The sequence below is a fragment of the Budorcas taxicolor genome, chromosome 5, assembly GCF_023091745.1.
Source record: "Budorcas taxicolor isolate Tak-1 chromosome 5, Takin1.1, whole genome shotgun sequence".
Taxonomy (NCBI): Eukaryota; Metazoa; Chordata; class Mammalia; order Artiodactyla; family Bovidae; genus Budorcas; species Budorcas taxicolor.
Window position 1 is genome coordinate 29,986,994 of NC_068914.1, and position 144,179 is coordinate 30,131,172.

The 144,179-nt window shown below is 43.7% G+C and overlaps 1 protein-coding gene and 1 long non-coding RNA gene across 2 annotated transcripts in view; both read left to right on the top strand.

The window, feature by feature from the left end:
• The first annotated feature begins 8,170 nt into the window (after positions 1 to 8,170).
• Positions 8,171 to 118,178, top strand: CCDC6 (coiled-coil domain containing 6). The gene is made up of 9 exons (XM_052639672.1): positions 8,171 to 8,479; positions 61,501 to 61,650; positions 76,573 to 76,701; positions 89,728 to 89,831; positions 94,287 to 94,447; positions 100,111 to 100,267; positions 103,707 to 103,807; positions 112,717 to 112,841; positions 113,888 to 118,178. The coding sequence occupies exons 1-9, from the start codon at positions 8,171 to 8,173 to the stop codon at positions 114,080 to 114,082; spliced, it is 1,431 nt and encodes a 476-aa protein (XP_052495632.1). The 3' UTR covers positions 114,083 to 118,178.
• A 25,849-nt stretch (positions 118,179 to 144,027) lies between these two features.
• LOC128048800 (uncharacterized) overlaps positions 144,028 to 144,179 on the top strand; it is a 14,558-nt gene continuing 14,406 nt past the window's right edge. Inside the window, exon 1 of the long non-coding RNA XR_008199404.1 lies at positions 144,028 to 144,142. This is a non-coding gene — a long non-coding RNA (uncharacterized LOC128048800). The remainder of the gene's footprint in view (positions 144,143 to 144,179) is intronic.

Below are 144,179 nucleotides of genomic sequence, written 5' to 3' on the forward strand. Positions count from 1 at the left end.
GCGAAGAGTTGACTCATTGGAAAAGACCCTGATGCTGGGAGGGATTGGGGGGAGGAGGAAAAGGGGACAACAGAGGATGAGATGGCTGAATGGCATCACTGACTCAATGGACATGAGTTTGAGTGAACTCCAGGAGTTGGTGATGGACAGGGAGGCCTGGCGTGCTGTGATTCATGGGGTCACAAAGAGTCAGACATGACTGAGCGACTGAACTGAACTGAACAAGTACCCAGATAAAGAAAAAGAAGGTTACTAGGAGTTTCCTAATATTCTTTCCAACCAATATCTCCTCCCAAGAAGAATCATTATTCTGACTTCTAACATCATAAATTAATTTTGCCTACTTTTGAATGTTATATACATGCAATCATATAGCATATATTCTTTTGTGTCTGGTTTCCATTGCTTATTGTTGTATTTCTGTAGTTCACTCATATTGTTTCACGTACTTGTAGTTTATTTTTGTTGCTGTATGTTATTTCATTGCATGAATACAACAGGATTTATATTATAGTTGGACATTTGGTTTGTTTCCAGTTTTCCTCTTTGGTTTTGGAGGCTGGGATTTCCCTTTCTTTCTTTCAAGCTCTGCTGTGTATTTAGTAGGATTTAAAAAGCACTTCCTGCTCAGTAGTCCTGTATGATCTGTGTCAAGACATGTTTTAGGTTTTGTAGATTGCCAAATCTTCAGACATATAAGTCATATATTTCATTTTTTATTGTTGAAATCCTTGATTTTCACCTGGTTTACTTAGGCTGATGACTCATTTCTTTACACTGCTGTTGGAAGAAATAGTCTTGATTCTTGTGACAAATAATGAACAGAAATAGTAGGATACAGATGAGATATGTAATTAATTTTTAGGTTTGATATCTTGCTTGGGTGGATTACTACATATGCAAGGCTAGATAAATGTTGCTGCTGCTAAGTCGCTTCAGTCGTGTCCGACTCTGTGTGACCCCATAGACAGCAGCCCACCAGGCTCCCCCATCCCTGGGATTCTCCAGGCAAGAACACTGGAGTGGGTTGCCATTTCCTTCTCCAATGCATGAAAGTGAAAGTGAAAGTGAAGTTGCTCAGTCGTGTCTGACTCTTTGCGACCCCATGGACTGCAGCCCACCAGGCTCTTCCATCCATGGCATTTTCCAGGCAAGAGTGCTGGAGTGGCGTGCCATTGCCTTTTCCGAGATAAATGTTACCGAGTATAAAATATTGAAAAGGCATGTTAAATAAATGGGTTATTAGTGTGGATGTAGCTATTTGAGTACAGAATCTCTTGGCTAGTTGACACTGGGAATTTGAAATGAGAGGGAACCTCTCTTAATGGCTGAGTGCTATGTTATAAATATGTTGCCAGAAGAGCCACTCCAAAGTGGGCCTGCTTTTGCCCTCCAAAAGTGATTGTTTCGCAAGATCAGTGTTTTTCAACTGTGGGCATTTTTCCCCCCTCAGGGAATATTTTGAAATATCTGGAGATGCTTGGTGGGCACAGTACTGGTATCTAGTGGGTAGAAGCTGGGAATGCTGCTAAACATCTTACAATTAACTCACAGGACAGCCCTTCTCCCCATGCCCCCAATGAAGAATTTTCCAGTGGACATAGAGATTATCATAATAAGTGAAGTAAGCCAGACAGAGAAAGACAAATAACATATGATATCGCTTATATGGAACCTGAAAAAAAAAAGATACAAATGGAGGGAGGGAGAAATTAGGAGAACAGGATTAACATATATATACTACTATATAATCAAGGACCTATTGTATAGCACAGGGAACTATACTCAATATTTTGTAATAATGGATAAGGGAAAAGAATCTGAGAAACAATACACATGTATAGTTATAACACATCTAATTATAACTAAATCTTTGTGTTATACATCTGAAACTAACATGATATTGTAAATCAACTATACTTCAATAAAGCAAACAAACCAAAAGAATTTTTCAGCTCAAAGAGTAAATAGTGCCAAGAGTGAGAAACTCTGTTCCAGACCTAGGAACTAGTTGTTGTTCAGTCACAAAGTCGTATTTGACTCTTTGCAATCCCATGGACTGCAGCATGCCAGGCTTCCCTGTCCTTCACCATCTCCGGGAGTTTGCTGAAATCCATGTCCATTAGGTCGGTAATGCCATCCAACAATCTCATCCTCTGTCGCTGCCTTCTCCTGCCCTCAATCTTCCCAGCATCAGGGTCTTCACAACAGGTAGCCAAAGTATTGGAGCTTCAGTTTCAGCATCAGGCCTCCCGGTGAATATTCAAGGTTGATTTCCTTTAGGATGGACTCATTTGATCTCCTTGCTATCCAAGGGACTCTCAAGAGTCTTCTCTAGCACCACAGTTCAAAAGCATCAATTCTTCGGTGCTCAGCCTTCTTTATGGTCCAACTTTCACATCCATACATGACTACTGGAAAAACGATAGCTTTGACTCTACGGACATTTATTGGTAAAGTGATCTCTGCTTTTTAATATGCTGCCTAGGTGTATCGTAGCTTTTCTTCCAAGGAGCCAGTGTCTTTTAATTCCATGGCTGCAGTCACCATTCTGCAGTGATTTTGGAGCCCAAGAAAATAAAATCTACCACTGTTCCCATTTTTCCCCTATCTATTTGCCATGAAGTGATGGGACCAGATGCCATGATCTTCATTTTTTGAATGCTGAGCCAGCTTTTTCACTCTCCTCTCTCATCTTCATCAAGAGGCTCTTTTGTTCCTTTTTGCTTTCTGCCATTATGATGGTATCATCTGCATATCTGAGGTTGTTGATATTTCTCCCAGAAATCTTGATTCCAGCTTGTGATTCATCCAGTCCACATTTCCAATGAAGTACTCTGCATATAAGTTAAATAAGGAGGGTAACAATATACAGCCTTAAGGACTCCTTTCCCACTTTGGAACCAGTTCGTTGTTCCATGTTGATTCTAACTGTTGCTTCTTGACCTGCATACAGGTTTCTCAGGCGGCAGGTAAGGTGATTTGGTATTCTCATCTCTTTAAGAATTTACCACAGTTTGTTGTGGTCCACACAGTCAAGGGCTTTAGTGTGGACAATGAAGCAGAAGTAGATCTTTTTCTAGAATTCTCTTGCTTTTTCTATGATCTAATGCATGTTGGCAATATGATCTCTGGTTCCTCTGCCTTTTCTAAATCTGTCTTGAACATCTGGAAATTCTTGATTCGCATACAGTTGAAGCTTAGCTTGAAGGATTTTGAGCATTATCTTGCTAGCATGTGAAATGAGTGTACCTGTACAGTAGTTTGAGCATTCTTTGGCATTGCCTTTCTTTGGGATTGGAATGAAAACTGACCTTTTCCAGTCCTGTGGCCAGCTCTGAGTTTTCCAAATTTGCTGGCATATTGAGTGCAGCACTTTCACAGCATCATCTTTTAGGATTTGAAATAGCTCAACTGGAATTCCATCACCTCCACTAGTTTTGTTGGTAGTAATGCTTCCTAAGGCCCACTTGACTTCACACTCCAGGATGTCTGGCTCTAGGTGAGTGACCACACCACTGTAGTTATCTGGGTCATTAAGACACTTTTTGTACAGTTCTTCTGTTTATTCTTGCCACCTCTTCTTCACCTAAGAAGGCTTTCTCAACTCTCCTCACTATTCTCTGGAACTCTACATTCAGATGGGTATATCTTTCCCTTTCTCCTTTGCCTTTTGCTTCCCTTCTTTTCTCAGCTATTGGTAAGGCCTCCTCAGACAACCATTTTGCCTTTTTGCATTTCTTTTTCTTTAAGATGGTCATTTCTTCTTTTTGGTCACTGCATCCTATGCAATGTTACGAACCTCCGTCCATAGTTCTTCGGGCACTCTATCTATCAGATCTAGTCCCTTGAATCTATTTGTCACTTCCACTGTATAATTTTAAGGGATTTGATTTAGATCATACTTGAATGGCCTCATGGTTTTCCCTACTTTCTTCAATTTAAATCTGAATTTTCCAGTAAGGAGTTCATGATCTGAGCCACAGTCAACTAGTGGTCTTGTTTTTGCTTATTGTATAGAGCTTCTCCATGTTTGGCTGCAAAGAATATAATCAATCTGATTTCAGTATTGACCATTTGCTGATGTACATGTTAGAGTTGCTCTCGTGTGTTGTTGGAAGAGGGTCTTTGCTATGAACTGTGTGTTCTCTTGGCAAAACATTGTTAGCCTTTGCCCTGCTTCATCTTGTACTCCAAGGCCAAACTTGCCTGTTACTCCAGTTTTCTCTACTATCAGTTACCTTTCAAGAAATAATAGCACCACAGTGGCCCTCTATCCAAATTCAGGAACTCTGTGAAAGCCAGGTCATATGTGGCTCACTCCAATTATTATTATTTTTTGATATGTAAGAGGTAGATTTGAGAGAAACACATTCAACAGACAGATTGTAAGCTATCTCAGAAGGCAATAGGCCACTCCAGTTCTTTTTAAAACTGTATTGATGTGAAGAATCTAAGCTACTCCATTTTGTTAACAGAAAAACTCCATTTTGTAAGGTTCCAGGAAAAGAGCCTTTGGAAATCCCTGACCTCACCCCACCACCCACAAGCCAATCGGACCCCAGACCAGAATCTCCTGACAACCTTCAGGAACTTGTGGTCTATCTAGGAAACAGGGACCAATCAAAAACCTACACACAACCCTTCGAAAGAAAGTGACCAATCAGACGTCCCCCTACCTAGAAATTCTTTTTTTCATGAACACTGCCTATATAAGCAATGTAACCCAAAACCTGGGGCTCCTCCCTATAGCTGCTGCATCAGTAACGGTGGGAGCCCCAGCTCCAGCTTGGTAATAAAAACTCTCTTGCTTTTGCTTCGGATATCGGCTCCCTGGTGGTTATTGGGAGATTTCACGACTTGGGCATAACAGATGGATTCTGGGGACTTCTTTGGTGGTCCAGTGGCTGGGTTCCATGTTTGATACCTGGTAGGGGAACTAGATCTCAAAGGCCGCCCAGACCAGCTGCAGCCAGATAAATTAGAAACAAACAACTGTAATGATAGGTTCTGCAACCACCAAGTCTATTCAGAGCTTGAGTGAAATCACTTGTGTCTAATACTAATGTAATATGTACAGCAATTTATTGTTAACCATTAAAAATTAAAAATCACCAGTGATTAACTTTATTACTATTTTTTAAAATTTAAAAATGTATTTATTTATTTAGGCTGGACTGGGTCTTTGCCGCAGCATGCAGATTCTTCATTGCAGTGCGCAGACTCAGTTGCATGTGGGGTCTTAGTTCCGTGACTAAGGCTGAACCCGCAGCCCCTTTACTGGAAGGTGGATTCTTAACCACTAGACCACCAGGGAAGTCCCTTAACTTTATTATTGAACATTCCAAGGCCACAGAGTAAATCAGCTGCATAAGTGGCATTAGACAAAGAGACATTGTACCTTGCAATTAGACTATATGTATTCTTTTTCTTTGTTGTTATATTTTTGCAGCTTGCATTTTGGACAAAGGTAAATCTTATTTGTCCCATGGAATTGATGGTCTGTATTTGTTTCTTCTTCCTTCAGGCAACACAGACTACCATTTATTCTTTTGATTCATTTCCTCGGGAAAGCTGAGAAGAAGTTTTATAATGATATTATTGGTTTCGTAACTAGTGTTTTCATTGTAATCTTATTACTGAACCAATGTTGTGATAAATGGTCTGTTTATAAGGGGAACCACTTTTACAAGAAGTAGAAAATTAGACATGCTTCTGCTTTGCAATAACAATAAAAACCACAGTGAAAAAATACTCTCCAGTTTATTCCCATCTGTATCAGCAGGGAAGCTTTAGAAGATGACTTTCTCCCTAAGGCCTTCTCAACACAGTTACTGCCTGTGAGTATCATGTCAAAATGCAGTGTTCCTCCAAATCCAATTCAAAACCAATCCATTTTAAATTACAGTAACTGTGGGCCCTTTAAGAAAATCAAGCCCTTTAAACCCCACCCCTCTGCTGACTGGTAGCAGTTAAGTCCTCTCTTTGAATGCAGTTGGTGATAAAGCTAAGAGAGAGGCAACTTGTCTCCTGAGTGTTTCTAAGTAAGCCCTAGAGGTGGAAACTTTAAGATACTATGGGATAGGGAACAATGGAAACTTGTGAAGAATGGAAGCCAGACTGGCTCTTAAAAGATTCTATCACAGTGCTGGATAAAGTGGAAAGAATGTTAAGTCTGGGTTTCCCCCTGTGGTGCTGCTCCCCGCTAGCTTTACTCCTCCATTTCACCCAGCAAGTGAGTTTTCCAGAAGCTGTTTCCAGTTTAACGAGCTGTTTGTCTCCTCTAGCAGATTCCCTAAAGGAAATGTCAGAAGAGCAAGTTTCAGTGAAAATTAAACTGGTCACTTCTAACAGTTATTTACATTGGCTGAACGTTTCTGAAGAGCAAAGTCGACTCTTTTTTTGTTGTTGTTCCTGCTACACCAACAGTGACTAATTCAGAAGTCCTTAGTATTAGACTAAAAAATAATTAGAAATTTGGAGTTTAATTGCGGTTGGCATTTTGGAGCCGGCTGCCAGAAAGCAGCCATCTTGGTAAAGGATGATGTCATTTGGAACACTTGGAGGTTTCACTTTATTCCTGGGTACCAGTTTTCATTAGCCATTGAATAACTGTAATTATTAGGCTAAATTTAGTTTTAAAGATAATGGAGGAGCTGAAATAAAAATCATTAAAGCCACTTCTTTATCCTTCCTAACACATTATAAACTTTCCCCAAAGTTCAAAGCAATAGAAAAAACTTCACCCTATTTTCCCTCTATGTTTTGTTTCCATATGTTTGTTCTGTTGCCTAAGCTTGGGTAATAAAACTAGTCTGGTCGGTTTCATTTTCTGATTTTCATACATAAGTGAAAGCTGTTTTGTGTCAACAGTGTAAAGTGTTAAGAATCATCTCACCTGCTGGGCCAATTTCCTGTAAGCCTTTGTTTGGGAGCGGAGAAGGGGAAATGCAAGTTTTGATTCTGAACTATTTATGCTTTAAAACTAGCACCCCGAATTAGACCACCAACATAATTAATCTGTGTTTAGTTTTGACCTTCTTAAGTTTTCTAGGAGTGGGCAAGATGATGGGAAAGAAAATGATGGTTATGTTGCATTCCCACTTGCATTCATCACTGTTCGTATAGCAGAATGCTCTGCCTGCAGTTGCTTTGGAAAACTGGCACTTAAACGAGATGTTTTAATCCACAAAAATTGTCTTTTTTTTCTTTTTGGATTAGATAAATGTTACTGTCTTAATCCTATTGCCCAACAGGTCCTGGCATTGTCTGCAAAATGCAGAGAGAAAAGAAAAACCTTGCACCTTGTTTAGACAATTGAGCGCAGGGTGGTTTATGGGATTATTAGCAGGATTAAAGAGGGCGGTGTGTCTCTTCTGCAGATTTTTTCTTAACGAGGTTAACCTGTGGCTCCTGTCTCGTCGCCCTCCTCCGCTCCTTGCAGGGGAACTTTCTGTTCTGTGAGCGCTATCCGAAGCTTCCCAGGCAAGTTCACTGAGAGATCAAACTAAAAGGGCTGCGTGTCTGTTTGAAACAGACAGAGGGAGACAGGAGCACACACGGTCAGCGGAAGATGGGGCCACGGAGTCGCCGGGGGCTGGATGCCCGAGCCGGGCTGACCTTTCCACGTGTCCCCAGCACCTGCGAGGCTAGTGGGGCATTAGGTTTCTTTTTCCCAGGAGCGGGCGCGAGCCCGGAAGAGGCTGGGCGGCCACGGGCTTAGGTCAGGGGGCTGGGAGGCCCTCCCTCAGAACACGTGCGATTGGCGAGCGGCTGGTGCGGAGGCTGGCCTGGCTTTCCCGCCCCGGTCCGGCCAGCGCGTCCCCAGCCCGCCGGCGGACGCCAGGAGGGCGGCGGCGGGCGAGTCTCGGAGCTTTCCGCCGGCTTAGCCGAGCGGCCTAGCGAGCGCGCCAGGCCCGGCTGGAGCGAGCCCCAGTGCAATACTGCCCGAGCCCGGGCGGGGTCTCTGTTCTCTGGCAGAGGAGGTCCCTTGGCAGCGGGAAGCTCCCTCTCTTTCTCTCGCCGCCGCTCCGAGTCTGCGCCCTGGTGCCAGGCGCCCAGCTCGGCGCTCCCCTGTGCTCGCCCCGGCGCCCACTCATTCGCAGCCCAGCCTTCGCCGCCGCCGCCTCCCTGCTCCTCCTCCTCCGCGTCTCCCTAGCCTGCCGCGGCCATGGCGGACAGCGCCAGCGAGAGCGACACGGACGGGGCGGGGGGCAACAGCGGTAGCTCGGCCGCCATGCAGTCGTCTTGCTCGTCGACCTCGGGCGGCGGCGGCGGCGGTGGCGGCGGGGGAGGCGGCGGCGGTGGGAAGTCGGGGGGCATTGTCATCTCGCCGTTCCGCCTGGAGGAGCTCACCAACCGCCTGGCCTCGCTGCAGCAGGAGAACAAGGTGCTCAAGATCGAGCTGGAGACCTACAAACTCAAGTGCAAGGCGCTGCAGGAGGAGAACCGCGACCTGCGCAAAGCCAGCGTGACCATCGTGAGTGCCCCCCCGGGGTGCGCCGCGGTGCTGACCTCCGCCCGCCCCTGGGAGATGCTGCCTCCCGACCTCTTCGAGGCTTCCAATGACCTGCAGCGAGCACACTCGCTGCCAAGACCCGCCGGCCCCAGAGGGTGGAGGGAGTGGGAGGTGTCCTTCGGAGCCGCGCGGGTCTGCCCTCCCCGGGGTCCAGGCCCCTCGCGGGGTGCGGGAGGAGGCTGCTGGGAACCCCCCTCCCCCGCCCCACCGACGTTCCCTTGTTGCCCCTGGGGGAGGAGGCTCCTCCGGCAGGAGCTGGAAGCTGGCGGCGTGGCTGGCGGGGGTGGGGGGGGCGGGGTGGGACTTTTTTCAGTCCTAGTTTGCTTGAGGGGTGCGTCCAGAATCGGGGAGTCCTAGGCTGAGGGAGAGGCAGGAAGCCGGGGCCTGTTCCGGGGGCTTGGCCGCGGGGTGCGGGGAGTGTGCAGCTGGGCTGGGCACTTGGTTGGCATCAGGACGGCGCTAGCTGGATCGCCCGGGGAGGGGGCGGGAGAGAGTGGCCGGGAATCCGGGAAGTGCAGTTTTTCTGGCCAGGATCGAGAGGGAAGGGCGGGTACCGGAGCTGATGCTCCCACCTCCATTGGAAGTCCTTTCCCTGGGTGGGGGGTGGCGGAGGCCGTGTACTGCTGGGAGAATGCAGCATCTTATCCTGGCTTGGACGGAGCGAAGGCTATGAAGCCTGGACCGGCTGAAACCAGGGTGAAAGGGATCGACTGACTCCCTCGCCGATCAACAGGGAGTTGTTTTTTGGTGTGTGTGTGTGTGTGTGTGTGTGTGTGTGTGTGTGTGTTTTGCGTCTGTTTGGTTCCTTGGCGGTGGAGTGTCTGTCTGGGGGATATTTTGGTTCGGCGTCTAGATACTTGACGGGAGTACGGGCTGTCTGTTCTGTTTCCACCTGGTCCCCGGAGGCTCCCCCAAAGAGGATAAGATTAGGTGTGTAGGTCTCCCTTCTCGTGTAGCAGGCCTTTAGAAAGGCCACTATTAGCTGTGATGAGGCGAAACATAACTGGGAAAAGTACAGCGTGTGCTCTCACCTACTATCCCTGCCGGTTAGCCACATCATTAGCATGCAGAATCCCCATACAGGCAACCCTGTTGAGATCTAAACAGTTTCCCAGCCAGGAGGAGAGAGGAAAATGTCAAGAAAGCAAGGAGATGAATTGCCATAGTTACTCCACAGTAGCTGATTAGGTTGAACCCTCAGATGGAGAAAAAATCGTGCATTCGGGGATCGATGGAAGATCACAACTCTGCAAAGGAAATGCGGCAAGTTTAGGATGCCCCTGTACCAGAAAAAAAGTCTGCAGTGGAGGATGGACTGTGTGTATCCACCGCCGCACCCCCCAACCCCGCCCTGTGCTGGCTTGCACTTGGGGACTGGATGGCATTCTGAATTTGCTTAGAAAGCAGGTTTTCACCGAAGTTTCATTGGGATGGGCAGCCTAAATTGCTGAAAAGACATTGCTGAAAGACACCCCGCATGCTCCGATCCAGCTCTGGTGAATGGCATTGGAGCAATATTCAGACTGTAAAGTTCTTGAAGTGCCCTTTGGGTAGGATGGGGAGGAATTTGCAGAGGCAGCCACTTCCAAGCCTCTTCTGGATCCTTATTGGCTGAGAGAGATGTCTTTGGTGAGCGAGGTTTGAAAAGAGGGGGAAGTTGGTGGAAGCAGTTTATTTAAGATTGGAGTTAGTGAAGGAGAGGGTGAGTCTGGTCTCTTGGAGAATGTGAACCACCGAAAGTTGTAAAACTTGCATAAAATGGAATCTCTGGCTTCTTGCATACTGTGAGCAATTCAGGCTGGTTTTGTTTGGGAAGGAGGATGGCGGGGTGGAGAGACTATGAAAAGGTTAGCTGTTTGACACTTGACCATATTAAAAGTAGGTCTGTAAATTGTACACAGACACATTCATTCCTGGTGTGTAAGATCACAGGCCACTGAACACTTGGCATGAAGAGTTGTGCGAGGTGGTGGCTTCCTTGGAACTTCCCTCAACTAAAACTGACATCTCACCAAATACGCTTTGTGAAAACTTCTGCGGCCTCACTGAGTCAAATTTTAAAATTGTTTTGGATGACAGCCTATAGGTACCAGAAGCCTCTCCATTCTTTAATCTCTGATGAATATATTCAGGGAGATAAATAAAAAGCGCTTGTGGTTTATTGAGTTCCCTAATACTTGGCAGGTGTTACTCAGGCAAATGCAGAGGAGAGATTCCTTTGAGGGTTCTGTTGGAGTTGACTGACTTAGGACACAGATTGTGGTGAGTGGGTTTGACCTTTAGGGTTTGTAATTTGGGAGGAAAAATGTGTGTGACTACATGAAGTAAGTCTGTGGATGTAAGGATTCCATTGAACAACACTGTGCCATAGTCTGTGTCAAGGTTAAGCTGCATGAAGTTTGCTGCTAGCAATCTAGGAAGTTTGTGAAAAGACTTAAATATTCAGTTAAGTGAAGGCCTTGGTAGATTTCTCACTAATTTTATTTGAAGAGAAGATGGTACCAGAATCCTGTATTTGTCTTCATGTCTCTTATTAGTTCCTCTAATTATGATATTAACTTTAATATTTTTGAGCACAGAAGGTGATTGTGGATGTCTTTTCCTTGAACGTATTCAACAAGGTACCTTGCTGATCAGCTACACCCTGGGAAGAGAGAGGTGTTGCTTTTTTTTGGGGTGGGGTAGTTTTAGGTTAGCAGCAAACTTAAGCAGAAGATACCAGGATTTCCTAAATACTTCCTTCTTCCCCTCCTCCATTATCAACATCCCCTACCTGAATGGTACATTTGATACAACCGATGAACCAACATTGAAGCAACATAATCACCCAAAGTCTACAGGGTTCACTCTTGGTATTGCACATTCTATGGGTTTGGGCAAGTGTACAATGACTTGTAGCACCATGATAGTGTACAGAGCAGGTCCAGTGCCATAAAAATCCCCTGTGCTCAGCCTTTTCGTCCCTCACTAACCCCTGGCCACCAACCAATCTTTTTTCTGTCTTCCATCAGTTCAGTTGCTCAGTTGTATCCGACTCTCTGCAACCCCATGGACTGCAGCAGGCCAGGCTTCCCTGTCCATCACCAACTTCTGGAGCTTGCTCAAACTCATGCCCGTAGTGTCAGTGATGCCATCCCAACCATCTCGTCCTCTGTCATCCCCTTCTCCTCCTGCCTTCAGTCTTTCCCAGCATCAGGGTCTTTTCCAGTGAGTCAGTTCTTCATGCCAGGTGGCCAAAAGCATAGTTTTGCCTTTTCCAGAAAGTCATATAGTTGGAATTATACAGTCTGTAGCCTTTTCAGATGGACTTCTTTCACTTAGTAAGGTGCATCTGAGTTTTCCTCCCTGTTTTTGCATGGCTTGGTAGCTCATTTCTGTTTTCTTTTTCGGCTGCACTGAGTCTTTGTTGCAGCACGTAGGCTTCCCTAGTTGAGGTGCAGGGTTAGTTGTCCTGCAGCATGTGGGATCTTAGTTCCCTGACCAAGGATTGAACCCACGTCCTGTGCATTGGAAGGTGGATTCTTAACCACGGGACCACCAGGGAAGTCCCTCCTTTCCTTTTAACATCCAATGATATTTCTTTGTTTGGCTGTACCACACCTTACTTATCCATTTAACTACTGAAGGACTTGACTTGGTAGCTTCCAAGTTTTGGCAGTTAGGAATAAACCTGCAGTAAACTTCTGTGTGCACTTTTTGGGGTAGACAGAAGGTTTCTGCTCATTTGGGTAAGTAGGGAGGAGCTAATTGCTGGTAGTAGGGTGAGAGTATTTTCATTTTGTTAAGAAACTGCCAAACTTTTTGGAATGATTGTACCATTTTGCATGCCCACCAGCACTGATGAGAGTTCCTGTTGCTCCACATCCTTGCTAGCATTTGAGTGTTACCTGTCTTGGATTTTGTCCATCCTAGTAGTGTAGTGATATCTCATTATTGGGCCCTCATTTTTTAAGCTAAGTCCAAAGGCCAATAGAAGTTCTTAACCAGCAGTCATTTCTGTCTTTTTTGGTATGTAGGTGCTTATTCTAGTCAAGCTACCCTTTTAATAAATGATCGGTTTCGTGGTCTGTATTCTCCACATCTGTATGATAGAGGTAAACATCATCTGTGGGGAAGAATCAACTGTACAGGGCCCTTCATCCTTGTCTACAAGTGTCCACTGCCACAGCTTTCCCCTGGTGTGTTTTATTTGGGTTAGTGGTGGAATGGAATGTTTTGAGTGATTATCCAGTTTCTCCCAGTAAATCAGCAGTGGAGCCAGACTGCTGATTATCAATCGTAACTTCTTCTTTGGAGTGGAGAAAATAAACAAAAAAACAAAACAAAACAAAAAATGCTCAGTTACACTGTTGAGTAGCTTTTAGATGTTAGGCTTGATCTTTCTAACTTGTTCTGTGGGTTAAAATGTAATAGGAGATTATCTGAGTCAACATAGTGAGAGGAATCCAGGGGTCGTGGTCTCTGAGAAGATGAAATGTAATTGTGGGCAATAATTGAATGGCTTCTAAGTTCTGGACTAGTTTCTCCAAGTATAAGCAGGGTTTTATTCCTGGGATGCTAGCTCACCAAGGTGTGTTTTCTGGACCAGCTCAGACCTTTGCCATGTGTTTGGTTCGGAAGTAAAGGGCCCATGACAAATTACTAGAATTTAAGTATCTTTTTCTATCTATAAAATTAGTCTTTCATTATAGAAGTTGAGGGAAATAGAGGAATACAAAGATCTTTTGAAGTTATAGAAGAAAAATGTGTTGGTATTGCATTTAGATTAGAAAACCTGGCTATTTTAAATATCAACAGTGTTACAATTTCATTAACCAATAAAAGCCACCATATAGTTAATGTTGTGGATTTCGGATTATTTACTCTGGAAGCCCAATAGACTATTTTCCATTTCTTAAGACTTTGTTTTGGCAGATTATGAAGCTGTCAGAGCAACATCGCCCTTATGAAAAGGGGTAGTGTGTGACTTTTTTTTTTCCTTGCTTTTTTTCCCCCCCTTTAGATTCTAATGAAAGCACCCAACTTTAGATGCAACTTTGAGAAAAGTATGACCTCACAGTTAGGTCTGATTATACACAAATCCAGCCTTCTTACAGAGGCTATTCTTAGATTTCTTCCGTGTGTTTCATATAATCTCTTTGTATTTGATTTTTTAAAAAGCCCTACAAAAGTGTAGAGGAGGTCAAGACAGTCTTTTCTAGTGCTTTTATTTATTTTGCTGAGGATGGGGAACAGTTCAGAGAATCACCAGTATCTGGTTTGTGGTGACTTTTGTTCAAGACCAGAGACACTAGTCTGGAGCAAAAATCTGAAGGGACTGTTGCTTGCTCAGACTTTCAATGGCTTCCATTGCCCTCTGGCTCCAGGTGAACTTTTTGTGGTTTACCAGGCTCTCTGTGATCTGGCCCCTGCTTGCTTCAGTGACACACCCCTCACATTCTCAAAGCTCTCACTCTGCTGAACTACCGGCTGCTGAATCTCAGTAGGTTTCTCTGGCTTCTCTAAGACGTACCTCCTTGCCCTTAAATGTCCTTCCCTACCCTTCAACCTGTGAATCCAAACAGACTGTACTTCCTTCTGGCCTCAGTGTGCACTAATACTGCCTCTTTGCCAGCCACACGCTGGGTTAGTTGCCCATTCGTGAGACCGCTTCCTCTCCAGGCCCCCAGCATGTAGGTCTCCCCTTTGGCAGCAGAATTTGCCTTGTTCACTTGCATTCTTTGGCGCCTGGCATGCAGTAGACACTCAAGGGTACGTTGGGCTGACCTCAGGGGCATGAAGTGATGAGGATTTGTTTTGTTTCCTCCTGGGTGAGGGAGCCAAGTCTGTCTCCAATCCTTGTGCTCCTAGAGCTGCTCTCCTAACTGTCAGCAACAACAGCAAACACCATCTTCATCCTTGTATGGCTGAATGGATACACTGTCTACTTTGGGGGACCACCTCAATTAGTGTGTGTCCCAAACCTTTGCCTTCTGGTGATGGGTGATATTGTAGGCAACCTTGGAGCTCATACCTGGGCGTTCATGGTACGTTTTCACGTCTAAAAGGGGACACAGTGTCTTTGGGTTCACTTTTCCAAGGGTTGTTTGAGCAAGGCTCAGGGGAGAAAGTGGCTCTGTTGGAGGGCTTCAGATTTGCCACTTCTGTCTTGTTGATGGTGACAGGTCACTCCAGGCATTCCTCATAACCTTATTTGATGTCGAAATGCCCCATGGCTGCTTCTGGAAAACAACCTGTGGGCCATCACGGAGAGGAGGTATCAGTGCAAACAGCAGGCACCTGAAGCTCCAACTGGGGCGGTATCTGCAAACAGGATGGCGAGATTTGTTGAATCCTGGTGGATTTCCACGTGTGGCTTGCAGAGTGGATTTGGGGGAGGAACTAAAAAGCCTCTTGATGAAAGTGAAAGAGGAGAGTGAAAAACTTGGCTTAAAGCTCAACATTCAGAAAACTAAGATCATGCCATCTGGTCCCATCACTTCATAGAGGCGGAAACAGTAGAAACAGTGTCAGACTTTATTTTGGGGGGCTCCAAAATCACTGCAGATGGTGATTGCAGCCATGAAATTGAAAGATGCTTACTCCTTGGAAGGAAAGTTATGACCAACCTAGACAGCATATTCAAAAGCAGAGACATCACTTTGCCAACAAAGGTCCATCTAGTTAAGGCTATGTATGGATGTGAAAGTTGGACTGTGAAGAAAGCTGAGCGCCAAAGAATTGCTGCTTTTGAACTGTGGTGCTGGAGAAGACTCTTGAGAGTCCCTTGGACTGCAAGGAGATCCAACCAGTCCATTCTGAAGGAGATCATTCCTGGGTGTTCTTTGGAAGGACTGATCCTAAAGCTGAAACTCTGGTACTTTGGCCACCTCATGCAAAGAGCTGACTCATTGGAAAAGACTGATGCTGGGAGGGATTGGGGGTGGGAGGAGAAGGGGATGACAGAGGATGAGATGGCTGGATGGCATCACCGACTCGATGGACATGAGTTTGGGTAAACTCTGGGAGTTGGTGACTGACAGGGAGGCCTGGCGTGCTGCAATTCATGGGGTCGCAAAAAGTCGGACACGACTGAGCAACTGAACTGAACTGATAGTGTCACACAATGTATACTTGCATTCTTGTTTTCTTCTTCCTCAAATCATGCATTGCAGCATTTACTCCTAGAAATGCTAATCTGAGCCTTTAGATTCATACAGCCAGGTTGAGGAAGGAGTAAGGTCACCTTCTTTGTTTCCTCATGTACTTTGTCCCTCAGTGGTTAGGTGTTGCTTTTTGTTTTCAATCATAGGCAGTTAGTTGCTTTTATTAATAGATGGATTGAATGATCGTCCGAGCTGGTGATCACAGGTTCAGGGTGTTCCTGCTCAGTGGTGGTTGAAATTTCCCTGACAGGGAAACGAATGCTCTGGAAAGTATTTCTAATAGTCAGGATCTTGGAGAAGTATTAACTTGCAGACTCTTCCTACCTCCCCAAGGCTATCAAATTTTCTTACCTTTTATGCTTGTCAAGCCCACAGCTATGGATTTTATCCCAGTGCTCCAACTCATAAATTGCAAATGTCACTTTGTGTAGGTGTTCTCTTTTAGGGAGAGCTAACGAAGGATTAATAGTTTGATGGCTGTTTAGAATGAATTCACCCCCTTATTATTATTCATCCCTAGATATGAGGCATAGGGTGCAGATTAGTGCTTAAAATTCATTTTCATACTCACTTGTTTAATGCTGGGAAATTTTCACCTCTTCAGTAAGGCACAGAACGGTGTGTCATAAATATAGCCTACAACAGGCAGGATACAAGTACTTGGGAACTGCCTACTGGGTGTCAGATACTCCAAAATACCCAGAAGGAATGTAAGGGCTTCTCCAGCAGGATTGCACTTGACTGGTGTTCAGCTTGGCCCTGGCTGGTTGTGGCAGGGAATTCAGAGCAGAGAGAACTGGCCTTCCCTCTCCAGCACTTTGCAGCCCAGAGAGTTGTGAGGTGCGGAAATAACCAACATACAAGTGGAAGCCAGAAAGGCGGTCCAGGCTGACTGGTGCCAAGGTTCCAGGGAGGGCTGGCTTAGCTTCCATCTTCCAAAATGAAGTTCATCTCTTTTGGTGAATATCTTGAAGGGAAACAATGTGTCATATTCACTCACAGTTTAATTAGCTTAGAGTTTATTTTGTAAGGCAGCGATGGAGAGAATTGTTGCTCAATTTGTCTGTGTCCAGGTGGCACTGAAAGGCTTTTTGTTTGTTTTTAATTTTCTTTTAATGTGGTGATGATTGAAAAGAAATGTCAGTGATGTTTTTAATTTCATAATTTACATCTGCCCATAGACAGAAATTATCTAGGTGGTTTTTTCATCTATTCCTATTACACTCTGGGGCCTATCCACTTTCCTTACACAGACATTATTGGATAGACCAAATTTCTTAAATCTTTAATGGACACTGTGAAAACAAAGACTTCTTAAGGCTAAAATGGATTAGATATACTAGTTTATGGGCAGTTGCAAACTCCAGTTTTGAGAAAAAAATAAGGCAGTGTTGATGGATGGGCTAATCTTGCACGCATCTGCTCCAGATCAGACCAGCCTCCATGGGTGCCAGGTGTGTGTCCCGAGTGAGCGGGTTAACACCCTCCGGGGCATCTCGGGCCACTTGGGATCAGATGAGGCCATTCGGTACTGAGGAGCAGAGCTGGGATATTCAGCCAGACAGACATAGCTCATAATTCAAAAAAGTTTTCCATAGAAGGAAAGGGGAAAGTGAAAGAATGAAAACGGCATGGACTAAGGGTGAGCTAAGGAAAGTTCTTAGAAATCTACTACCTGCATGAAACCCTTCATGTGTTTATTTCACTAGTGAACAGAGTCAAGGATTTTGAGATTGAATTAGAAGAGCTAAAATAGTCCTGAGAGAAAAATTATTTGGTGTTTTAATTATAGAAAGAGCTTCTCAATTTATGAAGTTATTTGCATATAAACAATGTTTGTTTTTTTTTTTTTCAAGTTATCTTAGTACACTAACTCAAGTAATAACTTATTCTATTGAGATTTTTTTTGTTTGGGTTTTTTTTTTTTTTGGTTCTTCACTAGGCAGGCCTTAATTTATCTAAACAAAGACATTTGCTAAGAGTCAAAACATTGTGTCTCTGCTTCGTTTAGTAACCTCTGATTATAGAAACACAAAAATTTGAGAGAAAAAAAATCGGCTAGATGATTTTAACGTCTTTGTTAACCAAGGAGTACAATTTTAAGTGTATATGCTATAAAGTAGCAGTTTGGAGTTCTTTCAGTCCAGGTAACTACCTGGTAAGGTGCCATGTCTTTTGAAAAACGTTATTAACTGTTTCACATCATTTTAAACCTTGAGTGCATGCAGCTTATTATTTTGAAGTACTGAGGATACAATGACATTTTTTTGGTTGTAATATGTACACAATATAAGTGTTGCCCCTTGGACCATTTTTAAGTGTGCGATTTGGTGACATTAGTTACATTTACATTGCTGTGCCACCATCACCACTATGCATTTCCAGAGCTTTTTCAACATCCCAAGCAGGAACTGTTTACATTAAACAGTAGCTCATTTCCCTCCTACCTCCAGCCCATGGTAACCTCTATTTCTAGTTTTAAACTTTTTTTTTTTAATTAAGAAAAAATGGAGTCTGGTGTGCAAAAGCAGCTAGCTGCTTTTTCTTAGTGTTGAAGTTGTGAATTAGGACCTAAAGCTTTAATTAAAATGCTGTTGATATCTTGCTCCAACCTCAGTTTTTATTGCCTCCTGGCTAATCCATATCTGGTTCTTTTTGGTCATTCAGCAAACATATGATACCCTAGCTCTAGGCTCCACACCATAGGTCTGAATCTGCTCTCAGAGTGGGCAGATTGTGGAGAACTGGGGAGGGACTAATACACAGGGAAAGGTTGTCTTCTGGGAAAGAAAAAGGATTTAGCTGTAGCACCTTGTAGATGATGTTTGCCATTAAAAAAAAAAAATCTTATGTTTAATTTCCTTGATAGCACTGCAGATAAACCATACTTTAAGAACGGCTGAAAAAGAAAAAAAATGCTTGAAATTCTTCCTTATCAGCATTGAACTACTTGCAAGTTTTATGTTGCTATGACAACCGCTCATGTTTACCCAATGCTTACTATGGCTTGGGTACTGTTGGGAGGGGTTTACTTATATCCTGATTTAATCTGCAGCACTGATGTGCAGCCTTACAGATTTGCAAATTTACACCCAGAGACGTTCTACAACTTGGCTGAGGACCTGTGGCTAGCATGGGAACTCTGACCTCAGAGTTTAAGCACAAGGCTCCAAATTTATGAACAGTTGTGTCTTGATCCTGTTGGGGGCGTTTTCCTCTTCGTTGTGTTCCCACACTGTCGTGTTCTTTCATTTAGAGTAGTCAGGGCTGCCCTGTTACCACCGCACATTCCCAGGATGCCAGCCCAGGCCTCAGGGAGTGTTTCCAGGGTTGCAAACTCTCCGCTTTGGAAAGGAAACAACGATAAAGAGAGCGCCTTCAGTGCGTGGGGTGTGCAGACTTTCTGACTGGCCTCCAGTGTTGGGCCTGGGTCCGTTGCCCCCCCTTACCCTGTCTCGTGTTACCGCAGAGTGTGCCACCTCTGCTGATAGCTCTGCCAGCGGGGCCCCCCTCCTCCGCTCTCCCGCCTCATCCCAGGCTGGAACCAGTCTCTTTATACTTAAGTTATAACCTCTACTTAAAAATAGTCTGACGAGCACAAGAGGAGTGGATTTTTTTCAGCCACTGTATTGATCACCCGCTGTATGCCAGGCAGTGCGCCACGGATAGCAGCTGCAAGGAGAGCTGGTGGAGGGCCCCTGACTCAGGCCGGGAGAGGGGCCACAGTCACGGAGGGCTCTCTCTCAGGAGCCGTTGTAGAAGTGAGAACCTGAAAGATGCAGTTCATCTAGGCACGGGTGGGAGTGGTGGAAGGAGGAGGCCTTTCGTCAATGTGGGGAGAGAAAGGAAGGCGGAGGCTGGTGAGCAGGGCCTGGCTGCCTCCGCTCTTGGGTCCTTTCTGGGGGCTGATGACAGGAACGGGCAGGGAGGGGGAAACAGTTGGAATGTTTCTGGATGTTCAAAATCTGCTCTGGCTGCTTAGTGGAGACATTTGTGTTTTCCTTCTAAACTGTGTTATTTGTCATCTATAAGATGATCTGTCTTATCCCATTGGTAATAACAGCTAGGTATATTGGTCTCGCTCTGTGCCTGGCGCAGTTCTAAAACACCTTACGTTCAGGGCCTCACTTGATTCTCACTGCAACCCCTTTGCTTCCTCTGTGTCCTGGATGAAGAAACAAGGTGGAACAGCCTCGGCGTCCTGGCGAAGGGTGCAGTGAGCAGCGGGACAGTGATTTGAGCCAGGTAGTCTGTGATGGTAGCTTGACCAGCATATAAAACCCTGCCATTCGAAGCATCATTTGCCTTTTTCCCTAGTCTTAGCACAGCTACTGCTCAGTAAAGTTCATGGCATTTATTTGGGGGATGTCCAGGTTGACTTTGGTTAAACTCGCTAATGGAGTATAACATACAGTAAAGCAGGGGTCCCCAACTTCTCAGCCGTGGGCTAGTACAGCAGCAGCATTAGATTAGAAATACAGTGCCCAGTAAATGTAACGCACTCGAATCATCCCCAGACCAACCCAACCCCCACCCCAGCCCTGTAGAAAAATTGTCTTCCACGAAACCAATCCCTGGTGCCAAAAAGGCTGGGGACCACTGCAATAAGGTCTCCAAGCTTTAAATGCACAAACTGATGCAAAAGTGCTCAGTGAATTTACCTGTAAATTCACCAGTGTAAATCACTGCTCCATTTAAGATGCACGCTAGTATCAGCATCCCCGACAACCCCCAAAGTTCCCTTGTACTCTGTTCCACTCACACCACACCCCCAAAGTGACTTGTTCTTACTTCTAACTCTGTGGATTAATTTTTTGCTTCTTTTTGAACTTTATACTGTAAGTAGCTTTATACAGAGTGTATTTTGTATGCGTGCAGATTCTCTGATTTCACATCCTAGTTCCTACATTGACTAACGTTAGACAACATCCGTGTTACCTGTGGCAGGGATCCTTGGCTGCGGCTGTGCAGTATTCCACTGTGGAACTGCCTTTAGTTTAGCTTTGCCCCTTGCGTAGCACCACCTCCTTCCCTAGTGTTGGTCACTGGACATTGGGAGGCAGCATGGGCCCTACAGAATGTGGCTTCCAGTTAGTTGAGGTTCTAGCTACATTGCTAGTTTGTTATGCTGCCCTCAGAGCCTTTGAGCCTCCGTGAACTTACCTGGTAAAACCATAGTCTCTAGGGTTAATACCAGTCTTGCTTCCACCCACTGTCATTACGAGGATCAGATGAAACAGTGCACGTCAAAGTGTTTTGATAATTTCTGAATTATTCTTGTAGAAAATGATATTAAAGATGATTTGTAAACACCCACCCCACGCATGTACATACATACTTTTCTCTTGTTCTCCAAAATGTGCTTCAGAATCAAAGGTGTTCCTGATAACCCTGTTTATATGTAATATGATGGTGCAAAAAAATGTCTGAATTGCTGAGAGGGGGTAGATCTCTCTGAGACCTCAGGCTGGGGAGCTCTGCAGTCTGGCTTCTCAGGGCCTGTGTTTTTCTGATGCTTGGGGATGCCTAGGAAATCAGCCTAGCTGATTTGGTGAGTCCGGATAAAACTGACCTGTGTGGCCGTGCATAAGTAATGAGAGGCAATCAAGTTTCCTAAAAGATCCATTTTTTCTTATAGGCCAGTTGTCAGGCTCTTTCCATTATTTCATGAAAAAAGACCCAATGTGTACTTTTGCCCAGTTTCTGCCTTTAGCACCACGGGCAGCAGGCAGACAGCCTGCTTCTCTGTCGTGTGACTTTTGACCCTTTTCCATAGGAGTGTGGGTTCCAGAGGGTGGACTTCGATGGCGAGACACATGTTCCACTGCTGCTTAGTGGCTGCTCTGAAGCACAGAAAGCGCAACAGGACTCTTTGAAGCTGCCCGCCTTTGCAGGCTTGCAGTGCCCTGTGCTGGAGGGACTGCCTGGCCGGGGAGCCCAGGGTGGGTTTGTGGAGGTCTGCGGTGGGACTGGTTTTCTGTCTGTCACCTCTGGCTATCTCTGTAGCAGTAGCAATGGCAACCTAGGGGTTTTGTGAAGGTTGAAGGAACATGCTTTTCACCAGGGCACTGTTGGGGTTTTAGTGCCCTGGTGTGAAGGGTTTTGGTTGTGATGAGAGGGGCCAAGAAGACAGTTGGTGTATTTCAGGAAGTCATAAACAAGTTGAAGTAAGCCTTCTGGGAGCCAGGAGTGCCCTTCCCTCCTTCTCACCCATCTGCTTCAGCCAAGGCTGCTGGGGTCTCTTGGTTTCTCCCTGCCTCCTTCCCAGACCACTTGAGGGGCCTGCCTGTCAGATTCTTTCAGGTTGAAGGAGATCAGCATTGATGACTTTGAATCCCTGATTTGTGTGGTTCTTTCTTGGCCCCGTGCCTTGCAGCTTCGGGTCCTTAGAACCCTATGGGGGATGTGAAGAGGCACCCGGAGTCCACCTGCCAGCCCACACGTGAAAGGCAGTAGGCTGCGCTGCTTCTCATAAGTCCCGTGCACTCTTCTTCTCAGATTCCCATGGGTTCCACTGCCCCCACTTCTTTGTTCTTTAGCTTTAAGTTGATGTGTTGCAGATTAGCATCCTCCATAAGGCTGTCTGTGTGAATCATCCCTTTTTTCCTTTTATTCATTAACTCTTTTCTATTTTTCCACACCGGGGTTCTTGGAGACAGCTTGGTATAATGAAGACTCAGAAACCAGATAGGGTTGCCACATTCAGCAAAAATACAAGATGAGGAGCCATGTTTAAATTTCAGATAAATGATGAGTAGTTTCTTAGGGTATATGTGTTCCCACTGTGGAACATATATGTACTAAGTGGAATATATATGTGCGAAAAAAATTATTTGTAGTATTTATCTGAAATGCAAACCTAACTGGGTGTCTTTTGTTTTGTTTTGTTTTGCCTTGCCTCCTGGCATGGGAGATGTTAGTTTCCCAACCAGGGATGGAACCTGACCCTCCTGCATTGGAAGTATACAGTGTTAACCACTGGACTGCCAGGGAAGTCCCTGGGCATCTTGTATTTCACCTAGAAATCTTGAAACCCTAAGATTTAGAAAAAAAATCTCAGTTCTGCTCCTGCCTCCGTCTGTGATCACATGGCATCTCATGTGACCCCTAAGCCACCGTATCTTCTCTCAGAAGGGCTCATGGTGTCTTAGCACTCAGGTTTGAGGGATAACTGATGAGGCTCGTGAAAGCCCTCAGGACATGTTCAGTATCTTCTTTTTCTGCCTTTATGCAGTGACAGTGGGTTTGCTTCTTGCCTGTCTTCCTTTTCCTCCTCTCCTCCCTTGTGAAGCCAGCCCACTGTCCTCTCCTTCAGTGCGGCTGGCTTTTTTTTTCCTTTTTGGCTGCCACTGGCATGCAGGATCCTAGTTCTCTGAGCAGGGATGAAACCTTGCCCCCTGCAGTGGAAGCGCAGGGTCTGAACCACTGGACTACATAGTATAGCTTTTTGGGTCTTCTCAGGGTATCACCTCCTCTCCTTCCTCAAGCTGCTCTGAATTCGCTTTCACTTTTTCTGCCCTTCCTCGACCAGCTTCCTTTTTTCTTTTTCCCTGGAAGCCGTCTTTGACTGTATGTCTCAAGAGCTCCCTTTATTTGGCCGCACGTTACCAATCCTCTTCTTCAGTTTCTCCTTTCCTTCTGAGCCTATACTGACTCAGGGAGGATGGGACCCTTTGGCCTCACTGGGGGGCCAGGCAGCACACACATATCCTTTCGGGGCCTTGGTTTTCGTCTCGATTTGCTGAGAAGGCTTGTTGAGAATTCAGGGGTTGCAGGCTGGCAGGCTGCCTTTGGCCCACAGGTGAGTAGTTTGGCTTCAGATTTTGGAAAGCCCTTGGAAAGAGCGGTCTTAGGGAAGGAAAGTCACAGATGCTCTCGCCTGCCTTGGGCAAACCTCCCTGTCAGCTTCCCAGGCTGATTCATTTTGTGCCCTGATGGCGCTTGGGTTTGAGACTGCTGAGCTCTGCTGCAGATAATGACTGATGCAGCCAGCGTGCAGTCCTTCGTTGAGCTCTTGAAACAAAGCCACAGGGCACAGTTGGTGCAAGTTTACGGACTGGGAGAGCAGAGGTAGAGAGAAGTTACCTTGCCAGTCACTGGATTGGCAGCCCTTGTTCTGAACCACTGTGTTGTATTTCTGTGACCAGGTGCAGCTGTGAGGGTCTGTGAAATCCCTTGCAGGAGTTCACAGTAGACTAGAGCACAGTTTGCTTGTCGATTCATAATCTCCAGTCCTTACCCTAGATTCTCTATTCTTGGGTAGTGAATCCTTAGATTGTGTTTCCTCTCAAGGATCATTCTTTTTTTTCATTTCCTGAAAACTGGGTTCACATCTTAGTGGGTGTTGAGCCACAAGACAAAGCCAAGCCAGTGATCCACAGAAGGAAGGATTTATTTGCAGCAAGTAAGGAGAACACCTGGGATCCTCCCCAAAGCAGCGAGTCCCCATTAGCAAAACTGGGGAAGTTTTAAGCTAAGGGTACATGCATATTCAGGGCTTCCCAGGCGGCTCAGAAGGTAAAGAATCTCATCTGCCTGCCAACGCAGGAGACCCAGGTTCGATCCCTGGGTCAGGAAGATCCCCTGAAAGAGGAAATGGCAACCCACTCCAGTATCCGTGCCTGAAAAATCCTATGGACAGTGCAGCCTGGCGGGCTATGGTCCATGGGGCTGCAAAGAACCAGACACAACTTAGCGACTAAACAACAGCAACATTTATACTTGTGAAGGGGCTGGGGCAGAGGATTCAGTGTAGAATTGGGGCAGGGTTTAACAAGAGTCTAAGCTTTAGTTGATTGAAGTTGTGAGGGTCAGAAAAGGTCAACTTCATCATTCCATCTTCCACTGGGTTGAGGCCTTTGTTCTTGCAGAACTCAAAGATCAGTATCAGATTGTAATATATACCCCTCGAGGAGGAACTGGGATTCTGTATATCGCTGGATTGTTGTTTCTTGACTGCTTTTCCTTTGTTCCTGCTTCCCTCACTTCCCTTAAGATCTTTAATTACTGAGAGCTGTTCAAGTAAGGTCATATGTATGGCCAGGCTTAGATCACAGAGTGGCTTAAGCCAAAAATGGCTTTTCATGTCAAGAGAGCCGTGGCTGGTTCTCTTTCTCCAGGAACCCCCTACTCTTATCTGCATACACTGTAAAGATGTTTCCAGGAGTTTTCTCTTCCTGTGCATGGCATCTTTATAAATGATTAGGTATCCTTGGCATTCATTTAAGTAAGGTTAGTTTGGGGGCACCTACTAAGTGCCAGCTATATGCTTGAGGTGTCCTTTGAGGAGCAAAGCAGGGTATAAGTAGTGAGTGAGTGCCCTGCCCTGGGTGGAGGACATCCAAAGCCCAAGAAGACTTTGTGAAGGAGCTCAGAGGCTGCTAGGAAACTGGAGAGAAAGTGAGGACCATAGCATGGTTGAAGAAAGATTGAACCCCTTTAGGGTTCACACAGGAAAATAGACCCTGTAGAGTAGGAGGGAGAGAATTCAATCTGGGGAGTTGGTTATCTCACGGGTAGAGTCTCTGAGAATAGAACTCACCAGGAGGTGCAGTGAGACAGCCCAGGGGATTGGAGCAGCAGGACACCACTCCTCTGGAGGACAAAGGGTGGAGGTGGTGTTATCAGAGCCCAGGGCCGGGGTCACTCAGAGAGAGAGCTGGAACCACGAGAGCCTTGAGACCAGAATGCTGCCCAAGGTGGGGAGAAGAAGGGAGAAATTCCCCCACCCTCCCTTTTCTAGCCTCTTGCCTGTGCTTTTCATTGGCTGAATTTGGCTGGAAGCCTGGAAGTCTCTGACTTGAGGGAGCGGGGAGATGAAGCCTGCAGAGGTTTCCCCACCTCCCTTGCAGAGCAGGACAAGGGCAGTTACGGGATTCTTGGGCCAGACCAACGCAGGACCAGCTCAGCAGAAATGAAAGTGCAATGGTGACGGTCGATCGGGGTGGTTGCTGAACGCTTCACAGATGACAGGATTTTGGAGGACTCGGAGGTTTTCGTTCCCTCTGGAGGAGGTGAGGGAGTGAAGGGCATTCCAGGAAGAAGGACCTGCATGGACCAAGGCCCGGCAGCCGGAATCGCAGGCAGCTCTGAGTGGCTGCAGGGGTGCCTGTGGTCTTGTTCCTGTCCCTCTTTCTTCTGCCTCAGAAGCCGCTTCCCCAGAGTGCTTTCTCCTGTCCATGTTCTCATTTATGACTGACATGATTTTGACACAGGGAACGCCTGGGTGGGCAGCTCTGCTCCCCGAATATCCTCAAGACCCACTGCCTCCTTCATAGGACACGTGCTTTCACAGTGCTCACGCCTGGGGTGCTTCACAAGTCCCAGACAGCAGCAGTTCAGGGCCGATGTGAGTTACCTCTGATGCCTGGGTCCTGTCACGCCCCCAGGGCTCTGATGAAGATGCAGATGCTTGGGAGGAAACAGAGCTGTTCGTGTTAGTGACTTTCAGTGACTTGTCTCCGAGCCCTGAATGACTGGCACTCAGTCATGCTGTTAGAATACGTTTCTCACGTCCCCCTGCTATGAAATTCATTTTTTTACGATGATAGAAGATATTGTTGAAACTTTCTTTATTATGGAAAATTTCCAGCATGCAAAAAAGTAGAGTGAACATACAAACCACCCAGCTTCACCAGTGACCATCACGGTTAGTCTTCAAGTGATTTCACCCGGAAAGTTTCATTCATATCTCTGATAAGGGTTTTATAACGAACACACCATTGTCTCATTTATAAAAATAAAAGTAGTATTTCCGCTAGTACATTTATGTTTGGAAAGTCAACAGCAGAGAATTTTCTGGAATCAGATGTGTTATCCTTGCTTCCCCTCTGCTTTGAAGCTTTACCCGTGTGACCCGAGGCTGTTGGCCCCAGATGGAAATCTCTTTCTCCTTAGTGCTGGCCGGCAGGCTCTGGGACCTTTTACCTGCTGCCCTGTTTTTCTCGGTACAAGCATCTCAGTCATGCCACCGCTGCCTCTCCTCAGGAAGGTATGTGGACTGGCTTCCCACACGGGTGTGAGTTTCAGGTCACCCACCATCCTTGTGTATGTAGGGTGAGAATCTTGGCATGCATTCGCGGCTCTGCTGCAGGAAAATCTCGCAGTCTTCCCCTGGAAGCTTGAGCTGGGAAGCGTCTGCCGAGCATCCTGGGAGGAATCATGCTGTACATAGCAAGGTGGGTCGGCATCAGGGACTTCTAGAAAGTCTGGCGCAGTGTCGGGTGTGAGGCCACTCAGGGTTCGAGAGCCCCAGACAGGAAGCTGTGGGCAGCATCTGCAGGCAGAAGGCTTCTGGACAGGTAGAAAACGAGCATCCTGGTGCAGAATCTCCAGCTAGAAATCTGCAGCTCGTGCAGCATCCACAGAATGGATGCTGTACTCACTCATTTCTCACTTATTTCTTAATAATTATTCTTATTTCAACTCAGTTATTTCTCTGCACTCTCACAGCAAAGTCTCTTCAGTGGGAGTCTCACCTGAAAAATAAAGGACCTGGGGCTCAGGGGAAACTGAAATTCCTGGCCAGGGAGGGGTGCTGATAAGGGGAGCAGTGGGATTGCAAGGTAGCGGCCTGACTCCCAGGCAGAGGTGCTTTCCATTTGGTCAGCTCTTCATCAGAAAAGGGAAAAAAGGGGATCTGTTCGTTCAGCACTTAGAAACAAGGGGAACTGAATGGAGCTTTGACAGTAATTCGTGAAGGAGAGTGAGGTGACCAGTAGCGAGTGTTCTTTTACCAAAAATTACCCAAATACTTGTCAGACCTCTTGCCAGCTAGGACCAGTCCATGTGGGTAATGAAGCCCCAGTGGGGGTTGGGGCAGGATGGCCAGGCCCTTCAGTTATGTGAGTCTAGGAAAAGAAAGGGTGGGCGGTCCCAGCTGTTGACATCCAAGGGATGATCCGCATTATTTGACTCTGCTCTTACGTCAGCTAGTGCTTAACGTGGGCCACTGACTTGGGGGGCTTGGGCCTCTGGTGACTTTCAGAGCCGTTGCCCTTTGTGGGAATCATTTGACCTCTGCAGGCAATAGCCTTTCACTTTTCAGTGTGTGATTCCCAGACTTTGCTCTCCAGGTAAGTCACCTGGAGAACTTAACACATCCCGACACCTGGTGTCACATCCTTCAAAGTCTGGGGATCAGAGCCAGGTGTTACTTTTGTTGTTGTTGTGTAAGGTTCCTAGTTCAAAGTTGCTTTGGACCCAGCAATAAAATCTAAAAGTATACATTTGTGAGAATATTAATCTCATCTGAGGCTTGAGGGAAAAAAAATGTGTGTGTGTGGTCCTTTTGTCCAACTCTTTTTGGCCCTATGGACTGGCCTGCCAGGCTCCTCTGTCCATGGAATTCTCCAGGCAAGAATACTGGAGTGGGTTGCCATTTCCTACTTCAGGGGCCTTCCTGACCCAGGGATCGAACCTGCAGCTCTTGTGCCTCTGGCATTGGCAGGCAGATTCTTTACCACTAGCACCTGGGAAGCCCTGAGAAAAAATACTGCCCCTTTAGGCAGTTCTTCTGTGTTTTTTTCCCTATTGGTTATTTTTTCTCAGCTTTATTGAAGATGGAGTTGACAAAAAACATTGTGTAGGTTGAAGGTGTTGATTTGAGAGACTTTTATATTGCAAAATGATTAACTGCTATAGCATCAGTTAACTACCTGCATGGCATCAGTCATGTAATTACCTAAAATGTTCTTTGATTTTTTAAATTGTGTTTTTTGAATAGCAGAGGCAGGTCATTATATGCTTTCTCCTTTCTTACACAAAAGGTAGTTAATTGAGTCTTTGTTCAGCGCCTCTCCCACTTAATTATATTTTGGAGATTTTTCGTAACGATCCACTGACTGCTTCCTCGTTCTTTTTTACAGTTGCATAGTAATCCATTGTATGACTGGCTCTTACTTTTGGGCGTCTCACTTGTTTTCAGTCTTTGGTCTCAGAAACAATGTTATGATGACCTTGAACTTGGATCATTTTCTATATGTGTAAGTATATTTCTAAGGGGATACATTGCATTTGTTAATGCTTACCTGCCACATATTACACACTGGCCACTCTCTTAGACCATTTTCTTGTATTGGGTCAGTCCTCACATTCGTCTGTGAGGTAACCAGTATTATTACCTCTATTTTACAGATGAAGAAACTGAGTCTTAGAGTAGGTTGGGTGATTCGCTCAAAGTCACACCCCAGAGAGTGGCAGAGTCAAAATTCACACTTAGGCAAGTTAATTGCAGAGGAGTTCCTTCGCTCTGAGATACTGCCTTTCTGGGTAAATTCCCAAATGTGACATTGTGGGGTCAGATGCACTATGCATGTGTAATTTGAATAGATGTTGCCAAATTGCCTTATACTAATTTATTTACACTTCCACGTGCAGGGTATCAGAGAGGGTGTGTGTGGCCTGTACTTCATTTTTATCAGACTTGAATTTTTGCCAGTCTGGTAGATCAAAAATGTGATGTTGACATAGTCTCTGCATTTCTCTCAAGGAAAAATGGGTCAGCGTCTTTTCATATGTGTGGAAGAGTATTTGGACTGCCTTTCCTGTAAATGCCTAGTTATAGTCTTTCTCATCTATCTTCGGGGACGTTGGTCTTCCTCTTACCTATTTTTCTCAGTACTTTGTTTATTACAGAGAATTGCCCTTTTTTTTTTTTTTTTCTAATTTCCAGTTGCAAGAAAATTTCCCACTTGTCATTTATCTTTTGACTTGGCTTTGGTGGTTTTTTTTTAAGCCACAGTGAAATATGTTTATGCTTTCTTAATGCCATTTTTAATCTACAGGAATTACTGTTATGATATTATGGTAAAACTACTGTATATTTATGCTTTGGGGAAAAAAAGTAGGACAGATGATTGCGATTTTGTTTCACTAGTAAACAGTACATTTAAAAGGGATTCAGAAGACATCATAGAAGAAAACATGCTAGATACTCGAGCTCCATTAGACTTGAATTCACAGCTGAATAATAGAGGCACATCTGCTGGTGTGCCTCATCCTTTTAAAAAACGTTTTTATTGGAGTGTTGTTGATTTAACAATGTTCTCCACGTCTCCCTCTACAGTAGCATCGTATATTTCATGTAAGATCTTGAATTAGGAGAAGTCCTCTTCTGTAAGGGACTTGTCAATTCCTGAATTATGTGCATTTTGGATATTATTACTGTAGCCATTTCCTCTCTCCAGAACCTTCTTAAATGACTTGCCATCTAATTGGCATTATTTCTCTCTCCTGGTCAGTTTCAGACTGTTCATCTGGTGGTTTTATTTTACTCTGCAGTGTTTTCCATTTCCCCTGCTTTAAAGAGAGGTTAGAAGCTCTGCACCTTAAATTTAATCATCTTCCATGTTGACCGATTAGCAAGTCATCTTTGTTCATCTCACAAATATTTTTGAGGATAGGCCTTGTGCCGGCTACTATACTGGGCTCTAGGAGACAGTCCTTGAGTCTTGGAGGTCATATTCTAGGGGGAATAGACATCAGACATCTAACTTTAAGGTATAGAATTAAAATTGTGATAGATGCTTTAAAAGATACCCCTGTGGTTCTCAGAGGATATGATAGGGGAACTGAACAAGTGTGGGGCAGCCCGGCAGAGTTCCCCAGAGACGACGTGTAGGCTGCCGTCCTCTGAAAGATGAGAAAAGTTAGCTACACAGAGGACTGGTAAAACATGTTCTGGGCCAAGATAACAGGCCATGCAAAAATCCTGAAAGCAACAGCAGCAGGGTGAGTTTGAGGAACTGAAAGATGTGTGATCAGAGCACGATCTGGATGTGGGCTGAGGGAGGATCTGGAAGTAGGTGGGGCCCACGTTGACGAGGTTGACAGTGTGCCTCCTACGCTACTGAGTTTTCCTTTAAATAAACCTTGACCACTTAGCGAAATCTGTAAGATGTCCATTTGAAGAGAAGAGAGACCTACTCGTTAGCTTTGTCTTCCCATTTCTGAGCTGGAGAATGCCTTCAATGGTGCTTATTGCTAATCTAACGCTCACTTTTACAGATGAGAGACCAGGGAAAGCCAGTGACTGGTAGGAGTCCACGCTGGTAGCCAGTGTCAGAACTTGAACTTTGGGCTCCTGGTTTGTAGACGGTGTTCTTTGTACTTGGTACTTCCTCTTCCCTTAGAGAACATGTGTTCTGTCTAAAAATGGAAATGTGTTTTGATGTGCAGTTTTTTTCTGATTCTCATGAGAACGCTTATGAAGGTATGAAAAGTAAATCCTTTAAGAAGTTCGTTGACTGACATTTATTAAAAAAAACACCATGCAAAAGGGGAGACTGCCTTCTAGATGGAGGGGTCTACTGAGACTATGTATGTGCCTCTAATCTTACAGCTTCTGTATATGCCTTATTATCTAGAACATCTAATTCAAGTAGCAGTGCTGGGATATGTATCTTTTAAATCAGGAATAGGTGTTTATTCTAGGGTCTGTGCCAATCTAGAACATTCTTTGGATGAATGAATTTGGCCTGCAAAAATGGCATTTTAATCCATTCTTTTGTAGTTTTTCTTCAGGACATGTTTTTGCCAATCATCTTCATTTTTCAAAGCCCATATGAGGCCAAAAGATTTACTGCTAGCTAAGCAAACCTCCACTTCACTGGAGGACTGAAGAAGGAATAAAGATGGGAGGACTGTCAGTATGTAGCAAATGTGTCCAAAAATGGGTTTCGTCCTTCTTCCCCCTGGTTCACACTTTATTATGTCCCCCTTTGAAGTTAAAGGATGGGTAAGCCTGCTCTGTGCTTTTTCTGTACAAGGGAAGGAAAAAGGGGAGATGGTCAAGGGTATGTTCTTCCTACATCTATAAGAGTCTTAGGTCCTTAGGTGGTGGAGGGCTCGTCCCTGTCCTCGGTGGGATTCCTTGACATCTTATTAATGTGTTGAGTCCTGTAACCGGCACCTTGATTGAGTCAAAGCCTCAAGACCTTCCCTTCTTGAACCCTGTACATTTATCCACCTGTAATGCAGGGGTCACGGAGACATAGGTTTGATCCCAGGGTTGGGAAGATCCCCTGGAGGAAGAAATGGCAACCCATTCCAGTATTCTTGCCTGGAGAATCCCATGGACAGAGGAGCCTGGCAGGCTATAGTCCATGGGATCGCAAAGAGTCAGACACGACTTAGTGACTTAGCACACACGTTTTTGTGCTGTGTTTACCTCTGAAGTGTCTCATGTACATGTTTCAGATCTTGGCTGCTTATGTGGGGAATGGAAAGGAAGTCCGGAAGAAAAGGTGGATTCAGTGGTGTTAGCAGTGAGGTAGGCCAGAGGCTGGCACCAGAGGGGAGGTTAAGGTGAGTGGGGAGGAACAATTAATTTTAGGGTCTTAGATAGGCAGGGGTCAGACATAGGAAAGTTCCTTCCTGTTGGGATCAGCTGCCTGGGGAAGTGAGTGGAAAAGAGTCAGATTATTTAGGAAGTGGTCTGGTCAGCAGAGGGCACAAGGAGCCTGGACAGGACTTGCTTATCAAGGTGGGAAGGTAGAAAGCTGGTTTTTGTATTTCTGCCCAAGACTGTCAAATCTTGCTTCAGTCTATAGATGAAGACAACCAGCAATGTCCTACTGGCATTTTTCCATTTTGTATTCTCTTTTCTCCCTTCCATCATTAAATATTATTATTTTAAATATTATTGTCCATTTTGGCTGTGCTGGGTCTTAGTTGCAACTAAGACTATGCTCCCAACGCAGGAGCCCCAGGTTCCATCCCTGGTCAGAAAACTGGATCCCTCACGCCTCAGAGACGATTGAGGGTCCCAATTGCCGCCTCTAGGACTTGTCACTTGGGATCCTTGATCTTCACTGTGGCATGCAGGATCATCAGCTGTGGCATGTGGAATCTAGTGCCCTGACCAGGGATCAAACCTGGGCCCCCTGCTTTGAGAGTGCAGAGTCTTAGCCCCTGGACCATCGGGAAAAGTCCTACGTCGTCAACTCTTACTAACTGTTCATGCGTTGTCCCCGAGGCTGAGCGCTTTACTGCTGTTCGCTTTGTGGAGGTCATCTGAGGCCCCTCTTTCACAGATAGAAAATGCACAGGCTCCATGTTCACACTGAAAAAACATACATGGTTTTATTGTTTTTTAAAGAAAGATGGGTTTAAAAAGTTACATAGTTGGTGCTTTTAGAAATCAAGCCACATAAAAATCAAAGATAGGTCCCCCCTGTTGTGGACCCTAGTTTGTCCTCATAGACATAAATGTTGTCACTAGTTTCTTAGGCAGTTTCTTAAGGGTTTTTTTCTGGATATGTTTTATACAGATGCACTTGTGGGCCTCGGTGGTCCCCCTTAAACCATACACAGAAGTGGGAGCACACTAATGCTGTTCTGTCTCTGGCAGCAGAGACACAACAGAGAGAGCTTTTTTCACTTAGCAGCATGTCTCATGAGTTCACCCCTGTTGGCCATAGAGGTGCCTCATTCTTATAAAGGGCTCGCTATAAAGGGTTCCAGTCCATGGGGTCACAGAGTCGAACACGACAGAATGACCGACCACACACTCGTTCCTAAGGGTTCCATGAAATGGGAGCTCTGTATTTCTGCAACTCTTCCTCTTTCGATTGTTTCCAGTCGTTTGCTTTTTTTACAAACAAAACCACAGTAAACGTTCTTTTCTTTGATTTTTTTTTTTTGGCACCTGTAATAATATTTATTTAGTGACACTGCACAGCTTATGGGGCTTCCCAGGTGGCACTAGTGGTAAGGAACCTGCCTGCCAGCGCAGGAGACATAAGAGACCTGGGTTCAATCCCTGGGTGGGGACGATCCCCTGGAGGAGGGCGTGGCACCCCACTCCAGTATTCTTGCCTGGAGAAGCCCATGGACAGAGGAGCCTGCAGGGCTACAGTCCATGGCTGCAAAGAGTCAAACATGAATGAGGCAGCTTTAGCACGCTCAGCTTATGGGATCTTAGTTCCTCTACCAGGGACTGAGCCTGGATCCATAGCAGTGAAAGCCTGAATTTTACCCACTGGACTGCCAGGAAATTCCCTACAGTAAACATTCTTTTTAAAATATATTTGCATAAATCATAGCAATAGTTGGTGAGTATTTATGGAATAAATATCTAGGGGTTGGAATTATAGATTCAAGGAGTATGGCTGCTGCTTTTTTTTTTTTTTTGAGTAGGTTTGATGTTTGTTTATTTAAAATGTTTATTTGGCTGTGTTGGGTCTTAGTTTCCGCACGTGGGATCTTTAGCTGCAGCATGGGGAACCTTCTGTTGTGGCTCACGTACTCTCTAGTTGTGGCCAGGGCTCAGTAGTTGCAGCACACAAGCTGTCTAGTTGTGTGGCACATGGGCTGCAAAGCGTACAGGCTCAGTAGTTGTGGCACGCAGGCTTAGTTGCTGGGTGGCATGTGGAATGTTAGTTCCTTGACCAGGGATTGAACCCGCTTCCCCTGCACATCAAGGCAAATTCTTAACCACTAGACCACCAAGGGAGTCCGAAAGTGTATATGTTCTTTATTTATATATATATATATATATATATATATATATATATATATACACATGTAATTTCATATATTAATTTTTGGCTGTGCTGGATCTCATTGCTGCGCAGACTTTTCTCTCGTTGCAGTGAGCAGAAGCTACTGTAGTTGCCATGTGTGGGCCTCTCATTTTGGTGTTTTCTCCTGTTAGGGAGCACAGGCTCAGTAGCTGTGGCGCACGGACACAGTGGCTTCACAGTATGTGGGATCTTCCTCGATCAGGGATCAAACCTGTGTCTTCTGCGTTGGCAGGCAAATCCTTTACCACTGAAGCGCCAGGGAGCCCGAGTTCGAGTATGTGTTCTTAAATGCTCTTGTGTATTCACTTGGACAGTTTTAAGTCACATTTTGCTGATTGTCATCTCTCTGCACTTGTTACCCTTTCTTCTTTTCACGCTCTTGTGTGTTTTGGCCTTTTCTTTATCTCTTTCCTTTATTCTTTATCAAGTTTTGAAGGGATTGGTTTTCCTTCAGAATAACTGTCATGTTACTTACCTACCTCACCCCCAAACTTAGCACTGAAAGCTCTTCTTTTGTCTCAACAGTGTAGAAGTCAGTGAGAGAACAGAGATGAATTGAACACATGACTTTTATGACCAAATTCTCCTTTTACTAAGATCCTGTGAATTGCTCGATATTGAAAGTTCAAAACTGTTTTTGGAATACCACTCAAGACTTGTCACTAGTGTGACCTCCTGCTTCAAGTGACAGAAAGAGGTGATGGTCTTTGTATAGTGCTAGGAAACATTAGGAAATTTGTCCAGAGTTTGAGGCTCTCTTCAGAAGTTTGAAGGTTTTGAACTCTGACATTGACACATTCAACTTTTATCTGGTGTGTAGTGTGTACAAAGTCAGTGGTTCAGTTTCATTTTTTAAATTTGTATTGGCGTATAATCGATTTACAATATAGGTTCAGTTTAACAAAACGAGCTGTACTCTGATCTCCATCAATTCAGTGTCATGATAGGAATTTTAGGTCCATGTTCTCAAATATATTTTAGGGCGTTTTAAAGTGGATTTCCTCATTACATACATAATCAATTGAATTCACTACAAATTATATAAATCGAACCAGTAAAAGGAACACTCTTAATATTACAGTTTGGTCAGACAGGACTTATAATTTGAGCAACGTCTCAATACAACTTTCTAATTAGTTAATAATAGTTTCCTATCGTTATCTGTGCTTACATGCGTTCAGTTGACAGAAAAGGAACATGCAGAGAGAGGGAGAAGGAAGCCTGGATTTGTCAAAACAGAGCCATGTGAGGTGGCAGCTCCCGTAAAAGTATTAGCCTGCTTCTAGTATCACTCGAGACAAGTTGGGTCATCAGCTACGTCCAAGTGTGTCTGTTTTTGACCCTTTGCAAGGTGTCAGTGCTACCCGCTCCCTTGGCGATCATAAAACGGGGCATTTATCTCCCATCCCAGTCCCCCAGCTTCATTTACAGTCATTTACATTCAGTCTTTTGCAGAACTGATGTGCTGTATGTTGCAAAGACTCACAGTGTGAACTCAAAGCCTAGGATCCTGAGGGCATTGCTGGAACAGAGAAATGGAGAGAGCGCGCCATGTGTAGTGAAGCCCACCAGTTACTAACTTGACATGACCCTTTAGAATCCCTGTTATTCACTGTACTCTGGGGGTAACAATATATCCCTTTTTTTCTTTTTCCTACTGAGTTACATTTTTTAAAAAAAATTAAAATGTAGACAGATCAGGGAATTCCCTGGCTGTCTAGTGGTTAAGACTCTGTGCTTTCACTGCTGTGGGCCCAGGTTCGATCCCTGGTTGGTCACACAAGCTGTGCATCCAAACAAAAAATGTAGATCAGGGCAATGAACACCTTTATACTGCTCACCTGAGCTCACCAATTTTTAATGTAGGATTCTATCACACAAGCCTCTCCATTCCTCCCTTCCTGTCTCTGTCTGTTTCCTTTTGCCAGCCGTCTGAAAGGAGGTTTCAAATATCAGGCCACTTCATTCCTAAGTGTTCAGTATTGCATCTCCCAGGAGCAAGGACATGAGAGCGAGGATATTTTTGAGGCTGCTATCCACCCAGTCACACTGTGTCCCCTTTCTGGGGACTCAAAGATGACACTGTTTTCTTAGGTCTTAATACCAAGTGAAGCTCTTCAGCTTTCAGGCCATACCAACTGCTAGGCTGCTAGGACAGTCAGAACTAGATTTTCAAAATGCATAGGACCTGTTGATCAGCATCTGTACAACTTTTAACTTTATTTGACTCTTAAGACCCTTCCCCCGCCCATGACCATTCATATCTCTTTTCCTTTTAAAAATCTTACATATTTATGCAGAGAACCCCTATGAAGCTGAGAATGAATTGGTGAATAAAAATTAACTTGGGACTTCCCTGGCAATCCAGTGGTTAGGACTCAGCACTTTCTCTGCTGAGGACCCAGGTTCAATCCCTGGCCAGAAAACTTTAGATCCTGTGAGCTGCGCAGCATGGGCCTCCAACCCCTAGCCCACCCCTGCAAACTTAACTCGGAGTGAATCTGAAATGGCAGTGTGCCCTCAGCCGGTCCCTCCCAGAGGAATAGGCCCTCATTATCCAACCTGCTCATGCTGCCTCTGGGTCCTCAGGGCAAAGAGGGTGGAATTTCCCCCACCTAAAGTCCCACTACTTTCTTTTTTTCTTTTGAATATACTGCCTCGATGCTCATCTTAAAGGCATTCTCATCTTAAGTGTCACAGAACGTGTCACACTGCAACGCACCCACACCCACCTCTCAGAGAAATCCCCAGGCCTCACGGTCTATTTGAGAGAGCTCTGCCCACTGGGGCCTGGAGTGAGCATCCTTTGAGGGTTGCATCTGAGAGAAGGGAAGATGGTAGGAAGGGTCTTGACTGTATGGTACAGACAGCGCTGTGCGGTTTTGAGAATGGGGATGGGTATTACCAGAATGAGTAGAGATGGTCAGAAGGTACAAGCAGCTAGAGGAGCTGGCTGAGACCTGCTGAGCAGGACGAGAGACCCAGGTCAGGGGAAGGGGAGATAAAGGGATTGCAGGTGGGGATGGTCAGATCGTGGGGTTGATCTGCTCAGATCATGCCAGAAGTGACCACCCTCCCTGAGTGTAGGGAGGGGACCCTGGGCAGAGACTGGATGGCAGGACATCTAGTTGGAATCCACCGTGTTCTGTGCACCAGGCTGTGTGCAAGCGTCAGCTCGTGTAGTAGCCCCCACTGGAACCCTATGAAGTATAAGGAGCTTTCCTCATTTACGGATGGAAAAGTTTACGCTTAGAGAGGCTCAGAAACTGGCCGTAAAACGTAGACGTCTGCTGCCTCCAGAGTCTTAGTTAAGTGGAGGCTGCTTTGTGACATGCTGCTTCTCTTTCCCTTAAAAAAACAAAACAAAACTTACTTTGAAGTATAACTTAAATAATTTACACATATGCTAAACCTACAGCTTGATGACTTTTCACAGATTGAAGGTTCTTATATAACTTTTTTTGACTGCACTGGGTCTTTGCTGTCACGCGCAGTCTTTCTCTAGTTGTGGCGTGCACGCTGCAGAGCACACTGGCTCAGTTGTGGCTGGGGGGCTTTGATGCTCCACTTGCTTGTGGGATCTCAGTTCCTTGACCAGGGATTGAACCCACCATTTCGAGGGAGAGCAGAGTCGAGTCAGCTGAAAGCTGTAATTGGAAAAGCAGCAGCAGTCATTGACTTTAGCCGAGAGAGGGGATGTTAGGTATTTTGTGGGTTTCACGGTGATTGTCTCATCTCATTCTGTCGTGGTCTCAGAGTGACCTTGTTTGATGTGGATGTTCTATGAAATTGTTCACGTCCTACAGGAGAACATTATGCCCTGGCTGTGTCACATGGGTTTGTAATGTTGCGCTTTGGCTGTGAGCCTCAGATCAGCTCATGGATACTGGGGGCTGCTGTTTTGTTTTGTTTCTCAAGGAAAACTTCTAGGCTTTTGTTTGCCGTAAATCTACACTTTACAGTATGGGTGTTCTTAACATAGGGTTGACCTTTGGTAGATACTGATGCCTTAAGATGCTGGATAAGAATTCTGGACAGAAAGTATATTTAGAACATTGCCCTTTGGATTCTTGTTTCCAAGCTTCTTAAGTGACTGGGTTGCCCTGTGTGGACTGGGTTTAGTGGTTTTAGGTAATCCACGTGAAGTCACATGAGCCTTTGGCAGTTGCTCTTTCACACCAGACCCTTATCTCCTTACCTGTTGAGTGAGGGCGGTTATAACACTGACCCAAATTTCTTAATGGCCCTCTGTGATGTCGTGTTCTAGGCTCATGAGTGTATCTTGTTATTTTGTCAGTCGCTCAGTCGTGCCCGACTCTTTGCGACCCCATGGACTGTAGCTCCCCAGGCTTCTCTGTCCATGAGATTTTCCAGGCAATGATACTGGAATGGGTTGCCATTTCCTTCTCCAGGGCATCTTCCCAACCCAGGGATTGAACCTAGGTCTTCTGCACTGCAGGCAGATTCTTTACCAACTGAGTTACATACCTGCTAATTTATACCGTAAGTAAAGTCGCTCAGTCGTGTCCGACTCTTTGCGACCCCATGGAATGTAGCCTACCAGGCTCCTCTATCCATGGGATTTTCCAGGCAAGAGTACTGGAGTGGGCTGCCATTTCCTTCTCCAGGGGATCTTCTTGGCCCCGGGATCAAACCCCGGTTTCCAGCGTTGCAGATAGACGCTTTACCATCTGAGCCACCAGGGAATTTATACTGTACTTGCTTCCAAAAAGAATTCGAGGTGGCCAAAGTGATATTCCTTCCCTCTGAGCATTCCAACCACGTCTTTTCCCCCTTTTTTCTTTCCTTTACCTTATGGCCTGGCCTAAATAAACAGTCATGATTGTGAGATAGCTCTTTGCCTGCAAAGAAAAAAAATTTTCGGAAGTTGGGGTGGTTCTTCATCTAAGAAAACTACATCTAAGGATATCCCATGGAAGTACTGAAAAAATTCATTGTCTTTGCTTTAAAATGTTTTTAAATTTTTTTCATAATTTTTTAACTTAAAAAATTGAAGTGCAGTTGATGAACAATATCATGTTTCAGGTGTACAGCATAGAGGTTCACAACTTTTAAAGGTTATACTCCATTTTTAGCTATTATGAAGTATTGGCCGTGTTCTCTGTGCTATATAGTGTATCCTTGTAGCTTATTTATTTTTATACATAGTAGTTTGTGTCTCTTACTCTGCTACCCCTAACTTGGCCTTACCTCTTCATTCTTCCCACTGGCAGCCACTAGTTCTCCATATGTGTTCTGATTGCTTGCTTGCTTTCCTTTTTTTTTCAATACTTATTTTTATTTGGCTGTACCGGGTCTTAGTTGCAGCTTGAAGGATTTCTTGGTTGTGGCATGTGGGACCTTAGTTCTCTGACCAGGGATCAAACCCAGGCCCCTTGCATTGGGAGCATGGAGTCTTAGCCATTGGACTGCCAGGGAAGTCCCTGATGGCTTTTCAAGTCGGGAGTGAGCAGAAATATCTTAGTTGGATGAACCCTGCATTCTGGTTGTTCACGAAGCGTTAGGGGCTTGTATGTCACGTGGGATCCTCTTAGACTCCTGCCCTTTCACAGGGGCAAGGGACTGGGCTTGATGAGCACGTGCTTTTCTAATTTTCTTATCAGAGCATTTTACTTGATCCCTGGCTGCTGCTTTGCTGCTTCAGTGCTTATAAATGTAGGCTTATCTGTGAGCTGCAGCTGTGTGTGACTTCTCATCTGGTTTCGTGGACCAGCATGGGAAACCAGCTAGTGTGAGTGGGGAGTTTTACCTCGCATCATCCAGCATGACCATATTCAAGAAAAGGGAGGGAAAAGAGAGGAGGACTTGGAGCAATTGAATAAGAGCCTCAAACCAATGCAAGGAGGTGAAAGAACCAAGAGGGGAGCTAGAAAGTAGATATTTTGGGAGTTGGGTGGCACTTTGTGTGCATGTTTTGATTTACGTCTTAATTTTATTTTTGTCTAAATATATGGCTGTTTATCCCATTGAAATGCCTTGAAATGGCATCTAAATTCATAAATACCCAGATTTAGTTATGTGTACTTTTCTGATATTTCAATCTCTGTATTCCTGTATTAATAGCTACTGGTTATTATCCTTTTATAGTAGGTTTTACTGTGCCCGATGGCAAGTCCTGACACATCATTTTCAGTACTGTCATGCCTATTATGACTTTCCCCCTCCGTGTCACAGCCCTTAAATCCTGTGGGAGTTGTAGTTTGAGGAGAATTAACATCTTAAAAAATCTCCCATTTGTCCATTGATTAAGGTTCATATTTCTTTAATCTGCTAGTGAGGTTTTTGAAACTCTTTTCCTTCATTTAGGTTTTGCAGACTTTCCATCATTTTCCTTTTCGGGAAGGTCCCCTAGAGGAGGAAATGGCAACCCACTCCAGCATTCTTGCTTGGGAAATCCCATGGAAAGAGGAGCCCGGAGGGCTGCAATCCATGGGGTTGCAAAGAGTTGGACACAGCTTGCACGCACACGCACACACACGCACGCACGTGCACACACGCACTCTCCAGTGAGGCTTTCAGAAGTGTTTTCCTTCACATAGATTTTTCAAATTCATCATCTTTTTCTTAGGTACCTTGTTCTGGCCATTATGAATAGAAATTATCCTATTTTACTTTGTCATAGGAAGGATTTTTGTGTATGTATGTTTTTAGTGTGTTTCTCAACGATTATTGATTGGTTCTCTTGGTTTCTAGGTGGATGACATCTGAAAATGACAGACTCCTTTCTAGCAACTTCTAATCTTTTACTGTAGAATCAGGCCATATGTTTAACTGAACATGTCAGCTATTTGGGGCTCCCCAGGCAGCGCTAGTGGTAAAGAGCCCGCCTGCCAATGCAGGAGACAGAAGAGACATGGGTTCGATCCCTGGCTCAGGAAGATCCCCTGGAGGAGGGCATGGCCACCCACTCCAGTATTCTTGCCTGGGAAATCCCATGGACAGAGGAGCCTGGCAGGCTATGGTCTATAGCGTCGCAGAGTTGGACACGAATGAAGCGACTTAGCACGTTCAGCTATTTACACCTAGTGAACAGAAGAGAGTGTAGATTTCAACAATACTGGCTCCTTTTTCTTACTCCATGGACATTTCTAGGCCTTTCCCTTGGCTGGTTGCTGATATTTCCTTGTACCTTTCCACAGGTGCATGTGTTTTTTTGTTTGTTTGAAACAAACATATCCCAACCATATCATAATCAAAGGAAAACTGACTTTGTCGTTTCCCACTCACAAGCCTACTTTGGAAGCTAACTGAAGTGTAAGAGACCCTCCCCCTCACCGTATTTCCAGTTTAATTGTGTTAAGATGTTCTGTACAGAGTTGAATACTGATGAGGGCAGCTGTCCTTCTTGTTCCCACATTCAGTGCTTCAATTGGGAGTGCTTCCAGTGCTTTATTGATGAATACATTGTCTGACGAGAGCATTTGGGTAGAAGCCTGGACGTAGGACTTTGCTTTGTTTGGTATCTCGTGTGAGCTGAATTTTTGGTGAATGTTTTGCATCTGTTAATATCTTAAAAATCTTAATGAAATACAGTAATATAACACCTCACGTTGAACTATCCACTTGTTCTTGGGATAAACTTTACTAGGTAATATTTTTCATTTTAATTACATTGCTGTATTCACCTTCATTCTGCTAATATTTTAGTTAAGATTTCCTTACATATATTATACAGAAATGGCCTTTGGCTTCTTTGTTGTACAGTTTTGGAAGCAGGGTCATTTTGGGTAGCTTTCCTTGATTTTTTTTTTTTTTTTTTTAGTTTGTATAACATGACAGTTATCTTTATTGTAAATATTTGGTGGAACTTTATGTAAAACAAAAAATCTGGCATGGTATCTTGTCTAGATAGGAGAGACTTTGAGAAACATCAGACGATTTCATGGTGGGAAAATAGTTGTGGCAAGTGACCTATTAGGGATGCAGGTGGGCCTCTCACACATCAGTGATGATGCTTTTTAAAAAAAGGCAGGTGTGTCCACACATTCTTGTCTGTAGTGAGACAAGAATGTGTGTGTGTTTCTCACACACGGTTGGGGTCATGAAAATGCTCCTCAAGGCTTTTTAGTAACCACTGGTTTTTGAGGATTGCAGAATTTACCTTAGTATTTTGGTCTGAGTAAATAGTACCAGATTATGTCCATGTATCAGTGTTCTTTGCATAACTATCATCAGACATATTCAGAATACCATTTGCCAGACTTGGGCTGGTCAGAGCTTTCAGCTTGGTTGGTTTCAGCCAGTTCAGTGCCTGTGCAGGTCTCAAAACATCCGATTGAGTACAGGATTTCTGTTCTAACATAGTAACATGATCTGTGTGTTCCTTAAAAATATTGGATTGTGCAGAATCGCACACCAAAGGTATCAGGGCTTACGGGGACAATAGTGTTGAGGCAGGCCAGTCGCTATGTCATGTAACCGGAGAACTAACCAGACAGTTTTGGTAACTTGGGAGATGTAACTTGGACTTGTGGAGTAGTTTCCAATAGATCAGCAACTTTCAAGTGAACTGCCAATGCTAGGAGTGCCCGCTGTGTGCCCAGGACTCAGCCTTTGGAGATAGAAAGATAAAAAAGGTCTTTGTCCTTGAAGTTCACCTGGACAAGAGTCTTTGAACTTCTGTGGTCTTCTGACCTCTTAGTCCCTCCGCCTGTTCTTCGTCACCCCTTAGAATTTGTCTGTCTCAGGCCTTCCCTGGTTCAGGCGTGAAGGGGCCTGTTACAGTCACCCTAGATGAGCAGACCTCTGCCTATTTTCACTATTTTCAGTATTTTTTTTCTGGAAGATAAACAACTACTTGTAGAAACTTTGAAAAACAGATTCATTGTATAAAGACTATGTCATCAGTGCCATCTCCCAGAACCCCCTTTATTGCTCTGGGTTATGTGCTTCTATCATTTCTAGTGCCTCCAAGGATTGATGTGGATCTTTTCAGCAAGCAAAATGGGGATCGTGTCATTCATCCCACCCTGTTCTTCTGCTGTTGAGTGCCTGTGACAGTCATGTTCTTAATTATGGTAGTGTAATTATTCCTTTGTTAGAATAAACTAATATCTGTCGGTGCCTATTTTTCCTGCTTCTGCAGTAACAGATTACACGCACACATGTAGTTGTTTGGTGGTGGTTTAGTTCTAAAGTTGTGTCCAACTCTTTGTAACCTCGTGAACCGTAGCCCACCATGTTTGTGGTTTTGGACAACATAAATGCATTTTCTTACAGTTCCGTAGAAGTACAGCACAGGTCTCCCTGAGCTAAAACCACGGTGTGGCAGGGCTTCTTCACCTTCATTTCTGGAGGTTCAAGAGAATCCATTTCTGCTTGGTCCCACTTGTAGAGGCTGCCTCTGTTCTTTGGCTGATGGTTCCTCCTCTGTGTTCCAAGCCAGCAATGGCAAGATAAGTCCCTCTCACTTGGCCTCACTCTAACCTCTTCTCTGCCTCTCTTTACCATTTTAAAGGACCCTTGTGATTACACTGATCTCACTCAGATATCCTAGGATAACCTCCTTATTTTAAGGTCAGATGAGGAGCAACCTGGATTCCATCTCTCCCCTTAATTCCCCTTTGTCATGGAAGTTACATATTCACAGGCCCTGGGATTTAGGATGTCTGTATCTTTGGGGCAGGGCGGGAGGCATTTCTGCCCGTGCTTGTCTTCTGTGGCTGATGAATTGGTTGTGTTAGTGTGGATGACAACTCAGTGAACATTTTCATATGTCCATCTCTGTGTATCTCTGGTTAATCCATGGACCACCTTCCTGTAAATGGAATATTTCAAAGTGATTATTCTCATACAGTTGACCAAAAAAAAAAATCAAAATATTAAAACTCCAGTCTTGATTGGGTAGGAGAACAGGAGGCAAGTTTAGTGCTAAAGAGAAATTTTCAGAGCTGGGAGGAGATCATTTCGTCCCTCTGTTGCATCCCACTTAGAGTGTATGGTTCTGTTTCTCATTGTAGCTTTTTTGTATTCCCTGTGGCTTCTGACGTGTGTTAGACACGTTTATTTGGTATCTATTTGCTAAATAAACAAGTAAGGAAGTTACACACACGTGCACGCACACACACACACTTCACCGTTAAATACCTGGTTTTCACTCTGTTCTTTTCTAATATTAAATCTTAGTAAATTTACCATAGTTAATTCTTCAGTGTTTCGGACACTGCCAGCTGTTTTGTGTTTAAATATAGTACTGTCTCAACGTCATGAAAGTGGGGGACGTTGGTTTTCATACCAAGCATGTACTTGGATGATTTTAATTGTTCTGTTTTACAGGTTTTTTTTTTTTTTTTGCCACCCTGTGAAGAATCCAGAATTTTAGTTCCCTGACCAGGGATCAGATCTGTGCCCCTTGTAGTGGAAGCACTGAGTCCTAACCACTGGACTGACAGGCAGTTCCCCTGTTTGCTCATTTTAAAGGCTAAGCATGTGTCCTGTGTTCTCATTTCCTCCTTCTTTCTTTCTTCTTTTTTTAATACAAAAAGTTTATTACAAGAACTCCACAAATTTATTTAAATACCAGTTGTCAGAAAGAACGAATGATACCAAGTGTTACTTTGATATAGTCAGAATAAAACAATGCTTGGAATGACCTTTACACAGCCCTTTTTCCTTGGGACCAGATGTCTTTGAGAATTAAGGCTTTTGGGTGGGAGGAATGAATGTGTCATCATCTCCCAGGGTTGCCATAACAAAGTACCACAAACTTGGTGGCCTAAAACTGCAGAAATTTGGGATTTCTCTGGTGGTCCAGTGGTTAACAGTCTACCTTCCAATGCAGAGGACACAGGTTCAGACCCTGGTCAGGGAACTGCTGCAGGGTACAAGCCTGCATGCAGTGAAGACCCAGTGCAGCCAAAATGAAAAAAAGAAACACACACAAAATGACAGAAATGTATTCTCTCACTGTTCTGGAGGCTGACAGTCTGAAATCAAAGCACTGGCAGGGCTGTGCTCCCCCGGAAGCCTTGAGGGAGGATGCTTCCTGCCTCTGCCAGCTCCTGGAAGTTCCAGGCGTTCCCAGGCTTGCAGCTGCAGCGTTGCAGTCTCTGCCTCTGCAGTCACAAGGCATTGTCCCTGTGCGTCTGTGTTTCCCCTTCTTGTAAGGACACCAGTCATGTTGGATGAGGGCCCATCCTAATGACCTCATCTTAATTTCATTACATCTGCAAAGCCCCTATTTCCAAATAAGGCCATACTCACAGGTACCATGGGGTTAGGCCTTCAGTGTATCTTTCTGTGGTGGGGGCAGGGGGGGCACGCTTTTCAACCCATAACTGGGTGGGCTGTGGAAAGGTCACACTGAGCCTCTGCCACATACAGCACAACACCTCCATTGGGTCGGAACAGTGGTCCATCAAACACACAAGCAGGTATGGGCAGCCCACTCAAGGGCTCATAATAAAGCTGCAAGCAGCCTCATGTGCCCAAAGGGTCAGGCTTCGCCACCAAATGAACGCAGGTCAGGCTGGTTGGCTTCCTGCCCAATGGGTGCAGCTTTCGGTTTTCAAAATCTCTTGGATTTGGATTGACGACCCAATTGATCCTTGATTGCTAACGATCCTTGATTCATGAGCTTTCTGGGCACTTCTGTCAGGGAGAGTTACTACACATGGACTAATTTTTTTTCCCCCTCTCCCTATCTGGAAAGTGACTCAACCCGAGGTATCAAGAAGCTGACTTAGGTTGACCACCACGTCTTCATGTCCAACCAGAATAGAAACGTTATTCTGAAAATTAATCCCTTGCCCGATGTTAAACCTTCTGTCTCCCTCACAGCAAAGCAGATACTCTCCAGACACCAACAACCCCCAAGTCACAAAGCCAGGCTTCTGTTGAACCAAAGCATTGTGCCTTTCCCCTCTCCAGAGAGGTTGGCGTCCACAGAACGTCAGCACAGAAGCCAAACCCCTAGCTACCTTAGAAGAAGCAAGCAGAGTGTGAGTGGGAAGTCAACTGGCTACTCCCTCCCCACCAGCAACAGCAGAGGAAACAGACACAGCTTTCTAGCTGCGAAAGTAGAAAGCAGTTTGCTTACATCCCCACGTGGTAACTGCTTACCGAAAGCTGCTAGAAGGAACATCCATCCTGAACAGTATTAGACATTGTTGAAGCACGTTCACTGTAACAGTCCTTAGGGCAGAAGTATTGAAAACATCTGGAATGTCAGGGAGATGCCTGTCAGTGAGATGGGACATTTGTGATATCAGAAATCTTCAGAGGAACACTTAGTCCCAAAGAATACTTACAATATAGTAAGTGTGGTGAGGGGACACAGTATACCTATGTGGTGAAGTAAAAGTCACTCAGTCCTGTCCGACTCTTTGCGACCCCATGGACTATACAGTCCATGGAATTCTCCAGGCCAGAATACTGGAGTGGGTAGCCTTTCCCTTCTCCAGGGGATCTTCCCGACCCAGGAATCGAACCAGGGTCTCCTGCATTGCAGGCAGATTCTTTACCAACTGAGCTATCAGGAAGCCCTATAACATGAACTAGTTTTTATTAAATGTATAAGCATAAGGTTTAACAGGGATGGATAACAATGCTTTTTGTAATAGACTGCTTATTTACTTCAGAGTCTTCTGCTTCTCTGTAATAAATCTGTTCTTTCTCTTTTCTTTCCCCTCCTCCCAACTAAGTCCCTTGGTCCAGGGGCCTGCTATCTTTGCAGGGAAAATTGTATTCTCTTACATTCAATCACAGCACTATCCTCATTGCGGCCAGGTATCAGCTGAGTTTGGGGGATGTCATAGGAATTACTGTTCCAAGCAGGATGCCCGGTACCCCCAGGGCAGGATGGTGATGGAGGAAGAGAACCTGATGGGGAAGAGAGATATTTGGCTCTGGTTCTTGCTTCCCTACTGAACAGCCCGATTGCATGGCCTCAGTTCCCCCCATGACAACAGGTTTTTCCCTAGAGTCCCTCTTGAGTAGGTGACTGATTTTTCTCAGCTGCTGTGTCATAAAGGATCATCTCCAATTTTACAGAGGGGGAGTGTCGGCTTACGGGAGAAGGAAGCTTGCTGAGGTTCATTAGATGTTAACAGCAAAGCCAGGACCAGTTCTGAGGTCTTCCAAGGGCTGCTGCAGTGTCCATTCTTCTGCTCCTGGTTTGCCAACTGGACTGCTGGCCAGAACCTGTGGCCCCCCTTCTCAGAGCTGGCCCAGAGTGCTGGGGAAGGGGCTGGGCATCAGTAGTTTTGACTACCACCACCTCCCCCGCCCCTTTTTAAAAAAATGATTATTTGGTGATGCTAATGTGATCTTGGGCTTCCCTGGTGACTCAGATGGTAAAGAATCCGCCTGCAATGTGGGAGACCTGGGTTCGATTCCTGGGTTGGGAAGATCCCCTGGAGGAGGGCATGGCAACCCACTCCAGTATTCTTGCCTGAAGAATCCCCATGGACAGAGGAGCCTGGCGGGCTACAAACTGTGGGGTTGTAAAGAGTTGGACACGACTGAGCGACTAAGCACAATGCAGTCTTGGTACTGGATTTTGGGAATCCTTTGCCTGCAAGGCAGTCCCTACCAGGGGTGGGGGTGTGTGTGTGTGTGTGTGTGTGTACATACACACATACAAATGCAAGGTGAATACTTATTTTTATAGTACTTGAGTGCTTAGTACGTACAAGGTGAGGCTCTCAGACTAGTGGATGTTGCATGACAAATGAGTCACCTAACAACTCTGAAGGCACTTTTAACATTTCTGGGGTGCACTTTTATTAATTTTTAAAATATTTACAGTGATTTGGATGTGTGATATTTATATACATTTATATAATACACTTTTATAATTTATACTTTCTATTAAATGAGTGCATTTTACATGTCCTTGTTAAAAGCCTTTGTTCATGGGATCATAGTGCTTATGCTGTAGCTTTCTGTCTTTTTAATTCGGGGGAGATTTTCTAAACTTAGACCTGCCTCTCCTCTCATCCTGATGAGTCTTCATTTCAGAAATTGTGTTAGTTACAGTAGATGCTAAACTGCTGAAAGGGAGACCCCGCCCCCAACGCGCCCCCCCCCCCCCCCCTCCCGCCAAGTTCGGTGGCTCCGAGTGTCTTTTGCTCCCACTTAACAGCGCAGGGCTCCATGAGGTTGTTCACTTGCCAGTGGGCATCGTGAGGGATGGTAAACCTGGCCCCTGGGGTGGGAGCCGGCTCCTGTCTGCCAGGTCTGGCTCCAGCCTGTGGGAAGCAGACATGAGCCTGGATGAAACCTCTTCCCTTTTTAAAGATGTGCCTCCAGAGTTATTGCCTGCCGCTTCCATTTGCCTCCCGTTGGCCAGAAACGAGTCTGGTGGCAGCACCTAGCTGGCGGAGAGGCTAGGGGGTGTAGTCCAGCTGGGTGGACACGTGTTCGGCTCTTCTGTGGGAGGCACTGTTAGCACAAGGAGGAAGGAGAAAGTGCATGCGGGTGGTCCGCCACGTACTGTCGGGTGCAGCGTGAGCATGGTCAGCACTGATGATGGGGGAGCAAGATGGAAGTCCCAGCTGCCAAGCACAGGCTACAGTTTGGCCGTGACAGCATCTGTGAGAGCCGACGTTGGGTCATGAAAGGCTGGGAAGTGTCTGGAGAAACTGGACTGTGAGCTCCTCCAAGAGCAGAGATAGTACCTCTATCATTTGTTCTGTCCGGAGAACCTTTCCTAATGCTTTGACCGTGAGTTAGCCAACCGAAGAGGGGAGGGAGAAAAGGCCCATAGAGGAAGAGGAGGTTTTTCCTGCCTGTGAGTGTGTGTGCGCCTGTTGATCCAGCGTCTGAGCGGTTGCCCTCTGCCAGGTGTGGTTCTAGGCTCTGAGCCCACGTCAGGCCCCAGCAGACCCAGCCCTGCCTATAAGCCCATACTCTAGTGAGGAGTGACAGGCTGGCAAGCAAGAAAGGGAAGAGAAAAAGAAATTCCAGTGGATCCTCTGATGAAAAGAAAGCAAGGTCATGGGGTGGCAGACGACTTAGGGCTGACTCTTAAGTTTGGTATAGAGCCAGCCTCTTCGGGAGATGGGAAATGACCGGTGGCCAACCTGCCGTGGGTCAGAGGGTCTAGCGTCCAACTCCCACCGCAGGAATCGTGACTATGGCCTGGGTGGGAATAGGCTGGCTGGCATGGCCCATGTATTGTGAGCTTGGGCAAAAGAGGCAGGCAGAGGCCTCATCACAGGAGGACTGGTGGGTTATGGGAGGAAATCGCTGTTTCTGAGGATGGTGAGAAGTCTGTGGAGAGCTTGAAGCAGGGCAGTGAAGTGATCAGTTTTCTGCCTCTGATACCACTATGGATGCCGGCTGGAGTGTAGATTGTATGAGAATAAGAGTCGAAGGATCAGCAGGGCCAGCAAGGTGGCTGTACATGAAGAGAACTAGTGGTGGCGGCTGCCCCTTAGGTAGTGAGAAGAAGAGAAAGGAACACTCTGGATCTGTTTCAGTTAGAAATGGGGCTTTCTGATAGATTGCATGGGCACATAGCAGGGAAGAAAAGGAAAACCAAGGTCCACTTAAGAGATGTGTTTGGTTCGTTTGAGGTGCCTTAATGAGCTCCAGAGTCTGGAGATAGGGGGAGATTTTTCTGTCTAAGTGGTCTCAGGTCCACCTTACTTTGCACTTAAATTCAGGTCTTTGGGTTATAGCTTATACCATTGCACTGAGATCATTAGGGCACAGTAGGTGTGAGGTGTGCTCTGTTCTATGGCTCCCTGTGGCCTTAGAAAGACGAAAGGGCATTCTTTTTATTTTTATATTAAAAAAAATTTTTTTAATTAATTTGTATTGGCGTATAGTGTTATTTTCTACCATATAGAAAAATGAATCAGCTGCATGTGTACATATAAGCCCTATTTTTTGGATTTGCTTCCCATTTAGGTAACTACAGAGCAGGGGATTTTTTTTTAGATATAGGGTTATCAAGGGTCCCCAACAGCACCCTCTGGTTTGATGGGAGAACTCATAGGACTCAGAATCTAGTCATACCTGTGGCTAAGATTTAGTACAGTGAAAGGCCTGAAAGCAAAATCAGCAGAGGAGAAAAGTACACGGAGTGATGTCCAGGGGAAACCAGGCACGAGCTTCTAGGAGTTTTCTCCTGGGAGAGCTAATCAGGATGTACTTGATGCCCCAGCAGCAAGTTGTGACAGCACCTGTGAAATGCTGTCTACCAGGGAAGCTCACTCAGAGACACAGCAGTGATGCTTTTTACTGGGGACTGGTCACCTGTAGGCACCCTCAGCTTAACATGCACCAACATTTTAGACTCCTTCAGGAAAGCAGGTGTTCATCACAAACCGATTATTTTTAGTTTGTTTTTATTAATTTATTTGTGGCCACACTGAGTCTTCGCTGCTGTGCATGGCCTTTCTCGAGTCGCAGCACGCAGAGGCTGCTCTCGAGTTGCAGTACATGGGTTTTTCATTGTCACGGCTTCTCCGCTTGTGGGGCACAGGCTGTACAGCGTGTGGTCTCAGGAGTTGTGACACACGGGCTTAGTTGCTCCCCTGTGCGTGGAATCTTTCTGAACCAGGGATGGCATCTGTGTCCCGTGCATTAGCAGGCAGATTCTTAACCACTGGACCACCAGGAAAGCCCCACAGACCATTTTGTTTGAAAAATTTTGACACAGTAGAGCCACTTTCATCAACTTGATGGGAACCCACCCCCAAACCCAAGTTCTCAGTCACCAGCCCAGAGCCACCTTCTGGTACGTCTTCCAGAAGATAGAAGTTCAGCCTGCTACGTTAACTCTTTTCTACACAGCATGTGACTCGTCTTATCCTGCAGTTCTTCCTTGTAAACTTGAATCCATGTCCTCGTTGACCTGCTTAAGGCAGACCTGTCCCCCTACTCTCCTTGACATTGTCTTTCTGTAGCCCTAAAAACTACCACTTTATTCACTCTCTGAAGGAGGAGGGGAGAAGAGCTTCCTGTCAACACCCAGAAGCGATACATACACGTACACATATGACGCGTGTACCTCCAGGATATATGTGGTCTCCTTCTTGGAGCAGCAATGGTGGCAGTAGCAAAAAGCGGCTCTTTTGCAGTTCTTGCAGATCACCTGTCACGCACCTAACATTTTGTTACCTTGTTCAGGCAAGGAAATTACAGGGTATCTCCTCCCGAAGGTGAACTGCTTTGTGATGCTCAGGCGCTGTGTGACAGTGCAGATGATGTTGGTTTTAGTAGTTAGTGGGTTTCGCTTCTGGAGCTTGGTTAGTTCTGCATCTCTTGAACCAGCGAAAGACATTGTTCTTGGATAGTGGGGTCCATAGAAGGACTAGGCGCTTTGGAGCTAGTCCAGGACTGAGGATTGAATTGTAACCCTGATATTTAGTAGTTTGGATCATTGGGCAAGTTGCTTGACCATTCTCAGCTCCTCTCTCCCCTTGTATGATGTAGGGCTGAAATGGTGGAGCCAAGGTGTGTATGAAATGAGAGACTGTATGAAAGAGCCTGCTGCAGTGCCAGAAATATAATCAATGCTTCACCACTGAGTGCTGTTATCATTTATTATTGAAAGAGAGTCCATAGAGTTAAGCATTCATTTATAAATATATATACAAACACACTTATATGTGTATATAATATAAAATTTGTATCCTCATATATGATTATGCTCCTCATTATTCAACAGGTGTATGGGTGCTCATGTACCAGGCCATTTCTTCTGTTACCATAGTGGATACAATACTTAGCTTTTTCTTCTGTGCATCTCAGTTCAGTTCAGTCGCTCAGTCGTATCTGACTCTTTGCGACCCCATGAACCACAGCACGCCAGGCCTCCCTGTCCATCACCAGTTCCTGGAGTCCACCCAAACCCATGTCCATTGAGTCAATGATGCCATCCAACCATCTCATCCTCTGTCATCCCCTTCTCCTCCTGCCCTCAATCTTTCCCAGCATCAGGGTCTTCTCCAATGACTCAGCTCTTCACATGAGGTGGCCAAAGTATTGGAGTTTCAGCTTCAACATCAGTCCTTCCAATGAACACCCAGGACTGATCTCCTTTAGGATGGACTGGGTGGATCTCCTTGCAGTCCAAGGGACTCTCAAGAGCCTTCTCCAACACCACGGTTCAAAAGCATCAATTCTTTGGTGCTCAGCTTTCTTTGTAGTCCAACTCTCACATCCATACATGACCACTGGAAAAACCATAACCTTGACTAGATGGACCTTTGTTGGCAAAGTAATGTCTCTGCTTCTTAATATGCTGTCTAGGTTGGTCATAACTTTCCACCCAAGGAGTAAGCGTCTTTTACTTTCATGGCTGCAATCACCTTCTGCAGTGATTTTGGAGCCCAGAAAAATAGTCTGTCACTGTTTCCACTGTTTGCCCATCTATTTGCCACGAAGCGATGGGACTGGATGCCATGATCTTAGTTTTCTGAATGTTGATCTTTAAGCCAACTTTTTCACTCTACTCTTTCACTTTCTGCCATAGGGTGGTGTCATCTGCATATCTGAGGTTATTGATATTTCTCCCAGCAATCTTGATTCCAGCTTGTGCTTCCTCCAGCCCAGCATTTCTCAGGATGTACTCTGCATATCAGTTAAATAAGCAGGGTGACATATACAGCCTTGACGTACTCCTTTCCCAATTTGGAACCAGTCTGTTGTTCCATGTCCAGTTCTAACTCTTGCTTCCTGACCTGCATATAGGTTTCTCAAGAGGCAGGTCAGGGGGTCTGGTATTCCCATCTCTTTCAGAATTTTCCACAGTTTCTGTGCATCTCAATCTCATTTTAAATCCCTTGGTTCTTTGCAGGCTATTTTATATGGCCAGGATTATTCTGAGGCCAGTTGCTAAATGTATGGGTTAATTATGTTGTGTGTGTGTATTAGTCACTGGTGTGTTCAACTCTTTGCGACCCCATGGACTGTAGCACACCAGGCTCCTCTGTCTGTTAAATTCTCCAGGCAAGAATACCGGCGCGGGTAGCCATTCCCTTCTCCAGGGGGACTTGCCAACCCAGGGATTGAACCCAGGTCTCATGTATTGTTCACCAACTCTTTACCATCTGAACCACTCAATCTCATTTTAAATCCCTTGGTTCTTCAGGCTATTTTATAGAGCTAAGAGTATTCCAAAGGCAACTGCTAAATGTATGGATTAACTATGTTACTTTTCTTTAATTGCTGGAAGGATTATATATCCCTTCAGGGAAGGGGCAATGTCTGGTATTCACTGCCTGTCCACATAGAGCTTACCGTGTAGGAGATGCTGTGTAATGAGTGTTGGATTACATTTTAGGAATCTAGTGACTGTAGTTTGCCAACCAGAACCGCTGACAAGTGAAAGCAGTTTATTATTGGGGGAAGAGGAGCTTCTAGCAGTAGTGTTGAGGCTGACCACTGCTGGTGTCACAACAGTGGGGCGTGGTTCGAAACTTGGGGTTCCTGTATACTGCAAGATCTGGGAAATGTCGCAGGAGGAGATAAAAAATTTTGAGAGGAAAAAAATGAGAAAATAGTACCAAAGAAACTTTTGGAAAACTATCTTGAACAGCAGTCTTTTGCCAAAGAAGGGGCAAGGATGTGAGTATGGTGCTGTACCCCCAAACCTGAACTTTAAGAGAAAGCCACTTGGAAACCAGATAGGGTGGCCAGATTCGGCCAAAACAAACACAGGATGAGGAGCTGTGTTTATTTTTTTACTTTTGGTCACACCCCTTGGCTTGCAGGATCTTAGTTCCCATATCAGGGATTGAACCCAGGTCCCTGGAGTGCAAGTGCTGAGTCCTAACCACTGAACAGTCAGGGAGTTCCCTCACATCTGTCGTTGAATTAGTTATGGGATATTCTCAGATTGTATGGAAGCCCTCATCTTTTTAGACAGTCTCACTCTGTTTTTCTCTTTCCTGTTTTTCTTCCTAGAAAAATCTTTCCATTTTCCTTCCCGTATCTATTGATATCTTCCATATTTTTGGTCGTCTTGTTTGAACATGTTTTAGGTAAAATTATTTTATGGTTTATGAGAATATGGAGGTCTGAAGCCATTGCTTATCATGAGAGTAGGGCAGTTAGTGACTGTGGAATTGTCTACAGTTTCTGTTAACTGGCTTACAGTGTTTTGTGTCCTTGGTATGTGGTTTTTGTTTGGGAGCTCAATGTAGAGCCCTTCCACCTTTACTTTCTCTGTTTCACTTAACCATTTTTTGCTAGACATCTTTTTGAAAAATTTTATTTCTTTATTGGGCTGCACTGAGTCTTAGTTACAGCCCTCAGGATCTTTAGTTGTGGTATGTGGGATCTGGTTCCCTGACCAGGGATCAAATCCAGGCCCCCTGCATCAGGAGCACGGAGTCTTAACTGGTGGACCACCAGGGAAGTCCCTAGACATCTTTTAATGACAGTCCATACAAATCATGTTTTTTTTTGAAATTCTTCCACTGTATATATGTTTTTTCTGTGCCACAACTGTGTCCATTTCTCCTTTTTTCTTTTTAAAAATTTGATTGGAGTATAGTTGCTTTACAATATTTTGCCAATTTCTGCTGTACACCAAAGTGAATCAGCTGTATGTATACATGCGGTCCCTCTTTTGAATTGCCTTCCTATTTAGGTCCTCACAGAGCGCTGAGTTGAGTTCTCTGCGCTGTACATTAGGTTCTCATTAGTTATCTGTTTATAGTGTGTGTATGTCGATCCCAATCCCCCAATTCATCCTGCTCCTTCACTCCCCGTTGGTGTCCGTGTGTTTGTTCTCCACGTCTGTGTCTTTGTTTGTGCTTTTGCAAATAGGTTCATTGCCCGTTTTAGCTAAAGGAAGTGAGATTCCCTAAGACTTCACTGTTTTCTCATGAATCATCCTGTACATACCCCCTCTTCAAGCTCTTCTGCTAAATGTCTTGCGAGTGCTTACTCATGCAAGGTATGAGCATGATAAGCTCTTGATGTGAATTGTGTGAATTTATCTTTATAACCAACCTGGAGGGAGGTGCCATTATTTTCACTTTCTAGAGGAGAATGTAATGGCCCAGAGAGGTCCCGTGACTCAGCTGGGGTTACACAGCTAGAGGTGGGCATAGGCCCCTTATAAACCAGGCAGCCTGACTCCAGAGTCTGGTGGCATGTATGCACTGTCCCCTCTTCCACCCCACGTCATGCTGTTCAAAGTTTGGCCTGTGAGCTTGTTCTGTTTGTCACTGGCCCAAGAGGAGATAAATTCTTAACCCATAATCCACTGTAAACATGTAGTAACTTCCCTAGCAATTTCTCATTGCTCTGTATCCAAGCAAGTGACCAGGGCGCTTATCTTCCTGAACTGGGCATGGACTAGTTTGGGTGTTGTTGAATTCATGGGGCGAAGCATATCTGTAGAGCTGTTTCTGCTCATGTGCAGTAGGACACACACGGAGGGATGCGTTGTCCCCTGCGGACTGGTGGTGAGGGCTGGTCTTTCGCTAAGCTGGTTTGAGAGGCCTTGCAGCTTGATGAAACTGGTTAACCATTAAGGTCCTTTTTAACATCAAGACTCTGCGTTCTTGTCCTGAAAGTCCCCCTTTGTCGCTGTTTCTGCCCTTGCCCTGCAGTCCTGGAACAATGGCCTGAGCACAGTGTCTGGGGCAGCTTAGCACACTTGTGAGGGCTAATAACGACTCCTTTCTGGCCCTTGTGTACTTAGTGATCTGCTGACAATACTGGGAGGCAATAAATAATATAAATGCCTTCATCTATCAGTTATTAATTGCTTTTACTGTGGGCTGGTACACAGTGTGTGGAGGAAGCATGAGATAACCTGGTGCTTCCATGGCCTACGTAGAGGATTGTAATTCTCAGGCATGTAATTGACATCACTTCCTTAGTTCTTCTAATAGAAAAACCACAGGTGTGGGCCTTGGGCTTGTCGCATGTCCTCCCTGTCACCCACCACTGCAGTGTGTGTGTGTGAGTTGCTCAGTCTTGTCTGATTCTTTGTGACGCATGGACTGTAGCCTGCCAGGCCCTCTGTCCATGAATTCTCCAGGCAAGAATACTGGAATGGGTTGCCATCCCCTTCTCCAGGGGATTTATTGGCACTTAAAACGTTAGCCCGTGCAGGACCACGGCAGGATAGTAGTTTGTTCTGATAAACCCATGGGTATGACCGTGTCCAGGTTAATCTTGTAAGAGGCACCAGCCCTCTATCATGAGCTCCACCGAATGCCAAGCATCTCCCAGAACAATCGATACAGGCAGTGGCGTACCTCATAAACGAGAGCAGTGTTACTCAGTTTCCTGGCTTGGTGTTGGTTTCTGCCATCCTGACAATTTGGTTTCAGGTGCTTTATCAAACTGAGGTGTTAAGATCATTAAAATTTGAGTTGTAAGTTACTAAGCAACAGAATAATAAATTTAAATAATTAGAATAATGTATGTAAATAGGTTCCTAAATGTAAGGAATTTAAGTAATTAAAATAATAAATACCAGCCTGCCTGAATTTTAAAAATTAGAGCTTCAAGGAGTTTTTTTTTAATCAGAGGAGAACTGCTTTACTGCAGTACAACAACATGAATCAGCCATGAGTATGTGTGTGTGTATATACCCCTCCCTCTTGAGCCTCCCTCCCAAACCCCAAGGTATCTTAGTATTATGATTTTTTGTTATTAAAGCAAACAGCATTCAAATTAAAGGTAATTTTGTAAAACAGTTGCAAAATCTTGGTAGGCACTTGAGCTTTCTCTTCATTATATCCTTTACCTGTGCCTGCTGTCAGAGGGATAAATGCCTGTATTTTTTTGTTTTTGTTTTTGTTTTGCTTTGGAAACCATCCTTTTCTTACTCTTGACAGATGATGAGTTGCATCATCTTACATAATTTTGGTCTTGGTACTCGGATTTTCTTGCCAGCAGTGAGTGCTCTTGTTGAGAGTTTTCACATTCTCCTTTCTGTGCCAATCCTTGATCTGCAGAAATATCCCTGATAGAGAACAGAAGCACTAAACAATCACAGGGGAATCTCCTATCAAATCTGTGCCCTGCTCATAATAGCAGCGGGTCAGAATGATTTCCTTATCAGCAGAAAATTGTGCTCATTTGAGTATGGTTGCCTAAATAAATATGTGGTGACTCAGGAGGAAGTAATTGTTTTCTAAGAATTTTTTGATGGATCTTTATTTTTCCCTGTTTGTTGTTTACTTGCTACGTCTTGTCTGACTCTTTGCAACCCTATGGACTATAGCTCACCAGGCTCCTCTGTCCATGGGATTCTCCAGGCAAGAATATTGGAATGGGTTGCCATTTTTTCCAAAGACCTTGGTAAATTGCTCCTGTGTCTCCCCTACCCGTCCCTTTCTTTTTTTTCATTTTCTTTCATTTTTTTAAAATCAGACTTTTGTGGAATGAGTGAACAGTGATGGAGACTGAGGCATGCTTTGTACTCTTTGTGCTCCTCACATCAGCAGAAGTCAAGTGAACCCTGCTGGGTGGGGGACAAAGTAGCAGACACCAATAAATGAATAAGGTAATGCTAGCATTCACTCAGCTTCTGAACACAGCAGTTGGAACCTTATCGAACATGAAAATATAATCACATTTTGAAAATAGAAGTATGGTTGCTGCACAATATTATGTAACTTACAAAGTGTACAATATTGTGATTAACGATTTTTAAAAGCTTGTTTATAGTTATGATGAAGTATTGGCTATATTCTCCATGTTGTATAATATTTCCTTGTAGCTTATTTTACGCCTGGTTGTACTTCTTCCTTCCTTCCTTCTGTAGTTGCTCTCCCCATTAGTAACCACTAGTTTGTTCTTTATATCTGTAATCACAGATTTTTTGATTTCCCCCAGATTTTTGCAGTCTTCAACTCTACAAACATATGCAAAACAAAGAGTTTGTAATTGTTTGGCTCATAGTTTCTTTTGAGAGTTTAGGGAGTTAGAAGCTAACCTTAATTGATTTTGTTGTTGTTGTTTTGAGAAGAGAGTTTGATTTTTGAATTTGGATGTGTTTAGGTATGCTGAGATTTTCAAGCATTTCAGATAAAAGGGAAATAGATTGATAAAACTGAGATTTCATGTCAGCCCATTTTTATCTCTGTTCTGTCCACCTGTCCAACCCCAAGATCCTTGCAAATAGCACCTGGCCTGCTTTGCTCCTAGTCTGTGGTCTATCTAGCTCTCGGCTTCTTTCGGGGAGATAAATTGGAAAAGTGATTGCTTTTACAGCCTAAACGAAAAGGGCTGTTTTGGAATGTATGTGTGTGTGCATACATGCTAAGTCACTTCAGGCATGTTCAGCTCTTTGCGACCCTGTGGTCTGGAACCTGCAAGGCTCCTCTGTCCATGGGATTCTCCAGACAGGAATACTGGAGGCGGTTGCAATTCCCCATTCCAGGGGATCTTCCCCACTCAGAGATTGAACCTCTATCTCTCTCTTGCATCTCCTGCATTGGCAAGCAGTTTCTTTACCACTAACACCACCTGGGAAGCCTGTTTTGGATTTAAGGAGAAGAAAAAGACAGGATTTGAGATAAAGATTGAGAAGATAATGCCTAAAGAGCAGAGGGAAACCTTCAGGGAAAATCCAAATGGATGCTTCTTGCTTGTCTGTGATGCACGGCACCCACTGTGACGATCGTGTTTACCCATGGTCGTCAGTACACTAGAGCTGAGTTTTTAAACAGTTTTCTCTGGAGCCATATTGGATATAACACGCTGTCTTTTTCCCTCGTGAGTTAATTCTTAAAACTGCTCTGTGACCAGTTGGGGAAAGGGTAAACTAGTTTTATGTTTGGGGACCTGGAGTCTTATCTCCCAGATAGATGTTTTTTCTCTGTGTGTTTAGATGCTATGGGAAGCAGAGTAACAATCCCCAGTGCAAAAACTTAGTGAAAGGAGGTCTGTGTCAGGCCTGGTTAATCCCTTGTTAAATCAGATAGACTTTAACCAGCCTCTATAGAACAGTTCCTTGTGTTGTTGGTGGGTCCTTGGAGAGCTTTTGCTGTTTCTATTGCCTAGAAATAAGTGGCTGTTCTAAAATGGTGACAAGGTTTGTTGGCTAAAGCCTGGGTCTCTCACAACCATCACTTACTTTGGAAGGCACTTACAGAACAGACCTAGCTTGCCCCCAATCCTTTTTATTTTTAAACTTTTAGGGCCTGGCCTGTTATTTTCAGCTTCTCACTTCTAGGTCCCTGTGCAGAGGGAGTGGTAGTCTGCTGGGCCTTGGGGCCTGGTTCTCTGTTACTGGACTGTGGGTAAGTTTACCAGTCATCTAAGTAGGCAATGCCAGGTAACACGCAAGAAGTTGAGTCTGATCTGATAATGAAGTGAGTTTATGGTAAACATCCTTTTGAAATTTAAGTGCAGAGTGACCTGCAAAGGCATTACAGTTCCCTTCTCTACCTTTTTGTCCTGTTCCTTTTAGAATAATCAAAATTCAAATCATATAGAACTTTGTCAGTCAAAACCAGAAAAACAGGTAACTTGAACAGATTGCGGGCTTGGATGTGTGTGTCATATATGCCCAAAAGAAATGCTTTGGATTCTTGCCCAGTGCACTAGTATGAGGTCTTGAAGTCTTAGAGTTTTGAAGCCGAGTTGGGGGTCAATTTAAAGGGGAGAAGAAGTGCCAGTCCTGGGCTGTGCTTCCTTGACCTTTGGGTAAAGAGCACGACCTTGAGAAGCGCTGATGAATTACAGAGTGTGTAAGGGAACGCTGGGAACCTCCGGCCTGCTCCCTGGGTGCGCTTGGCTGGTCATAAAACCTGGTTAGCTGAGTGATGTGTTCTTTGTTGCTTACTTCTCCTGGCCTATGCCAGATGGTCTTAGAGAACTGGAGAGCCAGACCTCTTCCCCAAGCTTCCATTTTCTATGTAGCTCTTTTTTCAGTCTTAGTACTACATACACGTGACTTTCTTTGGTAGATTTGCTTGGCAGGCAGTTCCAGGCACTGGCGTCCTTCCTGCCTATGATGGGGAGCAGGGAGGATGAACTTCCCAGAAACCAGGGCTCTCCAGGTGGGGGAGGCAATCCCAGCCAGCCCAGCCAGGAGAGTTGGGAGTGGCTGTCGGACCTCTTACAATAAAAGGTGGCGATCGTTTCAGGTAGGTGCCCTTTCTTCTCTTGCCCTCTTTGTCTTGTATAAGTGACAGGTGTTGGAGGCTTGGAATTGCTGCAGTTCTTTCCTTCTTGGACTTGGCAGATGAAATAGGACTGCGTTACTGGGGACTCATGCATCAAAATGTTGCAGCTTAAAAGATACTTTGAAGAGAGTTGAGTCCATTTAGAACAAGCCCCCATTTTCTAAAAAAAAATTGGTTTCCTGCAAGGATGACTAGGTTTTTCTGTTTATTCTGTTAAAACACAAGTGGAGGGAGAAATCCATGGGAGAATATTTTCATCTCCATTGAATGATGCCTGACTCCCTTTTCTTCTGTTTTTCACATTTAGTAATGCCTGTCCTTGCCCTCACCTCCAAAAAATTCCCGGTAGGGAAATAAGTGAAAAAGGACGCTCCTCTCATCCATCCTTGTCTTTCGTCCCCTAGACTCTTTGCAACAGCTACCTTTTAGCTGTTTGCTATATTTCCTTCCAATAAGTATTTAATGAACATGTAAATTCATCTATGTCTATCTGTATTGCTTTTCACATTTCATATCCAAACCCTTTCAGTAACATCTTGAAGAGGTGACATGATTTTACTTTGATAAACGGTACTTCTTTGCTTCAGTAAAAGATGTTACCTAGGTGTTTTAACTCTGAACCCTTCGAATGAGGAGACTTGTGGAGAGCTGTCATGAATTGATACGCATACCGCAGCATTGGACCCGTCTGCCATAGGAGAAGGAGCTTTCTGTATTCTGGTGATTGATTTGGGATAGCTTCTAAAAACTGCAAACCATCTTTGTTAAGTTCTTTGAAATATCTCTTTAATAGGGCTTGCCTGGTGGCTCAGACAGTAAAGAATCTACCTGCAATGCAGGAGACCTGGGTTCGACCCATGGGTTGGGAAGATCCCCTGGAAAAGGGAATGGCTACGCACTCCAGTATTTTTGCCTGGAGAATCCCATGGACAGAGGAGCCTAGCAGGCTACAGTCCAAGGGGTCGCAAAGAGTCAGACACAACTGAGCGCCTGACACACTATCCATTTAAGATGATAGTACAGGAAGTCCCTTTGGGGTAACAGATTTACTTTTGTGGTTGCTACTCAATTCCTCTGTTTTGTCGTCTTGGGGTATATTGGTTCACAGTTAAAAATAGAGCTCTAATTAAAATGGGAGCCCTTTCTGAAAATAAGAACTATATTTTAATTAGTAAATTCCTATTTGCTTAACATATTTTTGTTTTGTTTTTCTCTTTTTTTGAAAATTTTAACAGCAAGCCCGGGCTGAGCAGGAAGAAGAATTCATAAGTAACACTTTATTCAAGAAAATTCAAGCTTTGCAGAAGGAGAAAGAAACCCTTGCTGTAAATTACGAGAAGGAAGAAGAGTTCCTCACTAATGAGCTCTCCAGAAAATTGATGCAGGTAAATTACCTTTTCTCCCCTCTTATCTTCCCTGCCTGTTTTCTTCTCTAGGGGGGGAAAAATGACTTTGATCTAGCACTTTGCTTGAAACATTTGCTGATGAGGTTGTAGCTAAAATTCTTTAGAGATTAAAATACCTAAGTGAAGATGGCAGCAGTGTAATACTCAAGACTGTGGTTCCCAGCTCATCTGCTTAGGTGAGGTAAGATATTTTATACCCTGACCATTTTAAGAAATTGCTGATGATCCTGAGGCCTTAGCACAGGAGTCAGTGTATTTTGGGATTATGAGAGTTAACGGCAAATGTGAGATTTCTTTCTCTTTTTATGTTGAATCTATAATGAATATATGGACATTTTTGGCAACCAGAAGTAGGTCTTTTGTACTAATATATGAAGATACAAAGGGAAATGCCACTTTGAGGGGAGAAAAATATGTGTATCTGTGATAGTTAAAATTATGCACAATCAGTTATGTTTAGATGGGTGAGTAATATGTTACTGAACAAATAACAAATGTTGAAACTTAACATCAATCACTAATAGTGTATAGAAGACAACGCACAAAACATACAGAAATTTTAATTTTTCTAGTTAGATTTTTCTACCTTCCCCTCCTGTTTGTTTTCTTTTCCTCTCCTTGATGCTTATTAGTAAATTACAAAAGTAAGATTTGTTTAGGGCAAATATCATGCAAGTTATTTAGTATGAACTTGAGAACAGTGGGTCATTGAGTTTTCATTATTTAACACAACATGTCCAAAATAGTGAATAGGTATAAAATTATACAGAGAGAACTATTATTGGTATTTTTTTCAGATGGCTGTAAAAGGTAGAAATCTTTCCTTGTATTTTCTATTCACTGGCATTACTAACAAGTTCACTCATTAATTTGATCGAAATATGTATTCTAGTGAGATTATAGCAAAAGGATATTTGGAGCCTAAAAAAACCTTCCTAAATTCTTCTCTTACCTTCTAACATATCAAATGTTGGAAGAAGAGACCAGAAAGTTTAGTGTTAAGACCATGCAATGGTCCAGGCACCTTTTATCCATCTTTTTATTCTTATTTTCCTACCTAATTATTGAATAAAGATACCACTATAATCTTGTACAAAATTTGGTTTATATGGTAGCTGTTGGAATGTGAAGGATAGAGATCCTTGGTCAGTATTATCTAGTGGAGATTTATGGTGGAATTTCTGTGTTGAAATGTTTTCTTTATTCCTGTGCATTCTGATTTAGAGGAAAAACGAGGTAGAAGATTAGTTCGACTTTTGACTCTTATCACACCTTGGCAGCATTAGACCAATTATTCTGCATGTTGCTTTAAGGCTTCCTTTTCTGAGTTTTGTGTGTAATCAGATGCCCTAATTTTTAACACTTCGAGAAACTTTTTTGTTTTCAACTTGCATAGTCATTGGTATTTGGAATCTTTGATTAAAGGACATTATAAAGCAGTAAATATCCTAGCCAGATCATGCTTTCTTTTTCTCAAGAAAGGTTCATTTTCATTGTGAGTTGTTCTGTAATGTGTAGTTTAAACTAGCCTCTCATTAGCTTATTATCATGACCCACCTTCTTTCCAAGGACATTGATGTCCCTTAAAGCAAGCTACTGGATAGAGTGAACGCCTAAGAGCCATGTGCAACAGAAAGACGTTAATTATAGTAATATATTTGGCATAAGAAGGTTTGAACTTAAAATTTAAGCTCTGAACATCTTATAAGTAAAGCTATGACTTGGAGAAACGTAGTTGTTTTTTTTTTTAGAATTATTTTTTCAGATTATTATTTTTTCCAGATTGTTTTTTCAGAATTCTTACATTAAAAGAAATAGTTTTACTTGGTTAGGAGAAAAATTTTCATATATTAAAAACTTTAATTTTTTGAGGGGCATGGATCTTTCTAAAGAGACTGGGTAATACATTAATACAAACTGGACAATGCAAAAAAATGTTACCCAAAGTAGTTTGTAATGTGGAGCCCTGGGCTTCACATGTCTGGGTCATATGTTCACCCTCAGTCAAAACAAAGTGTTCAGTACGAGGATATAAGTCTGTTGTTTGGGGAGTTCTAGGTGGATCTGTAGCTCATTAGTAATCCCACTTGTAGAACCTGGGCAAATGGATGGTCAACATGTCTCTGAGACATGAATCCCCACTTGGTTCCTAGATTTTATTTTCATATATTATATATATATATATATTCATGTCTCAGAGACATATAGATATATATGATTCCCTGGTGGCTCAGATGGTAAAGCGTCTGCCCGCAGTGTGGGGCCCTGGTTTGATCCCTGGGACGGGAAGATTCCCCTGGAGAAGGAAATGGCAACCCACTCCAGTACTCTTGCCTAGAAAATTCCATGGATGGAGGAGCCTGGTGGGCTACAGTCCATGGAGTCGCAGAGTCGGACATGACTGAGTGACTTCACTTTACTTTACTTTATATATATATATATATATATATAGAGAGAGAGAGAGAGAGAGAGAGAGAGAGTGCGTGCGTGCGCTTCGTCTCTGTCATGTCTGACTCTTTGTGACCCTTTAAACTGTAGCCCACCAGGCTCCTCTGTCCATGGGAGCTTTCAGGCAAGAATGCTGGAGCAGGTTGCCATTTCCTCCTCCAGGGGATCTTCCCAACCCAGGGATTGAACCCATGTCTCCTGTGTCTCCTGCATTGCAGGCAGATTCTTTACCCACAGTCATCAGGGAAGCCCTATATAAGGGAATTCCATATGTGTATATAGTAATAAAATGCAGAAGCCTCTGGTTTGAGTTCTGGGTCGGGAAGATCCACTGGAGAAGGAATAGGCTATCCACTCTGGTACCCTTGGGCTTCCCTTGTAGCTTAGCTGGTAGAGAATCCACCTGTAATGTGGGAGACCTGGGTTTGATCCCTGGGTTGGGAAGATCCCCTGGAGAAGGAAATGGCAACCCACTCCAGTATTCTAGCCTGGAGAATTCCGTGGACTGTACAGTCCGTGGGGTCGCAAAGAGTGGGACACGACTGAGCAACTTTCACAGAAGTATCGATAACATAGACGTAAATCTTGCCATTGCAGCCAGTTTTGAGAGTGTAATTCAGTGGCATTAAGTACACTCACATTGTTGTACAACCATTCCCACCACCCATCCCCAAGAACTTTTTCAAACTGAAACTGAATCCATAAGAAATAACCCCTTATTCCATGCTCCTGGTTCTTTCTAAGACTTTTGAAAAGACACTGACGGCAGGTAGTGTGAGGCTGAAGTCTCTGGCAAGCTCCAGAGCTGTGCCTACTGTGACATGAACAGTCATCCCTCACCTTAGACACCAGGGATCAACTGCACGCCGTTTTGTGGTGAATCCCTGTACCTTTGGCCAGCTGGAAGGCTCTTGCATAACTGCTGGAAAGAAGGGCTGTAGGCCTACTGTACCCATCCCCCGGGCTTTCCTGAAGGATTTCAGCCGGTCCTTTGTTGCAGCCTCACATTTTCTGCCACCCAGTGTGGTAGAACTAATCTCCATCTGGAAGATTTTTAGAGTAATTGGTACCAATAGACTTTCCCCACTGTGTAATTACTTTAATATGACTCTAGGATGCTTGCTTCTGGATAAGAACTTGTTATGATAGCCTACTAAGAGAAACCGTGCTGCCGGTAACACTGATGGACAGAGGAGTAAATTGACGTGTTCGCCAGGGAAGTGTTTACCATTTTTCACCCAGAGGCCGCGTAGAGGCTACTTAACGGAGCAATTTCGGTTTTGTTGCTTGTGCTACGGCGGTTGTCTTTGATAGTGAGTGTTGCTTTTATGTGCATTTCAAAGGAATTCTTTGGTCTTGAGAACAAAATGAGATTATTACCATAAAGGAGATACCTCCTTTTCCATCTGCTGTGATACAGATGGTATCGAATACCTATAAAAACTGAATCAAATGTATTTAAGTAGATGAATAGAAATCTCTTTGCCCTGTTAAAAGATCATGTTTGGAAGATAGGTTCAACACCTCCAAATATGTTAATCCTGTCTAAAGCCAAGAAAGACACAGGCACAAACCAGCATGCAGTTTTTCTCCTTTACTTTTGTATACATCTGCTAGATAGACACCTTGGTTTTGCAAAGACTCTTGTCTGAAAAATCTGCTTCCTTCTGAGCCTGGACCATGGGATCAATGACTTGACAGTAAGAACTGTCCTAAAAAGGAGCCTTCTAGTCTAATGCCAAGCCTATGCTAGAACTAAATTCAGCTCTGGAATGCCTTGAAGAGATGTTTGTTGCTTAATCATAATTTGTAATTAAAGTGTATAAGGAATGTTTTGTGATCAAATTCTTCATCAGAATTTGATTCTTAATATCTATGCTAGGGAAAAAAAAAGTCTGAAAGACTATTCTCCGAAATGTTGGCTGTAATTATACTTGGGTGCTGAGCTTAGGGATGTTAATTTTCTTGTGCTCCTTTCCTTCTCAGTTTGTGGAGGCAACATGCATTACTTTTGTAATTAGAAAATATTTTGTTTCCTAAGAAGAAAATTTTAAAAATACCTATTTTGTCCTTATGGTTTGAAACCTCCAGCTGTATCACTGAACTTGAGAGCTCATAGTCTTGCAATTGTTACCAAACCAGACTGGGGTCTGCTTACCTGATGTGCACCAAAGCTGGTCCACTGACGGGGCTGTGGTGAAAGAAAGTACAATGTTTACTGCAGGGCATCAAACAAGGAGAATGGGCAGCTTGTGCTCAAAAGACATGAGCTCCTCGATCGCTTTTCAGGAAGGGTTTTGAAAGACATTGAGGGGAGAGAGACACAGGGTGCATGGTCAGCTCATGCCCAATTCTCTGATGGGTTGATGGTGAGGAAATAGTGATGTTTCAGGAATCTCAGCCATCAGTCTTTTGGTTCCAGCCAGTCTGGGATTTATGTGTACTGGTGGTCAGCATGCAGCTAACTTCTTCCACCTAGTGGGGGTTTTAGTATCTGCACAACAACTCAAGGACATGGCTCAGGATATTATTTATAGCCCTGAGGAGGAAATAAAATAAAGGTCTTTGTCTTTGTTGTATGGCTTAACTATTATTATTTTGTCTTGCTTGACTGTTTCCTCACTTCTCTAATTAAATCTGCTATGTAACCAAAGAGCAAATTTGAAGCTTTTCTACAAACAAGAGGCAGGGGCCAAGGCGGGGGTGGGGGTAAGATGGAGGTCTATCCCCGGGGTGGTCCTGCAGGGTCTTACTCGGTTTCACTGTCATAATTGCATCTGTTTATCATGGATCGCATAGACTGCAGTGCACTGGAGCCCCTTGCAAAGTCAGGAAGATTCTGGACTACCCAGATTGTTCATTTAGAGCTAGCATAAACAAAATGCTTTTATGATTGGCTTAACTGTCTTGTCAGCTGTGATACAATTCATTCCACTGGCCGCTCTTTAAAAAAAAACCAAAATCCTAATTCCTCTGGCTAACAGTTAAGCACCAGTCACCAATACCAACTGGAAGACCTATTGTTGCTGAGATGGATAGAGATTTTAGCCCCTGTGGATTTTCTCACTTGCTTTTATGTAAGCCCAAGGCATCAGGTTCACTTCCTGCTCTTGGGAAGCCCTGTTCAATTGTTGCCTACACTTTTCTCCACCAATACTGCTGCCAAAAGTCAATGAATTTTTTTTTTTCCTTTATTTAAAAGCCTGGAACAGGACTGAGATAGGAGTACCGAATATTATATATCTCTCTGAATGTTTTCACTCTAATCCAATTTTCAAACTTTAGACCTTAAAATAACAAATAAGTTTGTGGTCTTGTACTGTAGAGTCACATTTGAAATTGGATCTGGTCCTCAGAAAACAATGCCACTGTAGCTATTAATATAATAAAAATGATTGTACTCATTCTCTTACTGAGGAGACACATTTTTCTTATTGATGGCGGAAAGCACTTAAGAACGAAAGTTTTCTGGATCTCTTGTTACACGACTTATTGTTACTATTATTGACTTGGTCTCTGAGGTGAGAACGCCTCCGGGAACTGCAGCATTTGCAGATTCCTAGCATCTGTGGAAAGATGATACATGGAGGGAAGGAAGGAAGTTGTGGGCAAAAACCACTGCTGAAGCCGCCATTGCCAAGTGATACAGAGCTGAGACGTTCAGAAGGCTGCTCTGTAATAGCGTTATTCTTCCATCTGTGTTTGCACAGGAATGAAACAGAGTAAGGCTTGCAAGAAGTCCCTGAATCTGCCGTTGACCTCCTCTCTCCCCTCCCCTCTACCTGGAGTGGTAGTTTCTCCTTCCATTCGCATCTTTAGTCCCTTCAAGGCTGTGTCTGTGGAGGGCAGGCTTGTCCGCAGGCACTAGAAGTGAGCGTAGATGTCCAGGTCCCTTCTGAAGCCTGTACGCCAGAATCTGAGGCTGCCTTCTTTACCTCCAAGTTCTCCAAGTCACTAAGATGGCAGTGTAGTGATCTTGTTTGTTCAGGCAGCAGAATCACATGTCAGGGTGATAAATATGTATGAAACCCTGTTTAGTTCATTTTAAAGGCACCGAGGCGAGCGCTGCTGTCACATCCATTCAGGTGGAGACTTGTTCTCCCGTGGCAGGGGAGAGGAGACCTTGAAATATGTTCTTCATTAAGCTGGCTCGACCAGTGGCCCTGTTGGCGTTTAGTTTTTCAGGGCTATTAATGCTGAGCAGAAAAATTGGCTATCACCTAATAGCTAACAGAACATTTGGGGCAAAGTTGAGTTGTGGGTTTTTGTTTTTTGTTTTTTTTTGTCATTCTCGTTGTTCTTTTTCATTCCACATTATCTGACTCTCAGCTGCGTGGGTTCTTTGTTTCTTTTCATGGAACAGGGGGCTTATACATTGTGTGCACGATACATCTGCAGAGGGCTTCTGGGATGTGTTTATTGCATTTTAAATGCCACAACCACCAGAGGCCAAATTATAAGGCAGAATTTTCCTGTGAGCAGCATGCCAGAAATCTCAGTCCAATGTAATCTGCATTATGATTAGAAAATACAGTAAACTTGAGGCAGTTCTTTTAGTCTTCACAAATCACTGCGTTTTGTTTTTTTTCCAAAATGTGCAAAATGTGTGTAGTATGTTACCATTATGGCTGGAGTTAATGTGCCAGCCTGGATTCCCCAAAATATAAGAGCAAGGGTTAGGGCTTAAGCAGCTTTTCAGGTTGACTTCTTTGACAAAATATGGAGAAATGCAGGTAGAAAGTAAAAGTAGGAGAAGGAAATGAAAAATAATGAGATGAAGCTGGAGTGAGAAGTTGCTTTATTCACTAGGGTAGGGGTAAGTAAGCATTGTTATTTCTAGTTGAAAAGGTGAATCTTGGAGATTGAAAGATACTTGGCTGCACTGTAGATGGACTTGAACTATCACTGGAAATGCTGTGCAAATGATTTTAAACTTTGCAGTTATAAATGTTGTAGTGTTCTGCATTTCTTGGGTAATTTTTTTTTTCATTTTAAAAAGTCTACAGTCAGCCCAGTTAGTAATTACCTTAAAATACAGAGATATATCCTACTACTAATTATCTTTACTTTCCTTTTTTTTTCCTTTTAATTTATGATAAGTTCTCAGCTTAAAATGAATTCTTTCTTTGGGTTAAATATTCTCTACTTCTCAAAGAAGAAAGGGTTAATTTTTACAAAATGGATTTTTTTTTTTTGCAGGTTGAGTCCAGAGCCTCAAGAATTCCTTTATCTTATTCATTGAGCATCTTTTTTTAAATCTGGCTCCTAACTAGATCTTTTCAAAGGTGTTAACACTTTAAGCAGCATGATGCTATTAGGAATCAAATCTAGGAAGGTCAGACTTAGCCCCTGAGGTATTCTAAGTGGACAGGAAGCCTCATGTACTGGAGCCCTGCACTCAGGTGAGAGCTTGTCCTCAGTGTTGAGGAGACTGACGAGAAAATAACATCCAAAAAAATAATTTATTTTCTGGAAGGGCCTACCAATTTTTTTTCCTTGCAAAAGTTCAGTATACTTTTGCCCTTTTTGAAAATCACAATTAGATAATTCAGGCAAGCTTCACTGAAGATAAGTGGAAGAATTAACAAGATCATGAAGAACTATTGGGGGGAGATCTGGGGAAGGTGGAAATTGAGAGGAGACCCAGCACCCAAGGCTCCCTTTTTCCTGAGCACATTTGCTATTTATTTCTTACAGAACAGCTAAGAAGCTGAATTGTGCTTTTGGCAGTTGTGTAGAGCTGGGGTTTCAGAAGTCAGAGCTCAGGGCTGGCCAAAGGTAGGGGCAAAGATAAATCACCTCCGCTTTAATCTGGAATCATGAAGAGCTATACCATCGGAAAAAAGTGAACCTTTTTTTTTTTTTTTTTTTGCTTCATTTGGATGAATCAGAGAACACAAAACTTTGGTTTTGGATTAAGGCAGACTATGCTCATCTCAGCCTGAAGGAGGGGGAGTGTACATGGTGCTGAGCGTGTGTGGGAAGGCGCTGTGGGAGGCGTCTTTGGAGCCATCCCAAAGTTGCAGAAATTTGGAAGAAACGGCTTCAGGTACTCTAGGCAGAGGATACAGAGTGATCGGGACTGGGCTTGGGGTGTGGCGGCTCCTGTTAGTGTGGTGACCAACAGGACTTGGGGTCTAGAAGCCCCTGCACCAGAGTGGTCTCCAGACACGTTTGCCCAGGATGATGGGTTTCTTTTTTCTTTCTTTGATGTGGACGATTTTTTGAAAGTCCTTGTTGAATTTGTTAAGATATTGCTTCTGGTTTATGTCTTGGTGTTTTGGTCATGAGGCTGGTCTTTGGCTCCCTGACTAGGGACCAAACCTACACCCCCTGCGTTGGAAGGTGCAGCCTTAACCACTGGACTGCCAGGGCAGTCCCTTCAGTTTTTAAAATGTGGGTTTTTTTGTTTTTTTTTTCCCCTCCAGGAAAGGAGTCTTTAGAAAAAGACATGAGATGGGCCTTTAATCATAGTTACCACCACTCTCTGTGCTGAGATTCATCATTCTTTGTCAGGTACCTGGACCCTGAAGGCATTTGTGTGTGCAAACCTTAGACTGTCACTTGGGCTGAGTGTGAAAGTATGGGGAACTTGCTTGGGGACTGGATCGAAGGTGGAGTTGAACATTGTACCGATGAGTTTGGGCTTACTCTGCAGGAATGAGGGAGCCATTATAAGGTTTCGAGCAGGGTGTTGAATGAATAGAAAACCCTCCTAGTTTAGTTTAGCATGAGCTACACTGGACCCGGGGTATCGATTAGGAGCTTTGGCAGTGGCCCAGTGAAGAGGAGTAAACGGTTTGAACCAGAGCACAGAAAGCACAGGGTGTGTTGGACAGCTGTTCTGGGGGCTGACTTAATGCCATTTGGTAACTGATGAGATGTGAAGTATTGACTGAGAATAACAGGACCAGTGACAGAAGGGGGAAGGAGGTGGGCTTAAGTGTGGGCCCAGGAGGCGTCTAGTGGTGATGCACTGAATTGAAGGTGGGAGGTTGACTTTCTGCTCAGCAGAGCTGTTCAGATTGGTTTAGAGACTCAATATTGTGAGAGACAGTTATTTTTTTCAAAGCCCATGTTAACTGCTTGGAACGGTAAGTCCCCTACACGTGAACCTTTAAGCTGCAAACTTTAAACGATGCGAATGTTTGTTCACTTGTCCATTCACGTAAGTTAGTTCTCATGTCTAGCATACATTGTCACACGCATGCTTCCTCCACAAGTGGTTGTGCTTTTGTGTACTTGCTGTACAGTTCTATATAGAGTACAGTATCTTTATTTCAAGCCAACCAATGTCTGGAAGCAAGGATAAAAGCAGCACTATATAGCTGATTGTGTTAGTCAGGTACCTGGGCTTACTTTGTCAAATTGGACTGAAGAACACGCTCTTGGAACAAAACTTGTTCACATGTAGGGGGCTTACTGTGTTAACTACATGACAATTATTTTTGGCAATCCAGTGATTTAATGTAGTCCCTGTTCTATGGTGGCCTTTATTTGGTTCAGTGCAGATGGCTCTAGTTCTTGGTAGTTGTCAATAAATGAGGGATGTTGGTTGTAAAACTGCAGGTTGTACAGAGAATGGTTAGCATTGACTAGTGCAAACAGAACTGGGGGCATCTTGGGTTTATCCTCGAGTTGAATCGAAAAAGCTGAGTCCGGGGCTGGTGGCAAGAAGGCTCGCCTCCCTTGGCTCTGGGTGGACTAACAACAGGCCCAGACTTGCAAACACGCTTCGCCAAGCCTGGGATTTGGCAAACCTGCTGCATGCTGGGTGGGTGGGCTGGCCTAGCCGCCAACCTTCACGTGCACCTGCACCTGCTGGAGAAGGTTTTGCCCAGAATAAAAGCCATTCAGTGAAGAGCTTTTGAATCTCTGATATAAGAAGCCTGGTTCACAGAAGTGGCTCCAGAAAACTTTGGAAATTATGAGAAAGACAACAATTATCGGTAATTCAATGATGCTTAAGGCTAGTCTGTGTTAGATCAACTTAATGCTATACTCATGTCTTTTAATGGGCTGGAAATTGGCTTTGGGACTTCATATGTGACTGGATACAATGAGAAAATGCTCCCATTTGAGTGCTTAGAATTTTCCTGGTTTGTAGTTGTGTTTTTGCTTATGGCTTTTTCACTTATGTTAATATATTTTTCATGCTGAATCCCAAGGAGCAAATCTTTATTTATATAACCCTAATTCCATTGTAAATGTGCTGCTGGTGGATCATCAGTTATGTAATTTCCATTCTACAAGGTTTCTTGTTGTTAAAAGTACAATATATTGCACGGTTAACAGTTCTAAAGCTCTCCTGTAATCTGTGAGATTGACTTTGTAAGAAGTATATTTACAGAAAATGCTGATTCTGACAACAGATTTTAATCTACCTAAGCATTTTGCTTTAGATATATTAAAGGCAAGCGAATGAGTTTTTTTTTTTTTTCCAAGCACATTAATACAATTTACTTGCCTCTTTACTTCTCAGTTTGAATGATTTTTGTTCCAGTTTAGGATCTCTGACCTGATTAGTAAGATTAAGAATTGCTTACGACATTTAGACCTCTGATTAAAAACTTTAATTTTTAATCTGTCTTAAATTTTATGCCCATATTGAAGATGCTACTCAGAAATGAAACTGGAGTGTAGTTTTTCTGATAGGTCCTGAGAAGTAACAGTGAAAGTGTTAGTCACTCAGTCATGTCTGACTCTTTGTGACCCCATGGACTGTAGCCCGCCAGGCTCCTCTGTCCGTGGGATTCTTCAGGCAAGAAGACTGGAGTGGGTAGCCATTCCCTTCTCCAGGGAATCTTCCCAACCATAGGATCCAACCTGGGTTTCCTCCACTGAAGGCAGATTCTTTACCACTGAGCCATCAGGAAATCATCTCTGATATGTCCTGGGTCACCTAAACCAGTCTTCCTTTTATGGTTTTTGTTTATGATGTCATGGACTACAGCTTTAAAACAAGCAGGTGGAGGGAATTCCCTGGCGGTCCAGTAGTTAGGGCTCCATGCTTCCACTGCATGGGGCATGAGTTCTGTCCTTGGTTGGGGAACTAAAATCCTGTATGCCATGAGGTACAGCCAAATAAAAAAATAAATAAAATAGATGAATTCAGGGTGTTGGTTCAAGTCCTGTTGGGGCCAGATAGCTTGAATTTACATGTATCTGTTTGAAACAAACAATTTCTGAAATTTTCTCAGGTGCATTGTCATGAGGAAAACTCTGGCCTCTCCTCTTGCCCATCTTAATTCTCTTCTCATGATTGTTCTGGGGGGTTGTTTTTGTATTTCTTGCTGTATTTCTCTTTCTATTGGTGGTTTCTTGGTTCCAAAGAAGAACCAGATTTTCCGTTTCTAGTGTTCTGTTTGGAACACTAACTCTGTGCCCTGCCCCTAAATTGCCTGTCACCCGAGAGATGGCAGAACCAAACAGGCAGCAAAGCTGTTTGTTCCAGGTCTGTCTCTGGGGGATGTTGAAAACTGTGAGTGTTTGGCTGAGTTATATCTCAGGATGGCTTGATATTTTCCAAATGGTTCGTACAACCCAGGGACCTCGCTTGAGTTCTGGTAACGACAGCTTCACCATCACATTTTCCTTTGGGTATAGCTCTTGAAAGGAAAAAGCCTTTTAAAATTGAGAGCTTTGGTAGATTTCATTACTAGCTGAATCAGTATTCTTAAAGAAAATACCTTATCAGTTATGGACGGTGTTAGACCATCTGTCTATATGTGAGTCTTTTCCTCTAGGTCAATGAGAATCTTACCTTTGCTCAGATTAATATTCTGTGACAAATTGCTGCCTAGGTCAGGGGAGAGATTTTTTGACATTAGATTGCATCCTTTATTGTTTGGGGCTTCCCTGGCAGCTCAGATGGTAAAGAATCCACCTGCAATGCAGGAGACTCAGGTTTGATCCCTGGGTTGGGAAGATCCCCTGGAGAAGGAAATGGCTACCCACTCCATCCAGTATTCTGGCCTGGAGAATTCCATGGACAGAGGAGACTGGCGGGCTATGGTCCATGGGGTTGCAAAGAGATGGACACAACTGAGCAACGAACACTTTCTCTTTATTATTTTAATTTACTTAAGAACACAAGTATAACACTAAAAAAAAGGGAAGAAGGAGACTCTTGGAAATAAAAGTGGCAGCAGTTGAAAACATATTGGAGAGACTTCCCTGGTAGTCCAGTGGTTAAAAATCCACCCTGCAATGCAGGGGACGCAGGTTCGATCCGTGGTTGGGGAACTAAGATCCCATATGCTATGGAGCAGCTAAGCCTGTGCACCACAACTAGAGAATCCCTGTACAGTGGAAAATCACGCATGATGCAGCAAAGATCCTGCGTGCCACAACTGAGAATGGCGCAGCCAGTATTTTAAAAACCGTATTGGAGGAAAACACATCTAATATTTAAAGAAAACTATGCAAAAGGTTTAAAAGCTTTAAGACAAAAAGTTCATTTTTCTAAAACCAGTAGATATCATTTAAGCTTAGCGTTCATAAACTATTTTAGGGCAAAGATAATGTCTTAACTATAGATTTCACTCCCTTCTGGCTCTACTGTGCAGGTGGAAGGAAGACACACCACACAGGTAATTTTTAGAGAATGCAAGAGTGAGATGAAGAGGTCCTTGTTCTGCCTTTTTTCCCTCATAACTGATGCCTGTCCCATTGGGGGCCTTTGTGTCTGAAATGCTGAGAACTGTTCTCACTTTCTGACCATTCCTCTTAGTTCCTTTAATTACTGCTTGATCTTCCAGAACCTGAATTTTAATGAGCTAGTTAAAAATAGACTTGTCACTGTAAGCACCTCTTCATATCTGCTTGCTTTCTGAGTCCCTGCAAGGTTGACCAGCTTTTTTGGAGTTGCATGTAAAAAACAGTTGGAGGGAAACCAGCATCTGTTTAGTCAACATTTCCCATGTTGAAAGACAATGTCAGATTTTGAACATTTTTGTTTTCTTTTTAAACACCAAGCATGGTACTTTCAGAGCAATGGAAATTGTTTCAATTGAGGAGATGATTAAGTATAATCTTTTGAGGTTTTTAGGCCCACTGAGCTCTCTCTCTTGTCCAATGCACCCTCTACGAGTTCACAAAGAGACATAGCTTTCCCTGGGCAAGCATCCATGTCTGTATTTAGCCATTTAACCTTCCGAATGCCAGGGGCGCACTAGGCACTTGTGGATGGAAGAGTGTTTTGCCAGCCCCTCAGGTTTGCTCAGTAGGAGGACTCTGGTTTAGAGTTTAGAGCATGGTTTGGGGCCCCAGGCTCTGCCACGTTCCAGCTGAATTACCTTGGTCTGGTAACCTGTTTTATCACATTACCTATGGGGGTTGTCGTGCCTGCCTAATATGAGCATGGTATGCAGTGCCTGCCTGAAGAAATGGTTTTGGAGGTAGAATTAGGGAGCCTTGGTCATCTTAGACCTCAAAATCAAACTGTGTGCTTCATTGCTTTTAATAGCTTTTGCTTAATTTGCCTATAGTTCTGAAAATATCAGGCCCTGTGGCTCATTCCTATTAACCCCTACTATGAATCGATAGCCCCACCCAACTGAGAACACTGGAAATGAGGCACAGTGATTCATGAGAACCCCAGTTGTGTGTCGTTGAATTTCTTTTGTTCTCTTTTGGTTTTGAAGTTTGGAGTATATTTTTTTAAGATTCCTTTTGCAATGACCCCATAACCTTATTTTTTAATTGCATAAATAAGAGGCTTTCCCTCTTGGTTTTCAGAAAAGACGTAGAAGGTGTGAAGTTGGTCTCATTACAAGAAGTTAATTATTTGTACTGATTTTTGCCAAGTATGCTTACTAGTACACTCGTAAATAGCATTCAGAATACTTGACCAGGTATTTTTTGTGATTGTAATTTCTCTTCCCTCTCTACATACATTGTATAAATGCAAGTAAATTGCATGAATGCAAGTAAACTGTAATTCATTTAATAAAAACTGACAGTTGCAAATTTTCTATTTTTTAAATAACTTTTATGGCCAAGGTGTAAAAATTTTCAAGTCTGCAAGGGTTATATATGTGCTGAAAGGTACGTTTCCTTCTTTCCTCATCCCCAGTTCTTCCCTACAGAGACAACCACTTGCATGTCCTTCAAAATTGAAATTGGTGTTTAATCATGGTTTGATGCTCTGATATACATATATATATACACACACACACACACACATATACATGTGTATATATACACACACACATATATATTTATACATACAGACAGCCAAGTGCCTCTGATTATGCACTATAATTTTTGGTTATAAGTTAGAGGAATCAGGAGCGGGTTATTAGGTGTACATTTGGATATACGAGCAGAAATGAGTAAGGTAACTTTTATGATGACCTCCTATGGTTGGTTTAACCAGCTCTTAGAGCCAGCATTATCATGGCTTTTGAGTATCTTGATTTCCGTATCTGTGTTTTTTTTTTCATTTTCCAGTTGCAGCATGAGAAAGCTGAACTAGAACAGCATCTTGAGCAGGAGCAGGAATTCCAGGTCAACAAACTGATGAAGAAAATTAAAAAACTGGAGAATGATACCATTTCTAAACAGCTTACCTTAGAACAGGTAAAAATCTACGGTTCTCTCTCTGTATCCTTAATTAGGATAGTTCTTTTTTCCTCATATCATCAACTGTTCTTTCAAACTTTAAAAGGTCCTGTGGAATATCAGTGAAAAACATTTTTCAACTTTTTCTTCACACAGTGGGGACTTCCTATCTGAAGTATGCATTGACAGTTCTGCATAGCACCTCCTTACTTTCTCATGCTCTTTTGTTCTTTTCAACCACAACTAATAAGGTCTCAAGAGATATATTGTGATATACTGATTTATAGGCAGGAAATGTTAGGTTCCTTTTGCAAAAGAGGGAAGAATATGTTTTGAACCACAGGATCCCTTCTGTGAAAGTTCTTGAGACAGTGGGACTGTGGAGCAAAAAGTTCTCTTTCAAGAGTTCTTCAGAACAATTAGCCCTTTTGTCTTTGAATTATTAGAAACCTTGTATGAACCTTGTCTTTTCCCACCTAGATTTGTTGATACAGGTATGGAGTCCTAGACTCAGTCACTCATCCTGGTTCAGCCACTGGTTAATTTTGTGACCTTGCATTAACTTCGCGGGGGTCCAAGTTTGCCATGTGTAAACAAGAGAAGCACAAGCTCCAATCAGGAGTGGCAAGCTTAGAAAGGTGCAAAAGGTGGAAAGCACCAGTGCACAGTCCGCCTGTGCTTCGCCCTTGGTAGACATTAGTGTTTGCCTTAGGAGGCCAGGCTGGTCCTTTTCTGCCAGCCCAGAATCGTGGCCCGCCATCGTCGGTCCTGCCGGGTTGGCGTGCCAGACAGAAGTTCCTGTTGTCTCTGGCCTAAGTGCCCCTAATGCTGTTCCCACGCTAATTTATTTTCCTGAAGTTGGAAGAGACCAAGCATAGTGTAGTGCTACCTGGTTTCCATGTAAAATTCAGTATATTGACATTTTCTAGCTCTTCATGATTTGGATCCCAATTTTATCGTTTTGATGATTTGGCCAAGGCTTCTGTGCAAAGTTGTCTGATTTATCGCAACTTTAGCGTCTTTCATATGTGGAGCTTAGTCCATGCTAACTGGTTTTTGAATCACCCTCAGGACCATTCTCATTTCATCACTGTACTTGAGACTGAATCGTTGTGGGATTATCAGGTGTAAGAGAAAGTGAGCTTCCATTTTAAACTAATTGAACTGACTTTTATTTTTTTGCATTCTTCCTCTATCTACCTATATCAAAGGATGGGTTACAGTGATTTCCAAGACTTTGAATAATGGCCTTGAAATTTTTTTTCCATTCCTTCTAGGTTAAAGAACAAAAAAGTTCCATTTCCACGGGCTGGCTATTTTGCAAAAATCCAGAGTAATCTAGTCCTACTATTCCTCTTTGGAATTCAGATGCAGTTTCCAAATTTAGAAGACTCCTCCACCTCTCACAGCTTAAAAACATCTCGTTCCGAAGTTCTCCTGCTTAATTTCCAGGATAGACGGTAGCCAGTTCCATTCACGTTAGTTTTGAAAATTTTTGTGTAAGCCCCTGACGTCCCACAAACTTGTTACTGGTAATTGTTAATCAAGATGTGACCAAGTGGAATTCTCACCCTGGTTGGTACTGTGAGAACTTTACTTGGTCAACACCTTCTCTGTGATGGCTGTCAGTAACAGAAGCGGCTTCTACCTTGTATTTGCTCATAGATTCCAGAGGAGACTTTGGAACCCTGACCCCCAAAGTTTAGCTGTGGCCACAAGGTGGAGGTAGAGTCAGAAAGAGAAGGGAGAGAGGATGGATGGCTTCCCCGTGTTAAGGCTCATTGGAAACCTCAGTAACTAAATGCTTTGAAAACTAGGCACAAGTTATACCTTCTCCCCAGTTAATGATTTAGTGCCCTGTAAGACTCATATCAGACCTCAACACTAAAGAAATGGATTTCCACAATGGAACGTGTACACTGTAAAGTCCTTAACTGGAAACTTAACTTCAGATGTGGGATGAAGTGAAAAAAAAGTGAAAGTGTTTGTGGGATATCAAGTCTGTATTTTATTTTTTTAATTAAAAACTGTTTTGTTGGAGTATAGTTGATTTACAATGTTATGTTTCAGGTATACAGCACAGTGAATCAGTTACACATACACATACATCCACTCTTTTCTAGCTTGTTTTCCCATAGAGATCATCGCATCAAGTCCTTGTTTTAATTAAGACGGAGAAATGTAACATTATCATAAAACATTGCCCCCTTTCTTTTGATTAAATGTTGGGGATTTCACTCTATTTTGTTTAGCTACAAGTAATTTTAGTCTGTGTTTGGAGAGAATATTTATGTTCTGCAGTAGAAACGAATCTCTTCTGTGTTTCCGTGGGTATGCTCTGACCCTCTCTTGTGGCCATCTTTTGGGATTGTCATCTGTATTATATTTACTATATATGTCGTAGTTTGTATAATATAATATACCCTATATTAAAGTTACTATAAGAAGAGCCAAGACAGGTGTTATATTACTCATTATGAGGATATATATGTGGTCATGCCTTTGCTCTTGTCTCTGACAACACATTTTTAGAACTAAAAGCTATTGGAAGGCATTTATCCTTTGGGTCCAGTGCCTTAGCACTGCTTTGTTGAAAGAGTTTAAATAAAGTGTGGATTTGGACAGGTTATTGAAGAGCTGTCGTTTGTACTTCAAAGGGCAGTGTAGGGTCAGGTTGGTTCAGGGCATGGGTAATGGACTTGGATAGACCCAAGGCCAGCCTTGCTGCAAGAGCAAGAAAGTGTGAGGAGACGGAAATGGGAAAGCTATGCAGTAAACAGTGGATCGAGGTTCTGCATGGCTTAGAGGTGCTGAGAACACAGAAGAGATGGTGACGACGTAAAGTTGAATCCCTCTTCTTTGTTACGGGGCAGGGGAAGAGACGGGCCTTCGGCAGTCTGCACGTGTGGTGTCTTTGAGGGCATACCCTTGTCTTTACAGTGCGTTTCTTGCAGAGGCAGCCACGTAGCCGTACTGCGACTCTTGCAGGCCTCAGTGTTGGAAGGTGCCCAGCGGTTACCTTCAGCCACTAGCCAACGTCAGGTGACTGCAGAGGTTTGAGAAGACCCCAGCTTCCAGGGGCAACACCCACTTCTCCCAGTGTCCATCACCATATATAACTTTATCCTAGAAGCAAGGCTTTAGAATGAATTTCAGTCCTCAGCAAGTAATTTTTTGTTGTTGTTCTCTTTATGTATCTGTTTATGGCTGCACTGGGCCTCCTTGCTGCGTGGGCTTTCTCTAGTCGAGGGGAGCAGGGGCTGCTCAGGCACAGTGTGCAGGCTTCTCATTGGGTCAGTAGTTGTGGTGCACGGGATTAGTTGCTCCACGTCATGTAGAATCTTCCCGAACCATGGGCTGAACCTGTGTCTCCTGCGTTGGCAGGTGGATTCTTAACTACTGGACTCTCAGGGAAGTCCAGTTTTTTTTTGTTGTTGTTCACTTTTTAAAAAGGTAATAAGGAAACATTTTGTGTATTTTAAGTTCCACAAAGAAGAAAGGCACATTGTCACTTTCTAGCTCTGAGTACAATGGTTCTGAGTTAAGAACATAAGACGGCCTTTCTGCCTTACTTGTCTAGCAGGTAGTATAAGCCAACTGACGTCACAAGCAGTACACATACAATTCTGATGCTGCTTATTTTTACTGGCTGCAATGACTAATTCTAGTGAGTTACACAGATCATCTGTTGTCCTGGTGACTTAGCAGCTAATTGAGTGGCTAGTGGCTTGTGTTCAGGTCTGCATCTTTGATTGGTTGATTTTTTTTTAAGTTGGAATAAGATATTTCCTCAGTTCATGGGTAATGTGGGCATACTGGGTTTAGTTAGAATTCCATTCATGCTGGCGGCTGCCCTGGCAAGCTCTGTTGCAGGAGCTCTTCAGAGAACAATCATGTTCCACGAGCCTTCATTTGCATTAAGGAGAGGAAACTTGGGGCTTCTGGGTAAAGAACCTGCCTGCCAGTACAGGAGACGCAGGTTCGATCCCTGGGTGGGGAAGATCCCTTGGAGAAGGGAATGGCAAACCACTCTAGTATTCTTGCCTGGAGAGCCCCATGGACACAGAAACCTGTTGGGCTACAGTCCCTAGGGTCGCAGAGTCATACACGACTGAAGCGACTTAGCACACACACGTGCACAGAGGAAACATAGTGACCCCTGTGCATCTTTTGAAGTTTGATTTCACAGACTCATCTCAAATAATGAGAAGTCTTAAACTTTTTTAATTATAAGACTAATCCATTGTGCTTTCAAGAAAATGTGGAAAACCTAAACATGGAAGTACAACCATGAAGAAACATCACCTAGACTACAGTCCCTGCCTGTAACAACTGCTATTCATGTTTTTCATCGTCTTCCTTCTCTTTGTCTTCTTTTTCCTCCAACAATAGAGTAGTGAAAAATGCACACTGTTGTCTAACACTAGTAATAACACTAATAATGTGTCTAACAATAGTAGAGAAAATTAGAGATACCAAGGGATAATGTTGTTAACAATATATAGTGTTGTCTAACACAGGTAATAACACTAATAAGTGTCATCTAACAATAGTAAAGAAAATTAGAGATACCAAGGGAACATTTCATGCAAAGATGGGCACAATAAAGGACAGAAATGGTATGGACTTAAGAGAAGCAGAACATATCAAGAAGAGGTGGCAAGAATACACAGAAGAACTGCACAAAAAAGATCTTTATGACGCAGATAACCACGATGGTGTGATCACTCACCTAGAGCCAGACATCCGGGAATGTGAGGTCAAATGGGCCTTAGGAAGCATCACTATGAACAAAGCTAGTGGAGGTGATGGAATTCCAGCTGAGCTCTTTCAAATCCTAAAAGATGATGCTGTTAAAGTGCTACATTCAACATGCCAGCAAATTTGGAAAACTCAGCAGTGGCCACAGGACTGGAAAAGGTCAGTTTTCATTCCAATCCCAAAGAAAGGCAATGCCAAAGAATGCTCAAACTACCGCATAATTGCACTCATCTCACATGCTAGTAAAGTAATGCTCAAAATTCTCCAAGCCAGGCTTCGACAGTGCGTGAACCGTGAACTTCCAGATGTTCAAGCTGGTTTTAGAAAAGACAGAGGAATCGGAGATCAAATGGTCAACATCCGTTGGATCATCAAGACAGCAAGACATTTCCAGAAAAACATCTGCTTCTGCATTATTGACGACACCAAAGGCTTTAACTGTGTGGATCATAGCAAACTAGAAAGTTCTTAAAGAGGTGGGAATACCAGACCACCTGATCTGCCTCCTGAGAAATCTGTATGCAGGTCAAGAAGCAACAGTTAGAACCGGACATGGAACAGCAGACTGGTTCCAAATTGGGAAAGGAATATGTCAAGGCTGTATATTGTCACCCTGCTTATTTAACTTCTGTGCAGAGTACATCATGTGAAATGCTGTACTGGATGAAGCACAAGCAGGAATCAAGATTGCCAGGAGAAATATCAACAACTTCAGATACTCAGATGACTCCACCCTTATGGCAGGAAGTGAAGAGGAACTGAAGAGCCTCTTGATGAACATGAACGAGGAGAATGAAAAAGTTGGCTTAAAAGTCAACATTCAAAAAACTAAGATCATGGCATCCGGTCCCATCACTTCATGGCAAATAAATGGGGTAACAATGGAAACAGTGAGAGACTTTATTTATGGGGCTCCAAAATTACTGCAGATAGTGACTGCAGCCATGAAATTAAAAGATGCTTGCTCCTTGGAAGAAAAGCTATGACCATCCTAGACAGCATATTAAAAAGCAGATACATTACTTTGCCAACAAAGGTCCATCTAGTCAAAGCTGTGGTTTTTCCAGTAGCCTCGCAGGGATGTGAGAGTTGAACTATAAAGAAAGCGGGGCATCGAAGAATTGATGCTTTTGAACTGTGATGTTGCAGAAGGTCCTTGAGAGTCCCTTGGACTGCAAGGAGATCAATCTAGTCAATCGTAAAGGAAGTCAGTCTTGAATAGTTATTGAAAGGACTGATGCTGACGCTGAAACTCCAATACTTGGGCCACCTGATGGGAAGAACTGACTGATTGGAAAAGACCCTGATGCTGGGAACGATTGAAGGCAGGAGGAAAGGAGAACTACAGAGGATGAGATGGTTGGATGGCATCACCGACTCGATGGACATGAATTTGAGCAAGCTCTGGGAGTTGGTGATAGACAGGGAGGCCTGGCGTACTGTAGTCCATGGGGTCGCAAAGAGTCCGACATGACTAAGCGACTAAACTGAATAATAATGTATTGTAATTTACTGCCCTGCTTTTAATTTCGTAAAGTATTACAACCTGTGTGTTCACATTTTAGACAAGGTACACAGCCAGACACAATCATGGTAAACCCGAAAGTCAGCTTGATGGGGATTTGTAGCAAATCCTTGAAGATGGGTGGGTCACCTGAAGGTCAAATACAGACATCGTGCGCTGTGTTTTGCTTAGTCATTCAGTCATCTCCGACTCTTGTGAGCCTGTGGACTGTAGCCTGCCAGGCTCTTCTGTCCATGGGATTCTCCAGGTAAATATACTAGAATGGATTGCCATGCCCTCCTCGAGGGGATCTTCCCAACCCAGGGATCAAACCCAGGTCTCCCACATTGCAGGCGGACTCTTTACTGTCTGAGCCACCAGGGAAGCCCTACCTACTGCTTCTCAGGGAGAGGTGGAGAAAAGCCTCAGAGCATACTGGAACATAAGTGAGAGTTTGTGCCTTGGTAGTAAACAAACCAGGGGCATTAGTAGGTGGTAGTGAAGGAGCTTCAGCAGGCTCTCTTTTCAGGTGATGTGTAATTGAGGAGCTGTCAGAGTGTGATGAAGCCAGCTGAGGGGCCTCCCCTCCACACCTGTGAGAGCAGACATTGAGCTCTGTCTGGGACACAGATTAAGTCCCTCCACAGGATATGAAATGAAAGAAGTCCTTCCTTAGGCCTTGTTTCAATTAAGTACCAAGACTCTGTTCCATCTTGTCAGGTATTATTTTGAAGCACCCAGATAACATTTGCCCTGTGCATCAGTTTGAGCAGTTGATGGCAGGGACAAAATTAAAAATGAGTTTTCTTTACAAAGAGGTACCTCACCATGATCCAACCGTGTATGTTCCTGGTCATGCACTGGTGGTAAAGACTTTGCCTGTGAAATTGTAGGGCATGGGTGTGCTACATACAGTAAAGGCGATAGCATCCAGAGACACTGTACTGAGACTTTCTAGTTGCTTGTAATTAGAATGTATGAGGTCAGTTCTTCATAACTTTAAACTTTTTATTTTGATTGGGGTGTAGCCGATTAATAATGTTGTGGTACTTTCAGGTGAACAGTGAAGGGATTCAACCATGTATATACATATGTCCATTCTCCCCCAAACCCTCCTCCCATCCAGGATGGCACATGACACTGAGCAGAGTTCCATGTGCTGTACAATGGGTGTTTGTTGGTTATCCATCTTAAATAGAGCAGTGTGTGCATGACCTTCCCAAAGTCCCTAACTACTCCTTCCCTCCAGCAACCATAAGTTCATTTCACGAAGTCCATTAAAAAAAAAAACAAAAAAAAACAGAACAAGAATTTGGTGGGTAACTTAGAAAAGGTTAGCTAAACGTATGTGGCAAATGGCTAAATCCTGCATCTATATATTACCCACCAATTCCTAATTTATCCCTCCCCCAACCTTCCCTCTTTAGTAATGAGAAGTTTACTATGTCTGTGAGTCTGTTTTTGTAAATAAGTTGATTTGTATCCTTTTTGAATTCTGCATGATACATGATATTTGTCTCTCACAGAGGCTCATTTTAGATGATGAGCTGAAGGTAGCCCCTGATGTGACGGTGTATTTGCAGCGTGCGCTGTGGTATGTGTTCTTTCCCGAGGATTTCTCCACTGTGTTCTTGATGTAGCAAAAAAATCCTGTATACCCAAGACTTTGAAACCTGCTTGCTTTCCACTGATGGTAATTATTTGGTAAAAGAGTCCCCTAGAATTATGAACCCATTATGCAAATTTGTATAATATTGCACTGATGTCAAAGTGATGGAAACTTAAGCCTGGAAACCATATAAATATGACTAATTATATGTGTATCTGTTTCATAAAAGACCTTCATTTTTCAATATCACTGAACAAAAGCAAAATTTATTGAGCTGATAAACTATGAAAGTGTCACTTTTCATATATTAAATATTAATAAGGTATTACTGTTGTCCCGAAGTTGTACCCATTTCAAAGAACAAATCTGATTTTTATACAGATGCACAAGCAGTGGTAAAGAAGGTTAATAACAACTCAAGGCTCTCTGGAAGATTCTCAGTCTTCCAGATAACCAGCTGAGCCTTCAGTATAATTTCTCCTCTTAGAGTATATGAATTCATTCTGTGTTTTAGATATGTGAATTAATATCCTAAATTAGGAAACTGTTCATTTGTAAGTTGACTGTCTTCCCGTTTTTTTGTTAGAAGCATAGTAAATGTTTATTAAAAGATTGTGTGGGGCGGACTTCCCTGGTGGGCCAGGGGTTAAGAATCTACCTGCCAATACAGGGGATGCAGGTTCGATCCCTGGGTGGGGAACTAAGGCAGTTCCTTAGTTCCCCACAAAGGAATGTGCCATAAGGCAGCTAAGCCTGTGAGCTGCAACTAGGAAGCCCAAAACAGCCAAAATACATAAATATTTTTAAAAATTGTGTGGGAGCAGGAAAAGATATAAAGATAAATTACCACCAATATTATTAATACTTTCACCCAAGAGACAACCCTATTTATCTTGCTATTCTTTGTGATTTTTTTGTGTCTTTTTATCAGTATATATATTTTTTCTGTTCTTTTACTTTGGCCACACCACACAGCATGTAGGATCATAGTTCCCTGACCAGGGACCATACCTGGGCCCTCAGCAACACAGTGGAGTCCTAGCCACCGGACCGCGAGGGAATTCCCTTCTCTGTATATTTCTGGTGCACATAGAACGGGCAGTTGTCATGGGCTGCCTTCCAAAACTGGATTTTTAAGTCAAATGGTTGGCGTTCAAAATATATTTTCACATAGGAATGATGGTAATTGGGTGGTCAGACTATAACTTTTCAAAGTAGATTGAAATGATCCACTAAAACCTTTCAAAATTCTGTAGTTGAGCACATGGTCCTGCTAAGGTTCTCATCAGGCTTTTTTGCCACGTATCCCTTCCCCGACCTCTGCGAGCATCTGGGTTCTCTGTAAGTGGGAAAATGCTCTACTGAGAGAGAGGTGTGGTAATGTTGGAGCTGTCTCTTGGCTGCCCCCTGCTTTCTCTGCTTTTTGGGTTGTGAGTGTCAGCCCACTGAGAAGGGCTGTGAATTCAAATGAACCAGCTCTACTTTTATACACTTAAGTTTATCCATTAAAGAAGTTATTTATTTGGGAAACATAATAAGAACTCTTGGTGCAATGTTAATTAACTTGCAATGGGAGGAAGAGCTACTGAAGACGAGTAAGGAGTTTGGCTGACAGTCCATTGACCTGACTTAATTACAAAGCCACCCTTCAAATGAATATTCTACAAATCGGCTGTATCCACTGGTGCTGCATGCTCATAGACAGTGTAGTCAGCAGGGGCTTGGGCTTGCTTGAGAATTTGATGTTTGGTAATGGAAGAGTGGGTACCTGTGGCGTGAACACTGAATTTAAAAGGAGATGGGGGAGACTGTTACAGATGGGAATCAGCATTGTAGAAGCAATGAGAGCAGCCCTGAGCTGTGTTTCCATTCCAGCAAGAATTTCCGGCTCAGTACCCTGTCAGTTTAAGGCACGCTGTCAGATCTGAGGGTTGTTTGATATCACGGCAGTGCAAGCACTGCAAATCTACTTAGGTCGGAAACAGCAGTCCTGGTTTATACTCTTTGGCTGTAAATAAATAGGCTGTGGGATTAGATGGACAGGAGGTGGAAGGGCAGCACTGATAAAGAACTTCGGGAGGTTCTGAAGTTCTTCACGTGGCAACCAGCTATCAATTTTCTGCCCACTTCAGTGAACCAAGGCCTCCAGAGGGTGAAACTCGGGTTTCTACTAACAGGCTTCCCAGGTGGCACTAGTGGTAAGGAACCTGCCTGCCAGTGCAGAAGATATAAGAGACATGGATTCAATCTCTGGGTCGGGAAGATCCCCTGGAGGAGGACATAGCAACTCTTGCCTGGAGAATCCCATGGACAGAGGAGCCTGGCAGGCTACAGTCCATAGGGTCACAAAGAGACACAACTGAAGTGACCTAACAGACACACACACACACACACTCTCACACATAGCTCTACTAACTGGTACCAAAAAGAAGCTGAGATTCATGTTCAACTTCTGTTTTTCCTGCTTTCTTATCTGCTCCTGCATACTCTTGGGCTCACTAAGGTACCCCCTGCTCCACTACTTCCAAGAATTACTGGATAATTTATGCCAAATCCGATGTGCCCCTCCAGATGCTCAGAACTTGCTGGTTAGATGGGATCCAGCTGCTTTGGTCACCACGGTGACTGATCCCCATTCCTATGCTGGCAGCATCACTTTCCCTGGATCAGTGGTTCCTTAGCTCTCAAATGAAAGAGTGGATTTAGATGATCTCTTTTGCTGCTTCTGTTTCTAAAAATCTCAACAGAACTAGGGCGGACTGAGACAGATGCCATCTTGAGATTGACAGAGAATGATAGAATGGGTGGTCCTGGAAGGGACCTCAGATGTCATCGAGGCCAGCATTCTCATCTCATAGATGAGGGCAGGTTGAGTGCATGCATCCTAAGTCACTTCAGTCATGTCCAACTCTCTGATCTTATAGACCATAGCCCTCCAGGCTCCTCTGTCCATGGGATACTCCAGGCAAGAATACTTGGAGTGGGTTGCCATGCTCTCCTCCAGGGGATCTTCCCCACCCAGGGATCAAACCTACGTCTCTTACGTCTCCTGCATAGGCAGGTGGGTTCTTTACCATTAGCGCCACCTGGGAAGCCTGAGGGCAGGTTAGTACCTCCTCAAAACCACATGCCGACTCAGTCATATGTGGATAAAGACAGCTTTGTCTTGATTTTGTTTTTTGGAATTGTAGGTTTGCATGGTGCACAATTACTCTAAAAACAAGCTGTTGGGCATTAGTTTCTCTACTAGGCATCTATACTACAAAACGATGCCTTGCTTGAATTTTTTCTCACCTACTAAGTACCCCTTGTCATGTTTTAGTTAAACATGGCAATAGGGTCCTTAAAGGGTAATGACTTAGCATTTTGTTTCTTTAAATAAAAGACTGTGAATTGTATCAGTGCTTCAAACCTTGGCCCAAAATGTGGTCAGAGGGCCACAAAGATACATAGGAGTTCTGTGAGGTGTTCCTGGGTTTTTCCTCCTTGCAGGGAAAAGAAGCTGTTTAATATCTTGAGGAGCTTTTGTGCACTAGCCAGCTCCCAGCTTCACTGCATAGGATGCTTCCGGCTTAGTCTGATTCCTCTCGCTTTGCCCATGCAAAGAAAATACAATGAAGCTATGTTTTCCATTGACTGTGCGATCTTGGCTCATTGACTGGTGGAGTAAGGTATGTCTGCTTTGGTTGCTGTAAAAGGCTGCATTTTGTCCATGGAATTGGTCTCACTTTATGTCTACATAGGGGTCTTTGCTCAGTGAGGAGCTTGCCTCTCACCTGCTAAAGAAGTGTGAACTCTGCTATTAATACCTGGACAGCTGTGTAGCTGTGCAATCAAAAATAATCTCTTCAGTCAGTGGTTGAAAAGATAACTTCCAGTTGGTTGAAGAGACAGCATGGGGGCAGTAATATAACATTGCCCCCTTTTTAAAAAATGATTTCTGTTAAAATTACTTAATATCCCAAGCAGATAGACAAGTATACAAAAAGTGATACCACACATTTCCTTCTTCCTGATGCTGTGAACTCTGTTGATCATGGCACTTTCTGTCCCCATCACCAGCCCTCTTTTTCTTCATATCTCTCTCACTCTCTACTAAAACATATAAATGGTTTCTTTTAATGTCTTTACCACTACTAGAATGTATTGGGCTGGCCAATAAGTTCATTTGCGTTTCCCACAAGCTGTAATGGAAAACCCGAATGAACTTTTTGGCCAACCAAAAAAGTCCCCAGAGGGCAGACCTTTCTGATTCCTCAGTTCTCTGCTACATCCCTATTCCCCTGTGTCTGTTGTTGGTCTCAGTTACTGCCTGTTGTTCTGTGTTGGCTCAGACAGTAAAGAATCTGCCTGCAATGAGGGAGACCTGGCTTCGATCCCTGGGTTGGGAAGCTCCCCTGAAGAAGGGCATGGCAACCCACTCCAATATTCTTGTCTGGAGAATCCCATGGACAGAGGAGCCTGGAGGGCTACAGTCCATGGGGTCGCAAACAGTCAGGACTGAGCAACTTAACACTTTCACTTTCTATGTTAATAGATTAAATTAATTGCTTCCCCAAATTGCTTCTTTTTATGAAGTAGCATGCAGTGTGGGGTTCCCTCTGCAACCGTTTGCCTTCCCCTAAATCACATTTTCCCTCTTCCCCACCTCCCCAGAAGTAACCAGTATTGTGAATGTGGTGTTTATCCTTTTTGCACATGTTTTTATATCTTAGGACACATTTCTATGTACCCATTAACCACTTGGTAGAATTGTCTTCAGTGCTGGAGTTATTTCTGTAAATGGAAGTATAACCTTTCTGGTTTAATGTTGAAATGCATGCAGGACTAGGGAGACAAATCCATTTATGTCCTGGGACAACTGGCAAGCAAAGCTCCTCAAACTCTCTTTAAGGAAGACTTTCCATGTGCCTTGAGTAACTGCTGAAGCAACCACTGTGATCCACCTACCAGAGAGCAATTAAGTGTTAACATCAAAGAATGAACGTATCTCAGTTTTCTCAATTAAAGTTTAAGAACTAAATGCACTTAATGTGTCTGTGCCGGAAAATTGACCGTTTCTTTGCAGTTTTCTCCATGGAAAGGGATCCTAGTGTTCCAATCAAAAAATCTAATTAACAAAGTTTAAGTGGCCTACAATTCTCAGTAAAACTTCTTTCTTTTTCTCCAGTTGAGACGGGAGAAGATTGACCTTGAAAATACTTTGGAACAAGAACAAGAAGCACTAGTGAACCGTCTTTGGAAGAGGATGGATAAACTTGAAGCTGAAAAGCGGTTTGTTGAGTCTTCCTGTTCTGTGTAGTGTATGTAAATGTGTGTGTGTTGGAGGTGGGGTCGGGGGACCATGCTGAATGTGACCAAGGAGTAACAGTGGGACATTTTAATGCCTTGGTGGATACACGCTGTTTTAATTTGACAAATGGGGAAAATGTTGATAGCCTATCCTCCTGAAAGCAGGGGAAACCACTAGACCATTCAGGTATGACCTAAATAAAATCCCTTACGATTATACAGTAGAAGTGACAAATAGATTCAGGGGATTAGATCTGACAGACAGAGTGCCTGAAGAACTATAGACGGAGGTTTATGACATTGTGCAGGAGGCAGTGATCAAGACCGTCCCCAAGAAAAAGGAATGCAAAAAGGCAAAATGGTTCTCTGAGGAGGCCTTACAAATAGCTGAGACAAGAAGAGAAGTGAAAGGCAAAGGAGAAAAGGAAAGATAAACACATCTGAATGCAGATTTCCAAAAAATAGCAAGGGGATATAAGAAAGCCTTCCTCAGTGATCAGTGCAAAGAATAGAGGAAAACAACAGACTGGGAAAAACTAGAGATCTCTTCAAGAAAATTAGAGATACCAAGGGAACATTTCATGTAAAGATGGGCTCAGTAAAGGACAGAAATGGTATGGACCTATCAGAAGCAGAAGATATTAAGAAGAGGTGACAAGAATACACAGAAGAACTAAACAAAAAAGGTCTTCACGACCCAGATAACCACGATGGTGTGATCACTCATCTTGAGCCAGACATCCTAGAATGTGAAGTCAAGTCGGCCTTAGGAAGCATCACTAGAAACAAAGCTAGTGGAGGTGATGGAATTCTAGTTGAGCTCTTTCAAATCCTAAAAGATGATACTGTTAAAGTGCTGTACTCAATATGCTAGCAAATTTGGAAAACTCGGCAGTGGCCACAGGACTGGAAAAGGTCAGTTTTCATTCCAGTCCCAAAGAAAGGCAATGCCAAAGAATGTTCAAACTACCGCACAGTTGCATTCATCTCACACACTAGCAAAGTAATGCTTAAAATTCTCCAAATGAGGCTTCATCAGTACATGAACCGTGAACTTCCAGATGTTCAAGTTGGATTTGGGAAAGGCAGAGGAACCAGAGATCAAATTAGAAAGCAAGAGAGTTCCAGAAAAACATCTACTTCTGCTTTATTGACTATGCCAAAGCCTTTGACTCTGTGGATCACAGCAAATTATGGAAAATTCTTAAAGAGATGGGAATACCAGACCACCTGATCTGCCTCCGAGAAATCTGTATGCAGGTCAAGAAGTAACAGTTAGAATTGGACATGGGACAAGAGACTGGTTCCAAATTGGGAAAGGAATATGTCAAGGCTGTATATTGTCACCCTGCTTATTTAACTTCTATGGAGAGTCCATCATGCGAAATGCCAGGGTGGATGAAGCACAAGCTGAAATCAAGATTGCTGGGAGAAAATGTTAATAAACTTAGATACGCAGATGACACTACACTTATGGCAGAAAGTGAAGAAGAACTAAAAAGCCTCTTGTTGAAAGAGGACAGGGGAAAAGTTAGCTTAGAGCTCAACATTCAGAAAACTAAGATCATGGCATCTGGTCCTATCACTTCATGGCAAATAGATGGGGAAACAATGGAAACAGTGAGAGGCTTTATTTTGGGGGGCTCCAAAGTCACTTCAGATGGTGATTACAGCCATGAAATTAAAAGACGCTTACTCCTTGGAATTGGAAGAAAAGCTATGACCAACCTAGACAGCATATTAAAAAGCAGAGACATTACTTTGCCAACAAAGGTCCATCTAGTCAAAGCTATGGTTTTTCCAGTAGTCACATATGGATGTGAGAGTTGCAGTATAAAGAAAGCTGAGTGCCGAAGAATTGATGCTTTTGAACTGTGGTTTTGGAGAAGACTCTTGAGAGTCCCTTGGACTGCAAGGAGATCAAACCAGTCAATTGTAAAGGAAGTCAGTCCTGAATATTCATTGAAAGGACTGATGCTGAAGCTGAAACTCCAATACTTTGGCCACTTGCTGGGAAGAACTGACTGATTGGAAAAGACCCTGATGCTGGGAAAGATTGAAGGTGGGAGGAGAAAGGGATGACAGAGGATGAGATGGTTGGATGGCATCACCGACTCAGTGGACATGAGTTCAAGCAAGCTCTGGGAGTTGGTGATGGACAGGGAAGCCTGGTGTGCCTCAGTCCATGGGGTCGCAAAGAGTCGGACATGACTGAGCAGCTAGACTGAACTATCCTTCTGTTGGTCCATCTTTATACTCCCCTCTTGCTGTCCTGGTAGAATTTCTTTTCATTTGATGTTGGAGGCTATGAAGAAATTAGTGAAGGCGCTATTGTCCACTCCTGAGTAGTTCTGAAGGATAACTTCAATTGCAACTTCTACCATATTGAACTCGCTTCCCCAGTTATTTTCTGAACTGCTTAGGATGTGTGCTGTGTACCATGACTGATCACATATCTCTACAGCGTCCTTCATGAGGAAGGCTGAGGTTTTAATAGCAAAATGATCATCTTTGCGTTTTAAGACTTAAAGTCTACAAAACTTTTTTTTTTTATAGACTTACTTGTACATATTTAAGGTTAGTGTTTTTGCTGTTAAATACATGTACATGGATATGAAAAACTCAGCAACACATGTAATCTAGAATCCCTTTGTGCAAGAATTGGGGTGGGAGTGCTTCCCCAGTGGTCCAGGGGTTAAGACTCTGAGCTCTCAGTGCAAGGGGCATGGGTTCAATCCCTGTTTGGGGAACCAAGATCCTACATGTTATGCCACACAGTCCCCCACCAAAAAAAGATCTGGTGGGGCCCTTAGATTTAAGCACTGTGTGCTTTGGGGTGAGTTGAACAGGGCCAATGGCAGGGAAGTTCTGTAGATGGGATGTGTGTTTGGGTATAGAAAGGAAACTTCTTGAAAATATTCATTCACCTACTTCACTAGGAACTTTAGTTTACTGACCAGAAATATTTGTCATAAATATTTGATTTGGATGAATAACCATAGATTGAGTTCATCTCGAGATCTGCAAAACAGATTCACGTGTGGGTTGTGTGTTAGTTGCTCAGTTGTGTCTCTTTGCGGCCCATGGACTCTAGCCTGCCAGGCTCCTTTGTTCATCCAGTTCTCTAGCCCAGAATACTGGAGTGAGCTGCCATGCCCTTCTCCAGGGAATCTTCCACAGGCTTTTAAAAAAAGTGAAGATCCAGGGTGTACCTATATGGAATTGTTCCAGCAGTAGTTGAATCAGTTATGTTTTGCCTTATTATAGTAGTACTAATAAATTGAATCATGAAAAGTTATTTCATCTAATAGATGGAGAGACCATTACAGTATTTAACCAACTAATTTTCTCAGCAAGGGATAAACTCAAAGGTAAAAACCAAACTAAACCAAAAACTTAACCAGCAGTTTATAAAAAGGAGGCAGATAGGTCTATTGTCAGTCAATCTTTCTTTGAAGAAAGCAGTGGAAGGTTTTATATATATATATAAATACCAGATTATTGCATGGAACTTTATGAAATTGTCATTTTGTCAAATATTAGAGCTTTATGTACTTCAGACTAAAAATAATTGATAGAGAAGGTGGCACCACCACTTATTAACCCAGTACATTTTTTTTTTTTTGGTTTTGTCTTTAACTCTTTACTTTTGCTGTGGCCAGAAGCAAAGGGGCTTCCATCCAGTTAGCCTTGCCCTTGTTTTTTCTTTTTGAAAATGTTTATTTTTTAATTTATTTGACTGTGCCAAGTCTTAGTTGCAGCAAGCAGGATCTTTAGTTGAATGTGGGATCTAGTTCCCTGACCAGGGTTCGAACCTGGGCCCCTTGCATTGGGAGTACAGAGTCTTAGCCACTGGATCAGGGAAATCTTAGGATTGGTTTTTCAGGAGGGAAGTTGAGAAGTGTATCTCTCTACTTGACACAACCCTCCAAAAAGATTCATGATCTATAGTTCTAAAGCTTCAACTAAAAGCACTGAGAGGAAATTCCTCCAGAGTCTCCATTCCCTCAAGCCCAACATGTGGACCATTTAGTCAGCAAATCATCCTGACTGCCCAGGGTATGCCCGGCATGATAAGCAGAAGCCAGTGTTAGAGTTTTTTATGTAAGGCTTAATTACCAGTGGCCATTTAATAGGAAGAAAGGGAAGGTGGATTCTTCAGCTCTGTCCTTTGACTTGACTGTCAGGTAAGGCTGATTGAAGGTACTGGAAGATGGGCAGAGGAGTCAAACAATTCAGTGAATTTTGGTGATTAATATGAGCATGCTGTTAAAACAAACCTCCCAGCTAGAATGTGTGGTTTTGTCTCTATTGATTTTTCAATTACGAAGAATTTATTTATCTATTTTTAAAATAGGTGATGGTGAGCATCACATCAGTGTGTTATCTTTTAAAGACAAACTGTCTTTCATTGTTGGACTTTTCTTTTCACTGAAGAATCCTGCAGGAGAAATTAGACCAGCCGGTGTCCGCTCCGCCATCGCCTAGAGACATCTCCATGGAGATCGACTCTCCAGAAAACATGATGAGACACATCCGGTTTCTAAAGAATGAAGTGGAGAGGCTGAAGAAGCAGCTGAGAGCGGCCCAGCTGCAGCGTACGTAGCTGGCTGCCACTGGCCGTCTGCCCACAGAAGCAACCCACGTACCAAGGAGAGAGTCTGATTAAACACATGGATTTCCCCTTGAATCTGCATAAATTGCATTCACACTGTGTTTCACTGGCAGTACATAATTCTATGTCTGTCATCCTGGAATAGTTTATTTTTAAAAAAATTATAATAGGGCAGGGCAGATAGTTAAGAATACTAGAAAATCACATAATTTCAGAAGGGTCCAGGATCAGAGGCACTATTTCTTTTCTTTTAATTAATTTTGCTTGGAAGATAGTTGATTGACAGTGTGTATCAGTTTCTGTTATACAGCGAGCGGAGTGAATCAGTAATCCGTTTTGGGGGATTCTTTTCCCATATTGGTCATTACAGAATATTGAATAGAGAGCTTCCTGCGCTATACAGTAGGTCCCCATTAGTTATCTATTTTATATCAGAGGTAGTACTCCTTCTCACCAGCTCCTTGGTATTCATCTCTTAGATGGTGCTAACAGAAGCGATGCTGGAGGCCTCAGTGTACTTTGGGAGCATTAATGCAGAGAAGAGTATTTATCTTCTTTACTACCAAAATTGGGCCTCAGCTAACAGTTGTTCATGGTACTTGACGAATCAATGCTTTTGAAGTATATTCTTTTTATTTTTGGAAAGCAAAGGAACTAATTTCTGGATACGTGATTGGTCACTGTGTATTTGCTTGCATTTCTCCTATTTCAGCTTTTAGACTGTTCAAATTTATTTGAATAGATAATACAGTACAAAGTATGCAGGGAAAAAATAAGTCTCTTTCACCCCTGACCCCCAGCCCCCCAAATTTTCACAATTAACACATTTTTAATTTAGTCCTCAGATGTGTGTGTGTGTGTGTGTGTGTGTGTGTAGACTTCTTTTATATAAATAGTAGCACAATGAACATTTTTTTTTTTTTTGCATTTTTCTCTTTTCACTATCTCTTGCAATTTTTCCCCTGCCAATACATACAGAACTGCCTTACTCCTCCTTTAAAGGCTGTGCAGTATTTGATAGTATGGATATGCTGTAGCTTACTTAATTCATCTCTTATCAACAGACCCCTTTGAGCTGCCATGTGCAACCACAGAGAACATCTCTGTACCCATATTTTGATACCTGTGTAAGAATACCTTCAGGGTAAACTCCAGGGCATGGACTTGCTGAGTCAGATGAAGTGCACATTTAAATTTTCAGTGATTCTTATCTTTATGTTTTCTTCTCTGAAGTGTTGCAAGCTTTAGTCCAGTACTGTGATGGGATGGGACATCAAGGTCATCTTGGGAACCTTTAAGAAATACAGTGTGTTACGTGTCCTATTGCTTGCTGTTAACAAATGAGCACAAACTTAGTCATTTATTTTATTTCCAACAAAAGATCTCACATATTTATTAGTAAGATAGAGTACTAGCTGAGAAACACAACAGGAGAGCCAGCCATTCCATCTCTTCTATAGAACTCATGCGGGCTGTTCAGACAGCAGTTGTGTGGTTGAGATGCAAGTGATATGGTAGGATGGAAGTGACCTTGACACAGCATAAATGTGTGCCATTCATGTGTGAGGCTCCTGAGACCCAGCTTGGTTCTTCTCCCATGTCTTCTCTTGGAATTGGACCTGATTTTATTACCAGTTTTCATTCAAATCCTTTGGGGAGTGGGACAATTCTGCTCTTGTTTCTTGGCCAGGAATCGCTTGACCCCAAAAGTCTCATGAGAAGCAAGACATGGGGAGGAGAAAATTCAACCACACTTAGGATGGTGAAGAAGAAAAAAGTGGCAGACTCACTGATTGAAAACACCACCAATTTATTATGTTGCAATTTTTGGAGGTCTGGGTTCAAAACAGGTCCACTGGGCTAAAAGCAAGGTGTCAGCAGGGCTCATTTCCTTATAAGAAGCTCGAAAGGAGAAACTGCTTGCTTGCTTGCTCCAGCTTCTGAAGGTGTCTGCATTCTTTGGCTCATGACTCCTCCTTTGCATGGGTACCACTCGCACCTCTACCATCCTTGTCATATCTTTTCACTCTGACCCTCCTGCCCTCCCCTTAAAGCCCCTGGGGCTGCATCGGACCCACCCAGATAATCCAGGATGAGTTCCTATTTCAGGGTCCTTAACCTCACCATGTCGACAGGTTTCTTTTGCCACGTCAGGCAGCGCGGCCACGGGCTTCAGAGAGTAGGATGTGGACTTCTGTAGGAGGCCACCATCCTGTCTAACCCTATACAGGCTTCTGGGCTTACTCTAGGGGTGGAGCCTTGTCATCTGTATCTTTTTTTTTAATAAAGGCAATTCTGATCACGTACCCCCAGTTTGGGAATCACCATGGATGTGTATTCCGTGAAAACAAGTCAAAGAGTTCTCAAGAGTTAGTTGTTTTAGGTTTGGGTGTTTTTTGAGTTTTTGCTGTGTTGGACAGGCAAAGGTCTTTTAGCCCCTTTCTGAAATCTTTCGAGTGTATTTTTCTTTCCTGTGTATACTTGCCTTGTTGTTCCCCAGACAACATTTTTGGAATAAATTTGGGAAGGATATCTTATTTCCTCTACTTCCTTGCTACTGCAATGTTTGGTCCCTGGAGAGACTGGATATCAGCAGAGGCCTCTATAAATGCTGTTTGGATTTTGTGAGGACAGGGAAAGCTGACCTGAAGCAGCTGCGTGTGGCTCCTAGCTGCTCACAGCTGGTTTAGGTTGGGTTTAGAGGATGAGTTCATGAGACTTTCCTCATCCACCTGCATCTGCCTCCTTGGGTCGTATAATCTAGTTCCGTTTGAAAGCTCCTAGGGCACTTGGGCCTTTTTCTAAGTCAAGCTGAGTCTGAGCTTGAACCTCTCTCCAAATGGCTCTCAACTCTGGATGAACGTTAGAAGCCTCAGGGGAGTTTTTGTAGACCAGTGGAGAGGCTTCATCCTCGTGGATTTTAATTCCATTGGTTTGGATGGAATCTGGGCAGGAGTATTTTCTTACCATAAACTTGAAAGGGAATGCAGAAGGTACAGGCTTTGGGACTTCCCTGGTGGTCCAATGTTTAGGTTGCTGCCAGTGCTGGGGACATGGGCTCAACCCCTCGTCCAGGAAGTAAGATCCCATGTACCAGCCAAAAAAAAAAAAAAGCCAGGTACAGGCCACCTTAGGATCATATAGGAACCATCTTTTGGGAGACTAGAAATCACCTTCAGTTGACACTAATTTTGACTGAATTTGTGAGGTGGCTGAAGATGGCAGAAGTATAAGCTGTGACTTCAAAGCTTTAGGGAGCTCAGTGTGGGAGAAAGAGGATGACTCCTGAGAGTAAATGAAGTGTTAGTTGCTCAGTCATGTCCAACTCTGCAACTCCATGGACTGTAGTCCGCCAGGCTCCTCTGTCCATGGATTTCCCAGGCAAGAATACTGGAGTGGGTTGCCATTTCCTTCTCCAAGCGATCTTCCTGACCCAGGGACTGAACCCAGGTCTCCTACATTGCAGGCAGATTCTTTACCATCTGAGCCACCAGGGAAGACCCAAGAGTAAACCCAGCCCCGTGAAATCAGGTGTGGCGACCTGCCGGTAGAGGGCAGCCAAGGAATGCCACGGTCTCAGCCATCTGTGCCTAGGTCTCTCACACCCAGAGGCTGTGGGCCTGGTGCCTTCTCTGTGCCTCTGGCTTCTGGGTTAATTGCCAAACTGCCAGGCAGTCTTTTCAGCCATCGCTCCTGGTGACTGATGTTCTTGTCTATAGCTTATTGTTTAAGGATCCCCCCTGCTGGTTTCCCCAGATGCTAAAGGATTGCCATTTTTCTTTGAAAGACAGGGTTTCCTCTTAAATAATTATTCTCAAAGCCTTACGAATCCTCAGTTCTCTTTATGGAAAAGAAAGGCAACTTGCTCTGACAGCTGCCCCTCTCGTTGTAGAAACAATAAATATTCCAAGAGGCTGATAGAGCAAGTGAAAAATTCTGCCCCTGAACATATTTTGGATGAAATACCTTTAATCATTTATAATAAAAGTGTACTTTGTAAATATTTTCCCAGCATGCCTTCAATTAAGGAGATTTTTGCATCTGGATTAGACAGCAGGGTTTCTGGTTAGACTGAAAACAGCCAAGAGATTTAGCATTTAGTGCACATAATAGTGTTTGATAATTTGGGTGTTTTCATTTGAATTTCTAAAATAAGGATTTTCGAGAACTTGGATGCATTCTGTCACGATGGTCTCTTGGAAATCATTGAGTACTTATCAAAAGTCATTATTTGCTAAAAATGCCAGACCTCCATTGAGTTATGTAAAACTGGAACTAATTTGGTAGACTTGGGAGTCAAAATAGGTTCAGTTTATGGGAGAGAAATTGTCAGGGTAGCAGTCACTGCCTTCCTTCCTTAAATTTGAACCAGACTGATAATATGCGGTAGTATCCTGTAGGACTATCTGTTAGACGTGGTCACGGCCACTCTAAACTTGTAAGTACTTTTCGGAAAAGAGAAGTAGGTGGAGATTGTACTTTTCCCAAGTTCCTTGGCTGAGACGGGGGGCTATGGGTGGGGGGCGGGGAATGAAGGACCCAAGAAGATGAGTAAACACTGAGTTTTGTATGAAGGTTATTTTCGTTACTTAGTAGCAACACATTCTGTCTGGGGTAAACCAGGAAAGGGGGGAAGTCTGCCTAGGGTAAACCGGGAAAGGGCAGAGGGTCATGTTTTACCTTTGGTGGCAAGGATGCCACAGAATCCTGCAGAGTCACTCCGGAGGGCAGACAGCTCAGCAGAAGGGGATTCCAAAGCCCTAGGAAGATGTTGGTTGCACATTTCAGATTCCTCCAAGAGGTAATCTGGTGGGTTCAGCCTGATTCTAGAGCGTCTAACACTGGGGCCGATTAGTTCTGACTGCACCACATCTGGGGCAGCTCCTGCGGAAGGGGTACTTGTCATAAGCAAGAGCCATCCCCAGAACCTGGCGGCACGCAGGTCTTGAGTTGCTGTCTGCCTCCAAAACACTGCACGAGTGAGGAGACAGTAACACATACACCCAGAATTAGACTGATCGGAAAGGTTGATCACATAGTGCTTACTACGTCAGTTTCTGGTTTTATAAAAAGATTTATAACTGTTACCTAGCTCATTGACTACACAGGCTCTCCATGTTCAGCCCCCTCCCCGCCACCCCCACCCCCACCACTTGCACTGGGGGTGTGCTAACAAGTGTGATCTCTGGGTGTGCACCCATAGATGACCTGCCCCAGCGTGTCTGGTGTTGACAGGCAGCAGAATTGTTGCCCTGAGGGGAGCCCATGGGCTGAGTTTATTTCCCTATCTAGTCCCCTCCCCCTCTCCACTCCAGCAAGGTAGTGAGAGCTCTGGTAATCACTCAGGCCAGACGTAGCTCCAGCATGCCTTCCTCGACATAGAGCACTTCAGAAGGCGAGGAAGTGGGATTGATGCCGCCTAACCCTTTAGCACTGCTTTTCACAGGTTTTTTTTCCTAAGTGCAGATCATTGATCAACCTTGGTACTTGGAATTAACTTGAAATCCAGATGTCACCTGTGTGTGGGCAGTGAGAACGGCTGTCTTGGTCTTGGTCTGTGGCACAGAGGCTGGGCCAGCCCTGTCTTTTTAAGAGTGAACTGTGACTGCACGGACCTTGGTTTAATCGAGAACTCTGGCTTTTCAGATTCCGAGAAAATGGCGCAGTACTTGGAGGAGGAACGTCACATGAGAGAGGAGAACCTGAGGCTGCAGAGGAAGCTGCAGAGGGAGATGGAGAGAAGAGAGGCCCTCTGTCGACAGCTCTCCGAGAGCGAGTCCAGCTTAGAGATGGATGACGAAAGGTGCGTGCGCCTCCCGCAAGCCTCGTGAGAACGGCGGCAACAAACACCAGCCTCCAGCCCCGCTTCACCTCCTGTGCGGTGTGGTAGGAGACGGCTGGAACGTCTATTTATTGTCATGGTGAATACTGTCACCTCAAAGTGATTGCCGAGAGTGGGATGAATGAAGACGATTGACCATCCTCCCTAAACACAGAAAGATGAAGAAGATGGCCTTTCCCAAATTACCGATAGGAGAGGCGTGGGGCAGGTCAGGTGTAGAGAGGCAGCATCGACGTGTTGTTGAATTCATCTGATCCTGTCATGTCTCTTTAGGGCATGGGTGATTGTGATTTAGTTGCTAAGTCACGTCCGACTCTTTAGCGACCCCACGGACTGTAGCCTGCCAGGATTCTCTGTTCATGGGATTTCCCAGGCAAGGATACTGGAGTGGGTTGCCATTTCCTTCTCCAGGGAACCTTCCTGACCCAGGGATTGAACCTGCGTCTCCTTTTGCTACTACTGAGCCGCCGGGGAAGCCCTTAAGAGTATGGGTGGGAGCATCTTAGTTCACAGAAAAAACAAGCAGGCCATGCATGGTACAGCCTGAGAAAGCAAATGTGTCCAGGGGCTGGAAGAGTCTGCCAGAGATGGGCGAAAGTTGTTGAAAGCCAGAGGTTTTGCTTTAACACACTTGGTGACTTTTCAGCCTTTTCGCAGCTACTTTTCAAAAATGAAACAAATACATTTATCTGCCCAGGCCTCAATATCAAGACCCTTCATTATCCCATTGAGAAATGGGTTGGGATAAGAGAGTCATCCTTTGGTTAGCTAGACAGATTTGCCTTCCCTTTCCTACGCACCCTCCTGCCCTGTACTTTGAAGAGAGGTGATTGTTAAGACAGCCGCCGTCCGACAGGGCTGGGCAGCCAGTCTCTGACCAGGGTCTGCCAATGGCTGTGATGACTCATATTTGCTGTTGACACCAGAGCACGTTGTTTGAACACACGTGGACAGTTCTAGCAGATCAGCACTCCATTTCTCTTACTGAACAGATCCGGAGGGTTAATAGGCATTCTGATTAATTCACTGTGGGCAGTGATAGTATTATCATTTCATGAAAAATGTATGATTTTTTTACAATGAAGATCTACTTTTATCATTTAAAATATTTTAATAAAAACAGACTTATATCTGTTTTTAAAACTATCTTCCTTGTTTGAAGAGAATAAAAGTGAGTCTTTTTTTCTCAGAAGTTTATATTCTAAAACTGTCATCCTTAACTCTGAATTTCACTGTTTTTGACAGTGTCTCCTTCTTCCTGAAATTCTTATCCTCTGAAAACCGTTTTGACTAAAAACAGCAGCTAGAATATTAGTTAACTTACTACTTTAGCAACTACCTGAAGACATGGAGCAGAGGGTGTATTAATATACACAGCACCCTGTGCTTGATTTTTTTTTAAAATTGGGATATAGTTGCTTTATACTGTTGTTCATTTCTACTGTACAGCTAAGTGAACCAGCTGTTTGTATACATATATCCCCTGTTTTTGAATTTTGAACATGACACACTCTGAGGGACAAGTTCTCTGACTACAGTGACAACACTAAGGCTACTTGAGGCTTCTGGACAAAAATCGATTTTTCCCCAGAATTGGTATTTACTGCAGAAGCTTTGCCTTTCTTTCTTTCTTTTTTTTTTTTTGACTTGTCCAGTGTGCATGGTAGCATCAGAAACAAGGTTTGACTCCCAGCCCCACTCTCCCACTCTTTTTTTTTTTTTTACTTTATTTTACTTTACAATACTGTATTGGTTTTGCCATACATCGGAGTATAGTTGATTTACAACGTTGTGTTTGTTTCAGGTATACAGCAAGGTGATTTAGTTATACAAATCCAGATATCTGGGCTTCCTTGGTGACTCAGATGGTGAAGAATCTGCCTGCAGTGCAGGAGACCTGGGTTCAGTCCCTGGATTAGGAAGATTTCCCTGGAGAAGGGAATGGCTACTCACTCCAGTATTCTTGCCTGGAGAATTTCATGGACAGCAGAGCCTGGTGGGCTACAGTCCATGGGAGTGCAGAGAGTCAGACATGACTGAGCAGCTAACACATATTCATCCATCTATTCTTGTCCATATTCGTTTTCCGTATAGGTTAATAGAGAATATTGAATGCACTTCCCTGTGCTCTGCAGTGGGTCCTTGTTGCTTTTCTTAGGTTGGATTATCAGGAGTCAAGTACAGCTGCCCAATAAAGACATCTGCTGTCCCTACTGGGGACAATATCACATTTGGGAGAAAGAAAATAGATACTTGAGACTTATATATGTTTAATTCCTTAAAGACCAAGAACTGGTCTTAGTAGCCTTGCTGGCTGCAGAATTACAAGGCGTCTGGTCTAGCAGCACCATGGTGGGCTACACTAAAGAGAGCAGGGAGAATTTGACAGGTGCATGCCAAACTTGGGAGCCTTGTTTTCTTCACGTTGACTAAACCAGCCTAGAAATAACTGTGTTCAAGTTCCTCATGTGAGCTGATTAAACATCTGGGCTAAGATTGCCTCTAGGGTAGACATGTCTGCACGTGTTCCTTCCTTTGGCTGGAAAGCCTGGGAAGGATCGCTTATTAGAGAGTCTCTCAAGCAGAAATTCGCCCACGTCAGCTCTCTGTGCTTGTTCACCGAGTGAGGTCTAATGTGATTTCTGAATCCAGGAAGAAGTCTGACGCGCACAGTGTGACCTGCTGAGGTACTCACCCGAGTGTCTTTTATTACATCCCCCGTTCAAACATGTGACTGTTTGTTAAGCAAGGCCTGCCTTGTAAACAGTTGACATCCACTTCAGGGAACCACGTACCTTTAATTTGATGACATACATCTCAGAGGGCTTGTGTGGGTTGGCCTTTCAAGGAACAATTTAATGTAGCCATTATAGCATTTACATGTAGCCACTGAGCCCCGTTGGTAGCTCAGACCATAAGGAATCTGTCTACAATGTGGGAGACCTGGATTTGATCCCTGGGTCGGGACGGTCCCCCTGGAGGAGGAAATGGCAACTCACTCTAGTATTCTTGCCTGGAGAATCCCATGGACAGAGGAGCCTGGCAGAAGTCACAGAGTCCAACACGACTGAACAAGTAACACACACACACACACCACACACACATGGTTGTGTCTCATTCTTGGCACAGGGGCAGGGAATTCCTACATAACTGTTCTGTGCCTCCATCCTGAGTAAAGACACCCTGGGTTCCCTCACCCACGCCCCTGCAGAGAGTGCTGTGCCAGGCAGCACCGTAGCCTGGCTCTGGCGCCTGTAGTATACACGTGTCCTCGCTACAGCGGCACCTTCTGCACGTTCAGTTCTAGCTCACGATGCGAGCGTCTGACATTTTCTCAGGGGAGCGTTCTGAGGAACTGCTGGGAGGCAGGCGGCGCTAACCATGTCATCCTGCCTCTTAGGTATTTTAACGAGATGTCTGCACAAGGATTAAGACCTCGCACTGTGTCCAGCCCGATCCCTTACACACCTTCTCCCAGTTCAAGCCGGCCAATATCACCTGGTGAGTATGTGTTCTCGGCTGCCTCTGCGACTCATTTCTGCTGTATTTATTAGGTACCCCTGAATACGTTCCCTCCCAGCATATAGAAGTTGTAAACAGAGAGGGGTCATGTGTTGTCCAGAAACATAAAAAAAAAGATCGATACCATCACAACAGTCTTTGCTTCAAATTTTTAAGCACAAATATTGTAATGCCAGCTGGTGGTTTTCTTCAGTTTTTCTGGAACCAAAAAATGTAATTTAGCTCTAAAAAACCTTTGTGAAAAGACTATCTTTGACTATGATTTTAGGTGCCAATGAATTGACAAGAACCTTGGGTAGATTTTTCTGAGATGCATCAAAGCTTATTATGGGTTCTCTCGTTATATTCTGTATTCACCATCTCCTTTTTATCTTCAGAATAATTAATGCAGATGTTGTATTAAATTTGAGGAAGCAGTGATGCGGAGGTTCCATAGCTACTGGTCAGATGGCCAGGAAGTGGCGAGGCAGGGCATGTCTTATTTCCAAGGCCTGTGTCCTTCCGAGCACAGGCTGCCTCCTGCTGTTTGCAGCGATGGTGAGTGGGCCTCAGCCCTGGGACACAGACCGGGCAAGAAGGAACTGGCTTTGCTTCTGTCTCTGGCTTTGCTCCTCAGAAGCCTTCCCCTCAAAGGCTGGCTTGTCTTCATCTGACCCCAAAAAACTCTCTCCCCGGGGTCCCTGGCTCCATACCCGCACAGCATGGGATTCTCGGGCCAGGAGGGCAAATTAATGATCCAGCAGGGAAGAAAGAGGAAGGCAGGGAGGGAGGGCAGTGAGTGGAGGGAGGAAGGGAAAGGTAGCCAGCCAAGGGCTTGTGTCTTATGACTGAAGCGTCCAGGCTGCCCTTCTTGTGCTCGCTCGTAAACAGGTTTTCAGCAGAGTTGGGGGAAAAGTCGGGGGGGGAGGGGGGAAGGGAGCTGGAGGGACAGTCTCACAGTAGAATAAAGTGAGGTGACGGCTTAAAAGGGTGGCAGCAATAAAGGTTCTGTGGTCTGGGACAGTGAAACAGCTTCACGTTGGGGTGTCATCTCATTTTGTCTGTTGTGATCGTGGGACACCAAGGATGGATGCCCTTCAGGTTGACAGAGGGCAAGTGCCGCAGCCAGGCAGGTGGCTGAGGATAGCAGGAGGCAGAAATGGCTTGGTTTTGTGAGTTTGGGATCCAGCCCAGCGCTGTGCTGCTATGACTCTTTGTAAGAGGGGTCACACCTTTTGGCTCTTGTTGGTCTGTCTGTTTTTGCCCAAGCCCTGTGGCATGCAGAATCTTAGTTCCCTGTCTAGGGATTGAATTCATGCCGCCTGCAGAGTGAGTGCAGAGTCTTAACCACTGGCCCACCAAGGACATCTCTAGAAGGGTCATTTTTTAAAAGCCCAGCACAAAGTGTGGCCGCTTTTGTCCACTTGGGGCCGGCTCGCTCTCAGGCATCTGACAGAGTGAAGAGGGGCTGTTTGCAAATCAGAAGGACTTTCTGTTGTGAATCTGCAGCACAATCGTCACTTGTTCTTGCCCCAAAGGATGTTCCTGAGTCTGTTTCTCCTGCTCTGCAGTGGCCTTGAGATCTCTCCAGAAGCTTCCCTCCTAAGCTGCCTCTCAGGTTTCCCCAAAGAGCATGTGGGTTTCACTACCAGGAGGATAAAGGTCGTCTTTGCTTTCTGATTTATTGATGGGGAAGAAAGTCATGAGTTAGGAAGAAGCAAGAAAGAGGAAGGCTTTTATAGCTCATACTGATGCTGATTCATGTTAAGTATAATTTAGTGTTCTCTTTGATTTATTTAAACTTAAATGCATGTGATTTCTAATTCATTCAGTGTAGTGTTGTGGTCACTGAAGAAACCAAAAACGAAAGTGAGACCTTGGTTGGAATATTAACTTCTATGGTAACAAATACTCTGCAGAAAGATTTAGTCCATGCACAGAATTATGGCGTTTGCTGTCCCTGTTGCTATAACGTGGGGCTTCCTTGTACAGACAAGCTAGTTGGTTGTCCATTAATACTACGTCATAGTAAGTAACAACTAGATTTTTTCTTTTTAAATTTCAGTCAGCTTTTGTGAGAACAGTTGTACGATCTTTGCAATTCTAGAATATCATCAAAGTAGATTATAAACTCCTCTTGGCAGTGGAATTACTCCTATACTCTCTAGTCCGTTGCATGCATAATATATGAGCAACATCTGAATTTTCAAGTTTTCTTTTCACTTTATTTTTTATTGAAAGAATTTGTGGTTCTCAATATTATGAATATCTAATCACTTCTTGAGTGGAACTATGCTGTTTGTATAGTTTTCATTTCCATTTTAAGTATTTTGGCTCTTCTTCCCTTACCATTTCTGGTTAACATTGGCAGTCTTGTATTTTCATTAACTTGGTGGAATGTTTTGAGGGCTATCTCACAACCTGATAGAACTTACGAAAGATTCTTGTTTATCTGTGGACTTGTACATGTGGATTATATAGAGGATTATTTTTTCCAGCAATTTTTTTGAAGTTGTTCACTATTTTATATAGCCTAAGAAAAAGCCATTCCCAATTAGCATGTTTTCCTGTGCCTACATCAGGCATGGGGAATAATGAAGTTTTTAAAAGGATCTATACTGCATAGCAACAAACATAGCTGCTGCCCCTATCTTGGTTTCTAATTCCATTCTTGAGTTAAAAGAACTGAGGCTCTTTGGAGAAATGTATGTTTCTGGGGCCTGGGGCAGGGAATATATGAGATGAATGTGGACATTCCGGTAATGCCAACATAGTAAGGAGAAGCGCAAAAAACACAAAGATAAGGATAGTTCCTAGAGACACAGGAGCTAGCTGAAAGGGCTCCCAAAGGCCAAAGCTGGACATTTGAATGATAAATGGTGTAATAGTAGATTGTAACCCAAACAGAAAACAAACATCCATCAGTTCACGCTGATCTAAATAAATGACTAAGTAAATAAACAGGGAGAAGAGATAAATCTCTCATTACAGAGGAATTCCAAATAATTGATGCAGATAGTCTGTCCTCATGGAAATGGAACTAGCTCCCTGATCTCGAAACGTGGACTGCAGATGAGGACTTGCGGAGAATACGGTGTGAGAAGGAAGGGAAAGAGTACCTTTATAGTGGAGAAACTTCACAGGTGCTGCCTCAGCCAGGAGATCAAGATCAACATCGACAGTGGTCAGTCATGTTGGTAGTATGTCCCCTTGATATGAGGGCTTCCCATCTGGCACTAGTGGTAAAGAACCCGCCTGCCAGTGCAGGAGACATAAGAGACATTGGTTCGATCCCTGGGTCAGGAAGATCCCCTGGAGGAGGGCATGGCAACCCACTCCAGTATTCTTGCCTGGAGAATCCCATGGACGAAGGAGCCTGGTGGGCTACAGGGTCTCTGCCCATAGGGTCGCAGAGAATCAGACATGACTGAAGCGACTTAACGCACACACACCCTTGATACGATGTTATGAGAAGAGCCCTTTACCTCTGCGGTCTTCCTCCCCAAAGCCCATCACCCCACGTGGAAAGTGTCAGACAGTAGAGGGACACTCTGTCTGTAAAATACCTGATCAGTACACCTTAAAACTGACGCGGTCATAAACAAACAAGGAAGTTTGAGGAACTATCTCAGCCAAGAGGTGCCTAATGAGACATGACAACTATGCGTAGAACATGCTATCCTAAACGGCTTCCTGAAACAGAAGAGGACAATAGGGAAAACCTCAGGAAATCCAGATGATGCATGAACCTGAGTGGGTAGTAACGTATCACCGTTGGTTTATTAGTTGTGACAAAAGTACCACAGCAGCATAAAAAGTTAATAATAGGGAATCTGTTGGAATTCCCCAGCAATCCAGTGGTTAGGACGGCACGCTTTCAATTCCAAGGTCATGGGTTCAGTCCCTGGTTGAGGAACTGCTGCTGCTGCTAAGTCGCTTCAGTTGTGTCCGACTCTGTGCGACCCCATAGACGGCAGCCCACCAGGCTCCCCTGTCCCTGGGATTCTCCAGGCAAGAACACTGGAGTGGGTTGCCATTTCCTTCTCCAATGCATGAAAGTGAAAAGTGAATGTGAAGTCGCTCTGTCGTGTCCGACTCTTCGCAACCCCATGGACTGCAGCCTACCAGGCTCCTCCATCCATGGGATTTTCCAGGCAAGAGTACTGGAGTGGGGAGCTAAGATACTACAAAGCATGTGGTGTGATCAAATAATAATACGGAATCTGAGTGTGTGAAGTGTGGGAACTCTCTATACTTATTTTCGCCACTTTTCTGTAAACCAAAAGCTATTCTAAAATAAAAACTCTATTTTAAAGCTACTAAAATAGATAAGATCAGCTAGTCATGGAAGGTACAGGGAGAAGAGAAAAACCCTTCCGTCTGATCCAGAAGTGACTGTAATATTTAGAGGTCATGTACAGGAGGAAACCTGGCAAAGGATATTGGGAAGTTGCTCCCAGGGAAGGGGAGGGAAAAGCAGTATCTGCTATCACTGAGGTGAAGACAAAGCCTTTCAGCAAGAAGGGAGGGGGGTCAGCTCTGTCCCTCATTGCCCAGGGTCAGCTGCAATAAAGAGCGGAGAGTGGCAATGCAGCTGGCACCACAGAAACGCTGCCTACCTTGGCAAGAGCGGCCTTGATGGACTGATGAGGGCAGAGCCAGATCAGGGAGAGCTAAAGAAGAAATCCTATCTCTAGTGTGTGAATGTTCACAGAAACAGTGTTTTCATGAATGGCTTGTAGAACTAAAATAATCTCCAAAGGAACAGAATCTTCAAACTTCTGCCTTTGGTTTGGTTGTATGGTGGTTGGTTTTGGTTTTTTTTTTTCCCTCTCAGTTCAGTTCAGTTCAGTTGCTCGGTCCTGTCCGACTCTTTGCGACCCCGTGAATTGCAGCACGCCAGGCCACCCTGTCCATCACCAACTCCTGGAGTTTACTCAGACTCATGTGCATCGAGTCGGTGATGCCATCCAGCCATCTCATCCTCTGTTGTCCCCTTCTCCTCCTGCCCCCAATCCCTCCCAGGATCAGGGTCTTTTGCAATGAGTCAGCTCTTCGCATGAGGTGGCCAAAGGATTGGAGTTTCAGCCTCAGCATCAGTCCTTCCAATGAACATCCAGGACTGGTCTCCTTTAGGATGGACTGGTTGGATCTCCTTGCAGTCCAAGGGACTCTCAAGAGTCTTCTCCAACACCACAGTTCAAAAGCATCAATTCTTTGGCACTCAGCTTTCTTCACAGTCCAACAGTCATATCCATCACATCTTTTTTCCTTTAGCAGAGATGTATTAGAGGGAATTTGGGGGCAGTCAGAAGAAGCAGAAATATTCATAAAACCATCCAGAATCCTTGTATCCAAAGTGTTAATGTTTTAGTGTTTTCAAGTGTCTTCTCTCCCCATGTCTCCCCTCCCCCATGGCTTGCAACTTCCCTTTTGGTAGTTGATTTCCTATTGGTTATATACATTGGTATCTTCATTTTGCTTAGTGGTATTTTGTCATGAATTGCTTTTAATGAATCTTTTTTTTTTTAATTCACAATCTTGAGCTAGTGGACAGTGAAATAAATCTTAAAATTTTTACTCTAGGCAATGCATTTCTGTAGTAGAGCAAGAGCAATTTATTCCAACAATCACTTCATAAAGCCACAGTATTCTGTTTAGGAGGCATTTTCTCTGTAGGTTTTTTGGGGGATGTTTATCCTTTATTATATTCCTGGTCCTGAGTGTCAGATGTATGATGATTATAACTTAGAAGAAAAAGAAAATTTGTAAGACATGGTCTCTGGCCTCTAATGCTTATGATCAACAACAGGGCCTAAGGAAACATAAGAAATAAGATACTATTAATGCAAAGCCAAATATAATGAGTTTTATGTATTTTTATATCCCCTAAAATGTTAAGTTGTGGTGCATCCATACTCAATGACATATTACCCAGCACTAAAAAGGAATTAACTTGATATACACAGTAACTTGGAAGGATCACAGGGGCATTGTGATGAATGAAAAACTAATCTCAAAGGATTCTATACTGTATAATTTCGTATCTATTAATATAGCATGCTCAAAGTGAGAAAATTACAGTGATAGAAAACAGATCAGTCCTTGCCAGGGGTTAGGATTAGAGAGAAGGTATAACAATTAAAGGGACAACACATAGAAGTTTGCTTGTGGTTTTGTAATGATTCTGTATGGTGATTGTGGTGATAATTACTTAGATCAGCACAAGTGATAAAATTACACCTGTACGTGTACACACACACACACACACACACACACACACAATGAGTTTGTATCTTAGTCACTTGTTTTGGGCCAATGTCAATTTTCTGTTTTTGATAATGTGCTGCGGTTACGTAAGACATCATTGGGGGAAGCTGGGTGAAGGGTAGACAGAGATCCTGTAGTATTTTTGCAACTTCTTATGAATGATAAACTATTTCTAAATAAAAATTTATGATAAAATTAGAAGGTATAATTTAAAAAAAACTAATTTCAAGAGAATTTCAAAGGAGAGAGAGCTACCAGCTTAGAGAGCTTTTGAGATGAGCCTTGAAGGAGAGGTGGTTGTTGCTCAGTTGCTAAGTTGTATCCAACTCTTTGTGACCCTGTGGACTGCAGCCCAGGCTTCCCTATCCTTCACTATGTCCCAGAGTTTGCTCAAATTTATGTCCATTGAGTCGGTGATGCCCTCTAACCATCTGTTCTCTGTCATCCCCTTCTCCTGCCTTCAATCTTTTCCAGCATCAGGGCTTTTCCAATGAGTCGGCTCTTTACAGCAGGTGGCCAAAGTATTGGAGCTTCAGCTTCAGCATCTGTCCTTCCAATGAATATTCAGGGTTGATTTCCTTTAGGATTGACTAGTTTGAACTCCTTGCTGTCCCAGGGATTCTCAAGAGCCTTCTCCAGCACCACAATTTGAAAACATCAATTTGGGAAGTGGTTAAATATCTGTTTCTTTGGGGAGGAACATTGGGATATATAGAGCTTTTTGTTTTCTTCGTTTAATATCCTGAAGTTGCCAAGTTTTCAGTGGTGGCTTTTTGTTTGCCTTTGTGGCTACAACAAACACGGTGGTTTTGTCTTGTTACTATTGGTGTGTCTTTTGACACCTTCCCTTTTCTTGCATCTGGTCTTTACCCCTTCGCTCTATTGTTTCCCCTTTACTCATTTCTTTTGCCTTCCACTTTTGTAAAGTCTCAGCTGTGCTCCTCTCGAGCCTTGACTTTTTTTATTTTTAGTGGAGATAAGAACACTTAACATGAGATCTACCCTCTTAACACCTTTTTAACTGTTCTGTACGGTATTGTTAAATAGGTACAATGTTGTGCAGCATATCTCTGTAACTTATTCTTCTTATAAAATTGAAATGTTATTCCCATCAAATAATAGTTCCCCCATTTCCCCCACCCCCTGTCAAGCACCATCCTGCTCTCTGCTTCTGTGAGTTTGACCTAGATCCTTTGTGTATGTGTTGTCGTGCGGTATCCATCCTTCTGTGACTGGATTATATTAGTTAACATAATGTCCTCCAGGTTCATCACGTTCTTTAAAAAAAAAAAAAAAGCAGAGTTTTCTTCTTTTTAAAGGCTAAATAATATTCCGTTGCATGTTTATATCATGTTGTTCTCTGTCCACTCATCTGTTGATGAACTTCTGGGTTGTTTCTGTGTCTTGGCTACTGTGAATAGTGTTGCTATGAACCTGTGGGTGCAAATGTCTTTTCAAGATCCTGTTTTCAATTCTTTTGGATAAACACCCTGAAGTGGGATTGCTGGATCACTTATGGTAGTTCTGTTTTTAATTTTTGAAGAAGCTCCGTAATGCTTTCTGTAGCGTTCGCACCAATTTACATTCTCATCAGCAGTGCCCGGGGTTCCCTTTTCTCCACCTCCTTGCTGACCTTTAGAAATGTTTATTTTTATTTTTTTTAATAGCTGTGCTAACAGGTGTCAGATCATATCCTGTTGTGGTTTTGATTTGCTTTTCACTGATGATTAATGATGTTGACCCTCTTTTCATGTATCTTATTGGCCATCTGTTTGCCTTCTTTGGAAAAGTGTCTGCTGAGGTTCTCTGCCCATTTTTTATCAGGTTATTTGTTTATTTGCTTTTGCATTGGATGAGTTCCTTACATATTTTGGATATTATTCCATATTATTCCCTTATCTGATATATGATTTATAAATATTTTCTCCCATTCCATAGGTTACCTTTGTGTCGATTATTTCCTTCGCTGAGCAGAAGCTTTTTAGTATACTGTAGTCCCATTTGGCTATCTTTGCTTTTGTGGCTGTGTTTTTGGTGTCATATCTAAGAAATCATTGCCAAGACCAAGTTATAAAGCTTTCCCCTATGTTTCCTTATAGGAGTTTTATAGTTTCAGGTTTTATGTGTAAGTCTTTAATTTATTTTGAGTTGATTTTTGTGTGTGGTATAAGTTAGGGCTCCAGTTTCATTCTTTCTGCCTGTGAATGTCAAGTTTTCCCAGCACCATTTGTTGAAGAGATCACCCTTTTACCATTGCATATTCCTGGCACCTTCATTGACATCATCTGACCATTTATGCGTGGACTTATATCTGGACTGTGTAGTCTGTTCTAGGGCTTAACTTTTACATCCTTTGTTATCCATCCATCAGGCCGTTTGGTGAGCCCATCACTTCTCTTACCCATTTGCATTTTTGTGGATGAATGAGAACTTTTTTTTTTTTTTTGGTCTCAAGGCATGTGGGATCTTAGTTCCCTAACCAGGGATCGACCTGTGCCCCCTGCATTGGCAGCATGGAGTCTTGACCACTAGACCACCAGGGAAGTTCCAGAACTTCCCTATTTTTAAGCCTCCTAGATGCTTAAGACACCAGAGAGTTGAGTCCAAAGTAATACTCACAAGTTGTTGTTATATTTCAGGTCTCTCATATGCAAGCCACACAGTTGGTTTCACACCACCAACTTCACTGACTAGAGCCGGAATGTCTTATTACAATTCCCCAGGTCTTCATGTGCAGCATATGGGAGCATCCCACGGTATCACAGTGAGTATCCGTGCCGGAAGCAGCTCTTTATGCCTGATGGCGGTAGCGACTGGTATAGCGACATGGGAGCTGGTATTGACGCCCTTGGAACTTTACCTTTCTTATTCCTTCAGTTCATCTTAAATTTCTAGAGATCTCCCAACAATTCGATGCCGCATTGTGGTGTTGAAACTAAAATCCTTCTCAGGAGGCAAAAGCTCGACCTTCACTTTCTTTGAAAAATTGCCCTTCATGAAATGTAGTCTGAACTCTGGCCAATGCCGTGATTGAACTCTCGCCAGCTCCTTGCCGTAGCGAATTATTGTTGGCTGCCATCACATCTAAAAGTACTTATTGTCTGCATCTTCACAGTTCGCTGACCCTCAATATTCTTCCTGAAATTAGATTCATTTCTAGTTTCATCCAGAATTTTCTATCCTGAAATTAGAAGGAACCTTATGTGTATCTGGTTCAGACTCTACTTAATGGAGTATTTTCTTTAGAGCTGCCTATGTAGTTGAATAAGAGGCTTGTTGGAAATGTCACTAATAGAGGTTTGAGAACAGGGTAGAATGGAGGGTGTTCCCAGTGAGAGAATCTTGAAAAGAAGAACCCTATTCTAAAAAAAAAAAAGGGTGTGTAAGATATTTCTGAAGCTGTTTTGCTGGTTTGATGAGCTTTACATAAAATCAGGCATTTTTGGTTGAACCATAGCTTTCAGGATATCGAAAACTTGTTTGAGGGATGGAAGGAACTGGAGGCACACAACAGAGAGAAAACATTTCAGGGGAGGATGTGGCAGCTGCTTTTTCATTTTCGGACAGTCTCATTGTCGTTTGGTCAGTGCACATTTCGTAGTGATTTTGTGCAGCCTTTTCCTAGGCGTCAGTGCACGCTCTAGCTTGTTGTTTTCATGATGAGTTTGAAAACCACTGGGGAAGGACAAGGACGTGGCTGGTGTTTTGTCTCCGTGGGTCCGCTTCTGGGCAGCCTTAGCCCCGAGTCAGGCTGGGTTAGGGGTGCGCCTGTATGCCTGGTCTGACCTGCTGTTCCTGTCCTCTCTACAGAGGCCTTCACCGCGGAGAAGCAACAGTCCTGACAAATTCAAACGGCCCACGCCGCCTCCGTCTCCCAACACACAGACCCCCGTCCAGCCACCGCCACCTCCACCTCCGCCACCCATGCAGCCTGCGGTCCCCTCGGCAGCCACCTCGCAGCCTGCCCCCTCGCAACATGCGGTGCACCCTTCCTCCCAGCCTTAACGCATGTGCTTAGTCCAGACCCCACGTGGGGACTCGTTCATACAGTGGAGCCGTCGACTCGACGCCAAAGGCTTCCTTCCCTGGCATATTCGGATCTGACTTATTTGCACTGAGGTTATCTAGGCTTCACTATTCATTGTGTTGTAAATGTGTGTCGGAAACGCAGCCAGTGTTGTGGGTCTACAACACTAAACAGACGACTCTTTTCCATCGGTGTTCTACTTGAATCTACACGTGCGTCCATTCCCTGGCTGGGACCTCGGCTTTTCAACTCTTTGGTAGTTAAGCAGCAGTGTGCAATTTTTCGCTTGGCCCCCAGAGCTTCATTTTCCTGGCTTTTAGGTTTGTAAAATAAAAAGGGATCTCTTTTTTATATTTTTTTCCATGAATTTGCAGAAAATTACTGAGCTGTTATGACTACCCCTCACCCCTCATTATAATGGTGTTTACCAAGCATACCAATAATTCAGCACTACAGTTCAGACCTTTGAAAATCTAGCTCTCAGTATAGACCAGAAAGTTAGCTGGATCAGTGCCCAAGATCATGTTTAATAGAGCTTTCTAACAGATACACTTTGTATGGGGTATGTTCAGTATATCTCAACACCCACATCTCTTGTAAAAGAGGTCACCTGAAGTATTGGCTCACATGGCTGTATCTTTTCCATATACGTGGGATGGATAATTATTGTATATCTAGGTGTGATTCCGTCTTTACCCTTGATGTTAACCTACCCACACTAGCCCCCTCTCCTGTGAGTTGCTAACTACCCACCGGTGGTTGCGATGGCTGATAAGAACGTGCCGTGTGATTTCTGCTGCCAAAGGCAGTGTGATTGTAATAAAAACAGCTATTTTCCCTTTCCATTCTTTACTTGTGTTCCCCTAAAATAGAGTTCAAACAGATATTTTAAAGGTGCAAAAGTACTATTAGAAAATACTGTTTGAAATGAACATTATAGGAATACTTTGGCATAATGGCCACAAAATACTTTATCTCTTAGCAGGAAAGAGCTATAGAGGCAAGTAGCACATTAGCCTTGAGGACTGCTTATTTTGCCCAGTAAAAACAAGTGCAGTGTTCAAAGAAGTATATCCTGAATGCGTTATTTTCATTCATTCAGCACAAATTGTTTGGTTTCACTTTAAAGTGGAACACTGTGAGTCACTCTTTGGAACACCTTTGTTTTGGCTTTTCAGCAGTTACTGTTTTGTACTTTGGTAGTAAAGTGATTTTTACCACCTGTGTTTGCATATTTATATATGCTGTGGACGGAAATAACTTACTAGAGAATGTATATTTTATGATGAGAATGTGTATCTGTTGGATATAATCAGAGAACTGAAAATTAATTTATCCGTAATTTTTAAGAGTCCATGTTTTGTGACTACCACCTCTCATAGCTAGCTCTTTACTGAACACACTCCTAAGTATAAAGAAGCATAACATTGTAGATACTTAATATTGTACAGTAGAGAAACCTCCATTTTTGCCTTCAAATGCATATTTAAGAGTTACAGAATGAGGAAAACTCTTGTTGGCTAATAGTGTTTGACTAGCATCTTAAGAACTTGAGAGTAAAAGCAACAATAGGATTTTTTTTCCCAGCTCTTTCAGTTTCCACCCCCAAACTGAGAGCATCGCTCGTAAGTCTATATAAATTTTATTTATAATGTGTAATATACATAATCATAGTACAGTTCTCAAATATAGGGAAGAAGTTTGGCATTTGATTATTGAGGCTTGAGGTTTTTAATTCAATCAGATGGGGTCCTGTCTAACCTGGGTATTTCACCAATGGCTCACTGTCCATCCTGGCACCTGGCTATTTTGAGGAATTCTGAGAGCAGGCAAACAGGTGTTGCCTGCATGGTACAGTTCTCAGTTTTTCTTAGAGGAGAAATATGGTCTATGTTTACAAGAATTTTCTACAAGACTGTAGGTTTCAGTGCTGTTGGATAGAGGGTCTTGTGCTCAAACAAGAGAGTCTAAAATGTAATGATTTTCCCTCTGCTTGCTAGCAATTTAGTGATCTCCGGAAAGCACAAAAGTTAAAACATTGTCCTATGGTGACTGAGGAGCAAACAGTTCTGATAAATGCTTTCTAGAGACAGGTCCTTAACATTCAGATTTCTATAGGAAGGTGACGCCAGTTTCCCTAGACTAGTCATTTCATCACAAAATAATACACAGCTCCTTCAAATAGCACTTTTTGACTATAAATCTGTTGCCTCTCCCAGTGGACATTCTGGATTGATAGAACAAACACTACTCTTTTGAGCTGATGCCATTTCGGGTTCTGTTTGAGTGTTTTGTAACCCTGTGGGGAGCCTGTCACGCTTGGGCAGTACCTGCTAGGGCGGCTCCTTGCCAGTTGTTTAGTCCCCAAGGACCCCAAAGATTTCCACCTCAAGCACACAGAGGCAAAAGCCCCCTTGTCCACAGGAAGCTGACATACCTGGAGCATGTCTTTTGGGGGCTGGATGCAGTTTCTGCTGTTCCTGTTGCCCACCCGCAACCCTGGACTGACTCCCAGAGGCCTTGGAAGGCAAGTGGGAGGCACAGCAGGTTCAATAGCTTCGTTTTCCTGTCTCACTGACAGAGACCCTGGGCTATCACTGTGCTGCTAATAGAATAAGTACTTGTCGCCAGATGACCATGCCTTTTATACAAAACCAAATTACTTTCCCGAACACCTGATGCCTCTCTGGGCTCTGAACTGCTCTCGGTCATTCAGCATGCTGGCATTCTAGACAGACCTCTAGTGATGTGGCAGATGGTGGAAGTATTTAAGATTTGATTTAACTCACTCCTTTGTTCATTGAAAGGAGGTTGACATTTTGAGCTCCTGAGAGCCTGACCACAACCATGGAATGAATGTGTGACCAGAATGTGGCTTTGACACCAAGTGCTGCTGCTGCCCCTTTGTAATTGGCTTCTCACTGATTTGACCAGAAATAATGGATAATGTGAATTTTTATTAACTGTTCAATTGTAGAAAGATAGAATATGTTATCGCCCTTTGTTAGGTAGACATGAACTTTGCCTGCACGAAGCCTTGCTTGTAGAGGATGCCCTTACAATAAGGCAAGAAAAAGCATAGTAACTTGTGCTTGGAGAGCTCACTATTTTTATCTTATCGATACAGAAGAAATAATTTCTGCATAACTTGATTCTTCTATCTAGTACTTGTATTATAGGTAACCAACACTGATAACTTTGTAGCGATGACTACCAAAGAAATGCATAGTAAAACAACCTTTTATTTCCAAATTACTAAAGAGCCAGCCATTGACGCTGCTACGTGAGTTCCATGCTCAAGAGCCATTGTAAGAGATTAAGGGGTTTTTAGGTTTTGGGGTTTTGTTTTGGTTTTGCTTTTTTGTTGTTGTTAGGGTTTTTTTTTTTTTTTTTTTTAAGTTTCTTTCCTTTTTCTTTCTCTCTCTTTTTTTCTTTTTCAGATAAAACACACACAGCTGTTAGTATAAAGTTATAGGGAGCGTGTTCCAGAGTGCTCAGCAGTTGTGGTTAACTGCCAAGCCCTGGTTGCCTCTCGCTAGGCAATGGAAGGAATCTTCTGTTCATGGTAGTGTGGGTGATGTGTGTGTGCAAGCGTGTGTGTGTGCATTCATGCCTTAACCGGGGTTACTGCTCAACTTTAATTCTTGACCTAGTCTGCACTGTCATCTAGGTTGTATTGTACATCTCGATCTGAACTTCATCCTGGCAAAAACAAAGTTGCAGGCACAACAGCTTGAGAATGCATTCCTCCAGCAGAGTGTTGGAGCAGGTTGGCCCTGAGCCTTCTTTGGACTTTATTTGGAGCTAGGCATGGAAAGCAAAAGTGGACTGTCCCCAGGAAAGACGTCAACAAGGAAGAGGAGAGAGCCAAGCGCTAGCATGACTTTGGCCTCTGCGTATCTGTGCACACTGTATGTCGTTCATAATAGCTTGTCTACAACTTGACTAGGTTGGAGTTCTGCTAATAGTGGCAATCTTGACATTTCTTGGTCAGAATTTAGAGAGATGTAAGACTTCCAATTAATGTCTTATTTACTTCTTTATGTTGATTAGCCTTTGATACATGTGCTGAATCAGAACCTAAATAAAGATAATTTTTTAAAATGAACCTCCTGAGCCTTATACCCTATTTCTTTCTGGTCTTTGAGTCAGAAAATGAATATTGTTTCCCTGTGGCTCCTGATAGACATTCGTCCTGGATTCTGAATACTGAAGGCTGCCTTAGAAAGTGAGCTTAAGAAGAGGAAACAGAAGAGACTGGTACTGCTCTGTTTCTTAATCAGGATGCTGTTTATCTGGATGTACTGAGGTTTTGAAACTACACTGAACTGTGAGTTTATGATCTGTACCATATATATATGTGTTGTATTTCACTTGAAAACCATAAACCTGGGAGATTATGAAAAGGAAAGGAAAACCATACTCATTCTCAAAATGTTACCTATAAACAATAGATACACGTATATACACACACGTGCTAAGTAGCTTCAGTTGTGTCCGACTCTTTTCGACCCTGTGGACTGGTGATCAGTATACTTGAGAGCAAGGACTTGAGTGGATGTGGCTCCGTAGTGCCTTTCTCTTCCTCAGAAAGATAAGATTTCTGGTCTCAGCAAGAGTGAGGAATGAGGAACCTGCATTGTTGGGCTGCATTGTAAGTGGAGGGATGGGTGTCCTGAGTCCAAGCAGTCCACTCTGTTAGGGAACCTTTGCAGCACTGTGAGCACATAACCTGGTTATGTAATTTCGTTACAAACACACACACACACACACACACACACACACACACAAAATATATGTACTCAGTCGCTTCAGTTGTGTCTGACTCTTTATAACCCCATGGACTATAGCCCTCCAGGCCCCTCTGTCCATAGTATTTTCCTGGCAAGAATACTGGAGTGGGTTGCCATGCCCTTCTCCAGGGGATTTTCCCAATCCAGGGATTGAACCTGTGTCTCTTACATCTCCTGCATATAAGGTTGGCTGCTAAGTCGTTTCAGTCGTGTCTGACTCTGTGCAACTCCATAGATGGCAGCCCACCAGGCTCCGCCGTCCCTGGGATTCTCCAGGCAAGAACACTGGAGTGGGTTGCCATTTCCTTCTCCAGTGCATAAAAGTGAAAGTGAAGTCACTGAGTCCTGTCCAACACTCAGCGACCCCATGGACTGCAGCCTACAAGGCTCCTCCATCCATGGGATTTTCCAGGCAAGAGTACTGGAGTGGGGTGCCATCACCTTCTCCGGTAAGGTTGGCAGGTGGGTTCTTTACCACTAGCACCACCTGGGAATCCCGTTTACATTTATGTGCACATACATAGGCAGGCTTGGGAAAATACATTTGGTATATATTTTTAAATCCATCTGTAGGGTTTTCTCTCCCTAGTTGTAGGAAGCATAGTGTTAGGATCAGTTCTAGGTTTGAGTACCAGTTCCTTCACTGGCTCAGATGATAAAGAATCTGCCTGCAATACAGGAGACCCAAGTTCAATCCCTGGGTTGGATAGATCCCCTAACGAAGGAAATGGCTACCCACTCCAGTATTCTTGCCTGGGGAATCCCATTGGCAGAGGAGCCTGGGGGCCTACAGTCCATGGGGTTGCAAAGAGTCGGACACGACTGAGTGACTAAGAAATAATGATAAGAGTTTTCAATTTGGCCGTTTGATGAGTTGACCAAAATCTCGTGGCAGCAAAGTTGTAGTTGTAACTTAAAAATATTGACCAAGAAATTACCCAGGACCTCTGAATTCAGGACTTGGCTTCATTTGCCAGCTTCAGTTTTCTAATCTGCATGTTGGAAATAGCCATTCTTATTTCAGGTAGAATTTGAAGAAAATGGGATTTCAAGCAGAGTACTTTAACATGTAAGTTATAAAACTTAAGCTATATGTGCACTTCTTTTTTTCACGTGGTGCTTCTAAAATTGAAATGGTTTAGAAACTTTTTTGGTGTTTATATAAAACTATAGGTAAATCTGGGCCCTTGCTTTAATGTATAAGCTATTTGAATTAAAAAAATACTTGGGGAAATACAGTTGTTTTCAGTGACAAATGTATTGATACAATTCAGACCCAAACTTTTAAACATTTTCCTAGAAATAGAGGAAGAAGTCAGTGCTTGGTAAATATTTATTGTTCAGTGGCTAAGTCGTGTCCAGCACTTCATGAACCCATGGACTGCAGCATACCATGCTTCCCTGTCCTTCACTCTCTCCCGGAATTTGCTCAAACTCATGTCCATTGAATCAGTGATGCCATCCAACCATCTCATCCTCTGCCACTCCCTTCTCCTCCTGCCCTCAGTGTTTCCCAGCATCAGGGTCTTTTCCAATGAGTCAGCTCTTCACATCAGGTGGCCAAAGTATTGGAGCATCAGCTCCAGCGTCAGTCCTTCCATTGAATATTCAGGACTGATTTCCTTTATGATTGGCTAGTTTGCTGTCAGGTATGGTTTGTGTCGGATGTGTATGTCAACATAGACACTGAGTTTCTGTCCTTTAGAACTTTTTTGTCTTTCATATCTCCTCTAATTTCATATTACATTGAATTCTTTTGGACTAAATGTATTAGCCCTTTTTCTAAAGATCGTATTTTCTGATAGCCTACTAATTTTCTGATACCCTACTAATGATTGAGTGCAACTTGAGAGTCCCTTGGACTGCAAGGAGATCCAACCAGTCCATTCTGAAGGAGATCAGCCCTGGGATTTCTTTGGAAGGAATGATGCTAAAGCTGAAACTCCAGTACTTTGGCCACCTCATGCGAAGAGTTGACTCATTGGAAAAGACCCTGATACTGGGAGGGATTGGGGGCAGGAGGAGAAGGGGACGATAGAGGATGAGATGGCTGAATGGCATCACGGACTCGATAGACGTGAATCTGAGTGAACTCTGGGAGTTGGTGATGGACAGGGAGGCCTGGGGTGCTGCAATTCATGGGGTCACAAAGAGTCGGACACGACTGAGCGACTGAACTGAACTGAACTGAATTATCCTAAGGGATTCCCTGGTAGCTCAGCTGGTAAAGAATCTGCCTGCAATGCATGAGACCCCAGTTCGATTCCTGGGTCTGGAAGATCCACTGGAGAAGGGATAGGCTACCCACTCCAGTGTTCTTGGGCTTCCCTAGTGGCTCAGCTGGTAAAGAATCTGGCTACAATGCGGGAGACCTGGGTTCAGTCCCTGGGTTGGGAAGATCCCCTGGAGAAGGAAATGGCTATCCACTGCAGTATTCTGGCCTGAAGAATGCCATAGACTATATATATAGTCCATGGGGTTGCAAAGAGTCAAACATGACTGAGTGACTTTCACTTTCAATTATCCCCAAAAGAGATCTGAGTCATTAATCTGAAGATTTTTCATATTAAAAATCAAGAAAGAAAAGACCAGACTCAGAAGTGAAACAGATGATAGGATTAGTAGACAAGGATGTGAAAACAGCCATTATAAACATTCTTCCCGGGTTCTGGAAGGCAGACTACATGAGCGTGATGAAGAAAATGAAACATATAAAAAAGATTCCAATTGAACTTCTAGAGAAAAACAATACAGTATCTGAAATATGTAAAGCAACAAAAACTTGTCTTCACTCTTTTGTGGGTTGTATTTATGCTCTTGAAATGTTCCTTTGAAAGGCAACTGCTGAAATTCAAGTTAAGTCCAGTTAACCTACTTTTCTTCCACCCCTCTCACCTGAGATGGCTTTGTCTGGGTGCTGGTTAAATGCTTTTGGGAAATTAGTAACCTTGGGAACTGCCTGACTACTGCTGTTCATCACTTTAAAGCTGGGCATGAAACCTGAGATATACCGTAGCTAGGTGGAGTGAAAAGTGTCCTGTGAGTTCAGGTCTGGTCTAAATTCAGTTTTCTGGGTTTTGGCTTCCTCACCTGTAAAATAAGAATGAGAATGTATTACCAAGTCCGAGCTCGTACTTCTTACCGAACGACAGGCCAGTGAATCAAGAGACAAGGTGTTGAGGCAAGGAACAACAACTTTATCTGGAAAGCCAGCAAACTGAGAAGATGGTGGACTCATGTCCCAGACAACCATGTTACCTGAGATAGAAAGGGAGGGATGTGGGGTAAGGGGGTTGGTTGGTTGTTGCAAACTATTTGGTGTCCAGAATCCTTTGTTCTTGCAGCTGTCCATGTAGGTCAGGTCACTGCTGTTCCTGTAAACCTCCAACAACACAAATATTCTCTATTCTGCAACTTTTCATCTCTCTATGATGAGAAAAGTGTTATACCTTTAAAGGTCAAAGCCTTGAGAATGGGCTTTCCTATATATTTCAGGCTGCAGATAACATTATTTTTATAGAAGATGGAGAACCAGCATGAGTAAGCATAGGCAACAGAGCCCAAGGGTTTAAGCTAAAGGAATAGACTGGTGTGGAGTCAGATTTGTTCTCTGTTACAAATGGAATTGTTGGGATCCAGTGAACATTGTTAAAACTTGGGAGAATATGTCTTCATGTTGTCACTTCTTAACTGTTTCTAGTATTTCGTTCATTCTTGTTGTTCGGTCGCTCAGTCGTGTCTGACTCTTTGCGACCCCAGGGACTGTAGCATGCCAGGCTTCCCTGTCCTCTGGTGGCCCAGTGGTTAGGGCTCTGCACTTCCACTGCAGAGGGGCCTGGGTTTCAATCCCTGGTCTGGAAACTAAGATCCTGCATGCCGCATGGTGCAGTCAAACGGGGGAAAAAAGTTAAACCATAATTTAATCCATTTAAGGCCTTTTGAAGATAAAACTAGGGTTCAGCTGACAGGGTACTTTCAGTCTTCCACAGAGTCTTATGTTTCCAGCTCCTCACTGATGTTCTAAGGAACATAGGAATGAAATTTGTGCCATGTGCTGAAGCCTCGGCAGATGACCCTATTTCTCAAGACAACAGAACTGTAATCTATGTTGAAATAACCTTCCTAGAATGTCCTTTGTCCCTTTTCACACCATCTCCCAAGACCCAGCAACAGTTTTCTCTTTAATCAGTAGATAATTTTCATGATCCACCTGGAAGTTTGCTTCTTCCCTAGTCACCTCCCTCACCCCCACTGGGCAGCTACTGATCTGTTTTGTGTCCCTATGATGGCCACCCTGTGTTTGATGAGGGGTGCTGGCAAGGTGTGTGAGGGATCTCAGTAACACGAGGTGAGCCAGGGAGTGTGACGCATTGCATCCAGTCTGCTACAGGTGGCCTGGGGGCTAAATAACCTCTAACCACCTGGTCCCACCACTTCATGGCAAATAGATGGGGGAAAAGTGAAAACAGTGACCAATTTTACTTTCCTGGGCTCCAAAATCACTGGGGACAGTGACTGTAACCACAAAATTAGAAGATGCTTACTCCTTGGAAGGAAAGCTATGACAAACCTAGACAGAGTATTAAAAAGCAGAGACGTCACTTTGCCGACAAAGGTCCAGATAGTCAAAGCTATGGTTTTTCCAGTAGTCATGCATTAATGTGAGAGTTGGACCATAAAGAAGGCTGAGCACTGGAGAATTGATGCTTTTGAATTGTGCTAGAGAAGACTCTTTAGAATCCCTTGGACAGCAAGGAGATCAAACCAGTCAATTGTAAAAGAAATCAATCCTGAATATTTATTGAAAGGACTGATGCTGAAGCTGAAGCTCCAATACTTTGGCCACCTGATGCAAAAAGCAGACTCATTGGAAAAGACCCTGATGCTGGGAAAGATTGAAGGCAGGAGAAGGGGAATGACAGAGGATGATATGGTTGGATGGCATCACCGACTCAGTGTACCTAAGTTTGAGGAAATTCCAGGAGATAATGAAGGACAGAACAGAGGAGTCTGGTGTGCTACAGTTCATGGGGTCACAAAGAGTTAGTTGGACTTGCCTTAGAGAATGAACAACAAAAATCATTTGATTTGGCCCAAGTATGCATGAAAAACATTTTCCCCCCAAACTGGAGAGATGTAATGTGGGGTTTTTTTTTTAATTAATTATTTATTTATTTGGTTGCCCCAGGTTTTAGTTGCGGCAAGCAGGATCTTTAGTTGCAGCATGTGGGATCTAGTTCCCTGATCAGGGATCAAACCCAGGACCCCTGCATTGGGCATGTGGAGTCTTAGCCACTGGGCCAACAGGGAAGTCCCTGTAATGTGTTTTATCTTCCTTTTTTCTCTTTTTCCCCAGCTTCATTGAAAAGTAACTGACCCATCACATGGTGTAAGTTTAATATATATTTCATAATGATGTCCACAATAAGGTTGGTGAACACATTGTCACCTCACAGAGTTACTTACAGTTTATGAAATTTGGAATACCCTTGGATTTATAATAAGGGAGATTTTTCTTTTTAAAAAAATCCAGATTTCTGATTACTCAAAAAATAAGAGCTCAGCAGGGCCTCGCCCCTCCATCACTCAGTCAGCCAGGCTGAGCAGAAGCTATGCCCAGGGTGCAGAGAACATCTGCCCCTTCAGAGCCATGGTGCACCCTGCAGGCTTTGAGTTTCTGAACCCCTGGCATAAGGTCCTCTAGGAATGAAGGCTAGAGCTTGTGTGTGTACATAAGAAAGGAGGGGAAAGAGTAGGAGAGTGAATGAGAAGTGAAAATTGAAGCCCTGTTTGGAGAGAGGCTTACACCAGAAGCTCCCAGCAGAAGTCCAGCTAATAGAAGGTGGTTTGTAGACGCAGAGTGGACTCTGGGAAATTAGTCTTTTATTTATTTATGTGTGTGTTTTTGGCTGCACTGGGTCTTTGTCGTGGTGCGCGAGCTCTCTAGTTGCAATGCATGGGCTCAGCAGTTGGCACAGGCAGGCATCTTACCCTGTAATATGTGGGATCTTAGTTCCCTGACCAGGGATTGAATCCACATTCCCTGCACTGGAAAGTGGATTCTCTACCACTGGGCCAACAAGGAAGTCTCAAGATATCAGTCTTGCTTGTGAGCCTCATAGGGAAGATTAGACAGGATTTGAGAAGATATGAAAGTATTCCTGGATTCTCTTAGCTGTGGTGCCATCTAATTTGCCCCTTGCTCTCTCCAAATACAACAGACAGCATGGTTTCAGCAGGCTGAGGAGGAGGATGTGCCCGTGGATGAAGAACTGTAGAGGAGATGAGAAGTGTAACTGTCTGCCTTCTGGGAGAATAAGCCTTGGTTTGTATTGCTTACCAATGGTCATGGTGTAAATTCTCCCCACTGTGGCTGATTTCAAGTCAGCAATGTGAAGTCACTAAACTTGGAGAGAGAGGTACAATAGTAACACCGTTATATGGTATTTCTACTGTACAGATATATTAGGGGTTCAGTTCAATTCAGTCACTCAGTCGTGTCCGACTCTTTGCGACCCCATGAATTGCAGCACGCCAGGCCTCCCTGTTCATCACCAACTCTGAGTTCACCCAGATTCACGTCCATCGAGTCAGTGATGCCATCCAGCCATCTCATCCTCTGTTGTCCCCTTCTCCTCCTCCCCCCAATCCCTCCCAGCATCAGAGTCCTTTCCAATGAGTCAACTCTTCACATGAGGTGGCCAAAGTACTGGAGTTTCAGTTTCAGCATCATTCCCTCCAAGGAAATCCCAGGGCTGATCTCCTTCAGAATGGACTGGTTGGATCTCCTTGCAGTCCAAGGGACTCTCAAGAGTCTTCTCCAACACCATAGTTCAAAAGGTAACTAACCTTAAATACATAATAATAGTAAAATTATGCTGAAGCTGAAGCTCCAATACTTTGGCCACCTGATGCGAAGAGCCGACTCCTTGGAAAAGACCCTGATGCTGGGAAAGGTTGAGGACAGGAGGAGGAGAAGGGGGCGACAGAGGATGAGAGCGTTGGATGGCGTTACCAGGTCAAGGGACATGAGTTTGAGCAAACTCTGGGAGAGAATGGAGGACCCGGAAGCCTGGCATGCTGCTGTCCATGGGGTTACAGAGTTGGACATGGCTTAGCGACTGAACAACAACAAATAGTGAAATAGAGTAAAACAATTAGGAAGCGGGGTGGTTTGAGTATTTGTTACCTATGTGTTTTTTTTAACCTATGAGTTTTGTGGTGTGGGGGCGCCTAGGGCACCTTAGTTCCCCCGCAAGGGATCAAATCCATGCCCCTGCAGTGGAAGCACCGAGTCCTAACTACTGGGCCACAGGGAAGTCCCTTAATCTGTTTTTAATACAATCTTTTATCTTAAATAATTGTATTCTAATAGTGTCTGTGTTTAACAACCAGCTCACAAAGTTCCTGGCAGTTGAACAGTCAACTCTCTTGAGACTTTTGCGCTTGGTCTATGATACCTCTGGCCCAAAGGTCAGAGGAGGCTCCTGTATCAGTGTTTACAAGTCCCATTGCAAGGGGTGATGGGAGAGGAAATGATTTATTTGGGGGCTCTCAAACCCCAAACACAGGTGCAAGCACCGAGAAAGGCTGGATCTGGAATTGGCAGAGGACAGAAGGTTGAGGCTGAGACTCCCTTTGGAATCTCAAGGCAGCTGCGGCAGCTGCCCTTGTGGGAAAGATCCCAAGATTAGACCCAGGCACACTGGCCTCAGTCACACTCAGGTGGCACAGTCTCTGCACTCTGTTTTCCCTGCGCTCTGCCTTTACCTTCCCTCCCCACCATCCTAAGTTTCAGGGGGGACAGGAGATTGGAACTTCATTCTGCAGAAGCAGGGCCAGAGGTGCTGAGGAGCTCTGCAGGGGGTACGGGTTGTCCCTTGGCTGTACTTGAGACTGGCCTCCCCTCATCCTGTTCCTCTCTGTCTGGGTCAGACAATAAACTGAGCACCACACGTAAAATTTAAATAACTTGCCCAGGGCTTCCCTGAAAGCTCCGTGGTAAAGAATCTTCCTGCCAACGCAGGAGACATGGGTTCGATCCATGCTCTGCGACAAGAGAAGGCACTGCCATGAGAAGACCAAGCACTGCCACAGAGAGTGGCCCCTGCTCCTGGCAGCTAGAGACAAGCAGCGAAGGCTCAGCACAGCCAAAAATACATAAATAAATTTTTTTTACAATAAATAGCTTGCCCAGAATCATACAGTAAGTGGCAAGGCCAGACCGTCCAGAGCATGCAATCTTCACAACTTGATGGAAAAGAAATGTGGCAATTGGGTGGGTGTATCTTTCCTAATGACAAGAAATTCCAGAGCAGTGGTCGTTTGCAGCTGCTAAAAATCCTTGGGGGAGATGTTGGGAATATGAGAGCAGAGAAGTGGGGTTGGGGTTGGGGGTGTTGGTTCAGATTGGAGTGAAGGGAAGCCTATGAACATTGTTTGGTACGCCATTCATCTGTGTGTTTAGGTGTGGGGTGGGTAGAGGGAACTGGGCTCTCAGAAACAGAGAGGCCTCCTCACTCCACTTCCAGTAGAGCACCCAAGAGACCAAGGCCACCTAGATCAAAGGAGAAGTGGATCGAACACCCCCTGGATAGCTGATGTTAAAGGATTATTGTTAATTTTGTTTTCCTATTTAAAATTTTCTATTAGAGTACAGTTGCTTTACAATGTTGTATTAGTTTCTGCTGATCAGCAAAGTGAATCAGCCACATGTTTATATATATATATCCTCTCTTTTTTGGATTTTCTTCCTATATTGTTGATTTCTTTTCCAGCTGTGATAATGGTATTATATAGCTATTTCCCTTTTTTTTTTTTTTAAGTTTTTATTTTAGCCGATGACTATTTCCCATAGAACCTTGGTCCCAGATCCAAGAGAAATATCAGGACCCTGGAATGAAGGTGCTGGAGAGGGCCACAGAAACAGAACTCCATCCAGGAAAGATTCCAGATTCACCAGGAGATCTTTCTCAGGGCTATGGGTGGGTTAATTACTTGGGGGAGTTTTGCCCTTAAACATTAAGTTCAGAGCCTTACTCAGCAGAGCCATCAGAGATAGGGTTGCCTGAGAGGTCACAAAGTATATTAGCAAAAGGGCAAAATTCCAAGCCACAGAAGATGCCGTTTAGAGACAGACTAACTCTTGCCTGACTCATGACTTCATGGAAGTTCCTAAATCTCTCTATAATTTTCTTTGTTTTCTATTTCTTATTTACATATAAGATACATTCATCCTATTTCTTATCTGTAAATATTTCTAAAAGATCTGTGTCTTTTTGAAGTTTATTTATACTTACTGATGCAATGATATGATATTTGGATTCTCTTTAAAACAGCTCATGGGGGTTAGGCAGGTTGATGTGTGTATAGAGAAAACAGGATCGGGAGGATACTGAATTTGGTGATGGATACCTGAGAGTTTGTTATACTATACTCTTGTATGTTTGAGATTTTCATAGTAAATTTTTCAGAAATACAAGGGAGGGGATCAAGAGATTTTAAGGATAGACAGGAGGAAGGGCAGGCATCTCAGGAAACACGGTTCTGGAGATGCCACTGAAGAAAATTCTGATTTTTGCAGGAAGGCAGGAGTATTCTGTACCCCACCCTCCAATGTGAGAAACCTGGGGGGAAGTTGCTTTGAACTGAGTGTGAGTTTCTGGGTTTGGGACTTGTGGACTCTGGGCAACTAGCTTGGAGTGACTGATAACCTAATGAAATTCATCACACAAGGATGTCCTCTTCTTTTTTCCCATTTTGTTCTCATATCCATATTTCCGCAGAAAGCAGGGCTGGCTGGTGTGGTGGGGCTTCTGTTCTGCTGGAGAAAGGCCATAGCTTGCAGGTGTGCTGGGGAGTTCTCATTTTTTCAGTCAAGATGTAAGGTTGCTGTCATTACATTTGGGGTTAGCCTTATGGAACTTTGGGACCATAAGAGTGTTGGGATAAATTCATGTAGTTTGGGAGTCCTGAAGAAAGCACATTTGTAATAAGGTTTCTAAAGAGACAATCTGTACCTGATTGTTAAGTGAGACTCCCATTAGAACACCTGGGCTTATGACTAGATTAGGGCAAGGAAATCAGTGGGCTTCCTTTTACTTTGGCTTTTCAATCTCTTTGTGGGACTGTGAGTGTCAACTTCTGGTTGCTTTTATTTAATTAATTTATTTTTTGACTGAACCATGCGGCATGTGGGATCTTAGTTTCCAGACCAGGGATTGAACCTGGGCCCCCTGCATTGGAAGCAGAGTCTTAACCACTGGATTTCCAGGGAAGCCCCTGTAGGTGCTTTTTTAAGTTGCTGAACTTTCCCTGTGGTGGGTGTTTGTGACTCATTGTATAAGCCTTTCAGGTTATATAACATATGACCACAGGTTGGGTAGCACAGCTGGGCATAAATTAAGGTGAGATGCAGAATAAAGGGTTAGTCCTCTGAGAGTCCAGCTCTGAAGTATCTTAATATCAAGTCTGACCAGCTTCATACCTCGGAAGCAGCTTCTGTCGTGTCCCACTAGCCCCAGGTCAGTACTTAAGAATAGTCATTTAAAAGATCTAAATGGCCACATGGGTGTGGATAGCATATGTCTGATACTCTGAGCTTCTTCTCTGAAGGGATCATCACAGATTTAGTGTTGGCTGTTAAATCAAATGGTTTAATAAAACTAAATGTACAGGATTTTAGGGTGGGAAGAAAGCTCTTAAATTCTCTACTCTGCTCCTAGTTTCCCCCAAGGTTACATTTTGTTCATGTGATTGGGTGGGAGTTTGGGACAGTGACATTGAGCCATGGAATCAGCGAAAGTTTGGTTAGACTCTACGTCCCCAGATTTCTAGCCACCTTCCTCCCTGGTGGCTCAGACAGTAAAAAAATCTGCTTGCAATGCAGGAGACCTGGGTTCGATCCCTGGATTGAGGAGATCTCCTGGAGAAGGGAATGGCTACCCACTCCAGTATTCTTGCCTGGAGAATTCCATGGACAGAGGAACCTAGCGGGCTTCAGTCTATGGGGTCACAAAGAGTTGTATACGACTGAGTGACTACCATTTTTACTTTCCTCTTCTGAGGAACCCTGTCTTCAAATTCCATTCCCTCATCTGAAGTATTTGGCTTCAGATCCTTGGTTTCCTTGATCCTAAAGAAAATACTTTAACATTAGCTCATCTCCAGAGCTGATTTACCAGATGGCAATTCTAATAGCTTAAAAGGGAAAAGGAATGGTTTTATTTGTGAAACAATTAAAAACCAAGTGCTCTTTAATGTTAATTACTCTCTCTGTGTTAGGAAAACAAGTGCCTTAAATTGTCATTAAGATCCTCAGTTGTTAAACAAGTTTTATTACCATTTAGATGAAGTGCACATTATTCAGGCTATTGGCTTTTTAAAACTGCATTCAGCGTCTCTCTCCAAAGGTTAGGTGTGAAATGCCCTTCAAACCTGAGCCCCAGGTGATATATATGCTAGCTGCTGCTGCTGCTAAGTCACGTCAGTCGTGTCTGACTCTGTGAGACCCCGTGGACGGCAGCCCACCAGGCTCCCCCGTCCCTGGGATTCTCCAGGCAAGACCACTGGAGTGGGTTGCCAGTTCCTTCTCCAATGCATGAAAATGAAAAGTGAAAGTGAAGTCTCTCAGTCGTGTCCGACCCTCAGAGAGCCCATGGACTACAGCCTTCCAGGCTCCTCCGTCCATGGGATTTTCCAGGCAAGAGTACTGGAGTGGGGTACCATCTATAGCTTGGATCAGCCTATTTATGTCTCTGATGAAAAGTTCAGTCGGTGTTTAAAAAGGGTGCTGGTGCTCATCTGATTGACCTCTCTGATCAGCTGGTGTGAGGTGTGGCTCTTCTCTCCTTTTTTCTTTGCATCAAAACATACGCTTTGTGGGAATTCCCTCGCAGTCCAGTGATTAGGACTCTACACTTTCACCATAGAGGGTGTGGGTTCAATCTCTGGTTGGGGAACTAAGGTACCACAATCGGCATGGCATGGCCAAATTTTAAAAAGTCGCTCAGTCACCCCATGGACTATAAAGTTCATGGAATTCTCTAGGCCAGACTACTGGAATGGGTAGCCTTTCCCTTCTCCAGGGAATCTTCGCAACCCAGGGATCAAACCGAGATCACCTGCATTGCAGGTGGATTCTTTACCAGCTGAGCCACAAGGAAAGCCCACTGTTGTAGCTACCCATGTATATTTTGAAAACAAAGGTGAGAGACTAGGCATTTGTACCTGAGTGCCTGATTAGATATTGGATCTTATATTTAGATCCTTGGACAGTTTGCATAACCAACCAGAGCCCATTTTCTCATCTACATAGAGCTATGTGGAATAAATATCTTACTGTAGATGAAGCTCTTAGTTCAGGAACTTAGAACTTAGGACCAGTTAAACCCTCAGTATATGAGAACGGGTATTAAACATTTCTGCATTCCATGACTTTACCACTCTAGTATTGTCAATCATATTAAGTTCTAATGATAGACATCAACCTAACTTCTTCTCATAGCTCCAAGTTTTCCTTTTTTAATGTTTTCTTTCTGAAAATGCAACTTAAAGCTCTTTACAATCAGCAAAAATCAAGACCAGGAGCTGACTGTGGCTCAGACCATGAACTCCTTATTGTCAAATTCAGACTTAAATTGAAGAAAATAGGGAAAACCATTAGACCATTCAGGTATGACATAATCAAATCCCTTACGATTCTACAGTGTAAGTGACAAATAGATTCAAGGAATTAGATCTGATAGAGTGCCTGAAGAGCTATGGATGGATGTTCATGACATTGTATAGGAGGCAGTGATCAAGACCATCCCCCCAGAAAAGGAATACAAAAAGGCAAAATGGTTGTCTGAGAAGGCCTTACAAATAGCTGAGAAAAGAGAAGCTAAAGGCAAAGGAAAAAAGGCAATATATACCCATCAGAATGCAGAGTTCCAAAGAACAGCAAAGAGAGATAAGAAAGCCTTCCTCGGTGATCAATGCAAAAAAATAGAGGAAAGCAATAGAATGGGAAGGACTAGAGATCTCTTCAAGAAAATCAGAGATACCAAGGGAACATTTCATGCAAAGATGGGCTCAATAAAGGACAGAAATGGTATGGACCTAAAGAAGCAGAAGATATTAAGAAGAGGTGGCAAGAATACACAGAAGAGCTATACAAAAAAGATCTTCATGACCCAGATAACCACGATGGTGTGATCACTCACCTAGGGTCAGACATCCTGGAATGTGAAGTCAGGGGGCCTTAGGAAGCATCACTATGAACAAAGCTAGTGGAGGTGATGGAATTCCAGCTGAGCTATTTCAAGTCCTAAATGATGATGCTGTGGAAGTGCTGCACTCAATATGCCAGCAAATCCGGAAAACTCAGCAGTAGCCTCAAGACTAGAAAAGGTCAGTTTTCATTCCCAATCCCAAAGATAGGCAATGCCAAAGAATGTTCAAACTACTGCACAATTGCACTCATCTCACACACTAGCAAAGTAATGCTCAAAATTCTCCAAGTGAGGTGTCAACAGTACATGAACTGAGAACTTCCAGATGTTCAAGCTGGATTTAAAAAAGGCAGAGGAACCAGAGATCAAATTGCCAACATCCATCGGATCAAGAAAGTAAGAGAGTTCCAGAAAAACATCTACTACTGCTTTATTGACTATGCCAAAGCCTTTGACTGTCTGGATCACAACAAACTGGAAAATTCTCTAAGAGATGGGAATACTGGACCACCTGACCTGCCTCCTGAGAAATCTGTATTCAGGTCAAGAAACAACAGTTTGAACCGGACATGGAACAACAGACTGGTTCCAAATTGGGAAAGAAGTACGTCAAGGCTGTATATTGTCACCCTGTTTATTTAACTTAGATGCAGAGTACATCATGAAAAATACTGGACTGGATGAAGCACAAGCTGGGATCAAGATTGCTGGGAGAAATATCAATAACCTCAGATATGCAGATGACACCACCCTTATGGCAGAAAGCAAAGAAGAACTCAAGAGCTTCTTGGTGAAAGTGAAAAAGCTGGCTTAAAACTCAGCATTCAGAAAACTAAGATCATGGCATCTGGTCCCATCACTTCATTGCAAATAGATGGGGAAACAGTGGAAACAGTGGCTGACTTTATTTTTGGGGGCTCCAAAATCACTGCAGATGGTGACTGCAGCCATGAAATTAAAAGATGCTTGCTCCTTGAAAGAAAAGTTATGACCAACCTAGACAGCATATTAAAAAGCAGAGACACTACTTTGCCAACAACGGTCCGTCTAGTCAAGGCTATGGTTTTTCCAGTAGTCATGTATGAATGTGAGAGTTGGACTATAAAGAAACCTGAGCACCGAAGAACTGATGCTTTTGAACTGTGGTGTTGAAGAAGACTCTTGAGAGTCCCTTGGACTGCAAGGGGACCAAACCAGTCAATCCTAAAGGAAATCAGTGTTGAATATTCATTGAAAGGACTGATATGAAGCTGAAATTCCAATATGGTCACCTGATGCGAAGAATTGAACCAGGAATAAGAAATGGGTGTTAGAAGTATTTAAGTTTATGTGACATGGGTTACGCTAAAATAAATAAAATAAAGGAATTTGCGAAGGGAAGGTGGCTTGAGGTACACTTCTATTATATATTTATTTTGTGGAAAGCCCTGACAATTCAAAAATACCCCCTCTCATCTCTCCTAGTGTTAAATTTTCCTTGTTGGTTCCTAAGGGTTAAGAGCTGTGATATGCGAGGCAGAAATCTTATCCCTGGGAAGGAGCCAGTTCTCTGACTAGAGTGGGGTGTGTTGGAAAGAGCATAAACTGGATTTTGGAAGACAGTTTCAGGTCTTGTTTGGCCACTTGCTCTGGCCCTGGATCAGTTCCTCAGCATCTCTTGGCATCAAGCATCTAGCTATGTGCCTAGCACATAGGAAGCACTTACAAGCTCCTTATCTTTCTGTATCTTACCAACTCAAATTGCCTAAACCACACATCTAATGCTTCCTTGGCTTCTTGTAGTCTTTCCCACCCAGTTCCAGCCAGGCGATAAGTCTGACCAGTTTTACCTGCTAAATGCTGCTGAATCCTGCTTATCCTCCCCACCCCTGCCCCAGGTCAGTTCAGCCCGTATTGTTCACTGGATTCTTGTAGGAAATCGTTACTCTGTGCTGGCCACAGGTCCTGCTCCGATAACCATCTCTCACTCCTGCTAAGAATAGGAGAATTAGCCAGATCTTGCCTATAAAAGAATAAAAATAGCAAGCAATCTTATCATTCTTACTCTGTGCTCTTCTATTGATAAAGGTTTCGTGTATGTTAACTCACTTAACCCTTGCAACATTTTTATGTGAGAATGATTGTTCTGATTTTTAGTTGACAGATGAAGAAACTGAGGTGTAGAGAGGTTGAATAACTTGGTTGGAGTTAAACTGCTAGTAAGTGAGGAAGCAGAATATTAAAATTTTATATGTCTCTGGCTGCTTCTGCCTTGTTCTTTTTTTTTTTTTAATATTTTTTTTGCCACGCTGCGTCTGTGCACAGGCTTTTTCTAGTTGTGGCAGGCAGGGGCTACTCTTTGTTATGGTGCATGGGCTTCTCACTGCGATAGCTTCTCTTGTTGCGGAGCACAGGCTCTAGGGCACGTGGGCTCATCAGTAGATGTACGTGGGCATAGTTGCTCCAAAGCATGTGGTATCTTTCCGGACCAGCGATTGAACCTGTGTCCCCTGCATTGGCAGGCAGATTCTTAACCACTGGACCACCAGGGAAGTCCCTGCCTTGTTCTTTAGCCTTCACGTGTGCAAGCCCCATGATGTTCTCATCCCACCCATATCCATTCTCCTCCTCCCATATTTTCACTTCCGTTAATAGCTCTGCATGGAATGCTTTTTCTATTGACTCCTTGGCAAGTTCCTACTTATCCTTTTGATACTGAGCAGGGTCCTGTAGGGTTCCTGGGCACAGAGTCTCTCAAAGTTTCTTTGATTATAGGAAAGAGCCTTCATTCAGCCTCCATGACCTTCCCTGAGTTCCAATGGGCAGATTCAAGCAGTTGTTAATTAGGGAAGGGAAAGGAGGCAAGACCAGAGAGAAACAAACAGCTAAGAGCAGCCTTGGAGCAGGGTCCTGTTTCCCCATCAAGTGATACACACATTATCTTCGAGCTATTTTGCAGATATTGAAACCCCTCCAGGTGGGAGAAGTTAACAATGGTATGCTACCTACAAGGATGTAGACCCCAGACCAGTTGGACCTGAAGGTGGGTGATGCAGACTCTTTCTTAACTCACCACCACCCCATCAGAAGAATGTCCATGAGAGTCAATCACTCCCTCTTTGAACAATTACTATGAAACTTCTCACAGTCTTTCCCAAGTGGGGACATATGCCTTTGAGGGCATGAGCCTGCTGGGTTCCCCTTTGCTCGGCAAAGCAATAAAGCTATCCTTTCCTGCTTTGCCCCCAAACACTCTGTCTCCGAGATTTTATCCGGCACCAGTATACAGAGAAGCTGAGCTTTTGGCATCACTTTCAGACTTGGCCCTGGCACCTGCTCCTCCAGCACTCAGTCTTCCCACCTGGGTTGCCCTTGTGCTCCGTGCACACCTTCAAATATCTGAGCGGCTGCCTTGTATTAGGAATGAGACAGATGATGGAAACCCAGATTAAGAGGTGGTCTTCAGGATTTCAGAATCATTTAGGGAAAGGAGGCAAAAACCCCGGAGCAGAATAGCATAAGCAATCCTGGAAAGGTGAGCGCAGGTCACTCAGAGGTCTCTAGCCTGGGGCTTGGGGAAACTAGAAAGAAATGCACAGTGAGGGACTAGGGCAAGGAAAGGCCATCTAGACAGAAGGAATGGCCATTTGCAAGCTCAGAGCCAAGACAGCTGCTGGTAGGCCTGGGGAAATCATTGAGTGCATTCACCTATTTGCTTGTTTCTCCCACTTGGCTGAGCTCCTTGAGGACATCAAGTCCCTTCTGCATGACTCACAGAGATCTCAGTGGACTTGCCCCTTGCTGAAAACTTATATATAACCTGACTCCTCTCCCCACCTCCTTGGAACAGTTCTCTCAGATTCCCTTGAGATGCTGTCTCCTGGGCTTGAAGTCCTAAAAATTCCCACCAAAGAAAATATAACTCTCAACTTCAAGGTTGTAACTACTTTTTAAAAATTAACTTATTTATTTATTTTAATTGGAAGCTAATAACTTTACAATATTGTGGTGATTTTTGCCATACATTGACATGAATCAGCCACAGGTGTACATGTGTCCCCCATCCCAAACCCCCCTCCTGCCTCCCTCCCCATCCTAACCCTCTGGGTTGTCCCAGTGCACCGGCTTTGAGTGCCCTGTTTCATGCATCAAACTTGGACTGGTATCTATTTCACATATGATAATATACATGTTTCAGTGCTATTCTCTCAAATCATCTCACCCTCGCCTTCTCCCACAGAGTCCCAAAGTCTGTTCTTTGTATCTGTGTCTCTTTTGCTGTCTTGCATATAGAGTCATTGTTACCATCTTTCTAAATTCCATATATATGAGTTAATATACTGTATTGGTGTTTTTCTGACTTACTTCACTCTGTATAATAGGCTCCAGTTTCATCCACCTCACTAGAACTGATTCAAATGTGTTCTTTTTAATAGCTGAGTAATATTCCATTGTGTATATGTACCACAACTTCCGTATCTATTCATCTGCCAATGGACGTCTAGGTTGCTTGTGTGTCCTAGCTATTGTAAACAGTGCTGTGATGAACATTGGGGTACACGTGTCTCCTTCAATTCTGGTTTCCTCAGTGTGTATGCCCAGCAGTAGGGTTGCTGGGTTGCAAGTGACCACCTTCGCCCCCTTCTGTCAGGCAGGAAATTGTAACTACTTTTTAAGTCAACAATACTTTCCCTCCTCCAGACTGGATATGGAAAACCTCTTGCCAGTATCCTTGGCCTGTGTATAGACTCCTCTGCAGGACTGGTCAGATATCTGAAAGCCTCTTCTAAATGCAGGGTCCCTGTAGAGCCCTGAGAGACTGAACGTACATTGGCCAGACTATAAATAAAAATAGAACCCTGGCCCACAGCCTGCTGCAGTCTGCCCAGGAAGCCAGCCTCCTCACAACAGTAGCCAGTCCAGGAAGCCAAATCTTAATCCCTGTGGCAATTGATCCCAAACAGCTAGGACTTGATTAATAACTGACAGCCTCCCTAATTTTTGTACCTACTTCCACTATAGGACAGACAGGGGAAAGCCAGAATGCACCCCTAACCAATTACACAGGAAAGTGCCATGTCTCAGTGGCCTATCTACTGCTTCTCCACGCTAACAGCCTCCAATCAGGGCTTCCTACCCTTTTGATCCACCAGAAAACTGTCACACTCTAACCCCTGCTTTTTTTTTTAATGACTTTTATTTACTTATTTGTGACTGTGTCCCTGCATAGGCTCTTCTCTAGTTTTGGTGAGCGAGGGCTATTCCTCACTGAGCTGTGTGGGCTTCTCGTTGTGGTGGCTTCTCTTGTTGCAGAGCATGGGCTCAGTAGTCTTAGTTCCCGGGCTCTAGAGCACAGGCTCAGTAGTTGTGGCACACAGGCTTAGTTCCTCCATGGCAGGTGGGATCTTCCCGGGCCAAGGATTGCACTCATGTCTCCTGCATTAGCAGGCGGATTCTTTACCACTGAGCCACCGGGGAAGCCCTTCCGCCTGCTTTTGAGTTTCTGTCACGTGCAAGTGATGATGGTCAACTCCCTTGCTAGAGCAAGCTCTAAATCATTAGCCTTTGCTTGTTCTCATTTGGGTGGTCTTCATTCACTTCCACAGATCAGAAGTTTCCGGAAGCTCAGGGTATTCCATTGATTTTTTTTCACTCTTGGATACAATTTCCCTTTCTTTAAACACGAGATTGTTTTTAACCAATGCTTTTCAATAATTTCCCCAAACCTACTCTAAACATTGACAAGAACTGAGCATGTGCTGCGTGGTGCTAGTGGTAAAGAACCCACCTGCCAATGTAGGAGACATAGGAGACGCAAGTTCGATCCCTGGGTCAGGAAGATCCCCTGGAGGAGAACATCTCAGCCCACTCCAGTATTCTTACCTGGAGAATCCCATGGACAGAGGAGCCTGGCGGGCTACTGTCCATAGGGTCACAAAGAGTCTGACAGGACCGAAGCGACTTAGCCTGCACGCACGTGCTGGAAAGAGCACTGTTTTCTAGGAGAGAAGAAATAACACCTGGATTCCCAAATCTGCGCTCAGTGTTGTGAGTCAGCAAGTCTCTTAGACTTCTGCTACCTCCATCTCCTTACCTGTGAAATAGGACTAAGACATGATTGTCTGCTTAAGTATTTGGATCATACCCCATAGTCCTCCTGCCTTCCCTGATAGCTTAGTTGGTAAGGAATCTGCCTGAAATGCAGGAGACACTGGTTCTATTCCTGGGTTGGGAAGATGCCCTGGAGAAGGGATAGGCTACCCACTCCAGTATTCTTGGGCTTTCCTTGTGGCTCAGCTGGTAAAGAATCCGCCTGTAATGCGGGAGACCTGGGTTTGATCCCTGGGTTGGGAAGATCCCCTGGAGAAGGAAAAGGCTACCCACACCAGTATTCTGGCCTAGAGAATTCCTTAGACTTAATAGTCCATGGAGTTGCAAAGAGCTGGACACGACTGAGCGACTTTCACTTTCACTTTTCATAGTCCTCAATATTTATAACACTGGGTGCACCTCTCAGCACTTTCTGACAGTAAAATTTAAAAAAAAAAATTCTAGAGGAAGATAAGGAGATATTAGGGGCACTGTTGTAATGGAGTGCTTGGAGCTGGAGATTTGCAAGGGTCTCCCGCAGGTTTCGTCAGGAAGGGCTGTGCAGTATTCGGATGCTGGCTCAGGTTGAAAGTGGGTCAAAGTTCAGGCTCCTCAGGGGAGGGAAGAAGCCAGAGCAAAGTTAGGTCAAGTCACGTCAGCAGGTGTTTTCTCCGTAATGGTCAATAGTGTTCGTCGCTCAGTTGTGTCAGCTTCTTTATGACCCTGTGGACTGTAGCCTGCCAGGTTTCTCTGTCCATGGAAATCTCCAGGCAAGAATACTGGAGTGGATAGCCATTCTCTTCTCCAGGGGATCTTCCCGACCCAGCGATAGGGTATCCTGCATCGCAGGCAGATTCTTTACCATTTGAGCCACGAGGGACACCTGATGGTCAGTGGGCTCAAACAGTTTAGCTAATCACTGATAGACAAATAAGGGGAACTGGAGTTTGTGTCTGGCTTCATCCTAGGTAAATGAGGGAGTATCTATGGATCTTATCTAAGTTACATGAAGGGTGTTTTTTTCTTCCCATTTTATTAAGATATAATTGACATACAGCAGTATATTAAGTTTAAAGTGTACAGCATAATGATTTGACTTACATATATCATGAGATGTTTGCCACAATGAGTCTAGTGACCATCCATCATCATATATATCATAACATATATATCATATATAATATCATATTTTTATATATATAAAGCAATAGAAAAAATATTTTTTGTGATGAGTACTCCTAGGATTTACTCTTTTAACAGCTTTTATACCTAACATACAACAATGTTTTGTTTGTTGTTTGTTTTGCGGCTGAGATACACAGCTAGGAAGAAACTGTAAAAAAAAAAAAAAGAATATAAATCATCATACATCCATTTTTAAACATTTATTACAAAAACAATGCAATTGATGAGGAAATGTGGTTGTTTCTGGCCATGTAAAACAAAATAAAATCAATTTGAAATCAAAGTGACAAATATTAACAAATATTTTTTAAAGTAGAAGATCACATGATTGTAAAGAACTTTAGCTCTTCCCAAAGTGAGAAAACTTTGTTCCTTTCAGTCATCAAGGACGTGGTAAAGTCAGCGTAAGGCACAGGAAAGTATTCCACTAAGACATAGAATCTTTAGCCTTTTAGGCAGACTGAGAACACTTCTCTAATCTCTTAAGAAGCAGATCAGTAATCCAAGAAAATTTTGTCATTTGGCAACGAGAAAATAGAATTTCAGTTTTTCACCAGTATGATATTTGATACTAGTGATCTTTTAAAGGCAATCTTATAATAAGCCCATTAACTCTTAACAAAGGAGGCTTCCCTCATAGCTGATAAAGAATCTGCCTGCAATGCAGGAGACCTGGGTTCAACTCCTGGGTTGGGAAGAGTCAGACACGACTTAGTGACTAAACCACCACCAACCCTTAACAAATGTTGACCATGACAAATACAGTTCCCTTTCTGTGAACCTTCTACAACTTTCTATATCCACGTGGATTTTGTCGTCTGCATCCCTGCTCCTCACTCTCAAACAACCAATCATCTTACTTTAGGACAAAGCTACTCTTCTTTCCCTTAACGAAAGCACATCCTGAATACCTTGCATACACATGTATTTTCCTATGCAGTTATTTCTCCCAGAGAAATATAATGATCATATAATGATCACATATAATGATCATAACTTTTAACCCCAGCAACTTCTGTTCCACAGAAATAACTGGAAAGTGGATAATTGTGAACTGTCACACACCGTTTTATAGCAAAGCTTATGAATGTACATCTCACAGCTTTTTATGGCCATATACATCTTTACAGTACAGATTCTTGATGTGGCAAAAGAAAACACATTCACTAACAGATCAAAATATATAAAGTCTTAAAATTATGTTTGCTGCTAAGTCGCTTCAATCGTGTCCGACTCTGTGCGACCCCATGACAGCAGCCCACTAGGCTCCTCTGTCCCTGGGATTCTCCAGGCAAGAACACTGGAGTGGGTTGCCATTTCCTTCTCCAGTGCATGAAAGTGAAAAGTGAAAGTGAAGTCGCTCAGTCATGCCCGACTCTTCGTGACCCCATGGACTGCAGCCTACCAGGCTCCTCCATCCATGGGATTCTCCAGGCAAGGGTCCTGGAGTGAGTTGCCAATATTTCAGTATTTTATCTTATTAGCAATGATATAGGGTTTCCCTGGTGGCTCAGTGGTAAATAATCTGCCTGCCAATGCAGGAGACACAAGTTTGATCCCTGGTCTGGGAAGATCCCACATGTCCCGAAGAGCTAAACCCGTGAGCCTGTGCTGTAAAGCCGGGAAGCCTCAACTGCTGAGCCCACGTGCTGCATCTGCTGAAGCCTGTGTGCCCTAGAACCTGTGCTGTGCAACAGGAGAAGCCGCCACAGTGAGAAGTCCCTGCACTACAGCTAGAGAGTAGCTCCCACTCTCCACAACTAGGGAAAAGCCCGCACAGCAACGGAGACCCGGCACAGCCAGAAATCAATCAATCAATAAATAAAATTATTTTTAAAAAATAGTTATTTGAGGCGGTTTACAGGGAAATTAAAAGAAAGAAGAAGAAATGACGTATGTAGATCATCTAACATAAACCAGGACATGCCAAGGACTGCAGGCAGTCACTGAGCTCCAGGACCAGACAAGAAAACAATCGTCCCTTAGAACCTGCAGAAGGAGGGTGGCCCTGCCGACACCTCAGTTTCAGATTCTAGCCTCCAGAACTCTGAGACAACAACTTTCTGTTGTTCAAAGCCACACAGTTTATGGCCTTTTGTCAGGACAACCCTAGGAAACTCATCCAGTTAGTAACCCGTGGGATTAGATAATCACTTCAGACATGAAGACCTTAAAAAAGACAGGAAAAAAAAAAGTGTGGGGGGGGGGGGAGGGGAAAAAAAGAGGGAAAAAAAAAAGACAGGAAAGATCATCCCCCTCGTGTTACTGCTCTGATGCTTCCCACACTGTCCCAGTGCAAAGAATCCTCCTTCATTCAATCCTCAGTTGAGGAGCTGAAGGAACTTCCTGGAAAAATCTCACAAGAGGAACCAAAGAGAAATAGGAGGGGCCTCGCAGAAGAGCCAGAGGAAAGTCACCTTGCCTGGAAGAGTCACTGTAACTCAGCATGTCTTGTGAGACGGCCGGCCAAAGCCCTGAATGAACATCCCAGATCCCCAGGACACAGAGGGTCAGAGAAGCCAATGGGAAAACCTAGGTGAAGACAGCCTGGCCCACGGGAGGGCTGGCATTCAGTCTGAGACATGGCACCAGCAAACTGTCCAAGACAAATCCAGATTTAGGTAAGGGGGAGTATTTGAAAGGACTATTGTAAGTGGTTGCCAGAGGTGGGAGGAAAGGCTGGCAGTAGACAGTGGCTCTCTGATGGGGATGAGAGTTTCAGTTTCGTAAGATGAAAAAGTTCTGGAGATCTGTAGCACAATAAAGTGGGCGTACTTAACATGACCAAACCACACACTTAAAAATGTTTGGGGTGCTAATGTTTACGATATGTGCCTTTTACCACAACTTCAAAAAATACTCAAAAAAGAGAAAAGGCTTATACTATGGGGAAGGGGCCCACTGCAAAATAACACATTGACCACAAGATTGCAAGCATCTCAAAGGTCAGGTGGAAAATGGCTTTTTTAAAATTTTGTAGTTTGTTGTTCAGTCAATAAGTCATGTCCGACTCTGACCCCATGGACTGCAGCACATCAGGCTTCTCTGTCCTTCACTATCTCCCAGAGTTTGCGCAAATTCATCTCCATGCTATCTAACTCTTTCATCCTCTACTGCCCCCTTCTCCTCCTGCCCTCAGTCTTTCCCAGCATTAGAGTCTTTTCCAATGAGTCCGCTCTTCACTTCAGGTGGCCAAAGTATTGGAGCTTCAGCTTCAGCATCATCAGTCCGTCCATGAACCAAACCAGATTGACTGGTTTGATCTCCTGCTGTTCAAGGAACTCTCAGGAGTCTTCTCCAGCACCACAATTCAAAAGCATCAATTCTTCAATGCTCAGCCTTCTTTATGGTTCAGCTCTCACATCTGTACATGACTACTAGAAAAACCATAGCTCTTACTATACAGACCTTTGTCAGCAAAGTGATATCTCTGCTTTTTAATACACTGTCTTGGTTTAACATAGTTTTTCTTCCAAGGAACAAGTGTTTTTTAATTTTATGGCTGCAGTCACCATCCATAGTGATTTTGGACCCCAAGAAAATAAAGTCTGTCACTGCTTCCACTTTTTCCCCAAAGGAGGGTAAACAAGACCGGAAGGAGCTGGATGTTGCCTATGGGGTGAACGAGTTGATGTCTGGACCATTGATCAGGGAAGGTCCACATTCATGGTCAGCTTTTGGGCTGGGGTAGGATGACTAAGGAAGGGTTGTTCTGAATATGCTGATTCAGGTTGAAGGTGGGTCAAATGTCAGGGGCCTGGCTGGAGAGGAGAAGCCCCAGTTGAGTTTGAAAAAAGAATATTTACCAGGCCTGAACCGGGTGGCAGCTGGATCCTTACAAATTGGACATTTGATGAGCGTTTGTTCCCTTTAATCTAATAACTTTTGTGTGATCCTCAGTTTTCTTTTAACGCTTTAGACAGATACAGAACCAGTGTAAGTTAGATCATGTAAGTTAGAAGACAGGTAGTTCTTGCTCTGAACAATTTGGTGTCAGTGGTTAGGGGGAGGGAGGCATAGACTTAGATTTTGGGGAAATAGTTGATAGTTTTTCCAAAGGGAAGACCTGCTGTAAACCAGTAGCCAGGTCACGACTCTTTCCATTCTTTGAATTTGAATTCTACAGGTTTCCCTTTATTATGATGCTGTCACAATGCACCCCTCCCTTTGCCAGGAAAGGTTTTGGGATTATTTGTTGGAGAGAGACTGATGCGCTCACGAGAAAACAAACCTTAACAAATTGATAATGTGCATTTAAAAATCTGTTTGTTTATGTATTTGAAAAACAAGAAATTCAACATAAAGCAAAAATGTGTAGTTTGAGAAGATATTCAAATATTAATATCCATGGAAAAGAATTGCTCAGAAGAACAAAGGAAAGCTTGACATTGCTTGAGTCATGACGTTTTCCAATAGAGTAAGATAGTAGCGAGTGTTTGGTTAGTTGATGTTGAACTTTTAGCACCTCTGACATGAACTTTAGCACCTCACGATCAATACTGATGCGGAGGGGCCCACCCCTTACTCACGGGTTATTTGCACTCCTCTGTGGGCCTAAGGGTGTTTTTGTCATCATTTACCCCACCTGTGTCTGTCTGTTCCTCCCCACTTGCCTCCTCCCGTGACAGCCTGGCTCATGTTTCTCAGGAAAGCGCTAAGCCAGTTATTAATAACAGCCCAGCGAGTCTCCTGAGCCACCTAGGAGCAGATGGTGTTTTTCACAAAAGAGAGAGATCACCTCCTTGACTTTGGACTTCGCTTATCAAACCCCTAAACAGTAAGTTTTGGTTGTTTTTTAGTGGCCTTTTAAAATG

Bases quoted from the DNA above. Each gene is read 5' to 3' on its own strand.
- CCDC6 (XM_052639672.1), top strand. From the start codon at position 8,171: ATGGCGGACAGCGCCAGCGAGAGCGACACGGACGGGGCGGGGGGCAAC. The intron at 100,268-103,706 runs GTGCGTGCGCCT...CCTGCCTCTTAG, and splicing joins TTAGAGATGGATGACGAAAG to GTATTTTAACGAGATGTCTG. The intron at 112,842-113,887 runs GTGAGTATCCGT...TCCTCTCTACAG, and splicing joins GAGCATCCCACGGTATCACA to AGGCCTTCACCGCGGAGAAG.